At 42.0% G+C, this 125,529-nt stretch overlaps 2 protein-coding genes across 5 annotated transcripts in view; both read left to right on the top strand.

The window, feature by feature from the left end:
- Window positions 1–23,460: 23,460 nt before the first annotated feature.
- TSPAN9 (tetraspanin 9) lies at window positions 23,461–105,122 on the top strand. The gene is made up of 7 exons (XM_026050324.1): window positions 23,461–24,210; window positions 98,335–98,526; window positions 99,989–100,063; window positions 101,389–101,490; window positions 102,032–102,163; window positions 102,280–102,363; window positions 103,177–105,122. Exons 1-7 carry the CDS (start codon window positions 23,851–23,853, stop codon window positions 103,246–103,248), a joined length of 1,017 nt encoding a protein of 338 aa, XP_025906109.1. The 5' UTR covers window positions 23,461–23,850; the 3' UTR covers window positions 103,249–105,122.
- Window positions 105,123–118,634: 13,512 nt separating this feature from the next.
- PARP11 (poly(ADP-ribose) polymerase family member 11) overlaps window positions 118,635–125,529 on the top strand; it is an 11,796-nt gene continuing 4,901 nt past the window's right edge. Inside the window, exons 1-4 of one of the 4 annotated variants that reach the window (XM_026050366.1) lie at window positions 118,635–118,670; window positions 122,636–122,764; window positions 122,858–122,978; window positions 124,099–124,174. In XM_026050366.1, coding sequence (XP_025906151.1) covers window positions 118,635–118,670; window positions 122,636–122,764; window positions 122,858–122,978; window positions 124,099–124,174 — 362 coding nt within the window. Of the gene's footprint in view, window positions 118,671–119,756; window positions 119,905–122,026; window positions 122,319–122,572; window positions 122,765–122,857; window positions 122,979–124,098; window positions 124,175–125,529 lie in introns of those variants that run through there. The other 3 variants (XM_026050365.1, XM_026050368.1, XM_026050369.1) reach the window with 3 other exon arrangements.

Genomic DNA, 125,529 nt, shown 5'->3' with positions numbered 1-125,529 from the left:
GTGATATTTCGGTAGCTATTTGCATTTTTTTTTTTTTTTTTAAGTGGGCTATCTAAGCTAAGTTGTGATATTTCGGTAGCTATTTGCACTTCTAAGAAGAGAAGAGAGAAAAAAAAAAAAAAAGAGAGAGAGATCTGGAATAGTGTTAATTCTTGCAGGCTCTGGTATAAAATTGCTGCAGTGTGCTCTTGAGCTGCTCCACCAGGCTGGTGGAGAGGCTCCTTTCCCAGCAGGGTTTCAGGTTAGCAATGGAAAAGCCACATGGAGCGAGCAGGCTTTGCATGACAGGGCTGCAGCAGAATCCCAGCAAGCGAGTTAGCTGTAACTCAAACCCCGGAGATGGATCCGGTAAAGCGGAGACGGTCCCGGTTCTGGCATGTGGGCAGCAGCTGCCTGGGCGCCGAGCTGTTCGCCCGAGGCCCCAGCGAATGCCGTGCAGGGCTGCTGTAATTCCCTTTGCCCCCGCTGTTTCGGATGCTTTTGCGGAGCTGAGCTGTGTGAGCTTTCACCAGCGGAGGTCAAAGGGCTCATGCATGTTCTCCACATGCCGGGATTCCTTTTCCAGGTTCGAATCCCGCTGAAAGTACATTCCTGCTCTTCTCCCCTGGCTTGCTGCTTTGCAACCCTAGCGCTGGCTTGTGCTTCAGGGTAATTACCAGGAAAAACCAAGAGTCTTTTCCAGGCAAAGTAAATTAGTGCCCTTTTACACAGGGCTGTACTGTATTATATGGTTATAATCTGCCCTTCCTGAGTGAAGACCATAAAACACAAGCCCCCCGATCAAATCAAGTTGTAGTAGCTGTGAGATCCTGTCCTTGGAATCCCTGCCTCTAACTTGTTCAGTTTTTTCCACAAACATGATACATGAAGTCAAATCAGCATGAGATGAATCTTAATGACCCATGGGCTTGAGCTGGGTCCCTCCACTGAAGGACTCTGAACAAAGACAAAAGAAAAACAAAGACAAAATTAGAACAAATGAGGGAATGACAACCTTTCCACCCCTCATACACAGTGGTTTGGACCGATTATTAGTTATATTTGGGTCTGGGGTCTTTTTCTTCTTCACTGGGTCTTTTTGCTCTGTCTCATGCTCCTGGCCAGGAGCAGATAATCCAGACCATGACAGTTAAGGCTGTTCTGGGATGAGAGGAGGCTTTTGTCTCTCAAGATCCAAGCGGGAATGTCCTAAGGTCTTGGCAAGACTTTTCTCCAAGTCTTGAAATCTTCCTTTTTGGGGTGTGATTCACAGGGATGCAGACAGCTAAAGACTGCTTCATGTTAAGTGATTAGGTAGTTCCAATGAACATCTCTCTATCCTTTATATGACAGGGACCTAAAGGAGGATTGCTATGGATAAAGTCTCCTACACATACGAAACATACCTGTGTATGTAAAGCAAGTCTGTCTTTTGGGAGGAGAAAAAAAAATGAAGTTAAAAAGCCTTATTATCATGACCTTGTCATCGTGAACGAAATCTCAGGAACCTCCACATAAGATTTGCTCACAGCTGTGATATGGTGAGACCATAGCGTGGTCTTTCTGTTGGGGAATGATTGTTTCTCTGTCATAAAAGACTTGGTAAGGGAAGGCAGGTGAGCCTTTGGTTAAGGTTCCAAGGAAACCTTAATACTTAAGTGCATATTGTGATGAGACTGTTTTGTTAAAGCTTGCCTCAGTTTTTTCCCAGTGTTGCCTTATTGGCCTTAGATGAGCTTCTACATACAGAAACCTGAAAATATTTCTCCAGAATTCCCTTAAACCTTACAAATTGTAGAATATTGCAGCTTGCCTCTTCTTTTTTTCCCCAGCTCTAGTCCTTTTGGCCTTTCCCTTAAACTCCTTAAGGAAAAGAATTCTAGGACATCTGGATGATGCGTATGACCAGTACTAAGCAATAAAAGTCTCTCTATGTCCATATCATTGCTTTGCATCTCATACAGGCTGGTTAGGTCTGAAATTTGTTGCCATCTGATAACTTTCTGTTGACTTATGAGAACGTAGGGAGAAAGGGGCCAAGCTCTTCTCAGTGATGGCCAGTGACAGGACAAGAGGCAATGGGTATAAATTAAAATACAAGAAGTTCCATCTCCATGTGAGGAGGAACTTCTTTCCTGTGAGGGTGCCAGAGCCCTGGCACAGGCTGCCCAGGGAGGCTGTGGAGTCTCCTTCCCTGGAGGTCTTCCAAACCCGCCTGGATGCCGCCCTGTGCCCCGTGCTCTGGGTGCCCCTGCTGGAGCAGGGGGTTGGACTGGATGGTCTCTAGAGGTCGCTTCCAACCTCAGCCCTTCTGGGATTCTGTGAAATGATCTTCAACCCAGACCTTACATAATGGAAAGAGGTTTCTGATACAGAAAAGCTCATTCACTGCTTACTGGCTATTTGCAGTTTCAGCAGAGGTGCCAAGGCAAAAAACAAACAAACAAAAAGATCCTGGAAATGGAATTCCTGTAATGTTGTCCTGATTATTATCTTGGTATGGGGAAAGTGACTTCCTGTGTAAGAAATCATTGTGCATGAGCAACTTTGGATTTTGCCAAAAGATGTCTTCTTAAGAATCAAGTAGCAAAACTGCACGCTGCTCATGTACTCAGTGTGTTTTGTTGGTCTTCATCAGCTGGCTCCTTAGACTCCTGTTTTCTCTCTCACCCCAAACAACCTCAGGGGTTAATTAGAAATGGAAGTCACTTATTTTGGGATCCTAAAAAACGTGGATATAGAATATGAGGCGGGGACTGTCTCAAAAACACCAAATTCTGGTGCTCTGAAGTAAGTTTTGCTTCGGCTTTGTCGTAGGACACCTCCCTCTGACTTTGGGAAAGTCACTTTTCTCATATGGCTGTCGGCTTCCCCTCTTTAAAAATAGTCCTTCCTTTGTCTCTTAGGATTCTGGCTCTTTGCTGCCAAGACGGCTTCAAGTGACACAGTGCAGTTGTTGCAGGACTGGCCTCTTTAACGGTGGGAAACGTCAACTCAGCTTCCCGCTCCTGACAGAGTTTTCTTGTGTGAGCCCTGGCGATTTACTCGGTGTCCCTGTGCCATCTGTGAAATAGGATAACGGGCCTGTCCCACCGCGGAAGAATATCCCGAGGGGGAATGTTACACATTGGAGACACTGCGGCTGTGGTGCCACAGCTGCTGGGCATGACCTAAATTGAGATCGCTGTGATCCAGCCTGGCCCTCCTTTCCCATGAGCACATTTTTCTTCCTCGTGCCGGTATCCTGCAGAGCTCGACTGGCTGCAGATTGATGGTGCTTCCCACCCCTGCCCCACACCAAGGATAGATTTTGCTCGGTGCAGCTTCTTGGAATGCCTCACCCACTAGGTATTAACGCCAGCACGTGGGAAGGGGCGAGGGCTGCCGAAGAAATGAGGGAATAGAGAAGCTCAGGACTCTGGACTTGCAATGGTTGTCGGAAACCTGTGATCTAGAGCACTTTTAGATATGTACAGAGCAGTACCAAGAATTCTGTTCTTTGTGAGGATGGTATCCAGATTGTCTTCACTTGAAAGCTCATACAAAAGAGTATAAAATGCTTTAAAAAAATAATTTTCTTTTTTATGCTGAGTCGGCTCTGCTATGCAATTTGTAGTCTCTGTGAACTCATTCTGTGTTCAGGGATGTACACTGAACATCAAAGCAGTTCATTCGCTTTTGCCTTGCCCTTTCCTCTTGTAGAACAAACTCACCCCTCTTCCATGTAACTATAAAGTAGAAGGCAGTTGCTCTTTCTATTTTTTTTTTTAAGATCCTACACAGGCAATAAAGAAAAAGAAAAGGAAGATGCCCCAAAACAGCTGTTATGTTTGACTTTACCTAGTTTTCAGTGAACAGAGCAGGAGGCTTTATGCTAAGACTCTGCAATTTGATCATTCTAAAGATGTAGGGAAGAGTGTTGATAAATGCAGGTTTTCAGTGAAAAATAAGTAGCTCTCAAAGATATCTCACAAGAAACAAATCACCAGGCAAAACATCTCTGAAGTTGTACTTTTTTTTTTTTTTTTTTTTTTTAGTTTAGTATTCCTGCTGGCAGCAGATGTTGTAAATCCATCATTTTGTTCATCTACTTTATACAGGTGCATGCACACACACACATGCACATACGTATTTTGTTTAAGATGTTTAAGAGCAAATCCAATATTTAATAAGGCCTTGAGTTGTTTTCATAAAAGTGCAGCAGGTTCATGCTCATATGCATGAGACTGATTTCTCCTCCCATTAGGCTGATTGTGTGAAGAAATACCTGTGATGGGCAAACAGAATGCACTCGTGACCCACACGTTCACCCCAAATTCGAGGGGGTTGTGTTAGCTCCTGCAGTTAAAGACTCATCTTCATGAACACAGGGGAGCAGAGGAGCAATGGCCAGTGAAGGAACCCACTCACTGAACCAGTGCAGCAACGTGCTCTGGCTCCTGCCAGGGCCTTCACAGGAGAGTGGCCAGCTCGTAATCCACACTTGGACACCCATCAAGGATGCCTGCAGAAGGAGAGGTTCCCCAAATCACCTTGCTTTCTAAGGGAGGCCACAGCCTGCAGGGGTGTGAGACTCATTTCAGGGTGCTGGGGAGGCCATTTGGGGACTGGGCAGGACTTAACTATGGGATGTTTAAAGGAAGGGCCAAAGATGGGGAGAGAGAGGGATCAAGGTGCATTGGAGGCTGAACAAGAAGGGAGAACGTTGAGGAAAGGGAATAAAAGAGGCCTGTTGTATGTAAGCGGGTCTGCATGGTTGTCTGGTGATGCCTTGGGCCTAATCAGTCTGTACTATTTTCTAATTAAACTTTGTTTCTAGCTGTTTTTCTGGGTGAGGGGATCACTGTTCCATGGGAGTATATATATGGAAATCTAAGTCCAACTAGCCCCTCTGAGCGCAGGAATCAGGCTATTGAACAATAACGTGGGTCCATCCCCACTACATTTTTCCAGGCCATCCTGAGCAGAGGAGTTTGGCTAATCTGATTACGAGGGCAGACTGTGCAGAAGTGCACAGCTGGTTTTGTTGACAGTGCAGTAGACTGTTACTAATGCCCATAATTGCTAACAATGTATTTATGTAAAAATAACTTCGAGGGAATTTTGTCATCCATGCGCATGTGTGACTTTTCTGGCGATTTTGGAGAGTGAGACTGTTATAAAGGGTGAAGCATCACATGAAGTTGGGCTCAGAAATGCTTCCCGCACAGATCTTTGCAGGATAAGCTCTGTTTATAATTGAACAGAAAGTTTTGAAGCCATGGCAGAAAAGTTCTTGAAGCTGTTCTTGAACTTACACAATTTTTTTTTCTGTGATAGTTACAGTGCTAGATGCCACCCTGTTTTCTTCCTGGTCTGTAAGAGCTCCCCTCTTAAATGTCAAGCCTGGTATTTCATTTTTTTTGCTGGAGGAGAACTGTCCCATTTTGAGAGCAGACCTCAAAGTCAGCACATGGTAGGTGAGCTGCAATCATCTGCAAAGTCCAATGCATTCATATGTTCCTATTTTTTTCTTTTATGGATCTTTGATCACTGATAATTTGGCGACTAAGCAGATGTTATTTAATACTGGGATCAAAGCATCAGGAAATTTTTCTGAGTTCCCTCCCATTCCTTGATGGCAGACAAGGAAGTCCTGGCTCCTGTAAAAGGCAGAGTGCCGTGTTTTTGCCTGGGGTTCCCCACTGCCACCAAGAGCTGGCCTCTTGATCCCCAGGAGACCTCTTTGCACTTGTGATCTGTGTAGCCTATAGGCCTTTATGTCATAACAGCCCTCAAGTGTTGGCAAAGAAAGCTTTTTATTTTGAAGCCACTCTATTTCCTGTCTATTTGCTTTTCTTTTCGTTAGCTTCCTTCTTAAGGTAAGCCAGTACATGAATGCAATAAACATCTTGGGAGTAAAGTTATTCTGTGTTGTTCCTCAACTGTATCAGTTTGCTCTAGGTCCATCAGGCCATTGCTGAATTGCTCCATTAGGGAATGGAATGGGGGCTATGTGTGCACCCTAGCACAGACAGATGAAATAAAACACAAAAACAAATACACTGTACAGGTTCTGTGTGTCCTTGTTTTTGTGGTCTCCTGGACCGCACTGCCCTTTTATTTATTATTTTCTGTTTTCAGTGGAGCCCTTGGCTTGTGCCTTGTACCAGGACAGCATGGGCCTCCTGACATGGCCTCAGAATTCCTCTCCTTGTGCTCCTTGAGGCCTGCTGTTCATTTATTTAATTAGCTACTGCCAGTTTGAATCCTCTGGCTTTACACCCCATCTGTGTATGATTCTGCTGCTTTTTCATTGCTGTTGCCAGTCTAATTCTTCATCTCTGTAATGATGTGGCACATCTGCTGTGCTGCTCACTTGGCCCTGCCTTGCTTCTCTTCCTTCCTCTTCCTCTCATTTTCAGTCTTCTGTTTGTGCCTTCATTGTTTCCTTATGCCAATTCACCAGTACCCACAGCTAACAAAAACTTGCCCCTTAAAATCTTTGCCTTGCTTTAGGCTTGTCGTTTCCTTGATTTGTGGGTGTGCATCACTCGCAAATCTTCACTAATCAACTACTGGTTGCAGCTGATGTCAAGGTGGGCTCCAGGTGGATGTGAGGAGAAACAATCTTCCTTGAGAGTGCTGCAGTGCTCTGAGAAGCTGTGGAATTGGCAGTCTGGAAGGTTTCCTAAGTTTAACTGGACAAGGGCCTAAGTGACGTGATACAGCCTTGAAGTTGGTCCTACTTGGAGCACTGGTTGGCCTCCATAACCTCCACATGTCTGTGAGTGCAAATAGTATTACTAAGACTAAATGGCCTCTTGTAGCAGAAGGCTGACTGTTAATATTTTTAATATTTAGGAATAACTAGGGCAGTATGTGAAAAAAATGCTGGATATTTGCCTCTTCCTCTACCACAGCCTTTTTATTTTTTTTAATAGAATTACAGAATCAACTGATTAGGGAATGAAGAGGTGAGAAGGTATAAGATTGCTTTCCAACATGAACATTAACTGAAATTGGTTTTGGTAGGAAGAGTATCAGATCTATTGAAAATTCATTGAGAGGTAGTAAACAAAAGTTGATTATCAACAGCAGTGCGTTAGTTTTGTATGAAAATGGAGGATTTGGGACTTAGACTAGTGTATTTAACATTTCTGTTAATTATAGGAGCGGATGAGGAAAAAACACTCTAGTGAGCTTTGAAGATAATTTGGGAACTGTTGGCCTCATTGAGAGCAGAAAAATAATACCATCGGGACGGTGGGTTTAAATATATAAGGAGCAAATAGATGAGATTCCACTTGGAGAACCATTAAATTTGGGAAAACTGTCTACAGCCTACTATATATTAAATGGAAGTAGGAAGATTTTCAAAAGGCTTGTGGTCCTGAAAACAGCAGCTGGTGTCCAAGAGCTGCCACTGCACCAGGTGAAGCATGGATGGGCTGCATAGGCACAACCACCTTAAACTACGTGTCCAGCCCACTGAGCTTGAACTTGAACAACAGGATAAATTGTTGGCAGGTTTTTTTTTTTTTTTTTTTTTTTTTAAACAAACTTTGTCCTATTCACATCTGTGTTTTGGAGGTACTAGGGTGACCTGTTGGTAACATTCTTTTTCTGGAAGTCTTGCAAAAATAGGCTGGGCTTGAAAATGAGTGATGGGATTGATTATACCTGGGGCTGATCAGATCATGAATGAATTTTCCCACAATTACGGGAGTGTGAGGTTTAATATTGCACCTTGCAAAGGAAGGTGTTAGGGTTTTCAGCAATGTTAGGAAAAGGATACAGAGTTGAAAGTGTGTTTTTGTGTGGTAAGTCTTCTGAATACCACTTGTAAAATAGTGTTGCTGACATCTATTTTGTATGGTGCATAGTCTGAACTGTTTCAGAAATCTCTGTAATCTAGAATGGCCTCTAATGCACTGCTCCTCAATAAGGTTTGTCAGTGCTACCAAGGGAGTAAATGAGCTTTTTTACTATTCTTATCAGGGTTGTGAGCAATTGTGCGAGAATAAGTAGACGACCAGATCAATGGCTCACTTCCATCAATGAGAATTGCAAGCAACTGCTTTGAACAGGCTTGGACAGTGCTACAGTTTATTCTGTTATTATTTGTATTCCAATCCTAGGTAAGCAGCTGAGCTTGGGACCAGACCTAAGAGCCATAAAACACAGAGAAAATGATCATTGTCTCAGTGTACTGCAACTATCATGGAATCCTTCAAAATTTTTATCAATTGATAGAATTGATTAAAAACCACCACATTGATCTTCCAGCATGCAAAGTGATTCATTTCTACCATGCTATAGGTGCAAGCTGAGAGCTGATTATGACTTACATGAATTATTATATGTGTGAAAATATGTGATCTGTGTATTTAATCTTATTGCATAAAAGCTGTTGGGAAAAAAATGAAATAGTGATTGATCTAAACTTGGGAAAAGAGTTTATACCACAAACTGCCTCTCTCTTAAATTTGTTTTGTTTATTTATTTTATTTTTTAGAGATAGTTAAAGATCAGGCCAATTCTAATCAAGTTTTGTTTACTTCTCTGTCTGTTAAGAACTGAGATTTAGATAAGTGGTTTGCGCCCTTGGAAAGAGAAGGCTGGGACTAATGAGCGGGTTAAGTCAGGGTTTCTTGTGAGGGAAAGTTTCAATCAGAACATAATGCCAAAGAGAAATGCTCTTAGGATGAAAGCGTTTCGTGAGTTAAAAGTCTCGTGATAAGATCTAGAAGTGGTAGTCTTGAAGATTTGTTGACTAGCGGAAATACAGGAATAAACACATACAAGTAGATACCGTTATGTCGATAGTCTTTTTGTGAGTGTGCATATATGTAAGTTCAGTGGCCTGACCTGTCAGTAGTGTTTTCTGGGTGCAGTTTCACCTCAGCCTTTGTCTTGTGTTTTTGATGGCTTCAGAATACCTGTCTGAGGTATTCTGTTCCCCTTCTGTTGGTGGGGAGATGCTTAAAATTGAGGTAAGGCCATGTTGCTCAGGCCCTTAGTGCTGGTGGGGTATGGCATGTAGTTCGATTTTGTATCTGAGTTTGCACATATTTTATGCAGAAAACAGCAGCTGTAGCAAAAAAAAAAAAAAAAAACCAACAAAAAAAACCCCCAAAAATACTGTTGTTGGGAGCAGACTTCTTAAGCAGGGCTTGGGAACTGCAGAGGCTGCATGTCAAGGCTCTACAATATCTTAACGTTTTAGAATCCTTTCTTGAGTGCTTAGATCAGGATAGCCTTTAAAGTGAACTCCTCCCTCCTCTCCTGCTAACCATGTTACTTGGATTGTGGCGTTTGTGTTGGCTCCTGCTCAACTGACAGCTTTGATCAAAGTGCCTGTAATGCCTTTACTGAAGCACTCTGTTTCAGCTGCACTGGGCTGGCTCTCATATGAGGCATGTAATTTCTATTCCCTGTTGTGATTTCAGAAATGCCTGTGAACTGTGGTCAGTTGTTCCAGAGAAAAAAAATGCCATAAAGTATTTACTTATTTTTTATTATTTACTTCATCCTGATAGCTGTAGAAATTAAAATAATATTCAATTTAACACTTGAATGAGACCAAGTCATGGCTTCCTCTTGGTAAGAATCCATAAATTTCCTTTCAGAATGCCCTGTTCAAGAGGAGCCTGGGACTCTTCTACCTTGACCTGACTAGGTCTACCTTGACCTGACTGCGAATATTCACTTACACTTTCCATTGAAATGTGTAGTTGAGACTGCTAGGCACAATAGCATTAGAGTTGAATTTGTGGCCTCCCAGCTGCCATTCTGTCTTGTATCTTTTTTTCCAAAAGCAAAAGGAATAGTTCCAAGTTTCCTTTATACCTATGTTTATGTTTAACATCAGGATAGACTTCTCTCCCACCTTGCCCTTTCTCCTTCCCTCTCCTACTTTCTTCTTTCCTGCTCCCACTCACACAATAGGACAGGTTGGAGATTGACCTGCTGGTCAGGAGAACAGCCCTGAAGGGAAAGACCTGGAAGTCCCGGTAGACTACAGACTGACCATAAGCCACCTATCTGTTCTTGTGGCCAAGAAGGCAAATGGTATCCTGGGGTGCATTAAGACCAGTGTTGCCAGCAGGTGAAGGGAGATGATCCTCTCCCTGAACTCAGCCCTGGTGAGGCCGTTTCTAAACTACTGTGTCCAGTTCTGGGCTCCTCAGTACAAGAGAGACGTGGAATTAGTGATGAGAATCCACTGTAGAGCCACAAAGATGATCAGGGGACTGCAGCATCTCTCTTACGAGGAAAGGCTGAGAGAGCTGGGCCTGTTTAGCCTGCAGAAGGGAAGACAGAGGGGATCTTATCAGAGTATACAAACACCTGCTAGCTCATTAAGGAAGATCATAAAATAATCCAGAAGGTTGTTAGCCAATAAACTTTAAACTTTATTCACTAGCAGAAGATCTTTGTGCTAACGACATCCAGCATTAACTGGCACAATTGTTACAGGGAATAAATAGGGTTAGTAATTAGCAACTGGCAATGAGTGCAACTGACTGAAGTACACTTTTGTCCCAGTAAAATGCTATAGTGTTTCTTCGCCCTGAGTGTGCAGAGGCTCTCAGCCTTGCAAGGATTTGACAACTGCTAGCATATTTCTCCTCGTGAATGTGCAGGGGACTCTCAATCTTACAAGGAGCCCCAGGTTAAGGGCAGGTGAGGGATACTCCTGGTTCACCCAGAGGAGTTGGTCAGGTGTCGTTCCCAATCCCTGCACAACTTGTCAATGCTAGACTATGTCCTTTATACTCTTAGGAGAGGCAAGCACGACCATAGTCATCCTTATAAGACGTTCCTTCCACCATGTTCAGGTGAGTTCCATAGAAGTATCTGCTCTTTCCACTGTCAGTCAGGTGAGGTTCAAGTCCCTTTCCGAATGTGGTGCAAGTGCGTTAGCTCTTTAGCCAGTTTGGTGTTGTTTGCAAATTGTAGTGAAGTGACCTCCCTGCCTCCACAAGTCTTCCCATTTCCCTGTCTTGTTGTTGGGGACAGTAACCAAAGTTTCCCCATCCTGTTCCTGCTACTTTGTCAGAGTTTGTAGAATTTGGTGGCTTTGGCTTCTAACTCCTTACCTATCTCTTATATAGCACTGGGGGAGAATATGTGAATGTGATACAGTCATCCTTATCGGGTTGGTCATATCTTTGCAAGACCTCCCACCTTCATGTTCTTGCTGTTTTTGGAAAGTGTGTGTGGTTTCCACTCCAATGTCCATCCCATGTCCACATCAGCATCCGTTTGTGCCTTTTCAGGTGCTGACTCTTTACTCGCACATCAATAAGGGGAGATGTCAAGAAGATGGAGCCAAACTGTTGTCAGTGGTGGCCAGTGACGGGATAAGAGGCACTGGACACAGACTGAAGCACAGGAAGTTCTGCCTGAATTTGAGGGAGAACCCCCTGACTGTCCACTTAAGGTGATGAGTTGGTCTAAGACTGTCAGCTTTTTAGACTGAAGTTCATAATACTCTTCCATTGTCATGGCATTTCAGGAACAGGGCAGGAGACCTGTATGGATGGGTAAGGAATTACTGGACAAAGTGAGTGAGAAAAAAAGGGTGTACAGCTTGTGGAAGAAGGGACAGGCCACGTGGGAGGAATACAGGCACATTATCAGAGATTGCAGATGCGAAACGAGGAAGGCCAAAGCCCGGGTGGAATTAGAGTTGGCGAGGCAAGTCAGAGACAACAGGAAGGGTTTCTATAAGTATGTCAATAGCAAGAGGAAGACGAGGGAAAATGTTAGTGCACTGCTGAATGGGGAAGGGGCCTTGGTGACGGAGGATGCCGAGAAGGCAGAGTTACTAAATGCCTTCTTTGCCTCTGTCTTTACTGCTAAGACGACCCCCCATGAACTGCAGGGCACAAAGGGAAGAGATGTAAATGGGCTAGAGGAAGACCTTCCACGGGTTGAGAAGGATTGGGTTAGGGATCACTGGCCAGGCAAACTGGCCACTCAAAAATCTATGGGCCCAGATGGGATACACCCAAGAGTGCTGAGGGAACTGGCCGAAGTTATTGCTCAGCCTCTCTCCATCATCTTTGAGAGGTCCTGGAGAGCAGGGGAGGTGCCTGAGGACTGGAAGAAAGCCAGCGTCACTGCAGCCTTCAAAAAGGGCAAGAGGGAGGAGCCGGGCAATTACAGGCCGGTCAGCCTCACCTCTGTCCCTGGAAAGGTGATGGAGCAGCTCATCCTAGAGAGAATCTCCAGGCATATGGAGGAGAAGAAGCTGCTGAGGAGCAGTCAGCATGGATTCACCGAGGGAAAGTCATGTCTGACGAACCTCATAGCCTTCTATGATGGGATGACAGGCTGGCTGGACGAGGGGAGAGCCGTGGATGTTGTCTACCTTGACTTCAGCAAGGCTTTTGACACTGTCTCCCATAACATCCTCATACGGAAGCTCCGGGACAGTGGACTAGACGAGTGCACGGTGCGGTGGATCGAGGGCTGGCTGGATGGCAGAGCTCAGAGGGTGGTGATAAATGGGGCCGAGTCCAGTTGGAGGCCTGTGGCCAGTGGTGTCCCCCAGGGGTCAGTGCTGGGCCCAGTGCTGTTCAACTTGTTTATCAATGACCTGGACGAGGGCACGGAATGCACCCTGAGCAAGTTTGCAGATGACACCAAGCTGGGTGGAGTGGCTGACACTCCGGAGGGCTGTGCTGCCATCCAGAGGGACCTGGACAGGCTGGAGAGTTGGGCAGAGAGGAACCTCATGAGGTTCAATAAGGACAAGTGCAGGGTCCTGCACCTGGGGAGGAATAACCCCAGGCATCAGTACAGATTAGGGGTCGACCTGCTGGAGAGCAGCTCCACAGAGAGGGACCTGGGAGTCCTGGCTGACACTAAGTTAACCATGAGTGAGCAGTGTGCCCTCGTGGCCAAGAAGGCCAATGGGATCCTGGCCTGCATCAGGAGGAGTGTTGCCAGCAGGTCGAGGGAGGTGATTCTGCCCCTCTACTCAGCTCTGGTGAGGCCGCACCTGGAGTACTGTGTGCAGTTCTGGGCTCCCCAGTATAAGAGGGATGTGGAGCTTCTCGAGAGGGTCCAGAGAAGGGCAACCAGGATGATTAAGGGAATGGAACATCTCTCGTATGAAGAGAGGCTGAGCGAGCTGGGCCTGTTTTCTCTGGAGAAGAGAAGGCTGAGAGGGGATATGATTAATATGTATAAGTTCAGGAAGGGAGAATGCAGGGAGGAAGGGGACAGGCTGTTCTCACTGGTGGCCAGCGATAGGACGAGGGGTAATGGCCACAAGCTGGAGCACAGGGAGTTCCGTCTCCAGGTGAGGAGCAACTTCTTTACTGTTAGGGTGACAGAGCAGTGGAACAGGCTGCCCAGGGAGGTTGTGGAGTCTCCTACTCTGGAGGTCTTCAAAACCCGCCTGGATGCTGCCCTGTGCCACATGCTGTAGGTGTGCCTGCTTGAGCAGGAAGGTTGGACTAGATGATCTGTAGAGGTCCCTTCCAACCTTAAATATTCTGTGAATCTGTGAACATTTGAAGAAATTCCAATTTCTTTGTGACTGAGATTCCAAGTTTCTTCTCCCATATAATTATTTGTGCTGTGTGGTTTTTAAGAAATAGACTATTGAGGTTAATCCAACCTTTCATCTTTGCAACTAGTAAAACTCTGGGGCCAGAAGGGTTTCCTACAAAACTAGTTCCTTTAAATAATCACTAATCTCCTTTTATTTTATTTTTTTTCAGAGAAATTATATTATTCTCTTTGGAGAAGGTCCTGCATTCTGAAAAATTCATTTCTGTATGGCAGGAATGACCTCTCTAGAAGGGCAGTAAAGATGCAGAACATCTGATGGGAAAGGCAGGAGTTTGTTAAGTCGTTCCTTTTCTTAAATTCGCATTTCAAAACCTTGCTAGCAGACTGGGAAGAATAATTACCCAAGTAATTCACAGTGATCGGATAGGCTTTATGCTCTGTAGATACTCAGTTGATAGGATGAGGAAGGTTTCTCTTGTGAGAGTGCTTGCAGTACCATCATGCTACGTACATACCGTCAGCTCACCAGTATTTCAGTGTCTGCAGCTGTGCTTGCTTTGTGGGTATGTTCCAGTCTGTTCCAATGGTGGTGGTTGTTTTGTTTTTCTTATCCCCAGATCAAGCTTTCCTCTGAAACCACTTGTTTATGTTGCTTGTTCTGGCACCAGGCATCTTTGCAAAGAGGACCTCCATCTTCTACCTTTTGCTACACTTTACCCACCCTTTAGGTGTTGGAAGATTCTGTTCATCCTGAAATGTGACAGTATTTTAGGCAGCAGGCAAAACATCTGGTCTTGATGTTATGTCTGCTTAAAGCCCTTATAATAACATTTTCTAGGCTGAAAATTTTATTTCAATGTGGTGTATAGACATCTTAAAGATGCCTTTAGCTGGCATTCTTCTTCTGAGCAGATCTTTTTCTTTTTTTCTTTTTCTTTTTTCTTTTTTTGTAATAAAAGTCAATGCTTTTTGATTTCTCAGCATTATGTGAAACGTGTGTCAATAAAAAGCATTCAGGTTCATTCTGAAGGGTTCCTGGTTGCTTTAAAAATGTGTTTTGCAGATTGTGCACACGGGGCTAGCGGAGACCGGCGTGTGAAATCTGAGAGGGCATCTGGTTCAGAGAACTTTGCAGCGCTGCTGTACCCTGCCTAGCCTTGAAACGAGACCCTGCTCCCCTCACGGCCCCAAACACACTCACAGTTTGAGAATGTTGGATACAGTGTAGAAATCTGGGGTGCCTTAAGTCCTTAAAAGAGCTATATTAAATAGGAGGGATGCTTAACACGTTTCAGGATAATCGCAAGATAGACATTTGAAGGCTATGGTGTCTGTGAACATTTAATTAGGCAACAATTCATTATTTTCTTCCCACCCCACCTGCTTACAGCTTGGGTATTGATGTATTTTAAAAGACTCGTTTAGAGATCGCTAATGATCAAGAGAGCCTACATACACATAGCAGACATATCAGCTATGGACATATCTTAGGCATCTGTATACACTGAACTCAAAGCTCTGCTGCAGAACTAAAACATGGGCCATCTTTGAGAGGCACTGAACTAGTAATATTTTTTGAAAAGATCAAGGATTTTTTTTTTTTTTGCATGCTAATATATCAACCTGGCATCATTCCATATGGAAAAATATTCTGTGTAGAAAGAGAAATGGCACCTTCTTACCCCTCAGCTCTGTCCCCTTTGGTCAGAGATTCATAGTTCCTGATCTGTTGATAAAGCTTTTTATTGTCTCTGTCCTCTTTAAACCTATGGAACTTCAACAGTGCAGCAGTCTGGAACAGAGAAGGAGCCCTCAACCCTCATCCCCCCCATCTAAGGGCAATTTACTCACTAGTTAGAATTTCAGAACCTATGTTTTCAGGGTACAGGGGAGGAATAATTTGGTGAAACTCTGGTATTAAACTACTAACAAAACAGTAGACTACTGTATGGAATATATCATCCCTTGTTTACTATATACTTACTACTTTGAAAGGAAGAAGCGTGGAAAAGCCTTTTTGGCAAAATTAGACTAGGCTTGAAAAGCTAGGCTTGAAATTAGGGAGGCTTTGACAAGAGGGAGGGAAGCATATTTGCATATTATGGCTGTGAACATCAAAGCTGAGCCCCTACAAGGCAGATTTGGATCAAGCCTAACAGCGTATTCCCCTATGTGGCATTGTGTTTTGAAAGCCTTTAGCTAATTGATGTGGCCCCATCCTGATGCCCACCAGTTATTAAGCATTTCTGACCCTGTATTTGGTAGATTCCTCTGAACCAATGAGCAGAATATATGATGCAGCTTTATACTGGTTACTTCTGAAGCAAAATGCCAGTGTCTCAATTAATTTGTAAACGGAATATATCTGCCTTTGATGAATTAATACTGTGCCGCTTCTAAAGGCCAATTGATATTTCATACCATAACTACTGTATACTTATTACATGCTTAAATGGATCATAGCAGATTGAATGACACAAGTAATTCCTCTTCTGAAAACACTTTTTTTTTTGTCTTTTGCCTTTTTGTTTTGTCTTTCAAATGTCACTATCAGAAATTTTTGCAAGGTTTTAAGTTGCTGGCTGCTCATCAAGAGTATTTTGGTTTTCTCATTCCTGAGAGACACTGATGGTACAAATAAACTTTTTCAAAGCTGAAGTGAATGTGGGCTTGGCTTTTGGGAAGGAGTCAAATATGCTTGCATACATTCTTAACAGTCCATATGAGGCCCTGAATGCTGATATTACAGCTACCATGCAGCATTCTCACCGAGTGTTAATGAATCCTCCTTAATGCGAGTAAGGTTATAAAACTATAGGTCATATATTGCAGCAAGACTTATACATTTAAAATAGCTCATTAATGCATAGGAAAAAAAAAACCCAAATGATTAGGTAATTGGACTGCATTATATTTTTTGCAAATTGTCAAACTGCGTTATGTCAACTTGTACATTATTTTTTTTACCCTTCTCTCTCCTCCTTTGTCATTTCAAAGCTCACACTGCTGCAATAAGAGCTGACACTGATCGCAAAGCTCGTGAATAGCAGCACTGTTACATAAACCTGCTGGATTACACTAAGAGGTTTACCTTGGTTTCTTTTTTACACCCTTTCTTGTATCTCATGCAGAATAGATGAGAACCATTTAGCTTCATCCTCATGAGAGGAATAAGATGGGTGAAGGATCTGCGTCCTCTTGGGATTCGAGTCTCACTTGGCTGTGGCTGGCAAAGCAAGTGTTAACTGCATGACTCTTACATGGTGGGCACATCCTATTTTTAATGTTGAAGTTGCCAGTGTCCCATGGTGAGGCCACAAAACAAGGAAGACATTTTGTGCCGTTGCTCAAATAAGGGTGCCTTTATAAATCTAAGGACTTGAAAACATGAAGGAAATCCTTGGACTATCTATCCTTGGAATCCTTGGAATATCTGTCTGCACAAATATTGCAGAAACCTGTGGAAACCGTAGAAGAGAGTTCAGCAGAAATTAACTGGATGAAATAGGACTATGGTTTGACTGGATCCTTAGAAGTACTGTTAATGGCACCTCATGTAGCTGCACTTTATCTTGGATTTTTGACAATATGATGCTCACGGTTTCAGAGATGTCCCTCTCGAAAGACCAGAGGCGGTGGTGCTGGGAGTTCCTTGGCAGTAACTAGGTGGCAGCCCTTAGGGAGAGCAGCAAACGGGCAGGGGATTTAATAGCTGTTACCCATGTTTGCAGAGATTGCTGCTCTGGGTCCCACTGAGGATCCCACAGAGGGGAACCTTTGTGGCTTGAACTCCGCCCTTTCTGCTGATAACTTTCTGCTGTGAAGCTGCTGCCTCTGGGTCTTTGCCCAGATACTTAACGCATTAGACAGTTTGGCTCCTTAGTAAAAGCTATGGCTTTTTGACCTGAACATGGAATTTGGAAGCAAATTTTACTTGGAAATGCTGCTGGTAAATAGCCTTTTGATGGCTCACCTGGCTCAGAGGAGACTGTTCTGCAGTAAGGCAATGGATCAGGCACTCTGAGCAATATCTTAAATGGGGGGCTGGGGCTAGTGATGAATTAAGAGGGACAGAGATGCAGATAATGCAGTACAAGAGGTGCCCCATGCAGACATCTTTCTGTCTGCCAGCCCTGACATAGTGGTTTTGAATGTCTCCATTAATGAAATCACACCTGCTTACGCTTACGTGCCAAAAAAGAATATTTTACCAATGAAAGAATTCACTCAATTATGAAAGGAATGCACTTGGAAGCTTTATGTCATGGCATAATTAAATAGGTTGAAGAGATGTGTGTTGTCTTTTAAAGTGAATACTCACGTTGCTTTCTTGGCTCTTTCTTCACATGGATCTATTTATGTGAGTTTCTTTGTGCGGCTGTTTGAAGTTTAATAGTTAAATTAGAGCATAGACACCAGCTGCTACTTGGTTCAGAACATCAGATTGCTGATGGATGGCGGCCTCTTTAAAAAGGAGCAATTCCATTTGACTCTAAGTGACTCTTAAAAACTGGGCAGATGTTTCTCATACTAATGAATTCTTCCTACGCTGGCCGTGAGGAGGAAGGGATTCCATCACTCATGATAGGCAAAATGTTTTGTGCCATTTGGTAACTTTTTTTAGTCTTTAGCTCTTGCAATTGGGAGTCATAAAAACACAAACTGTAATTTATAGTGAAAGTGGCAAGGTTTTAGCTTTAGGACCCCATCCTGCACTTTGGCACTCCTTCCCCATATCTCTGGCACATTAGCCTGTCATGTTACCACGTGCAGTTGATCACAGCAGGCCTCTGATGTGTTGCAACTAATGCCTGTGTACAGTTTTGAAACCTGTTGTCACTGCTGTAAAATCTATAATCTCAAATATCAGGTGTATATGGGCAGCTGGCAGTAAACAGTCTTTAAGGGAAATCCCAGGCACCAAATGCCACGGAATGTCTGGTGCAATGGATAGTTCTGCAATGGGGTCTTACGGTCATGGTCATCTGTGACTTCTAGCCAGACCTCTGCACTTGCATTCAGTGAGGCCATATTCTAGAAGGCTAATTGTAAGTATAAACTAGGTAAGTGAAGGATTAGGCCTAGATAAGATTAGTCAAATCAAGAAGATTTGTCTTCTGCGCCTTGGGTGAACAAGGATAGTTTGATGTCTTGGATAAATCAAGTGTGAGCATTTGTGAGCATAAGTGCCTTTATGCTTAAGGAAACGGATGAATTCATTTTCTCTCCAGTAACAATTTCAAGACAAGGTTGTTCCTCTTGGTGAAGTCAGAACTGCTAGAGTAGGTGATACCAAGCTGAGTGGAGTGGCTGACACGGCAGAGGGATCTGGACAGGCTGGAGATTTGGAGAGAAGCCGTGTGAGGTTCAACAAGGACAAGTGCAAGGTCCTGCAAATGGGCAGGAATAACCCCAGGCACCAAGACAGATTAGGGGCTGACCTGCTGGAGAGCAGCTCCGCAGAGAGGGACCTGGGAGTTCTGGTTGACACCAAGTTAGCCATGAGTCAGCAGTGCCCTTGTGGCCAAGGAGGCCGATGGGATCCTGGCTGCATCAGGAGGATGTTGCCAGCCCGTCAAGGGAGGGGATCCTGCCCCTCTGCTCAGCTCTGGTCTCTCATAGAGAGACAGTCCTCAGTCACAGGCTGTTCTTTCTGACTCGTTTTATATATATCTCTTTTCTGTGGCATTCCAGGATTCTGAGCAGTGATTTGAACTGACTGCAAAGACACAGTCATCGAGTTTCTGTTCAGCTGCCTAGTTTCTTTTGTCCCCTTGGAGCACTCTAGGCAGGACTTATATAACGGAAGTCTTGGTCAATATCCTTTACAAGAAAAAATTCAATTTACATACCGTATCCCTGGAATGTTTGATGGTGTATATGGTGGTATATCTCTCTGTAGGGTCCATTATTGTTCTGAGGTCATGCAACAGGACTCTTAAAATTCATAATTTCTAGAAATATCTGTTTTGAAAGTGATGCAATGGTTAGTGGTCTACCCAGAGCCAAGGGAGGTCCAGACTCAGTTTGTTCCTCTGCCAGGTATTTCTAATTCATCCCCAGCAAATGTCTTGGTCCTCAAGTTTCCTGTATAAAATGGCAACTGTAGTGTTTTCCTATAACTGCAATTGCAAGGTAATATATATATAGCAGTCTGTAAAATGTTCACATATCACAGCAGCTATGGTTATAATTTCCCTTTTTTTAAAAACTCCTAAAGTTTAGTATTTTCAAGGCTGGAATCATGGGGGCCATAATACCAGCATAAGATATTTTTGCTGAGACTTCAGCATTTGCTTCTATTCTTATCTCTGTCAGTGAATCAGCATGACCTTTTAGGGGACTGTCTTGTAAGTGGATCAGCGCTTTTACAAAGAGAAAAATATGTATTAATGCAACTTAAATATGTTTTTTTTCCTGTATTATATCTCCATAAATACATAGTTATGAGTATGCATGTAAGTTTTGCCAGTTGCCTGCTCCGGTTTGCAGCAGGGCTTCACACCACAATTTTGTGTTCACAAAACATGTGAAGAGACCCGAACGAAGTGCAGGGGTTGCAGGAACACTGTATTTTGTGCTTGACACTGACCTCCAGGGAGGATAAAACTAAGGATTGGGAGGATAAAAATAAAATGCTACATACTTGGTGATTTACAATAAAAATTGGAATCACTGAGATCTCTGATTTGAGGACTGAGGTGTTCTATGCTGAGGTGGGAACTGTGTAAATGAGTATCAGTTGGAGAACCAGCTGGCATTGTTGTTCATGCCTTGTTATTAATACCCTTCCTTTTCCTTCCTTCCGTCATTCATGTTCCTTTGCCTACCTAGTAAGCAAAAATACTCTAAATTCTTCCCTTTAATACTTGGGTGAGACATGTTGATGCCATGGGCTGAAGTTGTCTTGGTTTGGTTTGTTTTTTTCCAGGCACTTTTGTGTGGCATCGAACTTCCCTATGTGGGGGAAATCTCAACAAGAAAATTCAGTGATTCAGTAAGGAAATATTTATGAGGTTTAGAATGGGCTTTTGAAGGGGTTTCATGCTCAGTTCCCTCAGTAGAGGTGAGATCTGCAGTGAAGTGGAAGGCATTCTGTCCTCTGCTGAGTTTCCCTTTACAAATGCCCAACATTTAGGTTCTGCCAAAGGGTTCTTACAAGTTCCAGTAGAAGGAAGGGGCATCTAATCTGTACTGCAGCTCTGCAGCCTCTGACTCAAGGGGCAGAGTGTTCCTGAAGCTTGGAAGATCTCCCTGGTGGCACAGGCCTAACCCTAAGAAAGTCACTGGTGTCCTTTGTACTTGGCAGAAGGGCAGGCGGGTCAGGAGCTGTTTGTGCTGCTGCCTGTTGTGGGTATGGGCCATACGTGTTTCTTTTGGTGATCAACTGAGTAAAAACCTCATTTTGAACATGTTGCAGTTGGATTTTAATGAAAGGCCATTCAAATAATAGTAAAGAAAGCAAATATTTTGTAATATTTGAATGCAAAAATATAAAATTTGAATGTGACCCAATAATGAAAACTTGTTAAAAAAAAAGAAAAAAATCTTAGGATGGAGAATTCCTTTTTTGGTTGTTTTAAACCACGAATGGAAAACTTCCACTGAACCCTTTGCTTTCTAGTCTATGTCAGCGTAATTTTATGACAACTTGAAATTATTGTACACCTGTTAAACAAAAGTAGTCCTGCATTGGCAAGCCAGTGGGTGCAGGAGAAACAAAAATGCTTTAAAATACTTGTAATTTTTTCTTCTTTTTGGCTGAAGGCTTCATTCTGTGTGACAAGTAAAAAAACCTGTGAAAGATCTATTTAAAGCAGAGGTGAAACGGCACAGCTTTACTCGGGCAGCAGTTGAACTTGCAGAAAGAAGAGCTGCTTGAGGTTGCTGAAGCCGTTCTCGAGCAGGCCTAAAACGCTGCTCATCCCCCAGGTTCAGATGGTTCAAGCTGGTACCTACAAGTCCCTCCCATGTTTTCTTGTGAGCATATTGGCCCTTGATGGCTGCTTGCTGTGAAGGTGGTAGATGCATCACAGACATGTACCACCAGAAATGCCACTGTGGTGGCACTGCTAACTTCTTTATCCCTCCTTCCCTCCCTCTTTCCCTCCTTCCTCATGGGTGTTTTGTGCATGTCCATTTCTGCTGCACTGTACTGCTGTGCTCTTATATTGCAGTCACATGATGGAGAGGCTTCATGCAAGTAGTTCTGGAATGAATCTTGAAGAACAAAGTGGATGAACATGTTTGACGTGTGCTTAGGCATGTGGTTTAAATACTGCTCTCAGGAGGAGCAGAAGAGATGAGATAAAAGTTACATGTACATACGGGGTTATTTCATGGCATAGAGCAGTTAATGGTGGAGGAATCTTGTCACAAGAATTTGTGATTCTTATCTGTTTTTTTTTTTGTCACAGAAAAAAAATCTGTTTTTTTGTCACAGAAAAAGCTGATCAGTAAAGATGCAGCATAACTTTAGGGTGTAGGTTCTGATGATGTTATATAAAAATAGTATTTTAGGAGGTTGCCAGCCATAGATGTCTGAGATTGCAGATATGATATACTGTCTTTTCTCAGAGGTATAAAATAATTAATTGGTGCATTATAACATGTATGTTAAAAGGCCGGTTGAAATTACAGAGTCACACACACACTCACAGAAGGGTTGAGGTTGGAAGGGACCTCTAGGGATCATCCAGTCCAACCCCCCTGCTCCAGCAGGGACACCCAGTGCACGGGGCACAGGGCGGCATCCAGGCGGGTTCGCAAGACCTCAAGAGAAGGAGACTCCACAGCCTCCCTGGGCAGCCTGTGCCAGGGCTCTGGCACCCTCACAGTAATTTTCTCACATAATTTGCCCTCACAGTAAAATCCTGCCTAATTTTTTCTTTTTCTGGGAGCTTCCCTGAGAATCGCCTCCCAGTATCTATTCTTTATTTACCCAAACAAAAGAATAGCCCAAATTATAAGCCGTTTCATCATCCTGTGCCATCAGCGCGCTCTCTTTGCACTCCTTTTCTACTGTCTTGCGATTACATAAGCCTGACCTGAACCCCCCCGCGCCCAAGGCCCAGGATTTCCATCCCTTGCTCCCGGCCCTGCCTCATCCACACGTGCGCACCGGGGCCCGCTCTGTTCGAGCCCCGGCAGGCGGCTGGTTAACGTGCTGCTTAAATCGCGTGTTGGGTAGCGGAGGGTTTAGGTGCCCTGACGTTTCAGGTGCTTTCAGAACCGTTCGGTTATTGGGGGAGAGCAGCTCCGCTTCCCGGGTCCTGCTTAATTACGTCCCAGCCGCGCTCCGTTCAAGCGACACACGCGCCTGGCCGCTGCATTAGCCCCTTCCCGGTTCCTGGTCCCATGACATTTGCTTCCGTGAGGGGAAAAAAAAAAACCCCACCCCGCCGGTGCACGTCGTTACAGTGCGAGTCATGAGCGAGAGGTGAGCGCCGGCGAATCTACCCGATTGCGGGGTTTTATTCCGTGGAAGGCGGGTATCGTTCCCTCCCGGCTCCTTCTCAGCAGCAGCCCAACAGTGCTTGACATTTAAAGCGCTTTTCTGTTGTGCACTTGTATAGTCAAGAGTAATTTTAATCCTATTAAAGATATTATGTCACGGAGGTGTGCCCTGGGGGGAGAGGGCCGCTCCTCATTGGCTGCATGGGAAGCAGAGGGAAGGGGGGGCCGGGCGGGCGGATTTATTACTCGATAGTTAGGTCAGGGATTTCTGTGAGAAATGCCCAGTGGTTGCAGTTGCTGATGATTCCACGTCAACGGCAGTGCAACGCCGCGCGCGCCAATGGCTGAGTGCTGAATGAGCTGCTGCAAACCGGTGGAGGAAAAAAAAAAACAACCCAAAAAAGAGGGGAAAAAAAACAAAAGGAGCAGGCAGAGCGCGAGCTAGGGAGGCGAGCTGAGAGCGAGGAAGGTGCTTGGGTAGAGGCAAGCCTCCCAGGTGCGCTGCAGGAGCCTTTTGGAAATGGATGCGAGGACCAGCTGCTGCCGCTAGAGCAGGGACGCTGGGCGAAGGACAGAGCGAGCTTATGGCTCCTTTGAATAAACCCGAAGTTCTGCAGAACTGATTCATCGAGCTCCATCATGAGTGTGCTCCTGCGTGAGGTAGTAATGTATGAAGCCACACTAGAGATAGAGTGCAGCCTGCTGTGGGGTAAAAAATGAGAGAAAGCAGCAAGCATGCAGGGAATATGGCAATGAACATTGCAGTGGTTGTCTGATTTGTATGCACGGGAAAAGAGAAGCAGAACACGAGCAACTTTTGTAGTACTATGGAGTTTGCGAGGCACTGCATTTAATGTTGAGAGATGCTAAGCGTTAAATCTGACAACACTGAAAAGAGAGATCATGGAGAAGTCAAGTAGTGAGGATTCTTCAATTCACCGGAGTCCATCTTTGGATAGCAAAGACTCTGACTTTGCTAAACCTTCTACCTCAGGGAAGCAATTTGGTCGAGGTTTTACTGCTGGAGCTTTCTATGGTACAGCTGGATCCCGCACACAGAGCCACACTGGGGTCGGAACTGGGACCGGCGTTGGGACTGGCAAAGAAAGTGACAAATACAGTGCACCCAAAGGCAGCAAATATGTGGTCTTTTACCTGGATCTATCCTTTGTTTTCCTTTTAGAATTTAAGAAGTGCAACATGGCAAGAGGCTGCCTGTGTTGTTTGAAATACATGATGTTCCTTTTCAATTTAATATTTTGGGTGAGTACTGTCTTTTTAGTTGCCTTCATTTGTCAGCGTATCCTGTGCTGCTGCATTATGTGTACAGTGCATCTTTAAAGAACTACAGTCAGCTCCCCCTCGCTTCTCTCCCTCTCTCTCTCCTACACGTAAGGAATGTTTCCAGTGTTAAACCTGTGTATAATGGGAAAACATACTTGCTTTCTATTATCTTGATTAACACAGAGTTATTGTACTGTGCCTACCAATTCTTAAAGAACATGGTTTTAATATGTCTTTTGAGCTGGGTTACTGAAGAAAGGGTAAAACTGTTTTAGCATTAAAATCCTGTTGTAGCAGGATTTTTACATTCTGTTGCAATACCTCATGTTTCATTAAACTGCAGTTTAATATACATTTAGAATACAGTCTCAAGGCTGCCGTAAATTCCATTTCTTTGTAAACTTCATTTGAAAAACTGCTTTTTCATTTGAAGAAATTTGTTGTCACTTCTTAATTTACAAAAAAAAAATATATATATATATATATATCTCATGCATGCTCCAGCCTCCTAAGGTGTCAGCCTAAATGGGGAATGATTGGAATGCTGAATTAATCTGTATTCAGTTTCAGCTGCAGTTGTCCAAACTGGCATGTAAAGTTGGAAAGCAGGGCTTTCTTCTGAGCGCTCAAAATTGATTTTCCTCCATCAGCCAAGTGGCAAAGGAGTTATAGAAGTGCCTCAACAAGCAGATTAAAGCATAGTGAATACTTTGAGCAAAGTAATGCCATGGAGAAGGAGGGGAAATAAGGTGGAAGTCAACCATCACCTGGGCATCCTTGAATGAACAGTAAGGCTGGGAAAATCAGAAACTAATTGAAAGACTAACTGAAATAGTAATTTTTTTTTTTTTTTTTGTAAATACAGCCCAGTATCAAATCAATTTCCTTAACTGAAATCAAGGGCCACTGCTTTCTTCATGGTTTTAGTGCTTGGGCATATGGAAAAAATGATTCAAGGTCGTAATCCCGAAATACTGAGTACTCTTCAGAAGCAAATGAAATTTGAAATTACCTGGACTTATTTTGGAAGAAGGAAGGGCGTTCATAGCCCAGTCCCTAGAGCTACCTTTGCTGTGGAGATATCAGCGTTCAAATTAGGAGGCTTACTAAGAGCCTCTCTGTTTGTCATGACCCACTTACTGAAATAACCTTTAAGAGCAAGAGGTAATGGGAGATTTGGGCTGGGGTTGGACCAGAGTGAGCAGGCATCCGTGAGCTTCAGCGGTGAGACACTGAAATGCTGCAGCCACAGAGGGCATGGGGGCCTTGCCTCAGTAGTAAGGGGGAAATCTGTTAAACAGAAAGGTGGGACTGGCCTCTGAGAACCAGCTCGTCCAAGTTCCTTGGTTCATCTTTTGTTTGTTTGTTTGTTTGATTGATTTTAGTTTAATTTTGCTTTGTTTTCTGTACACTAACCATAACAGAAAGTTTCCAAGTTTCCTTACCTATTTCAGGAATATATCTAGGACATTAGCTTTATATCAGGCTGGCTATATGACCCAAAAGCTGTATTGCATTTTTCAAGCAATACCTTGAAAGCATTTCTATTTTTCTTATGCCATATGTTGTGATTACTTTTGCAATAGCTTGCTTGATATCATTGCTTATGTTCTCTGTGATCAACCATTAGTAATACCTTACCATTTGCCTTTAGGCTTGATATCTTTTTTTTCCTTTTTGTCCCCTTGCCAAGCAGCATTTTTCTGAACTGTGTGCAAGCAGGCTTTCCATATATATTTTCCCTTTTCTTGAACTTGCACAAAGTACTTCGAGCCTCCTCTCTGTGCTCATCTCTGTATTCTTGTCACTCAGCTTCTACTAGACTTTGGACAAGCACATTGCTTCTTGTGGTAGGACTTACCTACTACCACGTGGGCAAGGTCACTAGTATCCCTGTACTCTCTCAGCTCTCACTCTAACCTCAGGATCGCCTTTTCCCTCTTCTCAATATGCCTTTGCTTCCTGTGTTTTTACTACTTTTCCTGTTAATCTTGGTCGCTGCATCTCTGATATTCTAGGAGTGCTTTTTGTATGAGCCAGGCTATGCAAAATGTGAATGGTTGAATGGTGAATCTGATGCTTTATAGAGAAAAGCTCTATGTAAGATGTCAAATGCTTTTAAAGTAGCATGCAACAGAAATTTGAACCACTAGCCTTGTCTAGATTGTTCTGAAGTTCTGCTGTTTTTTATGTTAGCTGACTTAAGTTCAGTCTTACAGACTAGTCTTGAGAGCAGCTTTCCAGTGTTTTCAGAGGACTGCAGTCTTGTTGGATATTTTATTTTATTTACTTATTGATTTTAATGGGACGTTTTCTTGTCTTGTGTCTCGGAGGACTCAGTTGAATAAAACTGTCACCTCCTTTTCTTCATGGAAATGCTGTCTAGAGTGAAGCAAGCTATAGACACATGGTCTGTGGTTTGCCACCTCTGGCTTCCTACCTGGAGCCTACACAATTCCACCGTGGCCGTCTGACAGGCCCTGGCTCTTAGCTGAGGTCTGTATCTGCCCCTTGCTCACACCGGGCTCTGGCCAGCGTCCTCCTCTCCCACCTTGTTGTCTTCTGCTGGCTTCTCCATACGGAGAGCCAGAAGCACTGGCTTCTCCATACGGATTTGTCCGTACTTGCACCCCCACTGGGCCCTGAAGCCCTCCCTGTTATTTGAATCCCATCTCCCCTGTCAGCCCTTTGCTCCCATTCCCACGTTCTCCAATTCTCCACAGTCCTGATTTCCCAGGAAAAAGCACTCAAAGCCTGGCTCCCACATCACTGTCAGGCCTTGCTCCTGCTGGTGGCCCCCTCTGCAGTTTGAACGTCACTTCCTTTGGATGTTTTGTTAACATAGCCGAGTCCAACACCACGGCCTCGCGGCCTGCTCTTGAGCAGTGACGGACATCTTTAATAATGCAAGGTGGTTTTCCTTTAGAAAGAGAGAGACACCCATTTTTGAGCACAAAATCTCCCTCAGCCTGCAGCGGAATGAGACTGCTGGCCCCCTGAAGTGCATCTCAAGAAACAGCGGTTTTTATGTAGATGTCAATTTAGGCAACTGGAGGCCGCAGTAGCGAAGCTGCGTTTCAGGGAGCCTTTAAGCAGGTGCCAGGCCAGCAGCTGTGTGGCGAACGCAGCAGACCCTGGGCAGCCTGCCCGAGCAGCTCGCGTGCCACAAAGCTGCACTGTTTCAAGCCTGCAGGTGCAGGCGCCTTGGCTTGGGCGAAGCTCTGCTGCGCTGCAGGATATTGGTGTTTCTTAGAACTTCATGGGTAGTTCCCCTTCCACGTGAGAAATGGTGGTGGCCTTGGATGTCTCATGACGGCCATCTGCCTTCATCGTGAGAGATCCTCAGGGATGTTCCTGTACCTCAGGGATGTTCCTGTACCTTGGCCCAAAGAAGGATGTTCTTCTGTAGAATAAGAATCTTCCTCCATTATTTGCTTCTTGACAGCAAGAAAAGCCTGGGAAATATTCAGTCCATCACGTGGCAGCCAGATGTACTTCCCCGGCCCATACGTGTTTGGAGACCATCTAAATGTCTGCTTGAAGATAATGGAGATGTGCAGTGGTTAATAGGTTGTCTCTGGTTTTCTCTATCAAGCATATTCCTGTCAGGACAGCTTTGAGAAAGACGTGATGTATTGTTGCTGCCTAATGAAAATTAAGTAGTGGCGAATTAGATTCGTGGCAATAACAGCTTTTTGAAAATTAGCTACAAATCTATTAGTTAATGCGGAATGATGCATTCTGCAAAGCAAGTTGATCAAAGAGGGACCTACCAGGAGATGGAAACAGAAGGTGTTTCTGTACAAGATCACTAAGAACTCCAGGTATTTCTCTGTGGTCGTCTGTGATTCTTAGCAGTTGTTCTTGGCCATCTGGCATTGCTTTCTTCTGGAGATTAAGCAAGTCTGAGCTGAGGGTTAAGCAAGCTTATAGTATTTAATTGTGTGGCTAGGATGATGATTTACAGAATTTATCTTAAGTGCATAATATGTTTTGCAAAGGGCCTGGGCTAGTACATATGTTGATTTAGTTTGCCTTCAGGAATATTCATGTATGGAGATTGCAAAGTAGCCAACAGAGTCCTGCAGATAAAATTAAATGTATATTTTAATTTGTACAGTGAGCAGCTTAATTGTCAAGAAGATAGTAAACAAGTACCACGATTAGTGTATAGATGTTAATGGGATAGATTTCCCTTCATTGAAATTAGATGAAAGAATTAGATAAATTGTTTTCACAGAAAACAGTTCAAAAAATCTTACTACCTATTTAAAAAAAAATCTACAAAGCAGAAATTTTGAAAATTCATTTGTGAAATGAGTTTCACAGGGTCCTAAAAAGGAAAGTTTAAAGTCACAGGAATAAATTATAAAATCTTCAGTAGAAAAATTTGCTTGAGTAGCCAGAAACAGCCAGAAAAATCCCTTAATGTGGTTTATTTATTAAATTGACTTGAAATTTAGACCACATTTATAAATCTTATACATTTATAAATAAATTTTACAATAGGTTGTAGGCATTTTCCCTTGCTAAAATACAAGACGACAAGAGGGAAAAACGTGGGCTGGTAAGTTAGCTAGTTGAGAAGCACTAGCAAAAAGTTAAACACAGTAAATTGTTCCCTTACTCTTTTTTTTGTGAAAATAATAGAGCCTGCTTATCTGAACCTGTTGGGCAGAGAGTCGAAGCTTGCGAGTAGGCTTCGTGCCTGTGCATAGCTGAAAGTCAGTCTTTCAAGTTTAATGACATTTGCAGAGTCCTTGAAATGAGAACAAAATGACGGCTCGGCACGGGGAGCGCAAGCAAATTTTCTCCGTCACTGCCCTACCGCTCTTTGCATGATCTTGATTCCAATATATCCTGTACTTTGGGAGCAACAGTTTTCTGACACGCGGGGAGTAAGGGCAAGGAGAGACAGAGAACGACCCTGAGATGCTTGCTCTGTGACGTAACAGCAATATTTATTTCTATCATATTTTGGTGGTAGTGACCTAAGTGAGCAGTGCAGTGACAATTGCAGGTCAATCCCACGAAAGTAGGACTACTGAAAAAAAATAATTCACTTTAAGAGTGACACACTGAAATCTGGAAAGCTGGAGTCTTAATTTTCTCAAGGTTAATCTTTTCAGTTTCATTGATAGAAAATAATCAGCTTTTAATAGATAATCCAGATATTTTGAAAATACTCTAGCTTTTAGCTTTTTTTTTTTTCTTTTCCAAATGATATATCATTATGTAGGGAGCCAATGCCACCATGTATGTCACTGTTGGACGACAATGAAGCAGATATTTCTGCAGGTCAACATTCTGGCTGGAAGGATAAGTAATTTAATTAAAACTGAATGATGTCCTTGTGAATATATTGTATGTTCAGGTGACATTAGAGAATAACGGCCAAATATTATTTAAAGCTGGGACCAGTTTTATGAAATGCACTTGAGAGTTCTGTGGCTGGAGCTCCGTACTCATGTTAGGGAATGAGTCTAAGCTATTGAACTTACAGGGAGACATCTGATACAACGTTTTTCATGGGATCCATCTCCCTTTCTGCTCTTTCCTAACGCTGTATTCTGATCAGATTCCTTTTTTTTTTTTTTTTCCCCCCCATAACTTTTTTCTTTTTTGCTTGTTTTTTCTTTTTCCTTTGGTGTGGAATTCTTGAGACTAATTTTACTCTAGCTGGAGGTAGGTATAAAAGCGGTTTGTGTCTGCTCTGATGGATAAGTGATGTTTTGATTTCTGACTAGAAAACAGATTTGCCTGAAATCTCTGTTTTACCATAGTCGCCTGGATATAGTTGTTTAATTATTTGTGTGTTTGCAGGTTTACAGGCTGTGACAGGGAGAAACAGAATGCAGTTTGGATATGGAAAATAATTGATTGCTCCCCTTCCCCCCACTCACAGAATTAAACCTCTTTCTTTAAATATATGATTCAGGTTCTCTCCCTCGGATCCTCTGATTCACTATGTGACCTTGAACAAATTTCTTCCACCTTCTGCAACTTGAATCCCCTAAGTTTTAAAAGCAATTATCGTAACAACTTTTATAAAGCTAAGGCTATAAACATGGGATACAATTATTTCTAACTTTTAATAAACTTAACAGCTGTAATGTTTCTTATTTACCTCTGGGCTCAAAGACTATATAGAACATTTCAGTAAGCTACTCAGGGATTTTTTTTTCCCATGCTCCTTTTTTCTCTGTTCCTGACACCTTCCAAATAAGTCTTCAGGAGGCTGATCCAAAGGACTATAATCTTCTTCACACAATTAGAGTAGGATGAGCGTGTAACTCCATTATCTGGCTGTCAGAGGAGGCATGGAATTTGTTTATTTAAATGCTGCTCAGACAGACAAGACCTGGGGACAAAAGATCAGAGGGTGCAGTCCAATTTGTGGTAAGTAAAGTTAATTGGGATTTCATTGTACATTAAAAAAAAAAATTAAATGTGCCTAATGGCCAGCCAAGTCATCCTGGACATACTGTTAATATTGTGTTGTATTCTTAGTAGTTCTTCTGTGTTCATTTCTTATCACTGGGTTAGGTTAGGTTAGTAACTAGGTTAGTAACCTAACTATGGTTAGGTTAGTAACCTAACCATACAGCAGCTCAGTGAAATTTTCAGTCAAAGGAAGAATCCTCCCTGAGTTACCCTGAGGTAATAAATAAGCCACACCATGTCAGTCAAGTAAAAGAGGTAATGTGGTTGAAGGTGTGATATTAAATATTGAATATGAATAGTTGCTAAACCTGTTTTGGAGGTCACATAAGGCTTAATCATTTTAATACCATTTTCAGAAATGACTGCAGGCACTGAACTCCAAGCAATTTCACAACTCTCTGAAACAAATTAGCTTTAAATCATTTCAGATAGAACATCTCCATCCAGCTCGGACCCATGCTGCTTGAGGAGAAAATTAAATTGTACTATTTATTGAGCAGAGATAATTGAACTTCTAAATGTTTGGAAATGTGACTGAGATAATACTTCTTCCTTCCTCCTGCTTTTCCTGAGCTGGGCCAAAGTTGACCCTGCACTCCAAACCTGTCTGATTTAAGCACTCCATCCAGTATAGCAGGGATAGTGAATATCCTTGTTGCCCTCTGCCAACTATAAATTTAAAAAATCACTTTAGCCCATCCTCATTAGTGTCACCTAGAACTTGGCATCATGCTGAGATAGTGCAGAACTAGATTTTTCCATGGGGGCACCATATATTCAGACATGAAGTTTTGGGGATTATCTTTGATTAAACTGTAGCTAAATCCCTACAACGACAGTAACCCATCTGCACCCGTCTGTAGGTGTTTAGTAACTTCCCTGGCTGTCTTGTCTCATCTCCCATCCAGAGCACAATATTTTGTCCTCCGTACTGCCTAGGAACATAAAGTCATTGGTTGCCCCTTGCTTTCCTTTCCATGCAGAATGGCTGCAGTTACTTTGATGGTTTTGCATCATGTGTGTTTGTTGTAAAATAAAGTAAATGAGAATTTATTTTTTTCAGAGACAAAAGAATAATTAAAGTATGCAGCAAAACCCCCATCCCTGTGCTGCTGGGGAAGGAGTTTTGCACCCATCAAGTCCTGTTGAATGTACTTCACTGTTCTTACAAGCTGAATTTGGCAATCTTGTCCTATAGTGATACATGAAACTTTTCATATCTTCTATTACTCCTGAGCCAAATCTTCATGCTGTTTCCAATAACCAGAGACATATACTTTGGAAATACTGGGAACAAACATCCAAGACACTTAGAACCCTGGCGAGTCATGAGATGTTAGACAATTAGTATCTTTCTGATTTATTTTACGGATTCCTCAAAATTCTGTCCTCCTTGCATTCATGTGCAGTTTCAACTACGGTGGGTACGAATTGTAGCTCCATGGTAGGAAATGACAAGATCGTTGCTGATTCCTACACGCAGCACTCTCAAAGCACCCTTAAGTGTGGGAGAAGAGTGCGACCTGTGTCAAGAGTTGTTGCAAGGATTACCAACAGCAGAACCCATTATGTTACTCTCCTGGCAATTGTAGAACTATTAATTTTTTAGTCTGTAAGGGGTTGTGATGTGGAAGTATTCCTGAAATAACTTTCTCTCTCTCCTTTTTTTTTTTTTTCCTTTAATATGATGAACAGGACTGAAACAAGAAAATCATGAGCTATGGATGATAAGATTATTAACGGAGGATTATACGCTGTAGGGGTTCATCAGCTTAATGAATTACTAGTCATTAGCAGAGATGTATTAGTTGCTTATGTGCCTGCTTCTACCATGCTGCACATGTGATACAAAGCATGTTAGCCGAACGTGTACCAGGTAACTATGTCAGCAGCTAAAGCAATTCTGTTGTTTGTAGTCATTTATGTGTACAGTTCTGTAGCCTGAAATTATGTAAAAATGAAACAGAGGGGAAAGAATAGGCATACTACTGTTTTTGCACTGCTTTTAAACCAAGGACTTTAAAAATATACTTTTAAAATATTCTAAAGGTATTTTTAACCTTACAGATAAAATTTAATGCTTGTGTGTGTGACTAGGCCTGTGCAGGAATACACATTGTATCTGCTACACCTTCTGTTCCCACCAGGCCTAAACACATGTATTTTCCTCTAGCCACCTGAAAGATATATCCTTCAGAGTGAAGGTAACAGGCCGGCTCCACATGTCAGTAAGATTAATTGTAGGACTCCTGTTGTCATCTTTAATATCTGAAAATGTATGTGCGAGGATCTCGCTTGCATTTGTAAGTGTCCTAATGTATTCATATCCAGTACCTACTAAGACTGCTTAATATGCTAATTTAGAGAACTGAGGTCCACACAAACGTCGTTAATCTAACATGAATGATCATTGTATGTGACCCCTTGTGCTTTATTAATTTTTGAGTTTTCTGAGCCTGTAGCACACACTTTTATTTTTCCTTTTAGATGCCTTGATTTGGATGGGGATCTCTCTCATAATTCTTACATTCCAGCGTGATCTACAGTGTGCTTTTGGAGCCGTCTAAATTTTTTCCACCTTTTAAACTTTCAGTTACTAGAATGGCTACTTCTAAATCAGAGGTTTGTTCTTTAAGTCTTCTTGAATGTATTATTAAGCACTGTTCTCTTTCAGTGCTGGTGCTGCATGACCGATGCTTGTTGCTAGCAGCGATATCACTGCTGACTAGCTTCACTCCTTCACAAAACTATTTTTTTTTCTTCTTCAACATAGTCTTGGAGAGCATCCAGCCAGTTACAGTCTTAAATTGGGTAAAAAAGCTCCCTGTCACCAGATTGCAATTCAGAAGTGTAAACATTTCATTTTGTAGTAAACAGCTGTTTTAAACTAAATCACAAGTAAGGAATCCCAGTGACGTAGTTACTTTTTCCTTTCCAGTTCATTTAGCTGTGGCCATGCAAGCAAAGGGCACCACCTCTTCAAATTCCTCAGGATGTGCACCAGGATGTACTTAATTTAGGAAAAAAAAAAAAAAAAAAAACAGAGTTTATGTTCTTAGTTGCTCCTTCCTTGGAGTTAGTGGATTGTCCTCTCTCCTTTGTTTTCACTACTTCAAGGAATAAATATTTTATGTGTTGCCGTCAATCCATAGAGTCCTAGGGTTGCTTCATGTGTTTCTCTTGATGGCCATGTAGGTGTGGGCAGTGCTGTTATCCTCATGATCCAGGTGGAAAGCTGGGCCACCAAAGCAAAAGCCAGGCCTGCAGTGGAGCACAAGGTAGATGACCAAAGGCTGTTGGAGACCAGAGTTAGCAAGTGCACACATAGGCTGGCTCAGCCTGCGTGGACTCATGTCGACTTCTGCTCAGTTGTGTTTGTGTGGCATTGCCCATCAGCTCAAAGATCCTGCTTAGCATGCACCTCCAACAGGGGCGTCACTGCAGTTGTCTGCCCTGCACTTTCATTTCCAGATCAGCCTGGGCAAAGACAGAATAAATCTGTCACTATTCATGCTTTAAGTGTGTCCTACTAAGTGACTTTTACAAGGTCAAATCAAATTTGAATCCGGATACCTAAAGTCCTTGCTAAGTGTCTTAACTAACATGCCATCTGTTAGGCCCCATCCCTTCTGAGGAACTTGATTCGATCAAGCTACTCCTGATCTCCACTGTGCAGGATGGTCTGCAGGCACAGAAAGCCTTTCAGTTTTATGACCTTAGAATATTCTCTTTTTTTGTGTGTGTTCTCCAGTAGTCTAGCACATCACAGGCTTCTAGTGGAAGTTTCCTTGTGCTGCGTACCATATTTCCTAAACTCGTCATCCCAAAAATCTCAGTAAAAAAATTAAAGTTCTTTTCTTGTGACTGTCATGCAGGAGACTTTAGTCGCAGTAAAGACCTTGTTATGGGATGTCTCTCTGGTAATCATTGGTCTTTCTATGCCACTCCAAAACCACCTAATAAAATCATTCCATAAGTAAGTACGCTGACGTTGTATTTAATAGTTCTGAAAGGTGCAAGTGAGAAGAAAGAATTTATTGAATAAAAAGCTTTGTATTTGACAGCTGGTGATAATACTTATTTTTACTTTTTGGAGCCATTCAAGGCGTATCTTTGCCTCCTGTTGTCGGAACAGTGTTTACTGTAATGGCTTTTTCGGGAGGAGGGATGTGGACAGAACTTGGTGGGATTCCCTCCCCTCCGACAGCAGTCAGCAGGGTGCTAGGCTGAGCTCTGCCAGTGCAACACAGGGCCTTGTGTCTTAGTAAACCTGCTTTAAAATGCAGATAGCCAATGTCATCTTCAGTTCTTGTTTGTTCTTCTGATGTGTTTGCTTTTCCATTTCAAGTTCTTTTTTTTTTGTTGTTGTTGTTTTTTGTTCTTTACATTATATCTACTTAAAAATGCTTATAGATGTCCTTGTAGCTGTGACCTGCACAGATGTCTATGATGTATGACCTTGGCATGATCGAACTATCTATTACTTAGGCTGGAGGGTCTTGAGAATTCTAACTTTGTGCCTTCTGGTAGAAATAGAAGTTTACCTTTTTGTTGCATTTTCTTTAGTTTTATTTCTTAGCATCTTCTTTCTTTTATAAGTTATTTTGAATAAAGCATTCTTGTCATTCATGGTTTATTAGATGTCAGTGATAAGGCTTTTTCTGTCTTCCTGCAAGCATCTGAATTGATGATCCAAATAAATTATAGTGAGGTTACAAATGTATTAAGACAAATATCTTTGATTTCTAGCTGTTTTCTTTATCTGTGGTATGTGAGGCTTGAATATAAAACTGAATATATTGGATCAGACCTACATTCGTCTACCTCATATCCTACTTCGTATCTCTGAAGGTAGCTGCTAAAGGATGCAAAGCAGTTACAAAATAGGATAAATGCATCCTAATGTATCCTAATCATCCCTCAATTTATTTCTCTATTTTCCAGGGGATACTGGTTTAGGGTTTTCATAAACTAGAGGTATTAGATATATCCTTGGCACTTAATAGACACTAAAAGACTTAGACAAATTTGAATAAAACAGAATCACAGAATGGTTGAGGTTGGAAGTGACCTCTAGAGATCATCTAGTCCAACCCCCTGCTCCAGCAGGGACACCCAGAGCACGGGGCACAGGGCGGCATCCAGGCGGTTTTGGAAGATCTCCGGAGAAGGAGACTCCACAGCCTCCCTGGGCAGCCTGTGCCAGGGCTCTGGCACCCTCACTGCCAAGAAATTTTTCCTTAAGTTCCTGTGGAACTTTTGGTGCTTCAGTTTGTGGCCGTTTCCTCTAGTTCAGTGGCCACCACAGAAAAGAGGCCGGCCCCATCCTCCTCACTCCCTCACAGGTATTTATATACATTGATATACACTGGTTATATACCTTTATCAAATCCCCCTCAGCCTTTTCTTCAGGCTGAACAGGTCCAGCTCTCTTGGCCGTCTCCAGATTTTCAACATCTTTCCTACCGGGGAGGACCAAGCCCAGACAGAGTATTCCAAGTGTGCCTAAGAAACGCTGAATAAAATGGAGTAATCATATCCCTTGATCTGCTGGGTATGCTCTTGCTGAGGTAGCCTGGCACATGATTTGGATACTTACAATGATATTTTTGCTGTCATGGTCTACTATTTTTGGCACAGCTTTTAGCAGAGTGGAATGCACACCACTCCATGGAGAGGGCAGGAAAACGAATAAAGTAAATGAATGCTAAATGAACATGAGCATAGAAATCTTTTGTTCCTTACTTTTGAGCATGCACATTCATAATACGATACTGCAATTAATAATTTTTGTCTTTTTATTGCATTGCCCCTGAAAGAATGGATCTAACTTTTCCCTTGTACTTTATCTCTCTGAAAATACGCTTCAGCTAAAGCATTTCTGCACCTTCCTGCGCTTTTCAGCGCATTTAGTAGCCCATCATGCAGTTGTCTCACTTGAAGTCGTACGTCGTTGCTGACTCCATCTGGCTGGTCGTGCAGCTGGCAGAAGTGCTGACAAGAACAAAAAGAGTGAGCTGGTTATTCTCCCGCCCAAGCAGCAGCAGTGCGTGGATCGTGCTTGCTAGTATGGTATATTGATTTTAGGCATTGCTAAATGGTACACGGTCCAGTATTTATCTGGACTGCCAACTGCTTTTTTGCCTTCCACGGTGTTTCTGCTCTGGTTATGACTCCTACAGCCCAGCCAGTGTTTGTTTTCCCTGCTAAGCTTAGTCTCGTTAACAGAGCATGTATCTCAGAACCAGGAGATTTTGGGATCTCGTGATTTTTCCCTGGGCTTGAGGGGTTTGAACACTTTTTATAAAAACCTCATTTTTTTGGTTGTCTCATGTGTGACGCTTTTAAATCGATGCTTTATATTTTAAACTGGGGGGGGGAGGGGACAATTAAACCTTGAGTACAATGTGTCTTTGTGGAAAGCAGACCACGGAAATAGGGTAATTTCTTTTCTTTTGTTTGTTTTATTAAAGTGCAGACATCACGACAACTCTGTGCATCTGTTCTGATGTGTCCTATTTTTAATCCCTTTTCTTTTTTTCAAATTCCCGCATATGTTCTCTTTAGCTGGCTATATTGTAGCCAAACAGTATTTCTCTCAGGATAAATTATCTTGCTTGTTCTAGTGCAAAATATCTGTGTTCAGGTATATTTCTTTATCACAGTTTTAGGAGGTCTAAGAATGCAAGTTTCTTATTTAAAAGCTTCCTTAGGTGTGTGTGAGCATTAAGCAGTGTTCGACACATGTCTCTCAGCTCAAGCTTTAGTGGGGCAACTGTTCCCTATTTCAGCAGTCTTGGGGCTTTTTGCCCTGCTTGTTGGATGTTACTTTGCAAACTGACCTTAATAACAGCTTGTTGGGCTGATTAATGGAGACTCCAGAGAATAGCTCTTTACTATCAGATTGTTTCATTTTGCCAATGTACTTTGCATTCCTGTGGTGTGAATAATAATCAAGTGATTTAATGAGTTGTTCCCCCAGATCCATTCAAGGCGGCACATCCTGATTGTAGCAGGGCATGGTTTTCCAAAGCTTAAGCACTGGCTGCATGCTACATGCTGAATATTGACTGAACTATGTAGTTCTCCCATACATCCAAATTAGAAACTTTGCCATGGATTTCCTTGTCTGTTTTATAAATAGAAGTAGCACCAGGAATGTCATTGGTATGACAACTATTACTATTACTAACTTTTTCCTAATTTTGCTGATTCTTAACCACCAGAATTTGTTTCTGTGTCATATCTCCTGCTATGGAATGTGTTCTTCCTGAAACTATTGTTTCCTTACAGCATTTTTTTTTTAATCTGAAAGGGTAAGAGATCTGTTCTTGCACGTAGGTTATCCCAGCTTTTGCAGTGTGTGTTTAACTACACCACAAAACATAGGTGTTGCCTGTCCCAATTCCTGCATCTTGACAGAATCTCAGGACAGCTGGAGAACTGAATGCATTATGCAAGATCTCGGGGTGAAGTCATGAAAATGGAAAGGAGAAAGAACTTCTATTCGGATCTGGATGGTTTCTGATTTCTTACTAACCAAAACCCAGTTTGGAGATCCCCATTTTGTATTTATAAAGAGTTCTCCAGCAAATCTAGTCAAGGAAGATATGCGTGAAATTCATATAAAAGTAGGATAACGACATTTCTGTAATCCTATATGGCCTCTTGCTTGTTTCAACACATACACAGCAAAACCTTTCTTTAAAAAAACAAAACAAAACAAAAACTAAATGCTTCATAAAGAAATATGAAGGAAAACTGGGAGTATCAAAGCTTCCTCCATTACTTCTCCTTTCTGTCCTCGGTGAGTGTCTTTTTGCCTGCCACTTTTTGCCAGGATCACCAGGACGCAAATTGTCACTGTCCCAAAGTTTAGCTCTATACTAACATACTTCTTGGCCCCTTCCAGTCTTGCTGGTGCCGGTGTACTGCTACCTGTCCTGTTGTGATTCAAAATTAGAGCAACTGAGGGAAGCAGAGGTCCTGATCCTGCTCAGGATTGGTGAGGTCTAACAGTTGCTTATTTGCTTTCTTCCCCAGCCTCTGTCAAAGGAAGCTGAGAAGGTTCATTTGCACTTGTGTGAGGCACTGCTTTTATACATCTCATAGCACCGTGCCTGCACCCACATAGTTTTTTTGACGTGACTTCAGATTTTTGAGTGGATAATAGGTAGGTAGCCACATTTATTAGATTTTTTTCCCTGAGATGTTGAAAGAAGCTCAGCACCCTTTAAAGATCCCTCTTTTTGTATTCAACTCATTGGTAAAGGGTTCTAGAAGCTATAATTACAATCCTCCTATAATGACAACCTCAAGTATAATTTTTTGCTTCAGTGCAACTTGAGGGAGAGACTTCTCTCCTCGTTTTTTCTGCCCTGTGTTGTCTCCTACCTTTGTTTGCTCTTAGAGACCACGACCTGATGGGATGTTCTGAGTTTCTGCTGCAATATGAGTGCAGATTTATGGCTGATGCAATGCGCTCACTGGCCAGTCAGCTCAAGGTTAGCTGTGCTATGGGCAGGCTTGTCAAAGAAAGTGTTCAAAACCAACAGCATGAAGGGGAAAATCAAGTTTACTGCATTATGGCTACTTAAGATGATATATGGCTTAAGCTCTGTCTTAGGGCTGGAACGTGCCCTGAAATGCTGACACAAAAGGCAGTGGACAGAATCAGGGGATTCTGTACAAAATCTGCCACGGGTGTGACAGAAAGGAAAAAAACAGAGAAACCTAAAAATTGCCACAGAGACATGGCAATATCATCGTTGGGCTAGAAGGGCCATGAATTTTTTTTTTTCTTCCAGTGGATTAGGAAGCATTGGGGGTGCTTGTTATTTTATACCAGGTGTCTCTTATATTAGTTTGTAAGTGGTTAAGAAATACTGCTCTAGATGGTGACATTACACAGGAGCAAGTCTGACATTGTTCTGGTCACCTGGCACAGCTCGTGTTTTTGAAAATAAGCAGAAATTCAACCTTTTACCTAATGCTCCAGAGAGAAAAGGAACAAGAAGGTGTAAACTTCATGGACGAGCCACATTTGGACAGAGACTTATTTCTTTTCGTGCTGTGTGCCTCTATCCTTTTATTACCTACAAGTTGTCTTCCTATAGAGTAGTAATTCTTTTACTAGTAAAGCACATAGTCCTCTTTATTAGCCATAGTCAATACTTGAATCAAAGGTTTTCTGCAGTGAGGAATTCTAGAATATGCAAGAATGTTTTTATGTCTCTGTTCTCTTATTTTGTTTGTCATTAGTTTCAGGTGACACCTTCATAGCTTTTTTGCAAGGGATTTACAAAGAGAGAAGCAGTGATTTTCCTTTTATGCTTTCTGTTATCATATACTGTAATCTTTGTCCCATTTCCTCAGCCCTTGTAATAGTTATGTATTTCTTCAGCGAAGTTGTTATTTTATAACACTTAACACTTGAGATTGCTGCTTGAGCCGTCAGTTGTCAAACAAAACAAAACAAAACGAAAGAACAGACAACAAGAAAAAAAGGGAAGGACTTCAAGGGAAGACTTGAACTGAAATATCCAAATCAAAAACAGTTTTCTTGAACGCATTCCTCACTGGCTGGGCTTTGCTGGCTGAAGTCAGCTCACTGGAAAAGGTCTTTATTGTCTTTCCAAAACAGGGACAGGATTCATCTGGCCGTGCTTATCTGTATGTGGCATGACTGCTATGGAGATCTGTCCTATGGATGCACTATCTGAGAGATTCCTCAGAAACTCCCTTTGTAGACAACAGGGAGGTTATGACTAAACTTGGTCTAATGTAGGTGATTAAAATTAGGGCCGAGTGAACACGACTGCAAGAGCTTCTACAGCTTCTGGTTGAGTTGTAGGCAGCTGAAAGAGAGAGATGAATCTTGCTCTCAATGTTCAGTTATGAATCTCTGTAAGTGATCAGTGGCAAAGGGGTTTCCAGTTTGCAGACTCCCAGGGCACATGGATCTGTTCTGGCTTTTCTACCATTTGTTTCTTTCAGTTAAATAGGATAGTCATTTAAATTTAAAATGTCTTTGTCATTAAGCAAAAACCTGTCATCCTGATTTTCTTGAGTCACATGATGCCAAGTTGTCTCTGTTTAATGTCTTAATTAGGAAGAGTCCTTTAAATGTTGTTTTCACTGCCTAGTCATTCAGCTATAACAATAAGGATAGCAAGTACTTTTCAGACGACAATGACATAGGCTTTATTTAACATTTCTGATTTAAAGGTACTGAATTGGGAAAAGCTGCTTAAATGAGTGCATTCTTCTAGCTCCAGAATAAAGTGATTTTGTAAAAGAGATTCCTGCTCATTCTGGACTAATGCACCCATGTGATCCCATGGCAAAACCATGAAGAACTCTATTCATCACTTCAGGGAGACTCTGCACAGCGCGAGTGCGAGCTTAATAGCACAAAACCCATCACCATAGCGGCTACTAAACTGCTGCAGACTTGAGGCTGTTTCTTTACAGCTTCAGGTTCTTCACAGGGCCTTCCTTTATTAGGTTTGCTTACAAAAATTCCCTGGTGGTGATGCCTTCCAAACAGATTTGGGATACCTCTACAGAGGGAGTCATGGGAATGTCTCGTATTGTTGTTGGATGTGTTGTAGATGAAAGACCTTGCTTTCCAAAGCAAATGGTTCTTCAGGTTCTAAGCAAAACGTGAGGTTCAGAGGTCAGAACAGCCCCGGGATCCAAGCTGCTTGGTGGTTAAGCGCAGTTTGCTTCCTACTGCTGCCTTTCAGGAGCGTAAACTAATCAATCAAATATATAAATTCAGTCAGTCAGGACTTCAGGAGAAGCGCAATTCTTTTTGCGTGCTAATCCTTCTGAAAGGAAAACTGTCCAAAAAGAATCCGAGAGAGAGATGGGCACAAGGACTATTAATACACTTTTCTTCATAAGATTTCAAAACCTCCCTAAGGAGAGCAATTATCTTTCTCTTGGATTTCGAAGTAGATGCCTTTGATAGGGAAGTGGATCTATTCCTTAAAGGCTGATAGCAAAACTGGGAATAGTACCGTGTACTTCTCTGCAGCAGATGAGAACGCTTTAATTAGCCATGTTAGCCAGGGCCTGTATAAAAGTGGCATCTATCATGGACGTTCCTGAGTATATTTCATCGCTGGCCAACCCTACAAACCCTGAGAAATTTGCATTAGACTTCTGAGGCAACTGGGTGCTGCAAGGCACGGGTGTCATAGGAAGGTTCTGCAGAAAGCTCTGAGTAATTTGAGGGTGGGATGACAGCAGATTTTTATGGGTGTCTCTGCTGAGTTGCTACATGAGGCTAACCTGCCATCTAGCCAACTAAGCTCGATCCACAGTTTTCATCTACACTTTCGAGCACATTTGAACTATACCTGGTTCAGTTGCTTAGCTTAGCCACCTGGGGTGCACGCAGTAATATCCAGTAACTTGGATTACAAAGTCACTTGGAGAGGCTTTCCCTTTGGCTTCTCTTAGTGCTTATCAAGCCTTGGAGTTGTTCTCATGATTCACAGAATTAGTTGCTTTCCAGTCAGCGAGTCCCTTCACAGTAGCATTGCACCAAGTTCTTGAAGAGCAGAACTTGTCTAGCTAAACCTTTGCTGTTGGTGAAAGTGTGACCAAAGACAGTAACTCACCTTGACTCTAAAACCCAACCCAAGGCTAATGTCTCAGGATTTGGAGTGAGCAGAGTCAGCAGAAAGAAAAAGAAATCCATCTTTGTTAATGGCAAACTGAGCTTTACTGAGGATTATTGAAAAAAAAGGGAAAAAAAAAAAAAAAGGAGAGAGATGGTGTAACAGGGGACCTCCCTAGTCTTCTTTTTTTTTTTTTGGAAGAAGGGCATGCCCAATCAAGTATTGGTTAAATTACTGAAATTACTGAAGCTCAGAAAACAGAAAACATTTTTGTAGGAATGGAAAATAAATATAGTTCCTTCTGAAGGGACTATATATAATAAATGCCATGTAATCAATATCCTGGTAATTGTATTTTTTGGGTTTTTTTTTTTTGTTTGTTTGTTTGTTTCTTTAGGAATCAGACCTTAAAGTAGAAAAAATCTGTTCCTTACTGACTGGCCTACTGGCCACAAATATTCAATTTCAGAATGATTTGAGTTAAGATAATACTAAATAAAAGATGGAGTGTGAAGATGAGACTTTGGAATCAACAAAGCTTGGATATTAATCAGTGTAAGATATTTGCAGTCTATTTGGTTTGAATAGACCAAGCAATCTATACTGTTTGAAAACAGGAAAGCAGAAATCTTTTGTAATGATTTGATATTTTGGTAGACATTTGAAGCTTCCTGTTATTGCTTGTGTGTTTAACTTGAGATAGAATGACGTAGTGATCTGCTTTTATTTTCTCTTTTTAGCAGCCTTTCTCATGAAGTTGTAGATGGGGTCAGGGGAGGTTTGAAGCATGTGGAAAATTGATGGGTGAACTACAAAGAGAAGTCTAAAGTTAACTAAAGTCTTGGTAAGAACTTTGTATTGGAAGGACGCTTTAGTCTCTTATTATTTTATGTCTATGCAAGTCTACCTCTCTTTTTGGGACCCTGCTGATGACCTGGAGTGGAACAAAGTGGGACTCTGCCAGTGTTGATACTTAGAGGACCTTGTGATGATACCTCTGAGCAACTGAGCCTCCAATAGATGAGCTTCTGAATTAAGGGATAGTAGAAGCAACTGTGATTTTGTGATATGAAACAGGGCCTCTAGGTGAGGATGATCCTTCTAGAATATTAGAAAGTTCTCAAGTGAGTAAGTCTGCAGACACTTCCAGTTTTCACCACGTCTCCATTCTGAAGTGATGCTGAATTCACAATGGCATGTGACTGCAGGAGCAAGCAGAAATGTAAAAAGAAAAGGTGCTTTGTCTCTTTGCTGTCCCTCCAGCTTTTCCAGCTGGGCACAAGGAGTTGCAGGAGGGGAGAAACATAAATCTGTGCTTTTAGAAAGCTAGCTGGTCTTTCTGTAATGTGCATATACGATCATCGTGTTCTGAAAATAACTGTGGAGCAGTTGTCTGTACATGTGGGGTGAACTCTTGAAAAGGGAGCTCAACTCCCTCCAGTAGTTCCATGTCCCTCTCGTACTGCAGAGCCCAGAACTGGATACAGCTCCAGATGTGACTTCTCCTGGACTGAGTGGAGTTGGGGGGATCCTGTCCCTCCACCTGCTGGCAATGCTTTTCTCAAAGCAGCCCAGGAAACTGGCAGGAAGTCTCAGCCTCAAGGGCACATTTCTGGTCCACTGTTAACTCCACTTTTTTTAACTGTGCACAATGCTAATTTAGGCTAACCTGCACTTTATCCTCATTGATTTGTCTATTTTTGGAGGATTCTAGAATTGTAAATGCCTTTTATTTTTGTTGTTAAATTTGTTAGGGCCCAAGATTATTTATTTTGTTTTTGTAGAGCCTTTTTGATCAGGTTAACAACATGGTAAGAATTTACCATGTTTTCATTTGCTAGATGTCTTTATCTGTGCACACTTGCAGATACTAATCAAAACTGCTCAACCAAGAACTTTCTTTTGGGCCTTGTTCAGGGCCATTAGCTGGTGTCACCAAAGAAAATTAAAGACAACTTCTATGCACCTGAACAGCCGAGCAGTGTCGTACCTTAGCAAGAAACAGCTTTCCCTCAGGACTCCGGTAGTGATTGCTGAAGCATGAGGTTTGGTTACCCATATGGTAGCATGTAGAGTGGCATGTTAATAAAATCCATACTCTCCTGTATTTACATGCTTAACACTAATTATCTCCAGGAAAATGAAGGTTTTTGGATGTTCAGTGTACTTATCCAACATATTCCATCTAATCTTCTTATTGCCAAATATAACATTAAATACTCTAGAGAAGTCATCAGTCGCCAAAAACAGTGGTTTTGGGACTGGAGAGGAATTAGGTCATGTTTACATTATGAAACTGCAATGTCATTTTTTTCGTTTAATGTCACCCTGCAATTGGCTGAGAAAAAATGAGTAAGAAAGATTGTGGTTTTGATCACCCAGAAAGAAGTGCTTTGTCTTCTGGATTGAAACCATTCCAGTATATTGCTTACAGGTTTCATTTTTGGCACAAGTCACTTAGGAATATCAGTGAAGGTGCTTTTCCCAAACCTATGTAGAAATGATACCTCACGTAGTGTTTGGGAGCCATCTAGCAGATGACGGCTATATTTCCTTTGGATGAGAAGCAAACAGCCTTCCTGGCCACTTTTCAGAAGTGCCAGAGTGCTAATCCTGGTGTCCTAGCCAAGACTAGCTCAGGTGGTAATGTGCTGCCTTCTTAAATTTCACCCAGATTGTGCCCAGTGTCCTAGTGGGCAGACTCCCGTCATTTCAACTCATGTCCCAAATAATTGCTTTGTGTCACTGAGTGCAGGTGGATCCTTGCCTTGCGTCTGTACTGATTCCGTGGAGCTCTGCTGTTGCTGTCTCTGTGATTTTTATCATCAGTGGTCTAGGTAACTGTTATCAGCAGTGGAAAATAAAGGAAATTGTCCTCCATGCACCTCAGGATTACCATTCCTCTTATTATTTCTGTTCAGTTTTGTACAAAGAGATAGTACGTTTATTCAACTGAATAATATAGCTGAAGAAAAAAAATTCCTAAAGCAAGTGTCAGAATACTGCCTGGAGACTAGTAGGAACCTGGGCCTTGCTTATTCAAGCTGTTGCATAAGTGCAGAACTGTAGGCGAGCTTGTTTGGAGAGCTTACAGGCTTAGTAGATAAGGGAGAGAAATAGGCAAGCAAAGTGAATAATAAGTTGACAATAGAAGTTTTTCTCTGAAACGAAAGTGGGATTCATTCAGGAGACGATGAGCTAACACACAAGACATAGGAAGATAAAAAAAAATGTGAGAGAGGTAGGACTGCATGAGACTCAAGGCCAAAGAAGATAGGGAAAGTGGTTAAGGAAGAGCTAAGATCAGGCAGCTGTGAAAGCTAGAGCTGGAACAAGCAGAGGAATTTCTCTATGCAAAACTCTATGGCATCATAAGTGCCCATTTTCCCTACTACAGAGCAAGCTGGGACTCATTTCCTTGTCTTGAACTGTGGTCTTGACTCTTATTACCAAGTTCTACATAGCTTAGGATGAATGCAAAGGAGAGGGGAATTTTGCATAAGTATCTATTGAAACAAAACAAGGAGTGACATTTACTCCCAGAGCTCACCCTTAAGGGAATATAGAGAGTCCCAGTTGGGTCTTCTCATTCATTTCCAATTGAACACTGCCTGTAGACTTGGAGAGGGATGGTGCTGGGATGGAAAGTGTCCCATGGCTGGTGACAGCAGTCATAAGGGCAGCTCCTTTGCCACTGGTGAAAAGGTTGCATGGCTTTCTCAGCAGCTTACAGAAGCCAGCTTTCTACCCTTTGCTTCCTGTCTTTGATAGGAAGGAGGAAAGGGCACTTAGCTTTGGAGTAGTGCTGCTGCTTTGAGGAGAGTTTTCTCATTTCCTCTGATGAGGATTGTCTTAAGGAGAGAATCCTGGCCTGTTTACCAAACCACGTGCTTGCAGATTGGCACTCCTCCAGCTTCTGTGTGCATCGCACTATCGGCAACACTTACCATAAACACATATGCTGTTCATGTTAGTGCCCTTGAGTACAGTTACTCTTTATAATGAATATTTTGTAAAAGTTACCCCTGGATTGGTGGATTTATTTTATTTTATTTTATTTTATTTTATTTTATTTTATTTTATTTTATTTTATTTTATTTTATTTTATTTTATTTTATTTTATTTTATTTTATTTTTTTGCTCCTCCCTGCAGAACCCGTGAGCTCCAAGCCTGTTAGCAATCAAATAAAGGAGTTGTAGTGATTTAGTGAGTCAAATCGTGCAGACCAAAGCAACCAGCCTGCAAGTGGCCCAGGACTAAGATAGGGGTAAGAGCTCTCTCACCACTGACTTATGCTCATGAAGACAGGGCCGTGCCAAGTGACATTTGAAGTAGCCTGGCCTGAGGAACAGAATAATTCTTTGCTTGTTATGGTGTCTGTGCTGGATGGGGAGATGCATCACACTTTTCTTTGTGCAGCTTTTATTGTTAAAAAGCAGTCCCCTGACAAAATGCACAGGGCTCCGTTTGTTTCTTGGCTGGTGAATGAAAGTAAAGCCCACGGCTTCTGAGCAGGCTGCTCATCAAATGCTAGTTGTTGTTCTTTTGTTCTGATGGTTCCTGACCTCCGTTCTCCTGATTCCTTAGTAACCCCATTGTTGAAAAGCAGAACATGACCACCTGAGAGAACATTGTTCCCCATATTAAGGTTGATATATTGTCTTGTAAGGCTTATAGTGTACCTTGGTTTAGTGAGCAAAGATGCAGAGATGGATACAGGAGAAGACATAGGCTTCTCTAAATAGGCTTTCTGGCTGATTGTTTTCTGGCTAAATGTTCTGACTAAATTAAACAATGAAGAAGCTCTGAACTTATGAAAAAATCCATTTTTAAACTGTATTTATTAAACCCCTGCAGTCCTGCATGTTCATTCTTGACTGTTTGTTTTATCAGCATTAATTTGATTTGTTATACCGTTCTGCTTTCCTGATCCAAACTACATCTCTTCTTTTTGTTTAGTAGCTCATGCTTACTAAGGACTACGTCTCTTAGTGCTGTATAAGCAGATAGAGCACATTGCAACACTGCTGATGACACCTTCCTTGATTGAATTATAGTTCCATCTGAAGCCAGTAGAATGAACAGGAAGATTTTATTAGCAGACAATGATAAGATATTCATGTAGCAATTTAACAGTGGGAGATTTCAGTATTGCTGACTAGCATGATTTAGCACCCAAAATCATTTAACAGTTATCTGAAGTCTGTAGATGTGATTATTTCAAAGCAGTAGCTGAGGAAAATGTAAGCCAAATCAGAAAACTAGACAAAACATGAGCAGCTTTGGAGAAAGTCTTGCAGGTTTGAGTCAAAAGGCATAAGGGGAATAAGAAAGACAGAAAAAGAACTGTTAGTCTATTACTAAGGAAAGCAATGCTTGGGTTTTGGGGTTTATTTTAGCACTTCAGCAAGAGCTGGATCTGGTTGATACTTTTTTCTGTTAAAAAATGTAGTAAAGAGTAAAAGAAAGGGGACAGGTGCATTTGGAAAGCAGTTATAGTAGAAGAAATTGGCACGAAGCCAGAAATGAGAGAGAGAAATAAGAGCAAGTCTTTCAATTGACCTTCAATACGCTCAGCTGCTTATATTTTCTGTGGAAGGTTAGTGATAACTCAGCACCTTGCTGTTTTACATTCAAACGAACCCGCTTAGTGAGAGCTGAAAGCAGTATTCAGAGCAAGGGAGTAGTAAAACAAACAAACAAAGAAAGCAAACTGAGTTAAGAATTCCAGACAGTGAATGGCTATAATGGTGGGGCCAACTTTAGGTGTGGAAGAGACAGCAACTCTACACATTTGAAAGCAAATGGTATCAAATAGCTGCAGCACTCTCTTGAAGTCCGTTCTACTTATTATTTCTTCTGTGATGTAAATTCCAGGGCTGCTTTCATGTACAGCTTTTGGGGAAACTCCCGATGGGCCTCCTTGTATGTTAGAACAGTATCTTGTCTGTCATGGGTGCTACTGCATGCAAATATACAGTAGAATTTATTTTCTCCTTGCCTCGTACAACAGAAATTCATATACAACTGCAGCATAGGCTGGGTTTGATTTTTAAGTCATGAACTATGCTGTTCATGACTTAAATATATTTTTGAAATCTGTTTCACAAAAAGATAAAATGCTTTATCAGTGCTTTGCATGCTGGCAAGGATTAACAAATGTCGTGCTTATTTGCCATGTTCGTCTTAGCAGCATCTAGAAATGAAGTCTCTAAGTGGAGATTAAATTTTAAATACATTTCTGAATATTTGCATGGTGTTCCGTTCAGATATGTCATAAGCTGTTTTGGCAGCCATCTCTGATTGTGTTCACCTCTGAATATAGCTGAATTAACAGGGAGACAAAGTTTGCTGGAAGCCACAGCTGCTCATTGTGTGTTTTATTAAATAAGATGTTTTTGTTACTGCTCTCTCTGGAAGATTTTCTATTTCTGTTATTAGGAAGGAAGTCTGCTGTTGAGTGCCCTAAAGCGTATACTTTAGGATGGCTCCTTTGTCACTCTTGCACATTTCAAGGTGAGCCACCATGTGAGGTTTAATCTTGCAGCCAGAAAAAAGCCACTGGATAACGTAATCCCCCACCTGCAGAAGGAAGCAAGCAAGCTGTTATGTTTGGGGCGCTGCTGATTGGGATATCAGCAAGTTACGGGATCTAAACAATCTGAATGTGGAATCGATGGCATCTGGACAATTTCAGAAAAAAAAAAGTTAAAATAACAACTGGCTTGAATTGTCTGCTTATCTGTCTTAGGTACCGTGTGTTAGAGTTTGGAAAGACTGTGGGAAAATTTAAAGAGGGGCTGCCAGAGGAACAGGCTGAGCTACTTTTTCTCCCTTCTTGAAAGGGCAATTCCTTTCTGTTCATCTATATCAAAGCCTCCAGCGTCAGAGAAGAGCTAGCTATGTGCTTTTGTCCTTAGTGTAACCATGTTCCTGGCTGCAGGATGAATGAGTTGGGGCAAGCTCCTATGCCCAGCTAGCCAGCTCTACACCCTGAGGATGTTCCAGGAGGGAATGGCAGTTGATCACATTAGCTGCCTCTGTGTCTGCTCATCTCCTGTTATTGCTGATTAGATACTGGAAACCCTGCAAGTTGTTATGGGTAGCTATCTGTGAAGCCTGGGATGGGCAGGCAGCTCCTTTCCTAAAGAATAAAAATAGCTGTCAGATAGTAGCTTTTTCTACCTTTCAAGAAGCAGTATCTGTTTCAAACCGGTGACCTAGATGGAGGCGAAAGGCTGGATATTCCTTGGCCAGCCATCATCCCTGGTCCTCTCCCGTCTCTGTCTGTTTGCATTTATGGTTTAAATACTGAAAGATTGGACAGTGCCTTGCTTATGTGGCTGAATGCAGTAGATTACAGCTAAATCACAAAAACATTTATTAAGTGATTTCCTTCAGAAGATCGTCTAAACCTGCCTGAAACCTGTATCTGCCAGTTACAACTGAAATTCTGGTACTCTTTAAGACATCTTTTAAAGGAAGATTAGAAGTTTTTTAGGAGTGTGCTGATGGAGCTATAAGAACTCAGTCATTCTGAAGCTTTATCAAAGAAAATGACAGTGTCCTGGCGTAGCTGCATCGCTTAGTTGAAGGGCATGTGAGTACTTTGATTTGCAATGCCTCAGTTGCCAGTGAGTTAGCCAACTTCCTGCAAGAATTTGAGAGGCAGACTAATCAAACCGTTTTTCTACTTAACTGTTTCTAATCAAACTGTTTCTAAGAATTTGGATAGATAAAAAAAAAGAAAAATGTCATCCTAACATTATAAAAATGCTGATAAATATGGGTACGGCTTGCTAACTGTGTGTGTGTTTGCGTCTGTAAAACAAAGAAGACAGGGAAGAGTCACCCCAAGGTTACATATTTTCATGCTAAAACCTACTTACCTCCTGTAACTCTCTGCCAGGTTTATTCTTCAGTAGCATTTGATGGATTCCAGTAAGGCCACTAGTAGCTGCTACTGTCAGTCAAATGAGGCATTGAAGACGGTCCTTGTTTCTTAAAGACTGTAGTTAAGGAATTAGCCTGAATATAGTCATTTATGCCCAGACAATACATTAAGTTAATGGAAAATAGTATATTCACTGGTGTGTGTTGGGTTCTCAATGCTCCATGTCTTGGCAGGTGGTAATCAATCTAACTGGGAACAGTCCGCTGCCATTTTGTGAGGGCTCTTAAAGAAAGAGAAAGTGGAAATTGGAGACCATCAAACAGGATATCAGCTCTAGGGATGGGGTTCAGGTGTCTAGGATTCCAGGTTTTCTCCTCAATACTACCAGTGAGGAGGAAGGATGGGAGGAGGATGAAACAGATTTCGCAGGTTACCAACTGGCTGCACCTCAATTCTAACAACAGAGTTTTCGTTTCCGTGACCACGGGACCCTGTTTGAAGACTGACAGTACATGGGGAGAGATGGAAGCCACCTCAGTAAGTGGGGCACATATGTCTTTACCAATAAAGCAACCTGGTAAGGAGAAGCAATTGGTTGCTTTACCAATAAAGCAACCTGGTAAGGAGAGCCTCCAGTGAGTGCATGCAGCCAGGGACATGTGTAGAGGACGTAACTATAAACTCTCCTCTTGCACCCATCCTGGGAAAACTGTATGCTTAATTATGTCCCTGGAGTGCCGCTACACTAGTGCATGCAGCATGGGCAAAAAGACCAAAAACACAAAAACAAACAAACCAAAAACTATGAAGAATTTGAGATCTGTACCTGATCGGGAAGAGGAAATTGATGAGGCCTTCTACAGACAGCTGGAAGTAGCCTCACAACCACAGGCCCTGGTTCTCATGAAAGATCTTAACTGCCCTGATGTCTGCTGGAAAGAATGCAGGTAGTCACAGTCCACGAGGTTCCTGCAGAGTGTTGATGATAACTTTTTTGAGAGAGGTGCTGGAGGAGCCAGTGAGGAAAGGTGTGCTGCTGGGCCTCGCAGTAACAAAGAAGGACTGGTTGGAGATGTGAAGGTTGGGGGCAGCCTTGGCTGCAGTCACCCTGATATGGGTCAGGATCCTGTGAGAAGGAAACAGGGCAGTAAGTAGGATCACCAGCCTGACCTTTAAGAGAGCAAACTTCGGTCTCTTTAGGGACCTACTTGGAGGAATCCTGTGGGTTGGGCCCTAGAAGTAAGGGGATACCTGGAGAGATGGTTAATATTCAAGCACCCCTTCCTCCAAGCTTAAGATTGGTGCATCCATTTGAGTAAGAAGTCAGGCAAAGGGGGCAGGAGATGTGCATGGATGAGCTGGGAGCTCCTAGCAAATCTCAGAAGAGGGAAGTATACAGCATAGAGCTACAAAGATGCTCAGGGAACTGGAGCATCTCTCATATGAGGAAAGGTTGAGAGAACTGAGTCTGTTTAGTCTGGATCTCCTCTCAGAGAGGAACTTAGTATACAAATGTCTTAGTTGAGAGGGCCAAGAGGATGGGGCCAGACAGTTTCTACTGGTGTCCACCTATAGGACAAGAGGCAATGAGTACAAACTGAAAAAAAAAGGAAGTTCTGCCTGAATTTGAGGAAATGTTTCTTTGCTGCAAGGATAAGAGAGCAGGTTTCCCGCTGAGGTTGTGAAGTCTCCTTCTCTGGAAGTGATCCTGTGCAACGTGCTGTAGATGATCTTGCTTGTGGGGGAGGTGGGCAGGGGGTGGACTAGGTGATCTCCAAAGGTTCCTTGTAATCTCAGTCATTCTGTGATTCTGTAATAGAAGAGGACTAGGCATCTGTCTTCACGATTTTAAGCACTGAATTGCTACTTGTGTAGTGAGGCTAGCAAAGAAGAAAGCAAACTATGTTTGGGAGAGAAAGCTGTCAGTGAACATGAGGTGAACCACGGAGGAGCAAAACAAGGCCCAGGAGCTTTTACAGCTGCAGCACTGGGAGGTGGGGTTGGTGGGGATGAGTTGCGGGGGAGAGTATGAAAAGATGAGAGGCGCTCCGTCTTTTCGAGAGGTTTATACCTTATTATGTATGTTTTTGTACCTTTGTACCTTTATAAGAAGTTTTAAACCTTCTATAAGAAGGTTATAATCATGTCTGCTGCGGGACTGCCTTTTCAGAAAAGGAATTTTTAAAAACAGAACAGAACAAAACAAAAACGACAGCATCCATCATCCATTATTGAGAGTAGATGCAATTGTGTTGCTTTTATGCGGAGGACTGTTAAATTTACTTATGTTGACACATAATGCCTCTGCATTTAGAGTTAGGATTTAATTAATGAGAAAATTAAATGCCTTGTAGCCGTTTTCTGGTGAGAGTGCAGCAGCAGCAAACTTCTTGCTGTGGTATAAAATGATAGTCAGAGGAAATATTTGTGGTTTTGTGGTGGGATCTTGGCCTCTACGTTTTTGGAGACTGCTGAAACTATCAAAGGCTTCCTCTGTTCCTCTGCCAAGGACCACTACAGAAAATGCACCCTTTCCATCTGTCTACCTGGAGTCACTCCAGACCCTCCTTTTGGAAGTCAGAAGGAGGCTCTGGACATTCCCTCCTCAGAGCAGGACTCTGGCTCAGGGCAGGCATCTGCCTCAGGCCCTGGCCCTGCTTTTTCCACGTGCCTTGCTGCGGGTGCAGCTCTGCAGTCTCTCCATGGAAGTGGCATGAGGTGGTGGTGGTGGTGGGGGGTTCCGCTTTCTGTGGATCTCGTAGCCAGTTTCTGAGACCTCTGTCACGGAAAATTCGAACATCAGGAACCCAGCACATCTTTCGAGTGGCCTTTGAGAAGCTGGCAGGCTGAGAAATAAGCCTTTCCACTGGGGGTTGCACTGGTGCACTAGATGAGGAGGTAGCAGAACCATAAAACTTCTCTAATTGTCTGTGCCAGAAATTACTAAATAAAATGTAGTTCTCTGGTTTCGTTAGCCTTAAAGTGCACTGAAGGCTTAATCTATGCTGACATACAGTAGTTCATTACATTATACAGACTCATTTAACATATCTCCTGTCAAGTAATTATTAGTTGCTCATTCCTGCTCTTATGTCATATTTTCATGGCACAGTGATTAGAGATTTTAACAACATTTCTGTGTGCAAGTTGTATAATTTTAAGCGAATGGCTTTCTTGTGTCCATACTTTTTAACCTTGCTGGAAGAAACTGCAAGTCACCTTCTGTTCTTTGAATGTTGACTAATGGTGGGGAGCAGTGGAAAAGGTTTCCTTAAAGTTACCATCTTTCACCGTTTCTTTTCCTGCGCTGTGTGAATCGCATGAGGTACCATATAATAGGTATTAAAATACACAGTTTTAATATACAGAAATCTAAGGGCAGATCTCTGTGCGTGCTGTCTATTAACTCATTCTTGTTCAACTCAAGCAGTGACTTTAACAGTTTGGGAGACATTATTGTGCTAAGGCTGCTTTTAAAATCAATCACAGTTTGCTCATAAAGACGTTAGTGAGATAAATGTATTGTAGTAGCAATACATGGATCAAATACAAGCAGTAACAGCTAAATTATGTCTCCTTTACCAAGCAAATTTGAACATATTTTTACAGTACAGGTTCATATACTTTTAAAGTTCATTACTATGCAAAGAGGGATTAGATTGAACTGTTCTGAATAACCAGCATGCGATGGCATTCTGTTTAGAGCAATTATGCTGCTTATGCATCCCATAAATGCTGTTTTTCATATACTTGTCTCCAGCTGTCCACTACATCCCTTGTTTTCAAGTGTGAAATCTTGGGTCACGGTGACACTTCTTCAGATATATGTTTGGTATTTTGTGTTAACTTTACAGTTTGATCCTGTCTTCTTCATATTAGGCACTTTTACAACTTTAATCTGGATAAACGAGCTCAGTTGTATTTGGAAATTTGTTAATGGAATTTGTCAAGATTCTACTGGTAGACACTCCAAAGAAGCAAGTTCCTCAGTCTAATGGAAAGTGCCCACTCCTCTCATAACACTCCATAACAAACCTTGACTACTGTAATAAATGAAGAAAGTAAATGTAAATGTTTGACTGTCAGCAGTGATTCAGTAAATTAATTTGTTATCTTAATTAATTTGAACTTGAACTATTTTCTACTAAAGAGCTCCTTGGTTGAGTAGTTTGCATAATAGAGAAAATTTTGGACGAGCAACGAGAATGTTCTGTTATGTCTTATTTTTTTCCTAAGGTACTTATGGATTTTCTGCAGTTGGAGAGGAAGAATAAATAATAGGAAATGTGATTGCAAATCCACAGAACTAGCAGAAAGTCTCTGGTGTAGGTGCTGAGTGAAGGGAGATTGCTAATGAGTTATAATGTTCAATTTTAACTGGCAAGGCTTAAAGTTGGCTAAGCCCCTAAAATATTCGTGTTTCTTTCTTTTTTTTTTTCATATTTATGGCAGGAAAGAATAGATAATAGACAGGCACAAATGTAGCTTTACTTATAATCTGGGGCCAGCTATCAACTAAAAGTATAAGGAATAGGCACAAGAGACATCATAAAACTATTGGAACTAGAGAGTAGTTTAGACAAAAGAATGTTTGTTCTCATCTGATGTTATGGTATGGCCTGACATCTTCTGATGCATGACAGACAAGTAATAGCAGCTGCTGTAAAGCATTTGAGATTTGGCCTGATTCCAAAGTGAAAATGCCCAGCTACGTATCTATGCACATCACTGTTAAAAATTGGAGTTACTTTATACCATGAACAAATTTCTCAGAGTAGCTGTACAAAAATGTGTGTGTGTATGTATGTGTATCAGAACTTTCAAATTAGAGGGAAATTAAATTGCATACCAGCTCAGTTTGTTATAAAGATAAAGGAAGTAAATGCAGATTCATTTCTCGGGAGATAGATGGAAAGTTAGGAATTTGAATTTTAACATGGATAAGCTAATTCATGATGTCAACATTTTACTTTTTTGCCTTTTTCCTACTGCTAGAACTCTTTTTTTCCTCATCTTTCTTGTAGATTTGGAGGAAGACTACATTGCCTGTTCCTTGTAGTGTTGACTGATGTCTGGAATAGTAAAAACGTCATTATTTTTGTGTCTTACATCCTGACAAAAAACATACTGTCTTCGGTCTTTGGCTAAAAAAAATGTCCATTGTTACCGTTGCACCGTTCGTGTAATTGCTAGTTTTCTTGCAGTGATGTTTCTTGCTTCTGTTGTCCTCTTCAGGAGAGGCAAGCTCCCTGGAAGTTCTGATAATGATAAGTTCTATTCATATGTATATTCAAATATGCATATATTAACATATGCATGTTAATGATGACATTTTACTAACACCATAGACTTCCCCAGAACTTTCCATCTCAGGATCTCAGCCTGCTTGCTGTAAGAATATTTGGCATTTGGAATGAGTAGCTTTAGTAGACAACTAAAAGCTCTTCGCGATTAAGAAAGATGGGGTAGAAAATTGAATAATACATTTCTGAAGTTTTTATGAAAGGTAATTCCCTGTCACAGCAGGTGGTGGAATCTGATAGTTTTATGTCACACCGTCCTGAGCCGAGCTGTTGTCTGATTGTGCAGCCTATGCTGGTGAGCACAGGCACGGTGAGAACTGGGTGGGATGATACTAGAGAGAGGCAGTTTGCAGTGGGATGGGGTGTTGGCAATCAGCAGATGGTGTTCGGTGTTCTCCCTCAGAAACAGATGATTATGCCTTGCTGCAGTCAGACACGGGCTTCTGCAGAGAGATATGCTTGAACGATGTGTTGATTTTTGCCTACAACTGTCATATATTAAAGCTAAAGATTCTCTGTCATCTCAGCAATTAAGTTCTTTGAGACTGTGTAGCTTCCCTCCAGGGAATTTGTGTGTGCTCCTGGCCTCTTCTGATGCATGACACTGTGCCAGCAAGTAGTTCTGGCTTCCAGTCTCAGCTTAGTAGGTTGACACATGTGTCGTCTCAGCAGTAGACACGGGAATCACAATACTGATTTCTGAAATATGAGGAGTGATGGCTGGCTGACTTGCACACTTTTGCCCGATATAAACTGTGTCAGAGGGCCTCATGCTGATGGTGCTGTAACGTAGCTCCTGCCTCTGGTGTTTTCTCTGTCGCATGTGAAATGGGAATGTTCATGATTTCCTGTCATCAGGACTTAGTTTGCTTAGATCATTGATCTTTGGGTAAAAGGGAGGGACCTTCAGCTCCTTGCTAGATCTGTAGCTTCCTTGGGGTAGCCTGAACTACATGATGTCCAACCCATGCTGCTTCAGACCCCTTAAATGTGGTTCTGATCATTGCGAAGCTACCTGCAAAGATCAGCACACCTGACAACTCCTGCTTGCAGCCACCTGTTGTGCATGAAATGAAGGCTCACAGGCTTCTACATCACATGCTCATCTCTTCATCCTCCAAGTTACATTAGAGATTTGTTTGCTGCTGTTTGTGTAGCCTTTCTGATAATAGATCCTGTAGGAGCAAGGTGATCCCATTGCAGGCGCTTTCTCAGGTTTGCAGGTAAGATAAGATGCCAGCACAGAAAAAGACTAGTAAATATGTCCAAGCATACAACAGTGTGATACATGTCCAGTGTGGAAAGGCTTCTTAAAGCCACTCTGAACCATGCTGTCCACGTGCATTAATCACCAAATACTCTGGTAAATTAAAACAACCTAAATGGCTTCTTTACAAAGAATGAAATACGTAAACTCTTGCATGCTGCAGGAGAGGTCGATTGTAGGTTTGTGCAGCAGTATGGACATTATCTTTGATAGTCAGAAATGACCATGTGATTCTTGCGAGTGGACAGTGTTGCCAAGTAAGGAAATTCCTCCCTGTGGAGGCTAGGATTCCTGCTTCAAGGAAACTTCCTTTCAAAGCCTAAATCTGTGCCTATGTTTGCTTTGCTTTCATGACCAAGTCAGCTACGTAGTGGCTCCTTGGTGTTAAGAGCACTGCAAAAGTAGGAAATGTCTTACACGTCCTCGACAGCAAAACTAGTAAATACAAAGCCCATCAAAACGAGGATTTGAGCGTTATGTTTGCTTGTTTCTAAATGTTTGTGCAGTAAAGTGCAGCAAACATCACTCAGGGAGCTGCCATTTGAAGTTTCACCCACTTGCATAGGCCCAGGGGTGTGAAAGCAGTGACGATTGTGTTCATAGGTGAATGAGTGTCAAGTGGCAAGGAATGGTTGTCACCGTGCTGTGCTCAGCTGTGCCGTTGTCAGCTCAAGTCCCTTGAAGGAAAGTGAGTTCTTGTAGATACTCTTAATAACCTCTGCATCAGCCCTGTTGGCATGAAGCTGTTTGTCATGAGGAGTTTCTGGTGTGATCACTGTTTGTTTGTTTGTTTATTTATTTATTTATTTTTGTGGTCTGGGATGCAATTCTGCGAGTGAGGTTATTGCGTTGTCAAGCTGGGAGGTTATAAGCGAGGAAGAGCTTGCGGAGAAACAGATTGCTTTTATTATCCCAACCGATGCTAGAATAAAGATAAAGGATGCCTGCAGGCCTGCAATCTCTCCGCTGGGTCTGAACCTCTCCCACCCCCGGGTTTCTTCAAATCTAAATCACTCCCATAGGTTTTACAAGGAAGCCGCGAGGTTAGACACCCACCTTCTCCGACTTAGAGCTAATGAAAGCTGATAGCTGAGGCCAAGTGTTCCCAAAAACTCCTGACACAGCTGCGTTTTGGAGTACTGACGACAGACTCCTGATATAAGCAATTTCTTAAGAGTATTAGAGATAAATTACCTAGACATACTGAAGGGCTTGCTGTGGCACGCCACAGGAAGTCTTGCGCTCCTTACTATTTTCTGCTTTTTTATTTGGAGGTAATAATTTGGTCTCAATCTTGAGATGCAAATTATCATGTTATATAGCTTCTTTTTGACTTGTTTAGCCAAGACAGCTTGGCAGGAAGGGCAGCTTTTTAGGCGGAGCTGTGATTTTAGTGCACTTTGATTTACGGTTGTCTCATAGAAGCTCAATATGACCTTGACTCATTCCTTGCGTGTATCTGTTCTTCACCTCTCAAATGGGAATAATCCTGCTTAGTTTTCATGGCCATTGCCCGGAGAAGTTCATTACTCCTTGTGAAAAGCTTCAGTAGTGCAGGGAATGTAGGTGGAGGGATGACTGGAAACTGTGGCACTCCTGGGTGGCACCTGTGTGATCAGATTAGTCTGCAGATGTTTCGTTGAGTTATCTTTGTAAAGTCACAGCATGCACAGAGATTGGTTGCACTGTAAGTTACAGATGACATTTATTTTCTAAGGATATTCAAAGGATCAGGTGTGTCAATATGGGTGCTGGTAGGGGTTTAGGCCATAGCATGGGAAATTAAGGGGACTGGAGAACAGTCATCATTTTGACAGAGGGATTATTACTGTAGATTCCCCTTTTTTGGAGAGTATGGGAAGGGAAGACTTCATCATGTTGTACTTGGGCCAAAAATTTTAGAGCTGTGTAATAGTAAATTCAATTAATTTGATTTCTGACTGCTTTAAATATGTATAGGGTCAAAATGGCCTACACTTGGCTGGGATTAATAGACCTCTCTGAAGGTTATTTAAGAATAAGTAAAATTGAGCCTGTCAGAAAAATTTCTTGAAAGGCTGAGAAGCCTTTGCATAACTTCAATATTGCATGAAACACAGCTCCTAAGATGAATTCCATTTCAGCAGCTGTAAAAGTTTGTTAGAAGCCTTGGAGCTTATTTTCATGGTATATGGAGGGCTTTTTGCCAACTTATTAGAAAATAATAGAGGAACAAATAATGACAAAAGGAAGTTCAAATTCATCTTGGCTGATGTTCGCACTGCAGCATCCCACAGTTCCTTGAACAAAGATTTTGAATTAACTGGCTGTGGAGTGGATTAGCTGCCCACCAAATAAATAGCCATTTTGCCCTGCAAAGATACGAGCATCCACTGATTCTAAGAGGTACTGAGGGGCAGCACTTAACGTGTTTTCTCTCATTGTCTGTGCCAAGCAAGGAAAAAAATTGGTCTGAACTAAAGATGGGAGTGTAAATTAATTCCTGTCCTCTGCAATTCAAAATCCTCTCCCTTTATTACGTGGATTGGCGCACAGCACAGTACAAATCACAGTTCTTTCACTGTAGAAAGCTTTCAGAATAATATACAAAAGAGGCAATGATAAATAGTCCTGTGGACTAGAAATGTAATCATTCTCCTATTTCTCATGTCAGATCTTGTTCTTCTGACATCTTCCTTCCTGGGAAGGGAAAGCCTTGCATCCCATTTAGATGTGTTTGGGTTCCTTTGGAAGTAACATTAACACAGTTGTGCAACAAAATGTGCATTTTATCAGTAACTTTGCAAGTATATGTGGAATTGACAGGGTTTTTTTTTTCACTGTTTGTGAATTGAGATGCACTTTTTGTTGAATTTCAGTAAAAGGAGTCTTAGGTGTTTCATAATCCAGTGAGTAAAAACAATATACAGCCTGTTCCTGGCATATCACTTCAAAACACTCACGAAGTTCAGCTTCTATTCTGTATTAAGGTTCCATTTTATCTTCTGCTTCTCTTTTATCTTCTATACTGCATATACAGTTTAATACCAAAAGTTCAAAGGATTTGCATAGATTCTGAAATTACAGCCCTTACTAACATGGAAGATTATTGTAAATACTACATAAAAACATTTGAGGCTGCTGTTAAGCATTTTTGAAGAAGAAGAAGAAGAAATACTGTTAGGAGGAAAGCTGCTGTTCCCTCTGTAAGGAAAGCTCAGCACAAAAAGGCAGTTTGGAGCCGAGAATTCTAAATGCAACCTTAATTGTGCAAGCTCCTACCAGTTATATATAGAAGACAGTCCATGGAGTAGAGCAATCTAGCAAGTTTTGTGACAGCTATGACTGTATTGAATTGCATGCTCTGGTGTCATTCTGCAAGCCAAATAGGATTGTCAAATGGGAAGAATGACATTATTTAGAAATGGCAAATCTCTCTTTCTGTACCCATTGCGACTTTGTTTACCTAGGTATGAAGCTTGGTAAGTTGCTGGGGTTTTTGTCCTTTTCTTTTTTTTTTTTTTTTTTTTTTTTTTGAAGTTTAGCAAAAGAAACCATTGTGACCTGCCCATTTGACCACTGAGTTTTAATAGGACTTATTGCCTCAGGGCCTGAAATATGAGCAGAATTGTCACCTTCTCTGTGCAGGCATGTGCATATCGTGCTGCTCCTGTGCAAGGCTAGTGCCCGCTCTATAGGTTTAGCACAGAAATAACATGGGCTTCCTCCCCACCTGGAATAAGCATTTTCTTCCAATATTAGATTTAACTAATTATTAACTTTCTAGTCCAATTAATATTAACAATTAATTATTAACAATTTAACTAATTATTAACATTTGGTTTGCATGGTGTCTGTTATCAATTGAGGTTTGCATTCAGCACCCGACAGTTTGCAGCATAAATTCCCTTCCTTATGAAATCTCTCTGCTTTGTATGCTTTTTGCCTGAGCTTTTTCATCAGCTGCTTTTTCTTTTTTTGTTTTTGTTTTTTTGGACAAAGGTACTTCTCTTAAGGCCCTTATGGAGGGATGTTAATAGACATAAATGAGAACCGGCTTCTCTCTCCTGCCCTTACTAGTATTAAATTGCCTTTAATGGAAGCTGGATGGCTCACTTATCTTTCTGCCTTTGAAAATACACTTAAAATAAATTACACTAAGTGCTTTCTTTACTGCCTAGGACAGGGAACTGAGGATTGAATCTTGAGAGCGCTGTTTTATGGGCTACTGGTGACTTCCCACTGGCCACTATACTCTGTCCTGATTCACCTGATTATCTTTACAGGAAAGTGCAGTGGTACCCACTTCAGGGAGGTGTTGAGGCTTAGTTGTTTAAGCACATAGTTGCTGCAGGACCATCAAAGTTACCAAGGTAAACTGATTTATTTTTGAATGCTGCTTGGATGCAGGATTTAAAATAATAAGCCTTACTGATTTTAAAAGGTTAATGGTCAAGAAGATGAATCCATTAAATCATATCTAGAGTGACCGCTCACTTTTACAGGACATACCCTCATTTCCTAAGATGAGATATTCATTCTGTTTTCTGTTATTGCTGTAGGTGTTTCTCTTTAAGTCAACAGAGGAAGAGAGAGGTCCTTGCGCAGCACATGGGAAGTTTGAAGGATTATTTATTTATGGGCTTAAGAAATATTAATTGTATTTCATTCAGTTCATAATTATTTAAAGTTAATTACCATCTCAAATTGCTTATTGGCGTCAATCTGTTCTTGTCTTATAACAGTTTGATTTTTCTCCGGCGTTCGCTACTCTCCATTTCTCAGAGCTGTGAAAACCAAGTCCAAATAATCAATTCTCCCAGACCCCAAACTGCATCATCTAAATTGCTTTCTTCTGCAGTAATACTCTTCCAAAAATACAGTGACTGTAATAACATGCAAACATTCTTCAGGGTGATGTAATAAATAGTGCTAGTTTTTTGCACGGTACCATTTCAATACCTTGCTTGGTTGTTTCTGCTGTACACAAAAGCACCTTCAGTATTTGTGTTCATCAGGACTGATTCTTGGGAGTGCTTTCATCTGTCACATGCACTAGGCACAACCTCAACTTAGTTGTTGTTCTCTGCGTGTCTGTTGCCTCTGCCTCTTGGCCTTTTCCTTAGGTGTATTCCTTATCTAGTCATTAGACTCACAAGAGAACTTAAAATGATTGCATGTAAAATCATCATTCCAAAATGCTGTGCAAACGTGTAGCAATTAAAGGCAAGCTGATGGAGGGACCAAGAAGGCTTCAGCGGTAGTGTTTCTGATTTGAGCATAAACATGCCACACAGTTCTTAATCAAACTTGTTTTATTTGACATGTATGGTATCCTTCATGTTTTACCTGAACTGATCTATTTGGAATGGCAATTTTATCTGATGCCTTTCGTTCCATACATTGTATCCAATTTGTGTATTTGGACTATAACCTCGCTTTACCCTTCAGAAGCACCACTGGAGAAACAGCATCCTTTGCTGTTTCTCACCAGGCCATCAAACCGTGGTGAGTTCCCCCTGTGACACTGTGGGGTCAGAATGACCAATTCTTGTGATATGCACTCATATGAGTTCTGACAATTTATTCTTTCTAAGTGTATTTGCCTTAGGAACTTTATCTGCGGATGTGGTCTCACGGAAGGTAAAAGATTTATTAGCATGAGTGAAGATGTACAGGATGAGGATCTTTATTTTGGTCTCAGACATGTCAGACATTAACTTTCTTTGGTAAAAGCAATTATCTTCACAATTTTATTAATGAGCAAAAGATACAGTAGTTTGGAGTCTTCCAGTTATACGTGCATTTTCTAAAGACTCTGTTTTCAGCTGGGAATATTTTCCATAGTAAGGGATGACTAGATACAACTAGCCATTGTCAAAAGCAGCTGACTTGAACTTGATGGCCCCATGACTTGATATTTTTTGACAAATTCTGCATATAATGACAGTATCCCTATATGTGGCATGTAAATGTGTATTATTACAGTGCACAAAAGCACTTTCAGTGAGGTTTTTTTTTTTCCTATATAAGTTCAGTGTTTAGGAAAAAATAATAAAAGCTGAACATCAGAGGAAGCACATGGTGAATTTTACTTCAGTTGTGTGTTTGCCTCATGATTGCAGTACTTAGATATAATCATGGGGGTTGCATGGCAAATTGATTATTTAATATTCTAGTGAGTGTGCTTCCATTGTATGGTGTACAACGGAATGACTAAAGGAATACCAGAAGATCTAATATTAGTGCACAGATTGAATTGATATTGGAATTAATTTCATTTTTAAAGCTAACTGGTTAGAGATTTGGAAAGGAGCTAAAACAATAGAATCATATAATTATAATAGATATGCTTTATTATAAAACAAAATGAAACCTTGTAGAGCTCTCAGACCCATATTTATTCTTCTTTATCTTCTCAAAATGAATGTGTTAGTGTTTTATATCCAGCACAACTGTAGGAGTTGGCCTGCTCTATAAATGCTGTTCTGTGATATATTTTTGAGATGATAGATTAAAGCTCTATACCAAGAATTTACTTTTGTTATGACTTACCTTTTCCTCCATGTTATTTTTTTGATTCTTTTGATCTGAGAGTAGTAGAGGCAATTTATTTCTCTGTATTTTTCTTAACTGCTTGGATAGAAAGTGGATTCCATCCAGCTGCTTATAGTTCAGACAGCCAGCTGCTGCACTTAGACTTCCATCAGTGACATCTGTACATTTTGCAAAAACCTTTTAAATTGTTTTTATGAACTGTAAGTGTTCTTGCAGGCTGGAATTCCAAAGATGAGAAAATATTTAGCTATAAAAAAATATAATTTCCCTAGGGACCTCTTACTCCTTTTGATAACTTTCACTAATTTTTTTTTTCTTGGTGGCTTAGACCGATGATAGAAAAGATGGTGGGAAGGGAAGCATTTCGAATGGATTTATACAGCATCAAAAAAGAAGTCAGCTGACTTTTTATATTTGTGGCAAGTATTTTTTGTAAGTGTCTCACCACAGTGAACAAACACTATCTTTCCTCCAACTAGTATAGGAACTTCTGGTTTAATCTCGTCAGTGAGCAGTAGACTGTTCACACAGATAACACTTCAGACAACATCTCTGGGAATTTAGGGGGCTTTATTTTTTGTGCTCATTAAATTACATTCTCAAATTAAGATTCAATATAAGAAAACTACCTAAAAGCTGCTGCTTCTAGAAAAATGCCTTCTAATAAGTGTTTACACAGCCAGAACATAGAATAAACTAGTAGACTTCAGTATCCATTGCACAGATTTGTATGATTAGAATCTGCTAATAAGCTTGTAGTAGTAGAACCAGAATGAAACATCCATATGAATTTATGTGGGAATTGACTATTCTAGTTGTATTTCTAGTATTCTAGTATTTCTAGTTGATTTCCAATGAACCTGGTGTAGCTAAAGTTGGTACTGCAAATGGGTGTAGCAGTTTTGGAAATATTATTTGGAAACATTCCTTTTCAGTAGTATTGTCAAGAGCCTACTGTAGGAGTGTGTACTGTAAAAATAATTAGCTTTATATGATATAAATGAAATTTACTTTCTATATTGGTAGTTAACTTTTTATGACAAAAATGAAATTAATGTGGTGAAATAGAAATAAATCCGTCTTATAAATTGTATGGATTTTAAAAATAAGTCTTATGTTTTATAGGCTCCCTTGACGATACCTTTAAAATTGTATTTAAGAATTAATCAAGTATTTTATTTTTGCCTCTAGAAATTAGGGCAAGCACTGCACTGCTTTTTCCTTACAAGGATTATTTCTAGTCTTCATCTTGCAACTTGGGTATCTTAAAACGTAAGTTTTATACAGAAAGAAATATCAGTACCTTGAAAGATAACATGAAGAATTATCTGATGCCATTCAGAGTGAGCATAGGATTCTGATTAGAGGTAAGATGAATGAAAATAAGCAAAGGAAGTCCAAGCTTGTGTCATTGCTGCTTTGTCCTGCAGAGAATGTTACCTGTGGAAGAAGATCCCCCTGTGAATGAGCCAGTGTGTAACCGTACAGAAGGAAACAGTTATCACAGAATCATAGAATGCTTAAGGATGGAAGGGACCTCTAGAGATCATCTAGTCCAACCCCCCTGCACACGCAGGGTCACCTGGAGCACGTGGCACAGGCCTGCGTCCAGGCGGGTTTGGAAGATCTTCCAAAGAAGGAGACTCCACAACCTCTCTGGGCAGCCTGTGCCAGGGCTCTGTCACCCTCACTGTCAAGAAATGTTTCCTTAAGTTCCTGGGGAACTTTTGGTGCCTCAGCTTGTGGCCTACCTCAAGTCCTCAAGTCCTATCGCTGGCCACCACTGAAAAGAGGCCGCCCCCTCCTCCTCACTGCCTCCTTTGAGGTATTTATACACACTGATCAGGTCCCCCCTCAGCCTTCTCTTCTCCAGGCTGAACAGGCCCAGCTCCCTCAGCCTTTGCTCATAGGGCAGATGTTCCAGGCCCCTGATCATCCTCATAGCCCTGTGCTGGACTCTCTCCAGCAAATTTGTCCTCAGGGAAGAGCCAGCAAGTCCCTCATAGAAAGCTCCTTCCCTTTTGTTCTTGTCCAGGCACTTGGGATCTCTTCGGCCTGCTCTTAGAATGGTGGACAAGTCATGTTGCTGTTTCTGGGTAAGAAACCCAATTAGAAGATGGGCAGTTTCAGCCTCTGTTACGCGGGCCAGTTGCCACGTGGATTTTGAGGGGACAGAGGAGAGAGACAAGGCAATACACTGAAGTCTTGGATGCAGGAAGGGAAATGGGAGAAAGTGATGGCCACAGGCCAGTAAGAAACAGCGAAATGGGGCGGCAGAAAGAGAGCAGGGGGAAAGCAAAAGATTTGTGCAGTTTAAGAGGAAAGAGAAGGGAAAATGTGAGCAAAAAGAGGAGTTGGGGAGAGGCTGCGAACATGGAAGGAGGAGGGAAGGGAAAAACACGTTTCCTTTTCACACTCTTTGTATGAGGTTGCTTCCCCAGGGAATAATACAGACTTCAGACCTTTAACTTGCATTTCAGATGCCTCTTCTAATTAAAAACTTCAATCATCTTTTTTCCCCCCCATAAGGCTTTATAAAACAACAAATACCATAATGCAGCATACATTGGAGTATTGCATTTATCATTGGCTTCATTAGTTGATGGTTTAGCTACACTGCCTATTTTCATTCCCCTTGCCTTTTGACTGGAAAAGCTAGGAAGGGAGCAGTTATTGCTGGGTTGCTCCACAGCTCTTGACATCTCCCATCTCTTCAACAAGCCCCCAGACTCCTTCACTGCTTTCTCAGCTAGCTCTGCCTTCCTGCTTTGGAGCTCTGGCTCTTCTAAAATATGTATTTTTCGGCTCTTTCCTTGTACCTGGTAGACCATATGTGCCCATCTGTAGATAACAATTCTGCTCAGTGTGGAACATTTACTGTCACAAAGTGTTTAGGACTGTGCTGGCCTTTTCCAAGATAAAAGCACTGTAGCCTGGGCAAATTGTCTTCCCAGTCCCCTCTGGCCGCTCGCTCCCTGCTGCTTCTGTCTTTGAAATCTCCCTACATCCTGCTTCTTTTTACAGATGTTCTTATCATCCAGGGTCACCCTGTAGGGTTCGATGTGAATTATGTGGTTTGGTTTCGTGCTATAATTGCTGAGCATTGTTATTTATACTTGCTGACCCAATGCTGTGATACTATATAGAGAGCGAGCATTTCTGCTCTGAGAGATTTCAGTCTGAGTCAGATGCGCAGGCAGAGAAACAATATACCTTCCAAATATACCTTGTTCTCTTCCAAAGTGTCACATATGTTTTTTAGGTATCTTTTCTTTTTTTTTGATATTCAAAAATGAATGTAAAAATAATGAGTAGATAAAAAAATTAAATATATAACCTCTTTTTTTTTAAAGCAAAAGCTGTTTGCACTGCGAGTATATCTAGTGCCAAGTGTAGAATTTGGGGCGTGTCTGTGTGTGTATAGATTCTGCTTTATGCACAAACTGCATCCTGTGCTGCATACAAACTGTGCCCATGTCAGTACTCGGGTAGGGAAGAGCGGCCACTGCCGTAGATGTGGAGCTCTGCGTTGGCTTCCTGGCAAGGCCAAGTTGTAGCTGCAAGTTCCTTCAGGAAAGATCCTGCATTTGTGATAATTTAAGGTTTAACTGCAGTCATCGGTGCCTATGGCTGCAGTGCTTGGGGCTGAAGAAACAGAACTGTGACGAAGTGAAGTCTCTGGCAGCAGGGCAGCCCTGTAACTCTGGTGGAAAACTTCAGGTGAGGAAGCGCTTGAGCACTTTGCAGCTGTGGCTGCTAAACGGGGGGTAGTTCAGTCTCCTTCAAACAGCTAGGACAGAAAAGGAAGCTAAACTGTCAGAGTCAGCTGGTAGCCTTTCGCATGTGACACTTGCAGCAGCAAATCCTGCACACCATCAGTGCTGACTTCAAGCCCATCAGAAGTGGACTTTGCAAAGTGAAAGACAACCCTGTGACGAAGTTGAAAGCAGAAGCTTGTGCAGGCTGTTTATAGAAAGCCTGAAAGTGCTGAGGGCAGGGAGGAGGACTAAAATTTTCACTAGAGGTAACTGTATGCCCTGATGTAAAGAGGATACAAGAAAGATGTAGAGTGATCAAAAGACCCCATGTCCCCAGTCTTTCTTTTTCCAAAGTTTTTTTTTTTCTTTTTTTTTTTTTCTTCTTTGCATCTTGGATTAATGGCTTAGGGTTTATTTGGGTTTGTTTTCAGTTTGTTTTGTCACCCCCTTGAAAAACACTGCTGCCGTTCTCAGCAAAAACAGATGACTCAAAACGTGCCCAGCATTTGAGTCTAATTATCCTCAGTTTCTCCCACCATTTTGCAGAATAATAATGAGATAGTTCTTTCCTTAAATTATTATCACATAACATGGAGTTAATTTAAAGAAAGAGCAATTTGTTTAAGAAAAAATATTGTGTTGTGGTGCTTCTGTCCTTGCCCGTGGTGGTGCCCCCAGCCTCAGCAGTGCGGTGTGCTTCTCTCTCCCTCATTCCAGTTTAGGATTGAGAAAGGAATGTGTTTTTTATCTATTTAAAAGTTTGTAATTAGGACAGATAGAGTCCTTAATCAGTAGCACGCCGTATGTTAGCACACTGCAGTATTTTTTGAATATAGCGTTTCGAAACATGTATTGCTGTAGAGGATTATTTCTCCCTCTGATCAGTTTAGCCTCTTAGTCTCAGTTTAATAATTCAAGCATATCTAATTTCAATTATTGATGAAGTTGAGCCTAGTCTTTCCTTATCAGAGTCAAGGACCAAACAAGACACAAAATGCTTGTTCAGCATACACTTCCCTGGCATGGCCCAGGTTTCGTTTTGCTGGCATTTTAGATCTGGATGTAGTAACAGGGGGAGAGAGAGAGAGAGAGAGAGACTCGGCTTCCAGGGCTCGTTGGTTTATCTTACCCACTTAATATAGAACAGAATTCTGCCAAGCGACACACCGTGAGTCCCATGTGAAAATAGATGCTGGGCTCTGCTCTCCGGCTAGCGGCTGCCCCCTTTGATATATTGGCTTCAGCAGGGAGACCATCACATGACCCTGGTACAGAGCTGGCCAGTTCCTTAGAAAAGATCCCTGAATTTACACCGAGTGTCAGCAGTACGGTGTGAAGAGCAGGGAACAAAGCTAAGTTTTTTCTGCATGAAATGAGCAGGTGTATGTATATATGTTATAATTATATATATATATATACACATACGCGTAAAGCACATATATATTATACACAGAGAAACATATAATCCATATTCTTTGGTATGTGCAAGAATTTTTTTTTTTTTTTTTTTCATTTTTTAAACTGTAGGCCTTTACAAAATGACAGTGATGACTTGTCTGCATTCAGAACGAATGTATTTCCCTCTTTTGGAGGAGTGAATTGCAGAGGTTGGTGGCACGGCAGTCCAAGCTGTGAATGCTCGTGGTTGACGGAGGACATGTCATAGTGAGATGAGTTGTGGAAGGTTCAATCTACAGTTTACCTTTGTGTGATGCTGTGTCTTATGCTATAGCTGTATCTGTACTGGGAACAAGTGGGATAAAATACTGTCACTTCCTAAGGGAACAGAGGATTGGTTTCTTTTTTAAAGGTGCTTTTGGTGTAAAAGAGAAAGGCTTCTCTGTGCTTCACTTTGAAGAGATGCAGCAAGAATGAAGAGCTTGACTGGAATTGTTTATCTTAGAAATGAATAGTGAATAGCACAGTTTAAGAATAATGCAAAAATGAAGTAGAAAATACTGAAACTTTATAAAGGAGTGAATCTATAATTTCTCTTTACCTTGTTTTACAATATATGACAATGGAAGATGAAAAATATTTGAAACCCAGAAAGTTCTCAAGATGCTGTGGTCATGGTGCATGTTTTGCCTGTGAAATTCACGGCTACAAGACGCTATCAGCAGCAATAACATTCAAAGAGAGTATGGGCTTCTGACTGACAAGACTACCCACGGGTATAATACCAGAAGAAAATAAAATCTTACTTGCTCTGCAGCTTAATATTGATCTGTCCCTAGGGCAATCTTTAGCTTTCATTGGATTATTTTGCTTATTATGCTTTCCTTTGGTAATCTGGTTTGGTCTTGCTGTCCAAGACAGCTACTGAAGCGGTGGAGATTTAAGAATTCCTCACTAGGACAAACGTTATGGAGTAGAATATAGAAGGTCTGGTGCTGAACTCAGAATAGAAATATGATGGACATATGACTCCACATTGCCCTAAGCTACTTGTATGGCATCACCTTCTGGTGGCTTCTCCAGCCTGTGTTCTGGTAGTTTCTGCTCCCAGGGGGAATTTCCCAACCTCTGCGGCTATTGTTTATTTCAAGATATTTCAGGCAGAGAACATGTCCAGCTGCTGGTTTTACTGGGGGAAAGACACTTCCTCAAGCCCCTGCAAATGGCAGTCGGGTCCAATCTGGACTGAGTCTGTTTCCATTAGCCCTTCTGCAGATAGCAGCAGTGCAGCCGCAGTGGCAAAGGGTTCTCTAGCACAGCAAGAATTTCATGGGCGGCTAATGTACTGTCGTGCTACGACACGGCTGTTCTTTAGCTCTGCAAAAGAGAAGGTGACATTTGGAGCAGAGTTCTCCTGCAAGCTAGGAGGCAATGCTTTCACACTATCATGCACTTGCCTCCTGATGTCCTCTTGCAGTTTCAAAATAGTCCTCGGTGTGTATTTTTAAAATAACATGCATTAGAAGTGATTTGAATAGACCAGGAGGGACTAGACAGCAAATGTTTCTGTGAGAAAGTGAGGCCCATAGTTTTTATTCAGTACTTTTTTTAAAAATTGCTGTTGAGTAGCAAAGTATTGGTTTGGGGGGAGGGGGGGCCTCTCTTACCATTTCCCTGTTGAAAGGGGAATACCTTCAACTTGTTGAACGTTTTTATGTGCCATCTTTTCTTTATTAAATAGGAAATAAAGAAGGATTTATTGGTATGTATATCTGTCCCCCTCTCTAGCCTTATTGGGTGTTTATGTGTAGTCACTTTGATCTGAATCTTACTAGGTACTTGGGACCCAACCAAGTTGTAAATAATGGTTATAATCTTCAAAAAAATAATTCTTCATACTCAAGAGAGCAATTTATCTACCCGAGCTTGGGCTTTCAAGTCCCACTGTAAATAATTTGGAGACTCTGTCTTCCTCTCAAGCAGGAGGCTGGTGCGTGTCGGGCAGTAGCAAGAGGGAGCTGCTCCCTGCGGGAAGGGGAGCCGGGAGCGGGGGGTGATAGCAAGGTAGGCAGGGATGTCAGTGGCAAGGGAAGCGCCCCGCAGTGCCTGGAGAGCGCAGCCAGTGAGAGCAGCCAGGGGCAGCCCACGGCCAAACCTGTAATGATGAGTTAGACCCGCGCTAAAGCCGGGATATCGAATGAGCGCGTGAGGGTCAGGGCGCGGAGCCGCGTACGGATCAGGCGTGTGTCCCGGCGTGAGCTGCAGCCCAGCTCAGGCGAGGACACAAGAGCAAAGGCCTGAGCTCCAGTGCGGTTACCAAGCGCGGGAGGCCTCCCACGGCCCTTGCTCACTCCACTCCCGTCGCAGGGGCCTCGTTCAAGGCCACGCACCCGCACCGATCGCAGCGAGCCTCGGGCCAGCCCCACGGAGGATGTGCCGAGCCCTGGCGCTGCAGAATTTAGAACGCATCCTTCCATCTCCATCCTTCCCGGGTAAAGTATTTTTAGTCTCAGTGTTAAAACTAGCCCAGCCTACACGTTTGAGAAACAGAGTTGACCATATGCTATAAAAAGAGCTGGTGTGCTGTAAATACGCATACTGTTGTGAATGTGCAAGTATAGCAGAAGAGTATAACAAGAGTATACCAAAAGCAGCTTTAGCAATTTTAGAGGCCAACAGGGTGAAAACCATATTTTGCTATTGTCTGCTGCTCCTTCTTGTACAGAGAGAAACTGAAAAACGGAGATTACCACTCTTTTTTTAAATAATTGTCTTTAGCTTTTGAAATGCTGGTGCTGGCTGTTGTCATCATTAATCTTCTCTAAGGATACTGCAGCTTTCTGACTTTGAGGAGGAAATGTGGACCTCCTCAGACCCTTTTCAATGAATTAGTTAAGTAGATGTTAACAAAAGAAAATAATGCTTAGACACTGAAACACTCTTATCTTCTCTCTGTAGCTATGAATTTCATTGACCTTTGTAATGGTAATCTCCAGGCATGTATATGAATCTTCTGAGGCAGAGTGTAATTTCACATTTTATTTCAATTACGTACACATATGCTTGTGCAGGCATAAAACAGATGCAGAGATGAATTATTTTATTTTGTTTTGTTTTATTTTATTCTTTGGCAAAGCATCTAATTTACTGTCTGTGTATGTATGTACCTATGTGGATAGAGGAGAGAAAGAAGAGATACAGGAGCAGCCAGTAGATGAAATAGGAAGCACAAAATAACACTGAAAATCAACCTCAGTGATGCAGTGTTTGACCCTGTTTAGAACTCAGAAAGTAAGTAGAGTTAGAAAATTAGGTTGTTGAAACCGTTCTGTGTATCGCTTAGCCTGAGTCTCCACTCAGACCCTAGACTCTAGCACTGGAGCAGCTCCCTGGGTCTAGCTCTGTACAGTATTTTCTAGAAGATAGAAATAACCTAAAAAATGTTAGCTGCAAGCATCTGTTGCTGCCTGATTTGTGTTGCTTGATGTATATGTCACAGAATCACAGGATGGTTGAGGTTGGAAGGGACCTCTAGGGATCATCCAGTCCAACCCCCTGCTCCAGCAGGGACACCAGAGCACGGGGCACAGGGCAGCGTCCAGGTGGGTTTGGAAGATCTCCAGAGAAGGAGACTCCACAGCCTCCCTGTGGATATATATGAGTAATGTATAATACTTGGTGGGAAGTCAGACCAGTTTCTCGCTGTAAAGTAAGATTCTGACAACGTTGCCTCTCATTGCATGGAGCAGCTAAGCTGCCTTGGACATGAGTGTGTGGGTGGGAGACCACTGAAAAGAACTTGGTTACTATGAGGAGAGATTTTGTAAGCAGCCTGTTCTCCTTTTAGTGCTGCAAGGAAAGGTAGAGAGACACAAGAACTGCTAGATTTCAGATCTTTGGTGTTTCTTTTTTTGTTGTGTTTTTGATCATTAAGTAGCAGTGGGTGTCCTAGTTAAGTGCTGATCCTTCCTGGTGAGCATTATTGTTACACTGATTTTGTTTTTGATCCTTGTAGGATCCTTGAGTGCTAGTTAGGGGCTCTTATTCTACAAATGTAGTAGGAGGAGCAGAGCTGAGTGATTCTTTTGTGCGCATTTCATTAGCACAAAGCACATGATCAAAAAGATCTTTTCAAAGGAGATAAATATCTGTATTCCTGTACTTTATTAATAGATAAACCAAATCACAGGCAGTGAAATCATTTCTTGAATGCCCTCCAGCAAGCCAGCCCAAGATAGGTCTTGAGATGAGTGTCACGCTCCTGTTCCTTCATCCACAAGCACCGAGTGCTTCAGGCCTGATTTACCAAGGTATTGATTACCTTCAGTTTCTTCTGACTGCAGCCCAAGTTCTGAATGCCCAATTCAAAAACTGAAAAATGAAGTCAAAAAAATGAAGCTCAGTTTAGCAAAAATGCCTGTATTAGTGAAGTAGTGTTGTCTTTATGAAGCTATTTTGTTGTTTCTGTACGTAGCTGGATATTTGAAGTGTTCATACCAGAGAGATGGAAGTTTTATGCAAGAACAGAAATTCCAATTGTTGAGATAAGTAAGGCACTGTCAGAACTACGGAAATTTCTTCAGAGTGAAGGAATGGTCTCACTGGGCAGAAATGAGGGCATCTAGTCCTCATTAAATCTATATACAAAATTGAATACTAATAACATTGGATTATGAGCTGTGATCAGTTGGAATACTCCCTCTATTTTCTTCTTACATAAATGACTCATTCACCTGCTTTTAAGGGAGAGGGGGGAAAAAGCTGGTGGCAGCATGCAATCTGTAATTCCTACTGAGAGAACAAGGGGCTTTTTACTGCTCTTTCGGATTTCTCTTTGTGTAGGTATCGGGTTGTTATTAAAAATTCTTTTGGGATTAGGAACAATTGGGGAAGTCTTTGCTAATAGCTGTGTAAAACATCTTCATTTTTCTGCTTATTTGACAAAATTCCTCCCTCCCTGTCTTTCTGGGGCTGCTTGGTCCAACTTTACCAGCAGAAAATTGTTACAGCTTTAGGTCATGTGGGAATTCAGCCCATGTAAGGCACGGCCAGAGAAACTTTGTCCTCTCTCTCAGTTTTTGCCTTCTGGAATTGTCCACGGGGAAGACCTAAAATTAGGAAAGTGCAAATTTAGTCTTCACAAACCTCACCAAGCAGAGTCTTTAGGGCTCTTTTAGGGACAGAAAATCCGAACTGTTGATGTGAGCAGCTATTTTAATTTATTCCCTAATGATTCTGAACAGTCACATTGGTAATGGAAGGTATCAGCTGCTCCAAAAAGAGAGGGGCTACGTAAGTAAAAATTCTTTTTTCACTTGCGTAAAGAAATAGAATAAGACGTATGTACAGCAGTTAGCAAATGGGCTCGAAACTGTCTCCTTTTTGTTCTTCGTTGCTGGGTTTTGTATCTTAGACTGGTTCAATATTTTTGCTGAATTCTGCACTAAAAGCTATTGATATTTGGGGATGTCTTTGTTCCTGTTCAGCAGGTGACTGGCTGGAATGGGAAAGGCTCTTTTCATTCAAGTTTGACTTGGACTGTTCTCCTTCATAAGGTGACATATGTGAATTTCCATCTTTCATTTTAGTCATATATTTTGGGGATATTTATGTACAGAGTGCTAGCATGTTGAGATAAGGAAGTTGAGCTGTGCGTGTTTTTCTCAGTTTGTTCCCCCCTCCAGTTACAAGTGCATTCTCAGAAAGGTATTTCTATGATCTATTTGAATTTGATTTTGATTCTTGTTTTTAATCAGCCTGTGTCAGTGGCTTCCAAGGTCTTAAATATCTTCACACAGTTCTTGGGGACTAACAAGTCTGTAGCAACCTCGATATCTGGTATTTCTTAGCAAGAAGGCAAATGTCTTGTGTTGGTTCATCTACGGGCAACAGTGGGTCTGCTCCCACCAGAGCTTTACAAACGACCACCTCAGTAAAGTCCTTCTCAGTTATCTTCCTCACCAGCCATAATCATGGCAAAATAGCAACTGAAAAGGAAAGACACTGCACCTACATAACCAGTTACCCTGCGTCCTCACTAACTCAAAATCATTGGAGTTGTCACTGGACATCACAGTGCCATTTGTAAGAGTTGGGCACTGCCTCTTTCACTGTTCTTGTGCCTATCAGAATAGGCTTCTGTGTTACTTGCAGTAGCCTTTAATTCTCCTGCGGGAAGGTCCCCAAAGGAGTAACTACGTTTCAGATACGTGTTTTGTGCATATGAGCTGCATACAAACAAAAAAATATATTATTTTCTTGGCCGCACTGTGTATGGATTTTATTTTTCCTCTCTGGAAGTCAGGAATAGTCAAGAAGAGAGACCCTCAGAAGAAAAAAAAAGGTTTAAGAAAGAATTTTTTTTTAAATTTATTTACAGTTTTGTTGAAAACCAGCAGGCTGGGCTATCAAAATTCCTTTCCAGGAATAAGCATAAAATCATAAAGAAAATTTGGATGATAGACGTTATCATTGTAATAAAACATACACTTGCTATGGTCTGGGCAATGCAACTTTCCTAAGCAAATTTGACTTCCTTTGAACACAGGAGGTTGAGGGTTATAATTAGGCATCAGTATTGTATCTTATCAATGTTCTTGGTCATAAATCAGTTTATCAGGAATAATTCGGCCTCTCAAACAGTGTTTGCATTTCACAGAGGCCTTTTCCCGGAACTAAGCCTTAGTTTAACAGCCTCCATCTGACTTGACCCGTTAATCAAGCCACTGAGCTAAGCGGAGAGCAATTTCAGCCTCAGACCTGATGGGCTGCTCCGAGAGGCTCCGTAAAGCAGGAGCTGGGGCTTGTCTGGAACTCCTACCCACTCCTGTTTTCAGGGCTGTCACCTGGGTCTGTCACTGAACTTACAGATCAAAGGTCTTTGCACTGTGGGTTGGTATAAATACATGTTAGCAGTCACTGAAATATATACATGTTCTTGCCACTCTTTTTCTGGGGCTGTCTGCTGTGTGGGCCTTCTTATCCAGTAAGGCACCAAGACATTACCTGTGTGGAGCGGTTGTGGAGCCTTGACTGCAATATGTGAAAGAGATTTCCTGTGTTTTCATTCATCCTACTGTTTTGGAATGGAACTGGCACCCCCAGGATCCTGCCATTAGATACGTGCTATTTCACGTTCCCTCTTCTTCCCCGAAATGGAAGGCCGACCCTTCTTGGTGAAGCATCAGTCGTTTCTCGGTCAAGAAACTAGTGCTTGCTTCAGCAATACGGGAAATCTGGGGCTGCTGTCCCCTCACTGTTGTGCTCTACACTGCTTATGTTCTTGAATATAATACTCATTAAAATCCATCAATTGATAAAGCAGGGCACTCGGGCAGAGTGAGAGCAAGATCAGTGATCCCGTGGTAGCAGTCGTCGCTTTCCTGGACGTTCAAAGCAGGCTCCATCTGTAGCTTTGACAAGTGAGAACAGTACTGAATATTTTCATGTTCGGTATAGATGAAGTGTTAGGGACGATGTCTCGGGGCCTTCTTCGTGCCGGGGCGTTATCATTCATCTACATATCCTTGTTTATGGTTTAATCCAAAGCCAGCTGAACTGCTGTAGTGCTTTCCTGCTTATTCCAGCGGGCTTCACATTAGGCCCTCTGGAGATATCAACCCAACTCTGTTAGTCTGCCTGTTTCAGTAAGAGGCTGTTAGACAAGTTAATGGATGTAGTGCATGCGCTGACTTTTTAGACACTTTGGTGGATTTCAATTATTAAAAAAAATAAAGCAAAAAAAGTTAGGAAACGTCCCTAATGAAGACATGTCGATCTGCAGGACACATTTATGCAAAGAGGCATTTTTTAATGCCTATTAGTCAGTAGGCATGACTGACAATCTCACTGTGTTGGTGGTCTCAGCAAGCCAGGGGGAATGCTGAGAATGGCCTTTGGCCCACGTCTGGTGAGCTACATGGAACATACCACCCTCCACACTGTAACCACCCTGTCTCTGGCCCTTTTATAGTAGCTCTTTGCAGTCAGATGGCAGCTTGGCTAGATCAAATTGTTCTTTTTAGTAGGCATGGGGCAGCTACATTACCTACTGTATGATCAGTTCAGCAGACATGCATTAACTGCTTAGTGAAAGGAATATTGCAAAGGCTTCAGTTACAGCGCTTGTTTGGCAAGAAAAATATAATTAATAATGTCATTGCAGTAAAAGTCAGCTGCTCAGTAGTTATGCTGGTTGCCAAATATTACACGATGCAGATTCAGAAATATTTCATCCATTGGCCAGTGCTTTCAAACCATCTTGGCAAGGTTTGTGCTTCTATTTTAAGCCATGTAAAGGGAAATTGCTTGCATACTTTCAGGGCTGAGGGTGGTGATACTGCAATCACTTATCTCCTTTAGGAGAATAGGCACGGGGAAGAAAAGCATTAGAGGTCATCACAGAGGGGTTGTTTAGTGTCTCAAATGTGCTGGACATGGCCCAGAGTGATTCTGGTGCTCACTGCTGTGGGGAAAGGCTTCGTGGTTTTCAGGATCAGATCGTACATGTCTGTGGGAAGCACTGCAAAATAAAAAAGGCCAAGTAACATTCATTTCATGTGGATAAACTATACAAATTTTATGTTACCTTTTCCAGCCACACCGCGAAACAGATGAGCATCCTTTCCAGTTATGTGCTGCTAATTTGATGACCAAGTAAAATTTATTCATGCAGCTTTGCATTATTTTTTGATTTAAGAAAAGCGTGTGCTCTTTCGTTTGTGTGCTTCCTTTCACATGCACGCTGAGCCAGCTCAATGTGCCTTTGGTTAATAGTTGTGTATCAGAATAGACATTTGGAGTCCTGCATTTTATTTCCCTTCTATTTTTTTTTTTTACCAAACTTGTGATCACAACTCCTCTATTGCTTCCTATGACTGGGACTAAGTATTTAATGACAGACATGTTGATGAACATAGTGAGACCTGTGAATTAATAAATGCTGTGTATAATACTCATAACTTGTTTCCAAATAGATGAATTCCACAAAAGTGAAAAATTATTTATCCTGTTATTTTTGTTCTCAGTGTGAAATGCAAGCTTTGCACTCTCTTTCAGGTAGTCCCTATTATTTGAGTGAGATTTTTCAGGTTAAGAAACTGTTTGGTCCAAGTAAGGTTTTTGCTTGTAAAATGCAATATTTCATGCTTCTGTTTTATTTGCATATGGGGAACAATAATCCCCCTTGTCAACCCAGCATGTGGAATAGAAATATGAAAAAATAAAAATGAAAAGTGGAAATGTCTAGAATTTTTGTAGACTAGGGGAGGCAGAGGCTCTCACTTCCTTGGTGAATGAATTAAATTAAAACACGTGGAATCCCTATAGTCGCAGTGTTTTCCTTGGCCGCCCTTTGCAGGGACAGAGAGCAACATGCAGATGTAGGACTGCAAAATCATCACAGTTACATGTGAGACAAAAGCACCTGAGCAAACTGAACCGGTGCTGTTCTGAGCGCTGCAAGAAAGCAACCGAACAGGCCAGAGAAGCATCATGAAGATGGTTATTAATGGCTAACCAGTCTTCACAGTTATTCTGAGGTCTCTGCTTATTATGGAAATGTTTTTCTTTGTTTATTACAGTCTAATGAATTTGAATACGATATTCATTTCACATGGCTATTTTAACCATGGTATGAAGGCATATTGTTCCATTCCTACTTTAGTTTGAACCCCTGTATTATCTGATCTCTTACCTCTTTGCCCTTTTAGCATAAATAAAAATGGAGACAGACTAAAATAAAATAAAATAAAATAAAATAAAATAAAATAAAATAAAATAAAATAAAATAAATGTTTATTCATTGAAAGGGAGAAGAACTTGGAAGAATAAGGACAATTATCAGTGAAACTGTGATACTGAGTTAAGAAAATGTAACCAAACTGAGACAGAGCCAGAACCTGGTAGTCATTTGGAAAAGAAAAGTGGTGGTGGTGGGAACTAAGAGGACGGAAAAATAGAACTGGAGCCTAGAAGGTGTTAGGGAGAGGAGGTCTTGTGCAAAAACTGCAGTCTCTGTGTTCCATACATTGATCTTAATGATACAATCATCAAGAATTGGGCTCCGAAAAACACATACAAGTAGCATTCCAAATGAGGAAAAGCCTGAAGGAAGAGAACGAGCGAAGCAGAGGCGGCAGTTTTGGTTATCTTGCGTAGCACGCCAAAGCTTAGCCCAAATGGCTGAATTCATAAATTATGACTATTTGCCTTGTTCTGTTGATATACTGTTTAGTCTAATTTTTCAGTCACTCGGCAAAGTGCTGGCAAAACAGTGGTATCTTCTCTGTCTCCAGAACTACCCCAGCAGGCCCTGCTTTATAAAGCATTTTAGGAGACGGGAAGCTGTGGTGTCACTAACTTAATAGCAGAAACAGGGAGGGGAAAGGAAGGTAGATATAAACCTATATATCCTACAAGGATCTAACAGAATCAGGGAGGTTGTGCCTGAGTGATGGTGAGGTTGGAGTCGCAAAGCAGCCTCCTGTGGAGTTTAGAGCAGTGCTGTAAGGGATGGGAGGAAACAGCTGAAGAGACAGCCGTAAGTTGCAACACAGGCAGTTCCATCTGCATGTGAGGAAGAACTTCTTCCCTGTGAGGTTGCCAGAGCCCTGGCACAGGCTGCCCAGGGAGGCTGTGGAGTCTCCTTCTCTGGAGATCTCCCAAACCCGCCTGGATGCCGCCCTGTGCCCCGTGCTCTGGGTGTCCCTGCTGGAGCAGGGGGTTGGACTGGATGAGCTCTAGGGGTCCCTTCCAACCTTGAAGATTCTGTGATTCTGTGACAACGAAAGGTGTGTGCTGAGAGAAGGTGGTGTGGGAGTGAAGGACAAGCTGAGGTTGTGTTTCGTGGGGATGAGGCAGGGAGAGAAAGAGAAAGAGGGAGACAGAGAGAAGGACATTGAGGGAGAGAAAGGGAGTGGGAAGAAAGAGATGATGTTTGTCAGGTAGGAGAGAAGCACTAATGAAAACATCTTGGGAGACATCAAAAGGAGAAAGGGAAGAGTGAAGTGGCTAGAGTTGGCTTGTTACTGAAATGAGGGGAGCTCAAAGAAATAGATCCAGAGCAAGATAAATTGGATCAACCAAACTTATTTATGTTGCTGTATATTACTGTACTATGTCAGCAAAAGAAAAAAAAAACAGTCTGAGTTTGAGATATGGGTATGTGCTGACTACTTTTGAGCCACTAAGATTTCATGGTGCAAGCTGTAAACTGTCGATTTCCACAGGAAAAAGTGGAGAACTTGTCAATTATCAGAATCGTTTATGCTTTGACAAGAAAGTCTTCTGCAGCTTCTGCTGGTTGTTAACTGTGTGGAAAAGCTGGAAGAAAAATCACTTCAGGCTTTTTGATTTAACTCGTTTTTCTGTTGAAAAATGAAACCTATTTGAAATATTGATGATCCATTTTATGACTAAAATCTCTGAAAAGGCAAGTTAAAAATGTTCATCAAGTGTGTTTCATTGCCATTTTTTAGCAAAGAAGGCAAGGCAGAACCTTTGTAGAAGTCTTCAATAAATAGCTGGAACCAAAGCGGATTGAAATCCTAAACCAGCTTTTAACCATGGTAGCTTTGATTTCAGGTTATTTATTTAGTACTTTTCGATGACTATTTCATCCAGCACTGAAGAACTGATAGCTGAAAGCGCAGGCACACTTACATTCTGTTTTTGAATGCATAAAGATAATGCAGTATTAGTGTATGAGAGCTACTGTTTCTACAGCTTTAAAAGAAGTAACAAACAGAAACGTTCATTTAATAAAGGTAATATTCCCGCTTTTGAATAAATACATTTAAACTAGAAAATGTGGTTTGGCAGTTTGCCTGGTTTGTTGTGTGACACGTTTAATGGAAACATTAAAGTCTACTCTGTGTAGCAAGTAACTAGTCTCTCTGCTTCCAAAATGTTGATATCATGTTTTTATGTGAATTCCAACTTCTATCTAAAATCAATTTTGACATGAACCATGAGTTTAAAAAAAAAAAAGGCAAATAGAGAAAAAAAATTCATTGTTTCCTAACACAGTAACAATAAAAAGAATTTGAGTAAATGTATAAACAGAGTTTCTCTGTTTACTCTGTCCTGACCAAGAGCTAAATTAAATAACATTCAAGGAAAATTACTGAAGACTGCAAATGCAACAAAGAGTTAAGATCAGTGATTTATTTGAAATTTATTGCTCTTGATTTAAATTATGATTGATGGTGGTGGTTTAAATAGCTCTGACTTAAATCTGTCTGCACTGACCCTGACCCATTAGAAGAGCTGCATTCAGAAATGGGTTGCTCCTAAGGGATCTTTGTATAAATAGCAAGGCACTCCTTTCCCGCATCCAGGAAGAGTGTTGATATCTCTCCCCGGCCATGCAGGTCTCAGTCTCAAATTCAAAATAAGCAAATTTAGGCTGTGTGTGTGTAGAGTGAAGATCTCTAAGTCTTTTTTATGCAACATGTGCACTGCTCATTTGTCTTTGTGCCGCACTTTACAGGCTCCGTCAAGCTGTTGAGCACTCTGGTCTCTTGACCCTTTGCCTAGGGACAGAGGAGAGCTATTCCTCCTGGAGGAAGATGAGCTCCCTCAGATTGTTGCAAATTCAAATAGTTAACCTAAGTAACAGATATTTGGAGCTAAACTGTCTGATTTTACACAGGAGTAGAGGGCTTCTCTACCTCAGCGCCCACTTCATTATTGTCTTCCATTTTGCAGCTGTGAGGTGTGTTCAATTTTTACCCTAATTTAGATATAAAAGCATGAGCTGGGAGCCTCACTGGGCTGAGGTAGAGGGCTCAAGCCCTAGTCTGACAAGTGGGATGAAAGTCAAAGCATATGTAGGTTGGAGATTGCTTTGTAATGTATTTAAATGTGTTCAGAGAATACATGGAGTCGAGGAGCATGTGAGCAGAGATTTTATACTTGGCAACATCAGTGAAAGCCAGTTTTCCTTCTGTATGAGATGTGCAGCAGAAGAGATGGAAGCATGTAGAAAGCTAGATGCACAAGGGCTGCCGTTTTCCCAACTGAAGCAAAAGCCAGTTGAACTTGAGGAACAGAGTTAAAACCGGAAAGATCTTGGTGCTGGGAAGATTGTTTTAGTCTGTGTGTTCATGTAGGGTATATGTTTGCATTAAAATATATAGCATCGCTTGCAGATTAAAAACCAACAACTGGAGCGTTATTATCAAATCTGCTGAAATAATTAAGAACAGCCAAGATTCACATGAACCAATCCCAGTGTGTTTTGAATGATACCTGCCTCTGATACAGATAGAACTCCTTTTCTGGGTTCATTTAACCACTTCTTTCTTGAAGATTTCGAGACTTCATTTAAGCATTGCTTAAACTTTTGGATGTGGTTGCTGGCTGGTCTACTTTCTCTTGTCTTCTACTTCTTATGGCTGCCATATTATAAATCCTTCATGGCACAGAGGAGTGCCTGTGTGTGTGTGACAGACCCCTCTCTGTGTCCCATTGTCCTATAGTTTCCAAATGAATATTATTGCAACCTGGGCGAGGGCAGAGGATACAGACTCAGCACAGGGCAGAGAAGGCATTTTTAGCCACTCGGGAGAGGAGTATCTTTATGAAAATGAGGTGCTGAAATATCATTGTGAATATAATAGCACACACTTTTTAGGATAAGCCAGTTCCTCCAGTTCCCACCTGGAAGGCCTTTATTGCTTTGATCAAACTAGCTCAGCTTATGCTTTTAGATACCTAGATCCCCAGTTTAGGTTCACTTGATGACCTTCTGCCTTAGTCAAGATGCAGTCATGATGTGGAGATGGTTTTTACCTTTGTCCCTTGCACTGTGCATTAATAACAGATACTTGTCAGGTCTTCATATGGTGAATGAGCAGCCTCAGCACAGCCTGACTTTCCTCCCAAATGGACTGGAAAAAAATAAAGGGATTGGTGATTAGACAAACCTATGCAGGAGAGGATGTTCCAGACATACACACACCAGGCTTGGAAGGAGGACTAGAAAGGAAGCACAGGCGCAAAGTCACGTGAAGTTGATGGTCTGTACACTCCTGCCACTGGAAGTTGACACTTCTGGACAACTGAATTTGTGCTCTACCAATGTATTGCTAAAGGCACTGAAGATATATGAAGAGATAAAGTGTTCAGAAATTGCCATACCCATCTTCTATTGGCATGCAGTGCTGTTGAAACAAATGCCTTTCCACATTATGGGTACCATGAATTGTCACCCTCAGGAGATAATGCAGTAGTCCTGTGCATGTGTACCAAGGCATCCTTCAGCTGCCATGAAGCATGCTCCCTTCCTTACAGTAAACTTGGCTTTGTAAAAGATTTACCTGTGTTTGCTGACTGGATAACTGTGCCTTGCTATGCACATCAGTTTGACAAAGGCTGTTCTTTCCTTAGTATTTTAAACTCGAAAGATACCCAAATAGGGATTTAAGAGCCTGTAGTTATGTTTTGCCTTTTGTTTTACTCTGTGACTACACGAACCTCTCAGCCATGCATGGGGCCTCAGGGTTTGTTCTAGTAAGGAATGATGGTTTCAGGCAATACCCAGTTGTACGAGGCTCCTTACAGTTTTGGTGAAAACAGGAAAAGTAGGTGAGTTACGGAGGGCCTGCAAGACCTCATTAGATGTATGTATGTAGACAATGACAGACAACACCTACAGTGCTACACTGGGATGGTGGAAAGGGAAGGGCAGGAAGGGGACTCAAGATTCTCTTCCTCATGTATGAAAGATACTGCAAAAATATCTCCTAATTTGGAGAGTTTTCTTTACCTCACTAGTAGTTGTGCAGACTGAATGTCCCCAAGAACAACAGCTGAAATGAGTGAATGTTGTAGATTGTTAGTCTTACTGAAAAGGATACTCAGGTACTTCAAGTTACAATAGATGTTAGTTATAAATATAGCAGGACTGGACAATTTAGAAAGTAAAATGTTGGCCTTTTGAATTAAGCTAGAAAAAAAAATCCAGTGTTTCTGGAATCTTCTAAGTTCTTATGTAAAGATTTATCTTGTAAAAAATTCTTAGGTGATATATTGTCTCTGAGTAAACTTGAGTTCTCAGAGTCTGTAGAGAATTATTTAAGTTCATCACCATTATATTGCTGTTAGCATAGACTATGTGATAAAACTGTGATGGTGCTGCTATAGGATTTTCATGATGAACAGTGTCCTCTATTTGATGATCAATGAAAGCCATAATAATGACATGCACGCTACAGAAGTGCCATAGCAGTGCAAAATCACAAAAAAAAAATGCAGAGAAAAAAAAATAAAGAGAAAAAGAATAAGATGGACTGTGTTGGGTGCAGAAGATAAAGGTTTATCTTATGTTCTGCTTTTTAAAATCTATTTTTATGTGCTTTACTCTGGTGCTTTATTTATTTTTTTTCTTATAATGACATTGGAGTTAGAAAAATAAAATAAAACTGTGATAAAGAATCTAATCTTAAAGATGGGAAAACTTGTATTTGATAAATAACAGAAGGCTTATGACCCTAAAGAACACTCTGTTCTTAGCATCTCTATAACAAAGTTATTGAGACTTTTTTCTCTATAATGACATGTTTGTCTACATCATTCAGACTGATGGGAAAATGAAAATATGTATAGAAGTTATTCACACTGCCTTTCTTTGCACAGATTCTCATCCCATGACAACTGCCCAGTATTGACGTATGTACTTACATACATCTATCTACCTGTATGAGTAATGTTACAAAATTCCAGTGTATTCCCTAGAAGAAGGCTTGATTCTCCATTTCTTTGCACCGCTATGGGGCTACTCAGTGCAACTCCTTTGGTTTGGGTTACATAGAGAAGAGGAATGTAAAACTGGTGTAACAAGAAAGAGAATTGGAATAATTAGCTTTGCAGATTAAAGATGGTAACTAACTTATTTTGACTGTAACATTCTTAATCATAGAATCACAGAATGGTTGAGGTTGGAAGGGACATCAGGAGATCTAGATCTAGTCTGACCCATTCTGCTCCACCAGGGACACCTAGAGCGTGTGGCACAGGATCCATCATCCAGATGGGTTTGGAAGATCTCCAAAATTAAAGCTCCACAACCTCCTGGGCAGCCTCTGGGCTCTGACACCCTCACAGTAAAGAAGTTCTTCAATGCAGATGAAACTTCCTGGTCACTGGTCACTACCAAAAAGAGTTTTGCCCCATTCCCTTTTCATTTTCTCCTCATGTAATTTGTTCAGTTGATAAGATCCTCAATCAAGATCCCCTCTCGATCTTCTCTTCTGCAGCCTAAACAGGTCCAGCTCGCTTAGTCGTTCCTCATATAATAGATGTTTGTGTCTCTTAGTCATCTTTGTTGCTCTACTCTGTACCCTCTCTAGAAGTTCCTTGTCCCTCTTGTACTGGGGAGCCCAGAACTGCACCCAGTACTGCCACTGGCCTTTTTGGCCACGAGGGCACTGCTGACTTGGTGTCACTGTTAACTTGGTGTCAACCAGGATTCCCAGGTCCCTCTCTGTGGAGCTGCTCTCCACCAGGTCAACCCCTAATCTGTCCTGGTGCCTGGGGTTATTCCTCCCCAGGTGCAGGACCCTGCACTTGTCCTTGTTGAACCTCATGAGGTTCCTCTCGGCCCAACTCTCCAGCCTGTCCAGGTCCCTCTGGATGGCAACACAGCCCTCCGGAGTGTCGGCCACTCCACACAGCTTGGGATCATCTGCAAACTTGCTCAGGGTGCCCTCTGTGCCCTCGTCCAGGTCATTGATGAACAGGTTGAACAGCACTGGGCCCAGTACTGATCCCTGGGGGACACCACTGGCTACAGGCCTCCAACTGGACTCTGAACCATTTATCATGACCCTAAGATTAAGATTCATTTAGAATAGTTCTAGTCGATGGAAAAGTCTCTCTTGTTTGGCAGTGGTTTGTATTTCTTTTGCCGAAACAGCAGTGAACTAAAAAGGAGCACATGACCTGCAGAACATCACATATTTCGCAGGATTTATATGCGTAGTACATTTCCTTGTAAGAATTGGTGTAGCGTGTAGCTTGGTGTATAGTAGCTTGACAGGTAGTGTCATACGATGTTGCTGTTGTGCTTAAAGAGTACCCACTGGATAGTCTTTTTTATGTTCTTAACGGTTACCTTTTTTTTTTTCTTTCACAAAATTAGATGAGCGACCAAGACAGATGATGAATGTTTCGTAATACCCCTGCATGGCACTGACCTATACAGCATATGGGTCTGTATAGGTACAACTGCATCCTTGCTCTAATACTATTTCCACTGCTCTGAACTCTGTCAGCAGGGCCTAGCCATCAACTTCTCCTGCAAAAGCTTCTCTGTTGTCTACCACTATAGAAAACAGAGGTCTCCAGCTCCAGCTTGGCCTTGCCCTTGTTTCCCCCCACTCAGGGTGCTCCCATCTTGTGAACCAGACCACTGCTTTAGTCTTGTGAGTACTGGGGAGTAGGGTGGCTGTGAACACATACAATTCACTATATACTCTCTGATTAATTTGTTTTCTTTATTCCTCCTGTTACTTGGCAGCTCTTAATGAATATGCAAAGACCGTCAGCAGACAAGCATTAAAAGCAGTTAGTTCACAACAGATCAGGAAACCAGGGAATTCGACCATGAGTCACAAATCTATAGGGACATGGGTTTCATTGCATTGTCTGAGGTAGAATGACTCGCCTGTTCTTCCTGTATATTAAAATAAATACATCAGTCTGAAAAAAAAAGCTGGGGAGAAAAGGGAAGTATAAGGAAAGAAGCACTAATAGAAAATGTTGCGCTTACATCATGTCAGCATGGAACAGCACAGCACTGGTTATAACCAGATGAATCTGCTGCGCACATGTTTTTGTTCCTTACAGAATCTGCATAGTGCTTTTCTTTCAGTGTGTGTGTATAACGTAGGTAGGTAGCATTTTTTCCTCAAATAATGCTGCGGTTGCTAATGTCAGTGTGTTTGTTATAAGTGTCTGAGCCTTTTATGTGCTAAAATGCACTACAATGTGCCTATGAGAAAGGGGCTTTACATTTTACATTTGGTTTTTGGTATTTGGCATGTTCAGAATTTCACGTGGTGGTGTGGCCAATAGCTTTTTTTTCTTTATCTTAATCTTGAATACTTCATTAAAGAGTATTTTTTTGTATATTTTTTATTGACTAGTTGCAGACATTTCTTGACAGTGAGGGTGACAGAGTCCTGGCACAGGTTGCCCAGAGAGGTTGTGGAGTCTCCTCCTTTGGAGATCTTTGAAACCCGCTTGGATGCAGCCCTGTGCCATGTGCTGTAGGTGATCCTGCATGAGCAGGGAGGTTGGACTAGATGACCTCTGAGGTCCCTTCAACCTTAAGTATTCTATGATTCTATGCTACAAAGCTGCTGTTAGGTAAGAACACAAAGATCAACCTCACTGCAAGGTCATAGCTCAGTTTGTATGAGTTTTTAAGCAGTATTTCATTCAACATAGTTACAGCCAGTTAGTGTTTTTATGGCTCTGTCCAGTAACAATAAAGCCTTCAGAAAGCTCTGTAACCCTTGGCAATGAAAGGGTCATGTTTATGCTGCTCACCACCCTTTCAGACATGAACATCTCTATTGATTGCTGAATTTTGTAAGAGCTTTTCAGTTCCAAAATAAAGGGCACTTATTACTTTCAGTCTGACTGGTGTAAAATCTCCGTATCTGTGTGGACATGGATACAAAGAAATGTTTAAGAGAACGTATAGTGGGATGGAACTGTCTTCTGTAGTCCCAGAACTGTTCAGCTGTGACCACTGTGCTCTTTAGTTACTTGTCACTGTGTTCAAATGCAAGGTTATCAAATTGGAAGCTTTTGTATTTGCTGAATTTGTGTGGCCTTCCAGACATGATCACTGGAGGTGCCCTGAAAGAGGAGGAAGGATGAGGTTTAGACACAGCTTTACTGCGCAGCTCATCTAGTCGCAGTATTAAAAATAAATGGGAACTCTGTGGAGACCTTGCAGATGTTCTGCACCTGATGGTTCTTCATGTTCCAGTGGGTCTCAATACCTACAGCTCTATTTTTAAATTTTCTTGTAAGGTATTTTTACTTATGGTTTTGAGGGAATGCCAGTTTCTGATGGAGTCCGGTGTTTGCTTATGCAGTTATACCTGTTGCATTTGTCTTTTGGAAGATATAAGAAAGAGTTACAGGACTCCAATGGGAAGCCCTTTTCTCTCCTTCACACTAGACTCAGAGTGCTAAAGGCATTGACAACATAAAATGCTTTCCACCTGAAATATTTGGTCCAGTAGGCATGTTAGCAGAACGAACATATAATAGGGAAAGGACAGGGTAAGGTACAGATGAGCCAGCCCCTCCTTGCTCTTGGCCCCAGGAATCAGCCCGAGGTAGCAGGTGTCATTGTGATATGTACTGCTTGCAGAGCCCCTTTATGTTGGCATTCAGAATTATTTCCATCAATCATCTCCTCAATCCTTAAGGCTTTCTGGATGTTTGTTTCCTGGCTGCCCCAATTCTTCATCAGTCTGACCTGGTAATAAATAAATAAGTGAAACAGAAGAGAGAGAGATGTGAGCTCATGTTAAAGTTGCCATATGTCCACGTTTGTCTTCTTGTTCAAGTGGCTTTCTCTTGCTTTTTCTAGGCTGTCCTTTTTAGGCTCTCCTGTTTCTGTTCCTCTGAAATCACAGCATCGTGACCTATGCTGCCTGATCTATTAGCGGTGCCTGTCCCTTTCTCTTGCTGATATTCGGTGTCTGTGCATCATGAACACTCATTACGTTAGCAGCGATAATTGCAAGAACTGTCTTCATTGCTGAGACTAGGAGTAGGTTGCTAGGAATTATTTTGTCCCAGCCTTTTTTTTGTTGGTGGTGGTGGGTTTTTTTTTTTTTTTTCCTTACCTTCAAAAGCCTTTCAAGACTCCAGGATAACATCACTTCTCTGGCAACATTAACATCTTCTTTAGCCCTTCTGATTGAAAGAATGCTTCATCATGGTATATGAAAACCAAAAACAACAAACAACCAACAACAACAACGGGGTTACAGTGACTGAAGTAGCCTGGTTTTGTTTCATCCTGTTTGTGATGCTCTGATATTCATGTTCACTCTGGCTCTGCCCAGTGTAAGGTGACCTTGGAATCTGAAGACATCTGATGATCTTCTGAAGATAGTAAGGAGCATCTTTAAACATAGAGCTCGATACAACTGGGAACATATGCCTCACACCGAGCACCACGATCCATGGGTGCTGTGTGACTGCTGTGATCACAGATTGTGGAAGTTGTTCAACCCTAAACAGGGTCAGACCTGCCCTTAGTCCTCCACTACCTTAAGGAGCTCTCTCTTCAGGTTTGTCCTTGTTGTAGTGTTTGGCAGGATACCTATTCTGGATAAGAACTGGAGCATTCCCTTTTGTTTCCTGCATTAATAATCTTATCAGTAATCCTTGGCCTTTGGCTTTCAGACAAATCAGTTAAAGCTTTTTTTTTTTTTTTTTTTAAATTTTGGGGATTGAGTCGTGAGGGAAGGACTGTTAGAGTTTTCAGCGTGCGTCTCTGTTTCTTAAGTGGTCTCATGCAACAGTTGCATGTTAGTTTTGAAAGAGCAAAGGTATTTGTTCACCTGGAGTTAGCTGAATTTTCTTACTGTATTTTCAAGTTTATTCCTGCAAATGCCTGTTTTTCACATCCCCAGCAGGCAGAACTCTAAACAGAAGAGTTCAGTTCACTGAGAAGTCATCTGTCTACTCTCTGATGCATGTACATACAGCCCTCCTCACTGTAGTTGTGGCTGCTGTCTACCCTCTTATTTATCTGGCTCCTCTATAATGTCAGTCCTTATTAGCATTTCATCTGAAGGTAATTGGGTTCAGCCCTGTCCTGTTTCCATCAGGCTATAGGTAGAAGATTTTATTTGCCTCAGTTTCTGAAAATCTTTGCAAGTAATGAGATACAGTCGATGGTCCAGGCAATGGATGAATAACGTGTGACATCTTTTTAATTGAGGACCTCTTGCCAGGTTTTTTAAGAATAAGTAGGAGATGTTTCTAGTTGATGAGGAGATATTCTTTGGCAGGAGGCCATAACTCCAGAACAAAACACGCTAACACGAACAGACAGGATTGCTTTGAATAATACCAAAGAAAAATGACATCTGTGCTGAACTAGCTTGTTGTAATACAGCTTTTGTTCTGTTATGTTTAATAGTTACTGATTATCTTATTTCTACCGAATGCAGGACAAAACCTGCAATCCGTTTACCTATTTATTATTATCATCACTATTTTTAAAAACAAAGTTGTACTTCAGTGCCAAGAGAAGCAGGTGATGTTGAGGCCAACATTTTTTTCCCTGTCTTTATTTCTGTTGTCTGTTTTATTTTAGTAATAAATTTGTTGTACTGAAAGCTTAAAAAATACAAGTTTGTTGAGACCTGGAATCACAGAATAGTTGAGGTTGAAAGGGACCTCTGGAGGTCATCTAGTCCACTCAGCCCTGCCCAGGGCCCTGTGCAGAAGGCTTTTGAATATCCCTAAGGATGAAGACTCCACAACGTCTTTGGGCAATCTGTTCCAGTGCTCTGTCACCCTTACAATGAAGAAATTTCTCCCTGTGTTCAGCATGGAAGCCTTGCTATTACCTGACTGAAAATGGGGGAAAAAAATGGAGGTTATTTTTACTGCAGAAACAGGTGTCAGTGCCACAAAACAATGTCAGGAATGAGTGAAGAGGAGGGTGGATCCCCTACAGTGTTGTGTAGCTTTAACACGTACATTGACCAAGAAAAAATGCTCAGAGTGGTCCAAATTCCTCCTCTCATGACTTTTCACACTAGGATTTCCTCACATCTTGCATCTTGTCTTAGACAAGAGGATTTACAGAATTTAGTTTAAGGCCTGTTAGCATCTTTTGAGCCGATGGAAAACGCTGTGTGCTTCAGACATTGTCTTGACTATGTCCGTGTAGTGGATTCATGAAAAGACACATGGCATGTCTTCAAGAGAATATGTTAAATTATGTTGTTGTTTTTTTTTTTTTTTTGAGGTTGGAAATAGTACTTTTTAGATGAATCTGGAGTGAGGGTTCCTGACTGTTGTCCCAGCAAGTCTTTGAAATTTTGATTTTTTGTTTGTTATGGCTGTTTTTATTTTGGTATTAAAAATAGAGCAGAATTAAGCATCCGTGATTAAAAGAAACAAAGAGGATAAAGAGGCTTCAGGCAGATTGGCTCTGCAAGAGAGACAGATTAATAACACACGACTGATGGAGGTAGCTGGATTTCATGAAGTTAGTAAAAGCTGAATGTGCAAATGTGTACTTGACAGCGGGTTGACAAGCTGACTGTTCTTGTGGGGCAGAAACTAAATTAGGACATACATCTCAGAAAAAGAAAATGCTYGCCACTGTTTTGCACAAATACACGAATGAATTTAACATCCGATTTTAAACGTAGTTGTGGTTGTCGTGTGATCATCCAAGCAGCTCTGTCTTCTGAAAGTTTTAATGTAACTGCTCTGGAATTAGAGCTGGGAGAACTCAGCACGTCATGGCTCTGTGGTCCTTGCTTGTTTTTTTTCCTCCTATCAATGGAATAAAATAGGATTTTCTGGGGTTTTGTTTGTTTGTTTTGTTTTGTTTTCCTGATACGGAATAAGTGATAAGTAAGTCCTTATATATATCCTGATAAGTCCTTATCTATATTCTGATATCCTGGTAAGTGGTAAGTGACATAACCAAGGCCACTCCATAAAACCTGCTCTTCTAGATGTGCTTGATTTCACAGGTTTTTTTCATTCCTTTGAGATAAATCTGCTATCTTCAGCCACTTGCATGTGCAGTTGTGTGCTGGAGATAAGATGGATGTATTGTATTGGGCTAACTCTTTGTGATGCCTTTGGATATTGGAGGGCCAAAGGCAAGGTTAGGTTTCCTGTGATCTATTCTGTGTTTCTCTCCAGGCGATTTGAAGCAGCTGTCCCTTTCCTTTACATATTTTTTATTTTATCCTCCCAAGTTTTACTCATTCCCTAATTTGTAAGGCAGATATTGCTCACAAAGTGTTCTGGGTTTTATTGTATTTTAGAGACATAATAGTGTTTCCAAGTCCATCTGTTCTGCCCCATTTCCCACTCCACCCTGAGTTCAACTATCATTTAACCCTGTTATATATGTTTTAATCTTTCTTTATACCTCATCTCTGAATCCTCATCCAGTTTTCAGTCTCTAGTGCTCTTTGGGTGCTGCATGTTTTTTACAAAAAGATGATAATTCCTGGGATTATATTTGCCCTATGCCGGACAGCTGCTTTGAGGGCTGCAGGCTGGGGCAGCTTTGTTGGTTTTCCCTTTGTTGCCCTGGTGTGTGCCACTCAAAATTGATTTTGAGTGAGATTTTGGGTGAAGAAATGCTACAGTCTCATTTGTTTTGACCTCTCCTCCCACCCCCTTTCTTCTTCTGTCGAGTTTTCTCGTTTTTTTTCCTGTAGAAAATCTTCATTTTTTAATTTTGATTCAGCTGATGTGTTAATTTCATTTAGGTTTATTGTTTGTTTCCTGCCTGTGTTTGCAGGCTTTGTAAGTCCCTTTATATTACTTTTGTCCTTGTTTGTGTTCTAACTGCTTGCAATTTATTAACTGGGAAATTCATTAGCAACATGTTTACCACCTATTCAAGATAATGAGCAACAGCCCTTGGTAAATTAAGGCTGCACTTGCGTTGGGCACAAGCTGTAACAACAGAAGGGGCTTATTCTTTACCAGGGCAGGGCAGATATCGGCTCTTGGAAGAAAAAGAAAAGGGAGAGGGGGAAGGAGTGTGTGCACAGCAAATACTTTAATATTTTTGGAATACAGTGAGAGCCGAGAGCATTTGGCCTTCCAAAGGCAGCAGGTTTGTTGTGCTCATAACAAATGGGCTGCCTTATGGTCATCTGAATCCTGAGTTAGAAATTATAAAATCACAGAAATGTTTCTTAGAAGGAACCTCTGAAAATGATGCTGAAGCGGTACTGTGGCAAGTGCTAGGGCAGATCAGCAGTGGCTGTTTGCAGCCAAGCACTGAAAAACTGTGAGAAAAGGGACTTCTCCATTTCTGTGGTGACCTCTTCTCCTGCTGGACAACTTCCTGATGGAAGTGTCTTCTAATGTGCAGCATGAGCCATGCAAACTGCTTTTCAAGTAAGCAAAGAAGAGGCAAAGCTGTTTAAGGTAAACTAAACAAGTTCGGCTCTCACAAATTCCTTTTACAAATAAGTCCTATACTGAACACCAGTCAGGCTGGATATAGAACCTGAATGAAGCAGTTTCACACACAGATCTTAAATCTACAAAAAGAATGAAAGATGTAGCTGAAGCATCATGATGTTAATGCTATTGAACTGCAGCCCTGAATTTCTGCTAGGAAGTCTCTAATGTGGCTATGTGGGAGCATCCAAGCTGAAGCTTAAGACTTGAATGCTGCAGCATAATTTGCAAGTTTCTGATATTTCATATGATACACATATTTCAGTCTGATTCTGATATATATATTTCAGACTGATAGATATTTCAGTCAAGATTCAAGACTTAAATGCTAATCCCGATGGCAACTGTGCCTCTGCTAGCCCAACAAAGGTCAGAATCCCGATCCCTCATTGCCCTTTTTAGAGTATAACCCTGGCAATACTGCTGAGGGATGATTCCAGGGAGGGAATAGTTGGTTTTTATTCTGTAGGATGAATTAAGGAAGTTTGCAGTGCTGTATGTTTAATAACAGATAAGCAGTCATTACAGTTGTCACAATGCTTGACCCAAAGGACACACAGGAGTAATTCCTTTCCATTAATGTCCAGTTTGTAGGATGATACTGTAGAGGAGTTTACATCTTTGCCATATTGTGACTGCAGTAGCACGAAGTAGACATTCACATTCGATTCTCATTTTCTAGTCTATAAATTTTGACCTTTAAGGAAATCCTAAGATATACAACTTGTTTTTTATTAGATCATATTTCGAGGATGACCTTGCTTTGTAAGAGACTTTCTCTCTGAGCCTTTCAGCTGATAAAGTCCAGTTTTGATGCATCCTGTGCCTCAGCAAGAAATCTTACCTGAAGATCTCCTTTAAGGATAGAAAGTCCCTTCTGGAGAAGGATGAATCACCCAAATTCAGAGAGGGCAAGTGACATTCAAAAATGTGTAATAGAAAGCATACCTCTGATTTGAGGTGGGAGAAACCATGTAGTTCTCACCCCACCTCTTCCTTGAACAGTCGTTTCAAGGAAGTGAACTAGAAAGGCAAAAGTTGAGCAGCTCCCTCTGTCAGTACATGAATGTAGTGGCTCAATTCCTGAGCTTTGAATCTGCCCAAATCCATCATTTTCTTTTCCTTTTCCTTTTTTTTTTTTTTTTTTTTTTTTAAATCATATGTCACAATACACAATTTTGTGCTCTCTATAGAGCAGTTCCTGCATTGTGAAATTTTTTTCTGGTGATTATCTTCTGGATGAAGCTCTTTAAGGAATATTTAATCAAGGTCAAATCTTCCAGTACTTTGGTTAATATAATTGAAACAGGAATTGAGACTTCCATGTCTCTTAAGACAGGAAAACAGGCTGGTGTTTTTTTCCAAAATACATATTACTATTTTGAATCTGCACACCAAATACTTCTAAATGAAGCAGACCTAAAATGCTCAGAAGATGTGAACTCTTCCTTCTGGTATGAAGAGCATTGGCAAAACAAATAATAAAGATGATGTCCATTTTTATTTTCTCTCTCTAAAATTCCTGCATGGTGGGGAAGCCTTTCAAACTGTTTCCCAAGTTATGCTGCTTCCCCACTTCCAATCAGCTGGCTCACCATTAAAAAGATCAGGAAAGAAGGGTAGGGAGGGAAGGACAGAGCGAGAAGAAAGACTCTGCTAGTCTTATAAAGCCCATGCTCCACCTCCTGTGTCCTGCACAACGGCTGGTCCATAGGTCAGCTGGAGAAATGGTGAAAAATCACACTCTCTTGAAAAGAAGGGCTAAGGCAGCCAATCCATGTCTCAGATGTAGTAAATATAGGGAAAATATTATTGGGAGTTTTTGCAAAGTGTTTTTGACCCCGTGAGAAGGGAGGATTTCAAGAGCCACCTGGACACTGGAAGACCTTTTTTGCCTTTTGTCCACATGACCTTGTGCTTGTACTTTTGGTACAGATGATAATTCCCAGCATAGATATTTTCACGTTAATGGTCTCATAGTTCCTCTTGAGAAGTCTCTTGTGCCTCAGGTCATTTCCACAGCTATTCCATGTATTTTTCATGTTTTCTTGTTCTCATACACTCCAGAAGAAGACTGGGGAGGTTTCTGTTGTCTGTAGCTGGCCTAACTAGCCCAAAGTGTTACTTGGCATGTTCCTGAGACACTTCTTTTTGCCCCTGGAGTTGTCTCTCAGCATTTGCTTTCTCTGTGTCTGTCCTCTTCCAAGTCTTTTTAGAGCCCCTTGTCTTTCATCGTTGGCAGAATGACTGATGTCAGGAGTAAATCTCCACTCCATTTCCCTTCTCACCTTCTCTGCCCTGCCTTGTTGTGTAGTTTTTTCTGCCACGCATCTTGTTCATGGGATGGAAGGATGCCGAAGACAGTAGAGCATGGCCTTGTGTGTTGGGGAGTCCTTCCCTTACCAGATTCCTGCTTCCTCATGCTGTTCTATGGCTGACTTCTGGAGTAAGTCTGTCAATATTACTCTATCCATAATCCTTAGCAGAATGACATCCTATCCTTCTCTACCCCAAATTGTTTGCTGCTTGGTAATTTCGCTGGATTCTGCATGTATTACCTTACTCTGGGGAGCATGAAATGTCATTATTTTGTATATGCTTGCAAGGCTGCAAGTGCTGTTACTGTTTCCGTTTTATCTAGCCCTTTCTGTCAGTTGTGATCACAATGTTTGTTTCTTGTAATCACTCATCACAGAATTTATCAATTGACTTCTCCATGGGTGACATTAAATATAATGCACACTATTTGCTATTTTTTTTCCATTTGTTCTTACTTTGCTCTCAAGAAGGTCAAAGAGCTGAGCCCACTGGCTTTCATAGTGACCTCTACAGTTGTCAGTTTTTCCATCTCATCCCATCTAGTAATTCTTTCCAGGCTAGATAATCCTGTACAGTATCTCCTATACAATATGTTAGTATTGGCATACCTTTGACCATGTGGGTTGTATTTCTCTAGGCTTTGTAATCGCTTACTCTATCTTATTTGGGGTAAGGCAATCAAAGCTGTGCATAGCACTGTATTGTCAAAGGTGATGGTGGTGTAATAGTTCACACGTTGCTGAGCAAACTAGAAGAAATTAAATGAGGCAGTTTTGCACCCTGACAGCCGTGCTGCTTGGCAAAGGGCTTCCTTTTTGGTTTGTAACTGAAGATCTGCAATTTCTCTCTAAGCTCTCCTCAATATTCCCTGGAATACCGTATGTTTGATTGAGGGACAGAAGAGAGATCAGGTTTTCAGTGAGTAAAAGAGCAAAGTGAGGGAAAGCTTGTGCTTCTCTTGCTTGTTTGCAGGCCCAAAATACCCATATAGCATAGTTGGAGCAAATTGCTCTGTAAGTGAGAATATATGTCTGTGTGTATGACTGGCTCTGTGGTATAGTGTTCAGTAGCATTCTTTACAACAAAATACATTAGGAGAAGGGGAGAACTGGGGAGTTCTTTGTGGGATGAGAATTTCTATTATGAAAGAGGGAAAGGAGGCAACATTCTCCGAGAGGAAAAACCTAGTAAAATTCTGGGACTGTTGATGCGTTTCAGCACAGGGAAGGGATGCCAGTGATGTCGCTCTGGTGTAGCTAAGTACTAAGCAGCATTAAATAGTTAATAATAATTATTGTATGATGAAAGAGAAATGAATAAGACTTCTGCTTTCGCTCTCCAAGATTATGTTCTACCGAAATGGAAGATATGGAAGCTTTGAGAATAAATAGCACTGAAAGCATTTTTACAGCATGGTCATTGTGTGTAGAAAATTAGACTGTGTCAGAAAAAGCTTTTTTATTGCAAGAATTCTCGCTACGTTTAGTGCTATGGTTGCATGAGATCTAGTCCAAAATTAGTGAAATTATTTCAGATTTTGAGGGGACATAAGTGAGAACAGAATTTGTCCTAGGACGTGGGGTTATAATGTAAAATTTTAGAATCAACATATAACATATCAATATATGTTATGTCTAACATATATTTTAGAAAAACAAACAAACGAGTAACATATAGTCACTCAATAGAATGATAAAAAAAGAAAAAGCCAAAGTGCAAAACCGAGGAGCACTGGAGAGGTGGAGAATAACATTTGGCTGAAATGGCAACTGTGGGAGCTCTCTTTGGTATGGGATGCCACCTCGTGGAAGTCTTCAGTCTGTTATTTCTCTCACCTTCAAATCTCGAGTCTTCCGCACTACTTCATTCCCTTCCATCCGTCTGTACTCACAGCGTGCCCCTTGGCGTGCTAGCGCTGTCACTGCAGTAGCTGGAAGGGAGCTGTCACCACATACAGGGGACATCGTTTCCTTCATCGAGGCTTTGGTCTTTAGAGGAGGAAAGGGTGAAGGTGGGTGTGCTTTCTGCCTCAGCTGACACACCGCCCCACTTCTCACTTTAAAGGACTCTCCTCCCAGGTATTTAAATGCCTGCTAGGGTTTCTATCTTTCTTCTAGTTCTTCTGCTGTTATCTTCTGCTCATTGCAGTCTTTGATTCTGAGATCTGACCCTTTTTTGTCTGATTTTCCCTTGATCCCATCTGCTCCTTTTACTCCTCTTTTCTCAATAAACCTTCTGCTCCTGTCTTTCTTCTAACACCCCTTTCTTTATCTGGAATGACCTAGTGCTGTTGTGCTGATGACTCTAGAAATCACTGCCCATTTCCAAAATACTTGAGCTAGGGTATGAAAAATCAAGCAGTAAGTCTGAGAATACCCCTCTAATTCTGAATTCAGCTTCTGTAGGAAAGTTTCAGTCAAGGGTATTATTGTTAGGTGGAGGTGGTAGAAAGTTCTTTGGAAACATTTGCAGTCTCCATGGGCTGTCATGAGGTTGTCAGCTGAAGTCAGCTGGAGCTATCAGCTATCAGCCATGTATGGCCCTGGCATTTTAGAAATGCTATTGGTAATTAAAACTTTGAATGTATCCTGTGTGGTGAGAGTTGCCTCTAATCTAATGAGCCATCAGGCTCCCAGCCTGAAGAACTACTTGCAGTTCTCATGTAACAGTTGAAGAAGCTGAGCCGCAGATTGGATTCCTGAGAGAACTTGAGATGCCAAAACTGCAGCAATTCAAGGATAGAGTAGATGAAATTTAAAGCAGGAGTGATAGGATGCCTGCTTTTGGAATCTGGAGACAGTTTAAACCTCTGGAAACATGCGCAGCGACAGCAGAATGTGATCAGACTACTTCTGATTGCCCTGCACACCAACCATATTGAAAAGTGGGAAACCACAGGAGTGCTGTGGGAGTCTATCCCAAATCCCAGCCAGTGGCCAGGCTCGTCCTGTGGCAGTGGGTTACAGAGCAAATATTTATTGGAATGATAGTACTGATTGTAGTTACCCCCTAAACTTCCTGGCCTGTCATAGGAACTGTGGGATGGTTCCTGTGATGCAGACATGCACAGACATGATGTGGATCAGCACAAATATGTGCTATGCGGCACTCCTTTGAATAATGTTTTTTCCCTTCGTACAGAAAAACTATATTGGGCTATGCTGGTGGGAAATTTCATTTGATCTCATTTTGTTTCAGCACCAACTCAGAGCATTGGAATGCGAATACCTGAGAACTTGCTGAAGAAATCACCACCTCAGAGTAGAGGAAAGGAGGCAGTGCCATTTATTTTAACACTAAAACCTTTTTCTTTTTTTTTTTTTTATCTCTTTGCAGTTATGTGGCTGTGGGCTGCTGGGCGTGGGCATCTGGCTCTCAGTGTCACAAGGAAACTTTGCCACGTTTTCTCCCAGCTTTCCGTCGCTTTCAGCTGCCAACCTAGTCATCGCTATTGGCACAGTCATCATGGTGACCGGCTTTCTGGGCTGTCTAGGTGCTATCAAGGAAAACAAGTGCCTCCTTTTGAGTGTAAGACGTCAACACATCTTTCCACTAAGACCAGTGACCTTTGTTTTGTGAATATTTTATTTAAATGACCAGTACAGAATAGTCCTGTGCATCGCTGCTATTGCTTCTGGCTTTCAACATTCTGATTCTCATAACAGGACATGCTTTACAGTAATATCACTGGCATATTTGCAAACGTATTCTTGTTACTGTTCACAGCGGTGTGTTAGATAGCAAAATAAATTGTAATTTATCTTCAGGTGCCTCTGAAGAGCTAAACATGAGCTGTAGGATTAATTTGATCATCTTTCTGGAAATGTCTATTAGAAGGATTGTTTAACAAATCTGAAGCACAGCTGCTTTGGAATACCACTCGCAGGCGTTCTCAATTTTGCCCTTTTCTAAGGCCTGTGTCAGAGGTTGTTGGGAGCCATCTGACTCAGGCTTTATAAATAGGTAGCTGTATATATATATATATATATATATATATATATATATACACACATTTATAAAATTGAGCCTTGGCAGTCCTTATGTAACAGTGAAGCAGAGAGGTGGGAAACCCTCTCAGAAAATACACTTTGCTGTCACACCAACCCAAGAGACTTCTTCATGCCCGCTGCCCTCGCTGAGGAGGAGATGAGTTTTGTGGCAGGAGGGCTTTCAAAGCCACATTCCAATTCAGTCTCAGCTTGTGAATCACAACTGCTGTCAGTCCCACACAGGAAATCATCTCTGTGCCAGGTCATATTGACCATGGTGGTAATGAGCTTAGCATTTGTTCTATAGACTGTATGGAGGCTGCAAGCTTGCTCCAACAAGCAAGATGTAAGCACCTCTAATAGCTGGAATAGATAGTAGGGTAAAACTCAAGATTAAGAGATCAGTAATGGAGAGCCCTAAGGGAGTTATAGGGGCAAAATTTTATTGGTCTACCTATATGCGTGGAAATCAGCTTTGCGTATTTTTGGAAATGGAGGAAGGTTATGGAGAACAAGGCCTAGAGTCTTCAGATTTTCATGAATATCAAGCAGCTCAGAAGACTCCCCAGTATTGAGTGTCATCTCCAATATTTTATGTATAGCAGTATCAAAAATGTTTGGGGACTTCTGTGGCACACAGGAAGAAGTAAAAAAGCCCAAACAGTATACACACATATAGAGGATGTGTGTCAAGACAGAAAGATCTTCTCAGTGAGGCATGATGGAAGATACTTCCCACACAAAGAGTTTGGATAGGGTGAAAGATAAAAGAGGCCCTCTTGGTTACCAAAGTTGCTAAGGAAAGTCTGTGAAAACTACATAGGATAGCTCTTACTGCTGCCAGTGCCCATTGTTGTGGCTGTTTCACAGTGGGATTTAAGAGATTTAAATCTATGGAATTTAAAGCCAGATTGTCATGAGCACTGTCTGTCATACAGAGCCCCCAGGACTGCTCTTTATTTGGCAAGTGTGTTCAATGAGTCTTTTTTTCTCTGTTCCAGTTTTTCATCGTTCTGCTGATAATTCTCCTTGCAGAGCTGATATTAGTCATTTTGTTCTTTGTTTATATGGACAAGGTAAGCATATAGTTTGCAATATAGATTGATTATCATTTCTAGCAGATAAGCCATAATCGGTTTGCTTTCTAGCAGGTAAACCATAATCTGTTTACTTTTGATTCATGAAGGTATGTGGTTTCTCCTTGCTCTTCACTTGATCCCACCTTGAGATCCTGGCTGTTTAATGTAAGCTCTTTCTGAAGGGTGAAGGGGACAAACAGGAGGAAAGAGAATCTGTTGAACTTTGCAATTTCCTCCCCAGAACAAAAACTCTCCTGCACCTCCTTTTTGGTCTTCTCATAAAAGCAAAGATGCACTTCATTATAGCTCTTTACTCTCTGACCAAGAAGTTGAGCATCTTCTGGACTTGGGTTACGGGAGAGGGGCTACATTGTGCCTCGTTACCTTCTTAGGGTCAGCCATCCCCGTTAACAGGACTGGAGGAATGAAACATGGACAGGGGACTTAGAGTTTGACCAGGGGTAGAGGCCAGATCTACAAGGAACTCATAAAGTCCACGTGTAGGAAGCTAGCCTGTTATGTAGTAGACATTAAGAAAAGCGAGTGTAAGTAGCTGGCCTAGGAGATGTGTATGACTGGAAAAAGCTTCAGAGAATTGTAGAGCTCAGCTATGCAAAGGACAGATCCTTAATGGATGATCATATCCAGCCCAATTTTAAAACAAAGCTCCATCAGATTTGTATCTTTTTCCAGGTTTTCATGATGGCTGCCTCTTTCAGGGAGCTGGGGTGAATTCTGATTTGGATTCTTTCACATCTGATGGGATGTGAAAGAGGCATGAAATAGTTCCTATGAAATAGTTAACAGCCAGGTTAGGTTAATCCTTGTTCCACTGCAAGCTCTCTACTGAGTTGCAGGCTGTTTTGTAGCCTTTTAGCCTCCAGAGCATCCTTGGATTTGGCTGACAGAGCGGAGGTGCCTCTCTCTCTGCATCCTGGATTGCAGGCTTGGGTTGAACTTGATACAAGACATTGAACATACCAGATCCTGTGTCAGGCGTACCAGATTTCTTCTCTAAAGAAAGAAAGAAGGGCAGATTCATAAAATGCTAATGCCTACAAACCTGTTTCCATGAGGAGAACAATAATAGTGCCCTTTTCGGTTAGTTTTGTAGGGCAAATTGATTATGGCTTCCCAATCTGTGCAAGAGACACCTACATAATAACTGGGAGGGTGGGTCTTTGGTCTTAATATCTAAGCAAATGAAAGTAGTGTTACAGTCTGGAAAAGTGATAGAAGGCAAGGGTACACAGGTCTGTTCCATTGGATCCTTTCTTCAAAATAGTGGTGCACTGACCTGCTCTATTTTTTATGTGATGCAGGTCAGTGAGAGCGCAAGGACAGATCTAAAGGAAGGCATGAAGCTGTACAATTCAGAAAATAATGTTGGACTGAAAAATGCATGGAATATCATTCAAGCAGAGGTAATGAAAAAAATAACAATTTGACCAGAATAGGCTGACATTCTTCTAACTGTGACAACTGTGTCCCATCTAAAAGATAGATAGTACAGGCTTTTATTTCTGATTTTGAACATCCAGGGAGTACTCTGAAACCCAGGAACATATTTGAAAGGTGAAAGGAGCTCACCTTTCTTAGAATCTTAGTTTCACTGTATCTACCAGCTGAAAGGATGATCTGAGTGAGATAAGCAGCAAATCTGCAAAATTCAGAACCACAGCTTGGACACTAGCTGGGTTTTGTGCAGGTCAGCAGCTGTGGACAGATTGGGATCATGTCTCTATGACAAGAATGACCGACACACCTTGGGGGTGGGAATGTTTGGGTTCTGTTTGTTTTTAAGTGCTCGCTTTTAGTGAATCCTGGACACAAAGTACTTCAAAAGTGTTGTGGCAGCCCTGTTGAGAATGTACCATGGTTTTATATAAATAAAAACTTATGGTGGTATTCATTTTTCTGTGGTGTTATATAAGTTCATTTATTGACCCTGTACTTGTTCCATAGATGAAATGCTGTGGTGTGAATGACTTTACGGATTGGTACCCAGTACTGGGAGAAAACACTGTCCCAGACAGATGTTGTACAGAAAACTCCCAAGATTGTGGTCGGAACTCCACTGAATTAGTGTGGAAAACGGTAAGGCTCACTTTGCTCAACTTGTAGGCTTTGGGAAGAGTGGGAAGGAAGGAAGAAAAGAAAGAAAGGGCATGTAAAAGAAATGTGACCTTGAGAAATCCATTTTCATCTTTCAGGGTTGTTACGAGAAAGTTATGATTTGGTTTGATGAGAATAAGCATGTGCTTGGCTCGATTGGGATGTGCATCCTCATAATGCAGGTAATCAAGCTGTGGTATTTGTTGACATGGCCTTCATTTGTTACAGTCAACACTCTTGTCTCTGCTGTGTTAAAAAAAAACCTGTGGTCCTCATGCACTTTGAGTTTGTTCATGTTTACAAAATCATGCTTGTTCAAATTTGATTTACTAGTCCATTTGAGGTGATGACTCCGAAAGCAAGTTCGTCAGCAGTTAGACCTTCAAAGAAGACAAGTTACAGTGGAGTTTTGCTTATGTGCATTCAGCTTCAGACTATTACTTTGGAGTTCGCAGGTTTAGCCTTGTCCCTTAGAGAAATATTCTCTTTCAGTTTTGGAATTCCGTTCTGGAAATTGTCAAAATGAGTTAAATAATGGCCACTGAATTGAGTAGATGAGGTAAAAAAAATGCAAAGGATCATCATCATCATCATCATCATCATCATCATCATCATCATCATCATCATCATCATCATCATCTGTTAAGGTTCTTTTTTGTCTCCAGAATAAGTGTATTTTGGAAGAGAGGAGAAAAGGCCATATATTTTCAATCACCAAGCAGAAACCCTTGAGTAAAAAAGAAGAGTGATTTGCATGTGTCAGTTCTGAAAAACTGTTGCTCATGAGACAAAGAGCCCTAAGAGCTCTTTGTCTCCATCTATGCTTTTAACAATATCTTCAGATGTTGCTGCATGCTTTAACAGCATATGCCCAAGTTTATTGGTCAGCGTGGAAGTTCTGGGCTTAAGAAATGTGACTAGAGTAGGACCCAGGTCAGCAGTGCAGTTTTTGCAGTCTCTCTGTACTGAAACCTTTACTCTTTGCTTTCCTTCAGATACTCGGCATGGCCTTTTCCATGACACTCTTCCAGCAGATTCACAGGACTGGCAAAAAATATGATGCCTAAAACCTCTGAAACATTAATTGCATCAGCCCTTCGATCCCACCATACAAACAAACCAATGGAATGATCACAAAGAGTAACCAGCCTGGCCCTGCTGAGAGAATCCGTCCTGTTGACCGATCGACTTCATCATTATTTGCCGATTATTGTCACAACTTGTGACTCGTTTTTTGTCTGTTTCACATTTGCCATTATTTGCCAAAGATGGGGTGGTGGTGGGGAACCCGGAAAAATGGCTTTCTATACTAAGTCATAGATCTGCTATTGGAATATTTCCTTAACTTTATTTATGAAAGGGTTTGCTGTACTAATCCATACTATATGCGCTCAAATGATGTATATTCAACTGTAAGAGAGAATTCTACAAAGTCTTCTGTTTTCAACCTTCAGGTCCAGCTTACTGGAAGACTTGGAAAAGCCACTCAAACAGAGTTCTAGAAATTGGAGCTGCTTGGTTTGCAGCTTCTTGTACCTTATGGTATATACTTTTTTATTACGATAATGATTATTATGATGATGATGGATGTAGCTTAGAATTTAGTTGCCTGATTTATAACTTTTTACAGTTTCTGTTTTTACACATTTATTGTACATTAATTTGGGAACCACTGTGCGATCTCCAGAGGATGTGCTTTCCAAAGCTGGCAACTGTTGGGGGTAAATAAAGACATAATTTTTCTCCAGTCCATGAAAAGGCATCTTTCACCTTTGTCAGGGCCTTAGTGCCCTTACTTGTATCAACAGTGGCCCTTTCAAAGCAGAGGCTCTTTTCCTTGGACAGAAGGCAACGTCCTCTCATTGGGTCAGATGGCAGCTTCCTTTTCCAGTGAGGCTAAGTTCTAAGTCTGGGTTCTCCCCACCCAAAGCAATCTCTGCCTCTTGAATTGCTGCCCCTCACTGAGTGCTTTGATGTCACCTTACTTCAAAAGGTAAGACTATTTACTGAGCAAGTAGTTGCTCCCTGGCACAAAGGAGAGAATTGCAATCTGACCTGCTGGGCAGTTGGGAGCAGACTTTACAATCTGTGCTGTCCATTTCCAAAACGCTACCCAAGGCACAATATGCTACTGGGTAGGAGAAAGGGGGGTGGCAAATTGTTGGTGCCCTTCTCATGCCATGCCCTACATTGAAAAGGTTTCCTCAGACACGTGACAACTCTTTCCCTGAGATGACAAAGTGGCTTTGGACAGTGAGGAAGGTAAGGTTGATTAAAGGTGAATAGATGTGCAAGAAAGGGGTGGTTTCTGAAGCAGCACTTGGAGCCGATATTTGTTTGCACCCTTCCAGCATAGAATTGGTTCATGCTGGAGGATTGTGAAGTCCATCCAGTATGAAGCTGAGAGGCATATTTTTACCAACATTCCTCCTAGGAAGCTTGAATATGTATTTCTTCAGTTTGAATTCTGCTTCACTGCAAGCAGCCCCCATTCCCATTGTGTTTCAGGTTTCTGTAGAGGTCTTGAGTTTTGTTGCTTTGGAAAGGAAAGAAACATCAACCATTGGAGAAAGGGGACTGTGACCCATTTGAGATGGGATTGATTTTGACACTATAGCACTGTTTCAGAAACTGCTGCACATGATGACTTCGTGCTGTTGTGGTATCCCTTTCAGTGCCATGCCATGCCAAACTAGTCTGATAAAAAAGGCTTCTCTTGATGTTTGCCCTAAATATTTTTATTTTAAACTCCTAGAATATAGTGTTTTTAATGTATCATTGAGCTGATCTTTTGCTGGTGGGCTGAAATATCTCTTGAACCAGTTCCTATCTGAGAAGTGTTGGCTCCCTGTTTATCTTTCTACCAGGTCCTGCATAAATCTGTACATCTGGCAACAGTAATGTTTTGTGTGGACTGTTTGCCACTTCCAAGTTCCTATGGGGTCGGTGTGACGGGAAGTAGTATGGGGGATGGACATTAATTTGGACATTGCAGTGAAAAAAGGAGGTTATTATTCGTAGAGCATGGCCTTTGCCCATCTGAACACGGTTCCCAAAGTTTCTCTGGTCTCTTGATTCCAACAGAAGCAGGCAGCATCGTATGGGCTCATCTGTTTCAGTTGTATTGTCTTTGAAATACTCAGGAGAGGAGTGGAGGAAAGCACAGAAACAGAATCTAAGTTTACTTCCATTTCTTAAAAAAAAAAAAAAAAAAAAAAAAGAAAAAGAAAAAATTGGGACCAGGAGCATCTGAGCCCCACTAGAGATGGATGTGCCATGTTGAAGAAGGGGCTCTGATGCCCAACATACTTGCTGCTACATGTGAGACTGAATCCAAAGTTATTAAGATGTGTTCCCATTTTTGCAAGACACAAAGATTTGCATTATTTGATGCATTCACTGCTTTCCCCATTTGGACAGAGTTGCTTAGGTTTTTTTTTTTTGTTGTTGTTGTTTTTTGTTGAAAGAGGTGCTTAGGTCTCTCTGTCTTTCTCTGGGGTTCAAAAAAAGCAGAATTGACCAGGAGCGTTCATATCTGTCCTTTTGGGTCGCACAATGGTACCTGCCACATCTTAAGTTTTAATATGCAGTCAGTTTTTGTACAAAAATGGTCAAATATATTAGTGAAATAATAAGGAAATAAAATATGTTTATGAGTAACTCAAGAAATGAAATGTGTAGTTGCAAACTCAGCTTTTTTGCCTCCCATGCAATCTTATCTTTCTAGACTGCTTCATAATCTGATAGCAGCATAGATCCCGAAACCTTTATTTCAGTGACTACCTTTGGCGTTTTATTAAGTAAGATAGTTACACAAGCTTCATTTATGTATCTCTACAAGATCACCTACAGGAAGGGAGTCAAGAGAAGGGCTGATGGTGTTTCTAGCTGACTCACTGATGTGAGAGGAGATGACTGGGATCTCTTGATGAAGGGAGCAGAAAAGATACTGTTCTCCAGACAACAAAAAGCAGCCTTGGAAGGTGTGAGGCTGCAGTAGTCAGCCAGTCAGAGAAGAAACTAACTGTCCTGTACATGCTTGACCAAAGGAAGCTCTGTCCTCATGTATGTATGCACTTTTTTTGTTTAGGCTGGTGAGCAGCCCTCTCTGTTCTCCCCATACGTCACTCCAGTTATTTAACTATGAGGTTCTAGCATGTTTTGAAATAAAACCTGATCCTGAGTAAAAATATTTCTACTGTACCCAGATACTGATTTGCATTTGTATAAATGCCTTCCTCTCTGTATTTTAGCTGTTGACATTTCAAGTCCGTGCAAGTGCTGTTTCTCTGTTCCTTTAGCACACCTGCTGTCTCGTGGTGCTTCACGCTCGGAAGCATGCTTGGAACAGAACTTAAGCCGAGATGTACTGGGAGAACTGAGCCAAAAGAAATAAAGAGAGGAAGGTTGACTGTTAAAGTACTGGGTGGAGGGCAGCTCTGCTCGAAGGCTGCAACAGTGATCATTCCACTGCCTCCTAGTAAGGCAGTTGTAGAGAGCCCAGAGGAAGGGCACTGAGAAGAATGCTGTGCCATGGCTAAATGGCATGTGAGAGGATAAGAATAATGGCATCATCTCTCCAGGGTGGCAGAAGATGTGTGTTTTGCATTGAGTTCTCAGACTCTGCTCATGGGAAGCTTCCCTGATTTCTGCCTGCCGTTAATACACAAACTCACGCATAGGAAGGCTGCAGGACAATAAAATTAATTCCCCTGGTCTTTCCTGGGAAGTGCGTTGGGAAGGCAAAGAAAAGGCAAGGAGGGAAAAAGTGTTTTCCTAGGAGAGAGTTACTGGGAAGCAGGCCGGAGCATAATGGAATAGGGCATGCTTATAATCCTCATGTAAATTCTTTCCAAAGAGTTGAGTGGCTTCTTCCTGTAGGTCACATATGGAAACCTGGAGATATTTGGCTGTGTGTTGGCCATCTGTGGCCATCTGTTGTACAGTAGATAATAGATACTAAGAGATGATGTGCCATTCCTACCAGGTAATGTTTGCACCAGTGTTCCTTCTAAAATTTTACCTACTTTAGCCTTTATACAAAAGATTTTTATTCGGATGATATAATAATAAAGAGTTTTTTAAAGGTGCATCTTTGATCTCATTTCTCTCCCACTCCCAACTACCCTAATATCAAAAAGAGTAGAAAAAGAAGGAAAAAAAAAGAGGTGACTTCTAGAGATCCATCCAACCTAAATTTCTCTATGGTGCTACCATAGCTATTTGCATGAATGGGTAAGTATAAAGCCTTTGAAATGCTCAGAGTTGAAAGAAAGGAGGAGGGATGGATAGAAGACTGGGTGACTGGAGAGCTAGTGGCTGAAAGGAAGAGGGCTGCGGCTGGAGAGGGTGATGGGGAATGGGCAGGACATGTAGGAGTGAGGGTTAGAATGAGTTAGAGGATACATGTGTAAGGGTAAGCTGGTATGTAGGACATTTATGGCTCACAGTTGAAAGCCTGAAAAGGAGAAGATGAGCTGGGGAGACATTTATGGGGTCAACTCCTTTTTTTCTGAAGAGCTAATCAGAATTTTCCATGTTCCAATGGAATGGACAGCTATCATCCTTTCACTATATGCATCTGAGAAAAGCCTAGCTCTGTCTGCTCTAAACCATCTCCACAGTGAATGGAAGACTGCAACGAAATTTCCCCTTTTTTCTTCCTAAAACTGAGCAAACACAACTTTCTCAAATTCTCCTCTTATGTCATGTGTTTCAACTGAAAATCATCTTCACTGACCTCTGTCAGTTTCTTGTAGTGAGGAATCCAAAGCTGGCTCTCATAAGCATCAGTGACAGACAAAGACAGCAGTGAGACCCTATCTTCCCACCTATGAGTTGCTCCCTCATTCTTTCAAGTTATCATTGCATTATCATGCATGTATGTCCTGTCTCCCAAGCAACCCTGATGGATCTCTCCTGGACTTGCTGCAGTATGTCCATATCTTTCTTCCAGTTGGGAGCTCCAAACTGGATGCAGCACTCCAAGTGCAGTACCATATGAAAGGGAATAATCACGGTTCTTGACCTGATGTCAAGTCTCTCTAACTATCTGGTTAGAGAGACTGATCACAAGTTTTGGAGCCTTGGAGTCAGTTTACCTACTCTATTGACCACTTACCCAAACACTATCTCAACTATTTGGCCATAAAAATAGATAAGGTGACAAAGGCCACCTTGCTTAAGAAAAAGTAAAAAAAAAAAAAAAACCCGCCCTCCATTCATCCAACCAAAACAGCCATGTCACTGTAGAAACCTATCCCGTTGGTCAGGCGTGATTTTCCATCAGTATATCCATGCTGGCTGTTTCCAGAGAGTTTCCATTGTTGGGAAACAGATTCCATGAGCATTTGCTCTAAAACTTCCCAGGGACTGAGATTAGGCTGACTTGCCTGAGGTTCTCTGGATGCTTTTTCTTGCCTTTCTGGAAGACAAGATGTATCTTTCTGGAACACTGATGTGCTGCATGTCTTTTCAAATCATGAGGAATCTCCCCTGGTGACCTTTGGTCCCCTGGTGACTATGACCTTTCAAAGATGAAAGTGGCCTCACAGTGACTTTAGTCAGCTCCCTGAAATGCATTCAAGGTAGACCCATGGACTTACGTATGTCCAGTTTGCTTAAGTGGTTTCTACTGCAAGCCATCTTCTCTATGTTGCCAGGTTCTGTCTCCAGGCTCAGGGGCTTGGGACCATATCAGAAGGTCAACACATATTCATCTGCTTCACTTCTACACTCAGATTTCATTTGGAAAGACAAGAGAGACAAGATACAAAGATCCCTGCCAAATACAGCATAGGATGCTTGGAGAATTATCCAAAGGAAGAATAGCTGGGACAGAGGCAAAGGTGAAAGGAATCCAGATAACAAATGATGGATGTGAAGGGGCATCATGCAGGCAGTGCACTTTCTTCTTTGGATGTCTGTAGGAGCCACTAGATCCTGCCTTTCAAGCTCTGCCTGAAAACAGAAGAGGATGAGGAATGAAAATGTCCCCCAGCATGGCTGGTTTTTCCCCTGCTATCCTTCCTATTCTTGACAATGGGCATGGCGCCTTGGCAAGCAAGAAGCTGATGAAGCATCTTGCAACTCAGTGTTCAGTGAGAGGAAAAGGGTTTCAGTGAAAAGTGTCAGGAGCAGTGTGTGCAAATGCTCAGCAAGAAGATCTGGAGGAATGGGAGGAAGCTGTGACTCAGGCACTTGATGTGTAGATCTGCTTGAGGGTAGGAAAACTTTACAGAGGGATCAGATCAGGACAGGCTTGATAAATTGGCTGAGGCCAACCATATGAGGTTCAACAAGGCCAAGTGTAGGGTCCTGCCCTTCAGGCACAACAACTCCATGCAGCGCTGCAGGCTTGGAGCAGAGGGGCAGGAGAGCTGCAGGCAGGAAAGGACCTGGGGATAGGACATGGAAGCTCTGGCGTGTGTCCAAAGAAGGGCAACGAAGCTGGTGAAGAGGCTGGAGCACAGACCTTACAAGGAGCAGCTGAGGGAGCTGCAGTTACTTAGCCTGGAGAGGAGGAGGCTTGGGGGAGACCTTATCACTATCTACAACTACCTGAAAGGAGGTTCTAGTGAAGCAGGGGTTGATCTCTTCTTCAGAATAACTACGTATAGGACAAGAGGAAATGGCCTCATGCTGTGCCAGGGCAGGTTCAGGTTACACATCAAGAAGAACTTCTACATGAAAGAGTGGAGAAGCAGTGGAACAGGCTGCCCAGAGAAGTGATGGAGTCACCATCCCTGGCAGTGCTCAAGAAATGTGTAGATGAGGCACTTGGGGACGTGGTGTAGCAGGTATGGTATGGAAGAGCTTACGGTTGGACTTGATGAAAGTCATTTCCAGCCATAATGATTCTATGTGTATATGGAGGTTTTTAAATGTACCAGGTGGATGCAGGGGATTGCTCATAGTCAAAGAGCTGGTGTTTGCACTGGTGCAGGGCTTTTGGCAGCTGGGGTTTTTCTTGAAGAGGGTATTGGGTCAGGAAACAAGATAGCGGATAGTGTTGAGAAGAAGGTGACTCAGTTTTGGCATGCCACAAGCTAGTGAGTAAGTGTGGGTGCTGTTAGGCTTAGTGGCACAGCTGTTGGGATGGTCAGTCACTTTCCAGAGGAAGAAGCAGACAGTGGTAAGCACGCCTGGCCACATTCTACTTGCCACTATGACCACACAGTGCTTTGGCCTCATATGGTTGGCACAAACTAAAATTGCTTCAGCTCCTCCCTCAGATAGCCAAAGCTGCCAAGCAGGACCTTGGGGGGCCTGACCTTCGATGTGACTGAGTGGAGGAGGCTCTTCAAGAGGCAACTGGTCATGAGGACAGTGCTTTATAAAGGACAGCACCGCACTCGGGGCATTGAGAGCTGTTGTCATAAGCTGAACAGCTCATACACGGGGCCGCTGCTCTGCCCTTGAGGATCTCTCATTCTCTGATCGCCTGTCTTGTGGATGATTGGATTAGGTCCCACTGTCATGCTGTGCTGCAGTGATATATGGCTGCAGCAGCCTAGTAAAGGTAAGACTAGGATGAGCATCCAAGCATCTGGTTCCCTTGGGCTCGGCAGTGAAATCATGAAAAAGACATCTTCCAGATTTCTGCCCTTCTGATGCGGCTGCTTCATCTTTTCGCATTTAAGTTCTCTTAATGTCATCTGCCGATTAGTGGACTTTCAACAAAAAGATGAGAGGCTGAGGTACAGAGCCTCATGAAAGGAGACAGAAAGTCATCTAATAATTTTAAACAAGTTATAGCAAAATATTCAACATAAGAGAGCAACAGAAGGCTAGGGGAAAAAATGGACACCTGAGAATATAGGAGAAAAGTGAAGAAGTCTCTTGTCTGTGTTTTTCATGGATTAAGGGGCGGAAGAGATGCTGCTGGGGACCATGACTTTCAGTCAGTTTCATCAAAAAAGCACCAAAGCAATATATATGTTCCCAACTGCAGTAGCCCAATTAAATGTAATTATAATTACATTATGACTCCATTGCATTCATTATTAAATGATTATAAAAAATTAATTTATTACAAAATCCCAACACTAAATAATCACCCACCTCCCTCACAGAGAATGTATTATGGCAGCTTTCTTTTTATTATCCTAGCTGATACACTCAAAAGGCAGAGCCACTATTCAAAGGGAGATAAACAAGCTGGAGGAAAGGACTGTCAGGAACCTTATGAACAAGAGAGGGAGAAAGGAAAAAAAAAAAAAGAAGTCCTAACCTGGAAAGGAATAACCCATGGCAGCAGTACAGCATTGGAACTGACAGCCAGTGAGCAGCTCTCCTAAAAAAAGACCTGAGATCAGAAAGCTGAGCGTGAGTCAGCAGCACGCTGTGGCACCAAAGGCGACCCAACAGCATTCTATGCTTCCTTAGTAGAATCATAGAATCATAGAATGCCGAAGGTTGGAAGGGACCTCAGAGGTCATCGAGTCCAACCCCCCTGCTCACGCAGGGTCACCTAGAGCACGTGGCACAGGGCTGCAGCCAAGCGGGTTTTAAAGATCTCCAAAGAAGGAGACTCCACAACCTCTCTGGGCAGCCTGTTCCAGTGCTTTGTCACCCTCACAGTGAAGAAATGCTTCCTTAAGTTCCTGTGGAACTTCCGATGCTTCAGTTTGAAGCCATTTCCTCTAGTCCTATCCCTGCTCACCACTGAAAAGAGGCTGCCCCCCTCCTCCTCACTGCCTCCCTTGAGGTATTTATACACGCTGATCAGGTCCCCCCTCAGCCTCCTCTTCTCCAGGCTGAACAGACCCAGCTCTCTCAGCCTTTGTTCATATGGTAGATGTTCCAGGCCCCTGATCATCCTGGTAGCCCTGCACTGGACTCTCTCCAGCAGCTCCACATCCCTCTTGTACTGGGGAGCCCAGAACTGGACGCAGTACTCCAGATGTGGCCTCACCAGGGCTGAGTAGAGGGGGATGATCACTTCCCTTGACCTGCTGGAGACGCTTTTCTTAATGCACCCCAGGATCCCGTTGGCCTTCTTGGCCACCAGGGCACACTGCTGCCTCATGGTCAACTTGTCGTCCACCATGACACCCAGGTCCCTCTCTGCGGGGCTGCTCTCCAGCAGGTCCACCCCTAATCTGTACTGGTGTCCAGGGTTATTCCTCCCCAAGTGCAGGACCTTGCACTTGCCCTTGTTGAACCTCATGAGGTTTCTCGCCGCCCAGTCCTCCAGTCTGTCCAGGTCCCTCTGGATGGCAGCACAGCCCTCAGGGCTATCAGCTACTCCACCCAGTTTGGTATCGTCGGCAAACTTGCTGAGGGAGCACTCCAGCCCTTCATCCAGGTCATTAATGAATAAGTTGAACAGGACCGGACCGAGAACTGACCCCTGGGGGACACCACTAAGTACAGGCCTCCAGCTGGACTCCGCACCATTGACAACCACTCTCTGCACCCTGCCATCGAGCCAATTCCTAATCCACCTCCCCGTCCACTCATCTATCCCACACCTTCGGAGCTTGCCCAGGAGGATGCTGTGAGGGACAGTGTCAAAAGCCTTGCTCAAATCCAGATAGATGACATCCACCGCTCTGCCCTCATCTATCCAGCTAGATATTCCTTCGTAGAAGGTGATCAGGTTAGTCAAGCAGGATTTCCCCTTGGTGAATCCATGCTGGCTACTCCTGAGCACCTTCTTCTGCTCCATGTGTCTGGAGAGAGCAGCCAGGATGAGCTGCTCCATCACTTTCCCGGGGATGGAGGTGAGGCTCACCTCCTTCACTCGGGTCCTCCTTCTTGCCTTTTTTGAAGACTGGAGTGATGTTGGCTTTCTTCCAGTCTTCCGGCACCTCCCCCGTTCTCCAGGACCTTTGAAAGATGATGGCGAGCGGCTCGGCTAGGACATCTGCCAGTTCCCGCAGCACTCTGGGGTGCATCYCATCAGGGCCCATGGATTTGTGGGTGTCGAGGCTCCCTAGTAATTCCATAGCCAATCAATGGGAAGGAATATTAGCATTTGTGAGACTCTGTCTACAATATGGCATCCAGCCATGAGCCCATAAGTAGAGGTATGACATTAATAGACTGAAAAAAAGTGCAGTGGAGGGGACCAAGATGGCCTGGAGCACTTGCCCTGTGAGGAGAGTTTGACGGAACAGGGTTTGTTCAGCCTGGGGAAGAAAAAGCTCTGGGGCTGCCTATTAGCAGCCTTCCAACACTTGGGTAGGTGATCAAGAAGACAGGGGTCAATCTCTTCACAGAGGGAAGTGGGAAGACAAGAGCAGTCTTTGATCTTCTAAGTTTTTAAGAACCAACTGAATAAAGTCATGGGTAACTTGACCCCACCTCAAAGGTGATCCTGCTTCAAGAAGCAGGTTGGACTAGACAATTTCCTGAAGTCCATTTCAATTTGCATTCTTTCACTATCCTATAATCCATCAGCTGAGACAACTAAAGGGGCATTAAGGCACTAATTGTAATGTCTCTCTATTTCAGGTAGATCCTTCAGGTCATCTTTAACAACTTAGAAAAGTTGCACCTGTTATTGCCCTCTCTAGGTAAAGACATATGAAGAAAGGTTTAGAGAGCTCTTCTCACAGGTAAAAGTGAGAGGACAAGAGGCAATATACACACAAGTCGCCATGCAGAAAACTCACACTGCACATATGGAAAACAAAATCTTGCCTGTAAGTGTGGTTCAGTGCTCAAACACGTGCTCGGAGACACAGTGAAATATCCATCTTTGGAGACTCTATAACATGTTTGAAACAAGAAAGGGAGCCACCTGATCTAGCTTTGAAGTTCAGCCTGCTTTGATCAGGAGACTGGACTAGAGACCTTCCTAAGTTCTTTCAACCCTGAATCCTTCGATGATTATATGACTTCTGTGCCAGGCAGTAGGCAGGAACCTCACTTCCATTCAACCACTGCCTGCAAAACACCATTCCCTGTGTTTGCAACTCAAGTCATGTGCCTCTCATATTTTTTTTTTTTTTTACTGTTTCTAGTACAGTTTCATGGGAGCCAGTTACTGCATTTAAGCCTTCACCAAAACTGCTGTTCATTTCATATAGCATAGAAGATATCCACAGAATTTTCTGGAGATAACTACTTTTAAATGTTTTAAAATTGTTGTTGCTGTGAAGAGTCTGGCACTGGCATGTACTTGCTAAGAATATAGTCATTCAAAAAAAACTTTATTTTGAATGTAACTAAGATGTTCTTGTCTTCTAAGAGACCATTATTAATTATCCTACAATGACAAGGAAGAATCAGGAACAAAAATGTCCAGACTTCCTTTAACAAGTCTCATTTGAGCATACTTAGTTTTCCCCATTGTGTCTGTTCTTGTTAAAAGGTCTCTGATATTTTATGTTTCTTTGCCCTACACCACTCTTCATGGTTGACCTAGAGTTTAACTAATATCATTTGATGGGCAGTAGGTGTTACAGATTATATAAGCATATTTTTGATACATTTAAGAAAAACATGTAGAACTTTATTTAACCATCCATCTTCCATACTGATCCTCAGGTCTCTATTACATTGTGCTTCCTGCTTCATTCTAATTGCTTATCTAAATTTCCTGTTACATTGGGAACGGTATACAACAACTGTCATTCTTTAGATTTAGATATCTACATAGCTGTGATGGATACGCTCCTTTCCCAGCTCCACCTGACTTTTCACGTGTAGCCCTTATTATCTGACCCTTGTAGTTGGCGCCCTGATTTCTTCCCAGACTCAGACATTAACCAGCAATAAGTCCTGATGGCTGCATTCGATGGGAAGATAAGGCTGATGGTGCATACACCAGACGAAAGTCCTCTGAAAGGAAAAAAAAATGACTGTAAGTCAATCATCTTATCCCATAAATACACGGACAGCCCAAGAGCCCCTTGAGCTCTCCTGGCATGGCAGTGGGCTGCACGTCAGGATCTCCCCTTGAGCAGGGACGCCTCTCAAGGATCCTCCTCAGGGTTAAGAGATCCCTTTCCACGACAGATTCATGGTAAGTGAATATAGTGCAGTCTCTTAATGAACTTGTAAACTTTACTTTCTAACTGTGCACAAAAGCCCTTAGTCATAAACGGTTGATCAGGTCTGGAACTAGGATTGGATCCAGCCGCACCCAGACTCCTCTCAGAAGGAGCCAGGAAAGCAAGGGGGTCCAATCTGAACCTCGTGACTCAACGGGAGGGTATCCGAGATAACTGTGTATTATCTTGAACCTCCATGCAGTAAATAATAATAAGCGACCTTGCCACAGAATCTCATGATATCATTGTCCATATCAATAAACCCTATTGTTGTTTCTTTCATACGAGTCAAGTGCATTGTGTCACTTACCCCCCCCACCACTCGTCCTGTGACAAAAATAGTCCATGTTCATGCAGTAGGAGCAGGTCTAAAGTCAACCTATTTTACAATGCCATTTCTGACATTGCTTGTAAGTGTGAGTTTATCTCTTCCACTCCCCATGCAGTCATGTTGGGGAAGGCTTTCATCTGTGTGAGCAAGGGGGCAGGGCTGCAGACATTGCAGCACCCCAAGACCTGCGCTGATGGCGTGGCCCCATTGTTCATCTTGCCAGGATGATGGTATATATGTGGGTTCTTCCTGCTCCTCCTCTAAGGTTCTCCCAGGGCTGTTTTCATGCCCCTCAACACAGCATATCCCAACGCTCAAGGTGGTGTTCCTCCAGCAACTCCAGCAATCACCCACTAGTGAGTTGTTTATAGCCCTGGAGCTGCAAAGTATCACTCTGTGCCTGTGGATTCATGGCATCTGCTTGCAGCCCATAGTTCTCTACGCTGCATTTCTGCTTGGGAATCAGGATTGCGTGTTGTGCTTACAGGAAAAGCATGCTACTGCGAGCCCCCTTTTTTTTAGGTTCTGATGGAACTTCCTATGTTTCAGTTTGTACCATTGTCTCTCATCCTGTTGGTAGGCCACACTGTTGGTCATCTGGCCCCATCCTCTTTACAGTCTCCCTTCAGATATTTAATTGCATTGATAATATCACTCCAGTCTTCTCCAGGCTAATCAGTCCCAGCTCTCTTAGCCTTTCCTTCTATGAGAGATGCTCCAGCCTCTTATTAGCAGCACTTTGTAGCCTAACTTCTTCAGTATAGTCAGGTGAGGATCACTGGGTTGCTGGACAACAGCAGCTACAAAAGCCCACACAATGTTCCTGGCAAGCCAAGCCCAGCTTAGACAAAGCAAGGCTGGCAAGCCTCTGTGCTGAGGCCTTGTGGAGTTAACAATGCAAGATCATGGTTGGTGGACTATAAGTTCACTGTCCTACTTCCAATAGTCCATGAAAATGAGCTATCACTCACAAGCCCAGCCAAACCCTCCAGTGTCTTAAGGCTCCTGGTCAGGACCGAGCGATCAATCTTCTCAGAGGCATTTGCTCTTTCCTACAGGGAAAGCCTCATGTAAGTCTGAGGGTGGCTTGTGTCGCAGGCTTTGGGGCTTAGCCATGACTCGGTTTACTTAGCATTTGATTTTGTAGACAGGATAAATTACATAGTTAACTGTGTAACTCTCTTCTCCAGAACAGACGAACTTTATATTTTAATTTAAATGAGCACTCATTGCATTAACTATGATTTTTCTTTATCTTTATTTTACCTTTTCTTCACTCTAAAAAGAAAATAAAGGCGGTGTTAGAAGATGAATTAAAATGATGTATTACAGTGCTAACTTGATTTTCAAAGTGAGCTCTGTTTCAGGTCAATTAGAATATTTTATCATTAATTATCCTCCCTCATCCACACTATTAATATACACATATACGCTTAATCCACCTTTTTTTTTTCAGTCTTTTAAGTACTGGCAGCACTTGGTTAGCACTCCTTTTTCAAACTTTTTTTTTCTCTTTTTTTCCTTTTTTCTTTCTCTGCTAAATTTCTTTCAGGCATATACTCCCATACATTTACTTAAGGACACCATACTGAATTTAACAGTACTAACACTAAGCATAAACTGCTTCTTTTATGCTGGCATCTTTTGAATTTGCTCTGCTTCATCTTAACACTGGTAACAGACAGGTATTCTTTTGTATGTGGCTCTTCTCTTCCAAAGCTCACTGGCAAGCATAGTAAAAGGGCCACAGAGCAGATGCTACTCTCTTTTCTCCTTGTTTCTCCACGAACAAGGTTCACCCCAAGCCTCAGACTCCTATCATCTCTCTCATGCAGTACTTCATACCTAGAGCTCTTTCTCCACCCCACTGCTGCACATCCCTGCTAAAAGTATTATATCCCAGACCGCTTGAGTCGTTCACTGCCTCAGTACCATGGGGGGCCAGAAGGAATGGCCAAACACAACATTTGAGTGCGCCGGCATCCCGTCTGGTTTTACCTCTGCCGAGGGGGATGAGGAAACAATCCAGGCATGACCTTATGGCCCTCCCACCCAAATTGCCAAAATATTGGCCCAAAAACACACAAAATATTGCATGTTCTTAAGACAGCGTGCAGAGAGTCAATGGAGCCACCGTGTGGAGATACATATTTCACTTCTGTGCCGAGATGGATGCTAGGTGGTCACTCCACAAAGCCAGCACCCCTTCTCTTAGGCCCGCTCTGTATTTAGCTACGTGCTTTCTGGTACCCAAGTCTCGTCGCTGGTTACGTTCTGATTGCACCACACACCAGTTTGGCACTTGCACTATAATATTTTGGCTAATCACCATAGAGAGCAGGAGGATAGTAACATTCTTGCCAAATTCTTATCATATTCTTATCGTCTCATTATTTGTTTAGGGGAGGGAAAGTTAATATGATAATAAGCTTTAATGAGTTTATTATTATTGTTTAATGAGATTCAATGCCCTACAGATCACCCTAAGTTGAATGTCATCCCTGTTTGGTCAACTCCTCTTTGCAGGGTTTGTGCATCCCTTATCCTGCCATTAGCACTGGTCACTCTCTGCCGCTGTGATTTACAGCATCCGGCCCTGGCATTCCCTCCTGTCCTTGATTCCCAGCAACTCTTTCCAGAGTTCCCACGCACGAACATCGTTCCGCACGATGGCCGTGACAGGAAACGCAACACGATGGCCGTGGCAGGAAATAACCCAACGGCGGCGCGGGGAGAGCTGAGGCGAACGCCACTCGAGCGCCTCAAACGCCAGGCCGCGGCACTGACGAGGCCGCCGGGGACCTCAGGACGGTCACAGTGAGGAGGAGGCGCCCGCGCGCCGCCCTCCAACGACCCCAGGCGCGCAACGCGCCCAACGGCCGCCCCGCGCGCCCAACGGCCGCCCAACGGCCGCCCCGCGCTGCATTTGCATGCGAGGCCTCGCCCCCCAGTGTGACGAACGGGAGCCGCGCTGCCGGCGAGCGGGGCCGGCCCGGTACGGTGCTGGCTCCCGCCGCCCCTAACGGAAGCGCTCGGCGGGGCTGAGCGGTGACGCGCCCCGGGCGGGCCGGCTCGCCCCCCGCCGCCGCCCCCCGGCCCGGCCGGGCCCGCGGGCACCATGTGGGGAGCGAGCCAGGGGTGGGCGGCCGATGCGGTGAGTGCGCGCGGGGAGGGGGGGCGCGGGAAACGGCCGCTGCTGTCGCCTCGCTCCCGCCGCCGCCTGCTCGCCGCGGGAGCGGGCCGCTCTCCCGCCCCCCGACCCCCGCCGGCGGGCGGGCCCACGGGCCGTGTCGCCTGCGTGGCCGCCGCCGCTCGCGTGGGGGAGGCCCGAGAGCCTGCGGAGGGAGGACATGTTGCTACATGCAGCCTCTGCCCCCCCGGCCCGGCCCGGCCCGAGCTGTGGAGCAGGGCAGCGAGGGGGGCGAGGGCAGCAGAAGTGGCGGCGGCCTGGTGTCACCCGGCCCCCCAGGTCTCGTGGCCTCTACCTGGGCTCCTCATATATATATATATATACATATATATACTTATATATATATATATATTTATATGTTTATATATGATTTTTTTATAATTTTTTTATTTTTTTTTCTTGTGTTGCCCCTGGGTTCGCACGCTGGGAAAGCCTCCTGGGATGCTTTGCTCCCTGGGGAAGAGCAGGAGTGTCGCCTAGGGCTGCTAGCGGCCCAGCTGCACAACCTTGCTTGCCGGCAAAAAGAACCCCCTTCTTGCTTAAGCATAACCCAACAAATAGCTGTGTGGACAGCGCAGGGGAGCAGAATAGCCCGTGTGGAGGCCCTGTAAAGCGTATTTGTTGTGCAGGCTTAAACCTTGCCAAGAAAGGAGCAGATGCCCCATTCGTGCAGAGCAGCCTCACAAGACACCAAGCACTGCTTCTTGGGGGAGGAAACTTTCTGCTGTGAGAGTTGTGGTTGTTAACGACATTCATGATAATTCCTGGGCCAGAAGTAACAGTGCTAGTAATGGAAACTGAAAGCAGCTCTGTTAGCAGTAACAGAGCTGATGAAATTCTCATTGCTGCATACTTCAGTGTTGATAGTCAGTTTATATAGACTTTTTTTCTTTTTTTCTTTTATATTTTCATAGAAAAAAATTGTTTCTTCTCACAGTGCATGTTGGACAAAAACTTATCCACTCATTATAAATTAAGTGGATTTTTAAATCCATCGCTTTAATGAATTTAAAACCGTTGTTTTTTAAATTCATCAGCAATTTGAGCCATTGTGTTTTAAGCTTGTGGGATTTGGATTACCTTTCAGTGCAGCTCTCCTGTTTTCTTTTTAGTGTTTATGGTTTGCGTCCTTCTTCCATACTTAGACGTGTCCAGGAATCTATGCGAGGTTTTGGCTGGGATAATGTGTGGACTGGAGGTAAAGTTTTTGAAAGTTATATTCCCTTTTTGAAGGGGAATAACCTTTTGCATTAATAAGTTTTTCTTTCCCTCATCCCCTAGAGCCTGTGCTACTCCCAGAGGAGTACAAGTGTATTAATGGGTGCAGGTGAACATTGCTTCTTTGTTTAGCTGTTCCAAAGCTATTAGTAATTGAAATGATCAGATTCAAGGCCTTGAAGTAATATTGGATGGATCTGAGGTCTGGTTATTTTAGTGAGAAAATGAGAAACTAAACTGTAGAAGGTTTTCTTCTTTCCTCTCGGCTTTATGGAACTGTAGACAGCAGTAACTTGGCCTGTAGGTGAAAGCATGTTCTTTCTGCCAGATCTCAATGTTAAAATTGAAGCAGCCATTCTTTCAGGTGCAGATAGTAAAAGTAAGCTGCCAAGACCTTTCAGGGTGTAGTGGACCTCTCATTAAACCAGGCTGTCCTGGAGGATGTGGATGTGCTTCCATTTTGGCTAAAGTAAGCGTGCCCTGAGGTTTTGCAATGTAGAGGTTTTCATGGAAGTCTATGACAGATTTCCCTATTTTCTAAGCATTTGTAGGAACTTATCCTGGTTTGAAATGATACTTCCTTTGAGATGCTGTCTCTAGGTATTTTCTGAAGGGGTTTCTATGATTTTTGAAAACACCATTTATGTTTTACTTGGGAAAAATATGGGGGAACATAGTGCTGGCAAAAGACAATCTGCTCTTAATTCCTGCCTCAGTGGCACTATCTCATTCTTCATTTCCAGAGTGCCTTCTCAGACGCCTCTGTTTTCTGTGCTGTTTTTGTCCAGCAAGTAACTAAAACATCCAGGTTGCTAGCTGGAGAATGTCTTGACTGGTTTGTGAGTCTGGTGTTCCACTTCTCAGAAGCAAAAGATACCTTGAGGAAGAAGTTGAGAGGAGTGCCAATCTTGGTTTAAGCAGTTAGGGGGATAAACTGCTAACTTGTTAAGGGAGTGAGCAAACCTGCTTGGCTGATTATTATTTTTTTTTCCCCTCATTACATTTTTTTAAATCTGATTTTTGACAATTTGGGAGATATTTGCAAGCAGAGTCAAATTCTTTCAGAATTTTCAGCGTTTTATGGTTAAGTTGAAATCTTGTGGGGCTGTTGTGATTTTTTTTTTTTCCTGATATAGTCCTTGTTTGCCTTTTCTATGGATGCCTGCATGCAGTTTTTGAACTTGCATTAACTTTCAGTAACAGAGCATACCATGTAAAAGGATACCATAGTTTAGCCATGTATTTATGAAGATGTTTCATTTGCTTTGAGCTTATCACTTCTAACTTTTGTTAGATGACCCCTTCTTAGTTTGAAAGAATATGTAATCAGTTATTCTCTGTTCAACACTCTGTTCAATTTTCTGCTTACCAAGGCAAGTGCAGGGTCCTGCACCTGGGGAGGAATAACCCCAGGCACCAGGACAGGTTAGGGGTCGACCTGCTGGAGAGCAGCTCCATGGAGAGGGACCTGGGAGTCCTGGTTGACACCAAGTTAACCATGAGTCAGCAGTGCCCTTGTGGCCAAGGAGGCCAATGGGATCCTGGCTGCATCAGGAGGAGTGTTGCCAGCAGGGCGAGGGAGGGGATCCTGCCCCTCTGCTCAGCTCTGAGGAGGCCGCACCTGGAGTACTGTGTGCAGTTCTGGGCTCCGCAGGACAAGAGGGACGTGGAGCTTCTCGAGAGGGTCCAGCGGAGAGCAACCAAGATGATTAAGGGACTGGAGCATCTTTTGTATGAAGGGAGACTGAATGAGCTGGCCTTTTTAGCCTGGAGAAGATTGAGAGGGGACCAACATGTACAAACACCTGAAGAGAGAATGTAAAAAGGATGGATGATGATGACTCATGATTGGCACATGGCCAGAGGTGGCTTTAGGCTTTTTATGAAGGACAGGCTGGGAAGACGAAGTGGGGGAGTTGCACTTTACATAAGAAAGCAACTGGAATGTATGGAGCTCAACATAGGGGAGGACAAAGCGCGAGTCAGGAGCCTGTGGGTGAGGATTAAAGGGCAGCCCAGCAGGGGCCACACTGTGATGGGTGTTCGCTACAGGGCCCCGACCAGGAAGAGGATGGATGAAGCTTCTACAGGCAGCTGCAAGAAGCCTCCCAATCACAGGCCCTGGTCTTTATGTTTGGTGGGAGGACCACACAGCTCAGGAACAAATATGAGGGGAGACTGTAAAGAGGATGGGGTCAGACTCTTCTCAGTGGCAACCAGCAACAGTACAAGGGGTAATAGGTATAAATTAAAATATAGGCACCCATCTCCATATGAGGAAGATCTTTACTGTGAGGGTGGCTGTAGACTTAGTGCCATAATAATGTTGCTTGTTTCCGATTCTAATTTATTTTCTAGTAAATCCTGCCATCCCAGCTGATTTCTTTACACCTGGTGAGTATGTAGTAGATGTTTTTGTCAAACCATTGGTTGTAATCCAGATATCTTACTCCCGAGCGGTATGGAATTTTAGACCCTATTTTATTTATGTCTGGGTTTGCTTATATGTCCATTGTTGTGAACTGAGCACCTCTTTTTGCTGGACAAGACATGTTAAGTCCTTAACATGATGACATGTTTATAAACATTTGAAAGTTATCTTTGAAATTGTTTAACTAACTTTACAGTTAATTTTTTTTTTTAAACAGATAAGTAGGAAATGAAGAAACTTTCTTTAAGAAAGAGAAAAAAAATATACCCATACATTGCAGGAAATGTTTCAAAGAGCATCTGAAGATTTCTTTCCAAAGATGGAAAGTGCTGTTGAAGAGATGGATACCTCAGACACCCAGTGGGGCTGGTTTTATTTGGCTGAATGTGGGAAATGGCATATGTTTCAGGTAACTACATATGAAGTTATTTTAGCTGTGATGATTTCCACATGTCAAACTACTATTGACTTTACCTAAATATGCTTTTGATTTCTTTTAAAGACTGATTCAAACAATCATTGCTCAGTTAGCAGTGAAGATATTGAAAGGAGCTTCAGAACAAACCCACAAGGATCTGTTTCTTTTACTACAGCGAAGTTTAACTACACACTAGACTTTTCAGGTAGGTCTCTTGTCATAAAAATAAATTATTGGAAAGTGTCAGATGCATTAGTTTAATTATTCATTCAGCAAGTTGTTTTCCTTCTGTCTGGTGCAAAAACTCATGATTTTAAGGATTCATAATTGGAAGGTGTTTTTGAGATTTTGCAGGCAGATGCATTTTTTTTTCTTTTAACTAACAGGGTAGCATGCCTTGTGTAGCAGCTTTCAGCTTTTTATCTCTGCTTACCCTAGCTCCAGCTAGTATCTCACATACGTTCTTGGGGCTGGAAAGTTTGAGCTTTAACATCAACAGCTTGTAGGCTTGAAAAAATTCTCCATTCAGCATCTCTATAAGAAATATTGATGTAGGGGAATCTTTCTGTCACATGCTAATATTAAAGCAATTTTGTCACTCAGCATGTGCTTTAAGCCAATTCTGGTACTGGAACAAAAAGAGAAGCCCAGAAGGCTTTTCTGGTGAAGAGCTCACTTATGTAGTCCTTGTAAATTATAGACTAATTTACAGATTCTAACAGCGTTTATCAACTGTCTTTATTCTATACAGAAACCTCTTCCAGGTCAAAGAAAATAACAGTTTTTCACATAGAACGGGGAGTGAGTAGAGCAGTAATATACTGGGAGTAAGGTACTATAGAACTGTAGGGAAAGTTTGGTGTTTGCTTTTGTTGAAATGTCTATTAAAAGACTTTTGTTTTACATCTGTGGTGGAAAAACAACCAAAATAAAATGCTAAAGAACAAATTTACAAATCTCTCTCTCTACATTAAAAATAGTAGATATGTATGTATAACTGATACAGTATTGTATTTTGCCATATTAGTTGTATTAGCTGTAATTTTGCCATTGGTGGTGGGGAGAAGTGTTTCACCAGTAGTATAATAATCGTATTTATTTTATATATATTATTTGCATATTTTGCCAACTATGAAACAATGATGATACTGAGACCAGTACTCCAAAATGCTTATTCAGCATATTGATTTGTTAATTGATGAAACAGCGATTCTTGTCAGGCAACTTTTGAAGTAGCAATCCTGTTGAGAAAAATGATTTTATCTATTTCATATACTGTAGATGAATTCTATAAACTTTGATTCTAACTCTTGTTTTATGCTCAGCGATGAAGCAAACCAATCTAACTACCCTTAAGCAACGTCCAATAAAGCGAGCTCCCTTTTCTATCAATGCTTTCAGGTAAGGAAGTAAAATGAATGATTTGAATTATCCTTATTTCTGTTTTTATTCTTGACGCTTCTGTGTAAGAAGAAACAAAAATATGTTCTATATTGTCAACTGTTTTACATTAAATAATTGAAGATGTTGAATCAGGAGAGAAAGTCAAGTGAAAGAAGAGGGAGAGAAAAATCACAGAGGATGGGTGGGAAAAAGCTTGGTTTTTTTTTTTTTTTGGGCCTTTTATTTTAGAACAAGTAAGGAGAGTAGGAGAGGAATTGCACGTAAAGCTTCCTGAATGCTTGCATCCTGCTTGCAAGGTCCTTAAAGTTATGCCTGGCTTTAACCTTTGTGTCCCTTGCTGTAAATACCTCTTGAATCAGAGTTACTGGGGAGAAGCAACAGCAAAGAAGGGAGTTTTGTTCAATTTTAATAATGATCTTGCAACTAATTTAGCACGAATTTGGTAACACTCAAAAAATATGGTTTTTTGCCTGTGGTCATTTTGATTATTTTCTCTAAAAAGATATTAAATGACAAAAAAATGGCATCGTAAGGAACAGCTGTTTTTTCTAGTCTAATTGCTTTAGATTGTAGTTTCTTGGCTGTTGATCAGCCACTAGATTGTGCAGTCCTACTACAGATAACATTGGTTGTGAGTTGTGAGATTTTCTCAAATAATATATTCTAAATTGTGGTCTGGTTTTAATTTCAGTGTAAAATTTGGTGTTTATAAGGAATGTTATAGCAATCTTTACACTGATTTTCCGAAAACCTTTGATTTCTGAAGTGTCAACTGTAACTTTTTCAAAGGATGCTTGCTGAAGAAGGCATATAATGTTGCTGAAACTCAGTTTCAGTTTGTATTTACTGAAGAATTTCATTTGGTTCAGTATCCTCTGTTTACATGTGATGACATTGCTCCTTAGCTTCAAGAGATTGATTCAGTCTCTTTTTGCTACTTAAACACTGCTATGTATGCACATCTATGTGTATGCTTAAACTATGCATTTTTGCATATAAAAACAAATTCAGCTGTAACTTTGAAGTATGTACTTAAAATGAGGGCTTACTTTCCAGAGTCTTAGGCCAGCTCTAATTCCTGTTACTTTGGAAAGGTCAAGCTGTATCTACATTCCCAAGTTTCTAAATCAGTGTTGATCTCGATCACATTTTGACTACCATTTCTGATTTACCTTCCAATTTTTTATTGGATAGATGATGTAATAAAATTATTAATTACATTACCACTGTTTGTATGCAATAAGCAAAGCCAGAATTTGAATACAAAATAAGACATCTTGCCTTACATACTGTCTTTGTGAGAATTAAAACCCTATGTGGTTTGATCTTAGGGTGGTGGTTTTTTTTTTTTT

This window comes from Nothoprocta perdicaria, unplaced genomic scaffold (assembly GCF_003342845.1).
Source record: "Nothoprocta perdicaria isolate Ctin4 unplaced genomic scaffold, notPer1 scaffold_68, whole genome shotgun sequence".
In the NCBI taxonomy this organism is placed as follows: domain Eukaryota; kingdom Metazoa; phylum Chordata; class Aves; order Tinamiformes; family Tinamidae; genus Nothoprocta; species Nothoprocta perdicaria.
Note: the sequence above shows the minus strand (reverse complement) of the source record. Positions and strands in the feature narration are given on the sequence as shown.

Excerpts from the sequence above, each read along its gene's own strand:
- TSPAN9 (XM_026050324.1), top strand. The coding sequence starts at position 23,851 with ATGGAGAAGTCAAGTAGTGAGGATTCTTCAATTCACCGGAGTCCATCT. Across the intron at positions 101,491-102,031 it reads GGAATATCATTCAAGCAGAG|ATGAAATGCTGTGGTGTGAA; the intron begins GTAATGAAAAAA and ends CTTGTTCCATAG. Across the intron at positions 102,364-103,176 it reads TGTGCATCCTCATAATGCAG|ATACTCGGCATGGCCTTTTC; the intron begins GTAATCAAGCTG and ends GCTTTCCTTCAG.